At 41.0% G+C, this 143,335-nt stretch overlaps 2 protein-coding genes across 17 annotated transcripts in view; one reads left to right on the forward strand and one right to left on the reverse strand.

Moving 5' to 3' along the window:
* itpkb (inositol-trisphosphate 3-kinase B) overlaps nucleotides 1-3,432 on the reverse strand; it is a 25,304-nt gene extending 21,872 nt beyond the window's left edge. For both annotated transcript variants that reach the window (XM_061929378.1, XM_061929377.1), the window contains exon 1: nucleotides 3,171-3,432. The gene's annotated coding sequence lies outside the window, so the exon portion shown is untranslated. The remainder of the gene's footprint in view (nucleotides 1-3,170) is intronic.
* Nucleotides 3,433-13,388: 9,956 nt separating this feature from the next.
* Nucleotides 13,389-107,945, forward strand: epb41l2 (erythrocyte membrane protein band 4.1 like 2). 15 transcript variants are annotated; one of them, XM_061929925.1, is made up of 24 exons: nucleotides 13,389-13,559; nucleotides 54,675-54,890; nucleotides 54,983-55,150; nucleotides 58,708-58,941; nucleotides 69,147-69,251; nucleotides 69,328-69,370; nucleotides 71,204-71,279; nucleotides 77,244-77,340; nucleotides 77,410-77,534; nucleotides 77,601-77,688; nucleotides 78,278-78,430; nucleotides 80,994-81,091; nucleotides 81,172-81,344; nucleotides 81,720-81,802; nucleotides 90,056-90,106; nucleotides 91,358-91,417; nucleotides 96,294-96,461; nucleotides 96,726-96,785; nucleotides 97,021-97,530; nucleotides 99,777-99,905; nucleotides 100,089-100,187; nucleotides 100,813-100,893; nucleotides 101,347-101,461; nucleotides 105,269-107,945. In XM_061929925.1, the coding sequence occupies exons 2-23, from the start codon at nucleotides 54,690-54,692 to the stop codon at nucleotides 101,449-101,451; spliced, it is 2,907 nt and encodes a 968-aa protein (XP_061785909.1). In that variant the 5' UTR covers nucleotides 13,389-13,559; nucleotides 54,675-54,689; the 3' UTR covers nucleotides 101,452-101,461; nucleotides 105,269-107,945. The 15 variants fall into 15 exon arrangements, with proteins under 15 accessions (XP_061785909.1, XP_061785915.1, XP_061785918.1 ...); XM_061929927.1 differs by lacking the exon at nucleotides 13,389-13,559 and adding an exon at nucleotides 13,614-13,653; XM_061929926.1 differs by lacking the exon at nucleotides 13,389-13,559 and adding an exon at nucleotides 45,412-45,600.
* Nucleotides 107,946-143,335: the final 35,390 nt, after the last annotated feature.

Below are 143,335 nucleotides of genomic sequence, written 5' to 3' on the forward strand. Positions count from 1 at the left end.
ATTCACAATGTCCTGAGAGTTAGCCTCAAAAAGAAAAGATAAGCAGCATTGTTCTGACTGAGAAGGGAAAATAACAAGAGAGACAAGGATGAGGGATGACCTCGAGAGGGCTTGCGAGGAAATAGGTTTCCCAATGTTTTGGAGAAGATGAGATTTGTAGTAAGCTGGTGTGGAACAAAAGCTGCCTTCCAAACATTCGTATAAATAGATAGCAATAATGTTCCACCCGTAAAAGCCTCTGGGCCATAATTGGACTGATGGAACAAGCTTTTACTCATAAACTCACAGCAAATCAGTAGCCGTAAAACTATTTAATACCATGCTTCAGTTTAAGAAGAGCTGTGAAAGGCTAGTAAAGGTAGCATTGTGCGTCTGTGTTATGATATTATAACGTAAATAATAATTATTCAACCTATACATTTTGGGACAAAGCTCATTTTCGTTTCATTGTACTTCTTAACCCTTTAGTGCATAGCTTTTTCATTTGTTAGTGTTATGTTTTTCTCAGTATTTTTTTAGGGGTCGCATGATAAATATCCAGCGGATTATTATTGTGCCGATAAAGAATTTAATTTAACTAAAAAATTAGATAACATAAAAAATAGCTCTGATAATCATAAAAAAAGACGAAAAGCTTACCGGGTACCTGTACTGTGCTGTATGTGGGTTAGGGTGAGCAAATCAAGCACTCCTCTTCTGCTGATTGCCCGTCATAAACTTCCCTCGATTGTATTACCCTCATTGTAAACAAACATGGCGTCGACCACGTGGCACTTCTTTACTGTCTCAGAGGAAGACATTTTATGTTCTATTTGCACCCAATTGTTCTGCAAACATTCCATGAGGAGGGAAAAACATCCTGCTTCAACACATTAAATCTTATTAACCACCTGAATGACCAGCATCACTACGATGTAGTTATAGTAGCTGCCACAGTGCCAGCCCAGCCACAAATAAAGGTGTGCACAAACTACTTAATCTACATTTAAGTAAAAAAAAATATTGTGCATTCTTAGTATTTTATATATTTGTATTTTATTGCGTACTAAACTGAATGACTGACATATTTTAAAACCAAACTATTGTTAGAAAAATACTTATAAAAGAAAAAATATATATATAGCTTAAATGTAATATTTATTTGGAGTTAAATGAGAATACAGCAAGTTATCTGCAGTAGTTATGTCAGTATTTAGGATACATGTGTACAGAGTAATTTAAGGAAAAAATCGCATTTTTAAGGCTTATTAAAATTATATTTGATGCTTCCCACTTCTTAATTGTTGCGGCCCGCCAAGGATACATTTGTACTGCTACAGAGATATGTTTTTTTTTTAGATGTGAAGGTGTTTATTCACCCTCATCCAAAAACACATTGTAATAGGACCATCTGAGTGGCTTATAGTTACAACTTTAGACAGTAGATGGCACTCTTACTCTGCATAGTCTGGGGAACATTACATTTTATTTTCCACAGACCGTCGTCGAACAGAATAATAATCTTACCAGCGGTCTAAAAAAGAAACACCACAACACAGTAAGGTAACACACAACAACAATGAACTACCTTTTAATTTCAGTATCAATGACTTATTGCTAACAACAAATTCGTAACTTTAACTGTTATTTACAAAGTGCCCACATGGCGTGCTGTGTACTCCAGCGGCAACACTCCTGTATGCTGCCATATGGAAATTTATTAGACGTACAATGACATGTACATTATCGACATTACATGGAGCCCAGGACACAGTATGATTTTTTTTTAACTGCAATTAATGAAACCAAGACCTGTAAATCAATAACTTTGTGTTCTGTTGTTAAATAATGTTTGAAAACAGGAAAAATGTCGTACATTTCTAACTACACAAACCAAAAAGCGGAGTTTAATGCAAAGTTAGACGATGACGTCATCTAGTGCAAGCGTTGCTTAACTTAGCAACAGCGCCTCTGCTGGTTGCGGCAAAGTACTGCACTCCACGTGGCTTGGAGATGTAATAAATCGCCAGTCATTTCTAAACAATTCTTTATTTTATAATCCTACTAACTACTAAAGTAATGTAGTTAAATGTGTCGGGGATATTTTGTTTAACATTTAAACTGGAATATATCCGTCTACGCTGGTCCAAGGGGAATGTGTGTGTCTTTGCGGGGCAGCTCATCCAAACAGAGTAAGAAACACAATTTTTCCACATTAACTAATGACTCGGGGAAACACAATTTTTCCACATTAACTAATGACTCGGGGCTATCAGCAGCAAGAATGTGAAGAAGCCTCTCAAAGCCGTCTTGGCTCATTTCAATCCCGCTGGTATTCTCGTCTTGTGTGGCCCTAAACTGCCCGGGGATGTTCTTCCACTCCGAGCAGAGAGGAACAAACACCCGGCTTTCCTGGTTCTTTGGGGGCAGGAAGTGACACAAATGCAAGGAAATAGCTCAGGTTAGTTGTCACAGACAGGATCATCTGAATCATGGAGTTATTCATTTGAGATTAAGGAGAAGATGGAATGTGGTGTGTTTATAGGCCATTCTGGCTGCAACCATTTTGGGAATTTACACATTTCTGGTTTGTTTTGGTTATTTGCTTGAGTCTTAAAAAACTACTAAAAAGCACTTACTTTTTTAAATAATCCCAGAATGCCACATTGGGCTAGGATATCAATCAATCAATCAATCAATGTTTATTTATATAGCCCTAAATCACAAGTGTCTCAAAGGGCAGCACAAGCCACAACGACATCCTCGGTACAGAGCCCACATAAGGGCAAGGAAAAACTCACCCCAGTGGGACGTCGATGTGAATGACTATGAGAAACCTTGGAGATAGGCAAACAAAACAATGCAATTTTGGCATTAGGTCGTCTTGTCGGGTGTCTTTTATAAATAGTTAATCGAGGGTCGTGTGTTGCATATCTAAATATTCACTTCCATGTGAACAAAGACAAGCGACAAAGCCAATATTAACTGGTGTCAATATTTGAAGTTTTTTTTTTAATATGGTTAGACAGACAAAAATGTAAGAGGAAGAGTATATAAATGATTGTGTACAAAATTCAAGCAGAATATAGTCAAATTAAGCGTATACATCATACTTATTACTACTTAAGTAGTAGAGTGGAAAGCATTGCGTTATTAAGTTGTATTACTGTTATTAAAGTGTAGTATCTTACCTTAAAAACTCTGCAAAATGTCTTCTTCTAAACGACTCAAGAATGATTCAAAATAAATGCATTCAAGTTTTTAGGGGCTGCTCACAACTTGGTTCGCCGTCTGAGCTAGCCAAGCAACTCCACATCAGCTGGAAGCGACCGTCTTCCTTAAACGATCCCCCCTGGTTGGTGTAGCTAAACGCCAGCAGAGATGACGGGAGACTGTCCGGGAGGTGCCTGGCGCCATGTGAGCAGCTCCACAACTCCATCAGCGAGTGAGGACTCGGAGGACTTCAGGACGTGCGCGCCGCCGTCGCTCTACTTAGCGAAAGCCGGAAGGGACCGGAGAAGGTGCGCGCGCATTCACAAACAAAAACTCTTATTGCGCATAACTAGCAGGCCTTGGTTAGATACAACGATGACGTCACTAACCCTACAGGACAAACTATTGTTATTCAATTCAACTTTGAAAACTCTTAAGACACAATTGACAGCAAGTTCAGTAGTGGAAAGGATACTGTTAAAATATTGGCCAAAAAATAATGGATTAAATAAGAACCCAGAGTAAAAATTACAGTATAGACTTACAAAAACGACTTTCAAAAACCTACTCATTTGTAGTAAATGTGCTACTTTACACCTCTGCTATACTTAACATTACAATATTGCTCACTTGGGATGCATGGTGGTCAAGCGGTCAGTATTGTTGCCCCACACAGCAAGATGATTCTGAGATTGAGTGTCGTTTTTTCCCCCAAAGAACTCTCTAGTTGAGGCAGATGTTGCTGTCCCTGCAGCCAGACCAAGCTCCCAAAGGCTGGATTATCATCATCATCATCATCATCATCATCATCATCATCAAGCTTTATTTATAGAGCGCTTTTCATACATAAAAGAAATGCAACGCAAAGTGCTTTACAAAGTTTAAAAACAATACCCATATCCCCCATTATCACATAGGTACGCACGGACAAAGATACCAAACACACACACACACACACACACACAACATAAACACATATGCAACTATATGGACCAATGATTGCATGGCTGAGTACAGAAGGGACATGTGAGTAAACACTATCACAGGAGCCATCTGCACCAGGAGGTCATCAGACCATGGATGCTGACACAAAAGCGCCCCCACAAGCACGGTCGATAACCCCTGAGGCAGATGGCTCATCTGAGGAACGTTGGAAAATAAAAATAATACAAGTTGTAAAATAGTAATAACATGTGTAGAGATGAAGAATAAAATACAAGTAAGACATATGAAGATTGATATAATATTTTTTTTTTAATACAAAATAAAAATAAAATATATACACAGTAAATACATGAATAAATATAACTAAATAAAATCTTGCATAACTAATAGGATAAAAAGTCAAATACAAATGACTTCAATAAAATAATTAATATCAGGTAAAAGCCAAATCAAAAAGGTGGGTCTTAAGCCTGCTCTTCAAAACATGAACGTTCTCCGCAGCCCTGAGGTCCTCCAACAAACTGTTTCATAGACGGGGGCCATAATGAGGATTAGCTCCCCTAAAGCAACACGGGAGTTCATAGATGAGGTCCTAAAGTTCGCATAGGCAACAACCAACTTCACTCACACAGACATGAAAGAAAAAGAATACATACAAACAAAGACAAAATATGCATTTCATATTTAACACATGCCCCATTTAACAGTACAGCAGAAACTTGAGCATCGCCTTGATATATGCTTTGTGCAATTTGATGCTAAATTAGATATATCGCTAGATCTTGGGTCTCAAACTCGCGGTTATTTGCGGCCCACAGGTCTATATTTTGTGGCCCCCTACTTAACTTTATACTCTAGTTTAATTGTTTAATAGTTGTAATTGCGGCCCAGCCACCATGGGCAGCTAATAGTTAAATATTACGTACATTTTGAATCCCACTATAGAAATAACGGCACAAACACAAAAATGACAGTACAAAAAACACACATAGGGCAACACAAAGAGCAACTTCTTGTAAACAATCTCAAGTGTCATTGATCATGTTCCATAAGAAACTCAACAGTATTAAAATGTAAAATGTTTACACACATGTTTACATTTATAATGAACTCAAGGGGAACTGCACATTTAATTTTAATTTTGCCTATTGTTCACAATCATTATGAAAGACGTGACGACGGATGTATTTTTTAATGCATTGTAAATATTAAATAAATGTGATCAAAAGTCCGCCTGTAATGGAGCCCTGGGAGCCGTTCAATTCTGCATAAATAGCCCCTAAAAACACCTTTATTAAGATTCTAAAAAAAAGAAATATATGTAATGTAGTAACGGGCACATTGATATTAACCTTTAATATTTACCTATTTTGATCATTTTAAGCATACGCGGCGCATTGATTTAAAAAACGCATCTCAGCATTCGCTTTTGTTTTCTTCATCACTGACTTTTTACTCACAGCAGACTTTATGTGAGACAAAAAACATAATAAAACATCACTTACTGTATAAGATCTGCTGTCATTAGAATGCCGACAGCTGGGATGTTCATATATTCCCATTTAGATGAAGAATGACTCATTATTCTCGCAAAGAAAAGGGGGAAGGGGGTGACCAAGCGTCTTTTTCTGTCATTCTCGCCATTCTCGTCAAAGTGTACCAACTTGTCGGAATACGTACTCAGCCTTCTTCTGTCCAGATGAGATGCATGATTTATGATCTACAATAAAGTTCCAAGGAGCAGGGAAGCGAAGAAACAGCAGACCACTCGATGATGTAAACATAGGGACACATGCTAGTGATCACGTCGCCACTATAAATAGTTTGTCTGCGTTAGCGCTTATAATAACAATTTCACTAATACTTGGTTAATATTCAACTCACAAAAGTATTGTTGGCGCTTCTCGGATGGTTATTTATTGAGTTTTATGGGCAGCATAGAGGACCTCCCATTGGCTCCACTGTAAGCGGACTTTTATTTACGTTTATTTACAAGTTAGAATGCTTTTTTTTTTCTTTTTTTTTAATACATCTGTCGTCATGTCTTTCATAATGATAGTGAGCGATAGACACAATTCTAAAAAAAAGTGTAGTTCCCCTTTAAGGCCGACTATAGCTCACTGTCACTATAGTTGCTGGTAGAATTAGTTAACAAATTTGTTGGCGCTTCTCGGATGGTTATTTATTGAGTTTTATGGGCAGCATAGAGGACCTCCCATTGGCTCCACTGTAAGCGGACTTTTATTTACGTTTATTTACAAGTTAGAATGCTTTTTTTTTTTTTTTTTAAATACATCTGTCTTCATGTCTTTCATAATGATTGTGAACGATAGGCAAAATTCCAAAAAAAGTGTAGTTCCCCTTTAAGGCCGACTATAGCTCACTGTCACTATAGTTGCTGGTAGAATTAGCTAACAAATTTAGTCACGTGCAGGGCTGTCGTATAGGTGGGAAGGTGATGACAATTCTAAGGGCCCACACACATAGACCCCTAGTAGCCTCTATGACAAAATGAGTATGCCTACACTGAACTAATATATATTCATACGAATGAATCTGTATTCAAACAAAGACACAAGTCACACAATATTCACATTTTAATCATTTCAATAACTCCCTTAGCCCCTTCTTAAAAATGGTTTGGTCCACAGACTCCACACCAATGTTCCTTCCAAGGTGCGCACCTGCGAAATTGTGCACTCCTCCTGATGTCCAAAATCTATGCAGCGAACGAAATCCAAATCCAAAATCTAACCTAAACTCTAAACAAAGTAAACACATAACAATTTATTCTATACCATTTTCAACAAGTGGTCTCAACAGATAAAACAATGACGACATCAGCCAAGAAGTTTTAAGGAGGATATGGAGGTGCAGCACCCATTGTTATTTTATTGAGCAAAACTGATTACTGTTGGCCGTAATCACACCAAAACATCAGCACAAAACTACTCTCCAGCAAAACTGTTCACTTTGTGCCGAAATCACGACAAAACAAACACTTGATGTCATATTGACAGGAACCACTAGTTCGCTTTCATTTGTGCCAAATGACGCACACACTTGGCTCATCCAGTGATGCATTCATGGCATAAAAACAGCTGGACGACTCCCAGACCAGACATATACTGTACTGTTAGGTTGTTACAATGTGATACGGATCACACCCAGCCAATTAATGTCATTACCAGCGTGTTTTGTGTGCATGTTGTTGTTTTGCAGGTAACTCCAAAAGCTGTTAAGAGTTAAATGCTGCATGCTAGCTCTTATTTTAGCAAAATGAACAAACAATGTACACCCATACTCTCCAATTACATTTGAGCTTATTCTTGTCTATGAATGTTCTCATTCATCCAGCTCATTGTAATCTCAGGGCATTCAATCAATCGCAACTTGACTGTTTGGTTTGTCTTAGAAGACGGGCGTTTGGAAGACTTCCGGGAGGATCGGCGGGCCAGCTTTAGTGTTAATTTGATATCGCCTCAAGGGCCAAGTGAAATTACACGGCGGGCCAAATTTGAGTTTGACACCCATGTTGTAGAGCAACAGTGTGACTGTGAGTTTCACACATATCAATGCCGGACAGTGTTCCAGTATGTGCCCATCAGATGCTGCATTGAATTGTATTCTGACGCATTCAAGTTCTACTCAGTAATTAACAATTGCTCAATAATCATTAAACATTATAATTAATTAATAATAATTACTGAGTAAATAATTACATTTGTCAGATGCTCATAATTAGCAATTATGAGCATCTGACTTGCTAATTGGTTAATCGTATAAAAGGAAACAAATTGGGTGTATTACACCAGGTACCGTCAAGAACACTAAAAAATAAGACATTGAAGGTGGCAATGAACTGGGTAGAGGGGCCCACAACGACACTCTTTCAGGGGGCCCATAATTCCTAGCAGCTGCCCTTTTTACGGTTTGAACGTGATTCTAAAGTAAATAATGGGGCGGCGTTGCTCGGTTGATAGAGCAGCCGTGCCAGCAACTTGAGGGTTCCAGGTTTGATCCCCGCTTCCGCCATCCCAGTCACTGCTGTTGTGTCCTTGGGCAAGACACTTTACCCACCTCTTCCCAGTGCCACCCAATGTAGCTTAAATATGTAGATAATGGGTTTCACTATGTAAAGCGCTTTGAGTCTCAAGCGCTATAGAAATATAAGTCTCTTCAATACTTTGTGTGGCTCAGCCTCACCCACCTCCAGCGGCCCCCAGGTAAACTGAGTTTGAGACCCCTGTTCAAGATAATATATACTCCTCATTTAGTAATGATGGGCTTCACGGTGGCAGAGGGGTTAGTGCATCTGCCTCACAATACGAAGGTCCTGAGTAGTCTTGGGCTCGGGATCTTTCTGTGTGGAGTTTGCATGTTCTCCCCGTGACTGCGTGGGTTCCCTCCGGGTACTCCGGCTTCCTCCCACCTCCAAAGACATGCACCTGGGGATAAGTTGATTGGCAACACTAAATTGGCCCTAGTGTGTGAATGTGAGTGTGAATGTTGTCTGTCTATCTGTGTTGGCCCTGCGATGAGGTGGCGATTTGTCCAGGGTGTACCCCGCCTTCCGCCCGATTGTAGCTGAGATAGGCTCCAGCGCCCCCCGCGACCCCAAAGGGAATAAGCGGTAGAAAATGGATGGATGGATTTAGTAATGATTTGACTTTTCATATGCTTTTTGGAATGAATGTGTTAAATGATAAAGAGACTCTATGCACACAATGTACATTCCATAAATGTAAACATTATGGTATAATTAAATAGTCGACACTGCCCTCTAGCGGTCAGTCGGTACACAACGACTTACTGCACTAGTATACTGGATTCTTGTAGGCCATGGGATTTAAGCTATTGTTCTGGGAGCCACGCTTCCAGAAAGCAAAGGACCACCGGTCCATACTTCTCTCTTCCTTATTATTCTTAATTTGAGAAGCATCATTCTTTATAGTCGATTTGTTTTGGGTCCATTGTTTTGTCAGTTAAAAATGTCAGAAAGAAAGCTCTGTATTGCAAAATACAAATTGTCCAGCTGGCCTTTAGAAGGTTAAAATGCCAACGCAAGAGTCTGTTTCGATAGACTCTTAGTAGTAGGAGTAGGATCCCAAGACAGACCAAAAAAGAATGCGAATAATAACAAAAAGCGCACTCAAAAAGGAGTGAGGAAAAATAACTAAGGATGCACATTGGCGCCGAGTGAATGGACGAGAGAGCTTAAGTAGGAGGAAATGAGTATCAGGTGTGCACGCAGGTGGTTTCGTCCTGTGGCCCAGAAACAAGGCATTGCAACAGAATGAAGAGAAGTCGCAGATCATGACACTATACCAGTTATCCAAGTTCCTCTATACAACAAGAGCGCTATTGTGTTTGTATTATGTCTAATAAGGGTGTAACGATTGATCGATTTATATCCCTACATTTGAAGTATAAAGATGCAAGGGCAGTTAAATAACCCTGCTGTAGAGGATTTCACTATTTATTATTTAAGAAAAAAAAGAAAACACTAATATTTTTGATAAAGTATCACAAAATGTGTGATTACTTTGATAATTATGTGACATGTTTCAAGGACTACATCATGTTATGTTGTCCCTCAAATATTGTTTTCCTTTAACCACCAAACTGTCTTTTTTTCCCCTTGTCCATGCCTTTTTTACGCTTCCATCATTCTTCCTTAACATGACACCTAATCCTCACGTTTAGAGTTACTGCACACACAAAAGGTGTGAGAGAAGGATCATGGGAGCTTGGCTTTACCTGAAGCTAACAGGTGCGCGGCGAGAGAACAGTGCAGGTTATTGTGTTTGTACAGTGCAAGGAGGTGTTTACGAGAGTCATCGCTGGTTAACAACCACTGCACCTGCTGTCGTCAGGTAAAACTATAGTATATAGATTGGCTTGTATCACTTGTGCATATATATTATACTATCTGCTTTTTATACTTACGACTTTAATATTGTAATGTTTGACAAACATTTGTAGTGTTAAAGCCATTTTGGGGAGTTTACAAGCAGTTTAGTGACTAATTGCTGTTACTTTTCAAACAAAGTACTTGATTTAGGTTAGGTTTTATCACGACTGATTGACTCTAATGGAATCAAATTAAGTCCAGAAGTATTTGAACAAATACTTTGTGTTATCATTTTGCCTTCATAAGCCACAACAGTGTTGTTGTTTTTTCTATAATACAACAACTACGATGTGAATAAAGTGTTGACTTCCAGCTGTAATTTAAAGGATTTTGCAAAAATATTGCATGTACAATTTAGGAAATAGAGCATTTTTTGTTATGTATGGCGGAGGAAGGAGATGACACCACAGCAGAAATCAGTTCAATAGGTTTATTGAACTTGATAAATAGGTGGGATGTGTATGCTACTCTAAGTGTCAGGTGCAAGACGATGTGTAGAATTAACCATGTGAATGTTACCAGAGGTTGTTGTATGTGCGTGTTGGATGAATCCTTCGTCAGACCAAAGGGGTTAGGCGAGAAGGCTGTCTGTGGGCAGGCAAACGGTCGGGGCTGGAGAGAAGCAACGAGGTCCGTGTCCAAGCGGGGGTCGAGGATCGAGGGAGGCAGTCCGGAATCCAGTGGGAAGTCGAGGCAAACAGGTCAATCACGGGAGACAGGGGAAGCACTGCGGGAAACACAAAGGACATAAGACAGGGGAACAGGGAAGGCACAGAGAGAGATCAAGTACGCGGGAGGGAAGCCAGAGACGGGATGCTTAGTACGGGAGTGAACTACGTTCCGGCACTGGATCTTCGGGTCCGCTGATCTTTATGCCGTCTGTCTTCATTAGCCCCAGATGCGCTGATAGAGGATTGCCTGCAGCCTTGCAGGCGCGTGGCCGCGATGCATGCAGAGCGAGCAGGGGCGTGTCCCGGCGCGTCTCTAGCGGAGGTGCCGGCAAAGCTTGCTGCAGATGACGTGCGGGATTGCGCATGCGCTGTGACATTTTTAGGGAGTAAAAGTACCTCTATTTTCAGAGGGTCAAAAGTATTTAAATTGACTTGGAGTTTGACTGTGATTATTTTGTGTTCCCTTTATTTTCATGCTAAATCCTACTAAATATTACTGAGAAAGGCCCTTTTCCTGCTAGCAGGCATCTCTAGGCACCAGCATGTCTCAGCAGCATCAGTGCATCATCAATCTCAGGCTGCGGTTCATTCTGCTTGCCGCCACATTTACTGCCTTTTAAACAAAGATTCTTTTGAACATAGCTGCGTGATAAGACGCCTGTTCCTCCAGAGATGGCTGAACACGGGCAAGCATGGCCGATGTTTGGCTGTCCAGATGGCAGCGTCGGGGTAATTCCCCTCAGGAGAACTCTAACCACTACTAATCCCGCCACCCCTCCCCTTAAGAGAATCTGTGCTGCCGTGATCTGCCGCCAGCATGACTTGAGTGCGCTTCCCGGCCTTGAAGGAAGGACAGTTTGGGGTGTCACTCGCTGCACAAATCTGTGGGTTTACAGCTGAAAGTGTAGTTGGCGTTGACACCTATGGGTGTTGTTATACAGGGAGGGGGGGTCAAAAAGAGGCAGAGGGAGTGGAGATCCTTCCAGATCAGGGCAGGCTTATTAGTTGTATCTACTGTGCTAATCTCTGTGTGGGAACTATTCTTGCAATGAAGGACCTCTGACAAGCAGGTACTCTTGTATTTAACATTGTTTATGTCTGTTGTAGACAAGTAGACATGCCCCATGGATTATTTGCAGAGCTCTGTATGCTTTAGTTTTTAACTTTAGTGCAAGTGTAAGTACTACAACTGTCACATTTTGTACTTCATTGTGCATGATCTGCCTGGAATTGTCACAATACATGTAAAAGCAATGTGAATAACTAGGCCTATGTTAAATACAGTGGTTTTAAACACACTTAAAGGCTATAAAGTTGACAAGGGGGCAGTATTTTGTTTGCTCCTGAGTGTCTATAAGTAAACTTTAGCTACGTTTTCACACACCTTGAGATTGAGGTGGTTTGCTGTCACGCTAAGGAAATTATGTTAGTCATGATTAGACTAGGTACCAGTCATGTGTATCACCAAGAATAAGTCATATTGCATGAAAACATAACAAAAATTGACTTTTTGCCTTACTTTTACGCTATTGTTTTGCATGTAACCGTTTTTGCAATTTTAGCAGATGCAGCATATAAAATACTAATGTTTCTGATTGTCTGTCCTTGTCTGTCCTTTTGTTTATGCCTGAACGCCTGTGCTCATCTGCTGAATGTACAATGCTCAACAAATGGTGAGTCCACTGCAAAAAACCAACAACCCATACACGCCTCTCTTTGTACTCTTAACATGTATTTAAGATAATTATATCATGCTTATCCTCACACATTTGTTTTCTTATGATATTAAATGTAATTTGGGATTTTTACTTGATTATGTCTTGTCTTACGACGTGGATGTAAACACCAATTAGCCTTCCATTATAAACCAATTAGGGCAGCACGGTGGAAGAGGGGTTAGTGCATCTGCCTCACAATACGAAGGTCCTGAGTAGTCTTGGGTTCAATCCCGGGCTCGGGATCTGTCTGTCTGTGTGGAGTTTGCATGTTCTCCCCGTGACTGCGTGGGTTCTCTCCGGGTACTCCGGCTTCCTCCCACCTCCAAAAACATGCACCTGGGGATAGGTTGATTGGCAACACTAAATTGGCCCTAGTGTGTGAATGTGAGTGTGAATGTTGTCTGTCTATCTGTGTTGGCCCTGCGATGAGGTGGCGACTTGTCCAGGGTGTACCCCGCCTTCCACCCGATTGTAGCTGAGATAGGCTCCAGCGCCCCCCGCGACCCCAAAGGGAATAAGCGGTAGAAAATGGATGGATGGATATAAACCAATTAAGCTCCTGTAATCTGGATGTGTGACAGACAGCGAGTGGTGAAGTGGGAAAAAAATCACTTTCCATACATCTTCATAACCATTGCTATTCTGTTTGAGGATTCTGTGGAAAATGTATTGTTTTATTATTAGCTCAATTCTGCTGTGTTGTAATGTCAAGTATCATCAAACAGGCTGCAGTGACAATCAGTGTTCCTTAGGAGGTGCTAGAGCGCCACACTAAGCAAAGCCATATACGCGTGGAACAACCCCCTCTAAGGTGACTGACCAATCATGTCACACCTTTTAATACAGTAATGCCTATCAGCCAATAGGAGAGTGATACAAGACATTTTTTTACTGTATGGGGCGGGTCATGGCGATGATTGACACGTCTTGCATTTCGCCTGAACCAGATTTTCGGTGAGGACGATTCTAGTCTAGTGGGGATTTCCTTAATTAAAGGAGACAACGGTAGAGGAATTATACATTTGGGAGCAAACCGAGAGGCAACGCTTGCAAGGTGCATGTGTATATATATATATATATATGTATGTATATGTATATTGCTTGAAAGTCTTCCAAAAGGTAAGGCTCTCCCTTTTGGGATCATCTTTCTTTAAATCACGTGATGGTGGTCACCGTCGTGCTGTGCTCAATGAAATGGATGTTTTCGCTAAAGGTAAAGATACCTGTGTAACATTAGTTCAATTCAGATTCCATAAACTGATACTCGTAAGATGATTGTGAGCCATTATTTTCTTATGGCTTATGCTTTCGCATTGTGCGGGCGCTCTTTCGCGTCGATGGCTCCCCCGTGTAACGTTGCTCTCATATATCGCCATTTTAACCAACAAAATGAGTGAAGATGCGGTATTTAGTAGTTGGTCCTTACTAAATAAATCCCCGCGGTGATTGTGGTTGTGCTTCCTGGTGTCGGTTTAACGTCTTCAAACATCCGCCTCCTCCTCTCTGCTGGCAATCATTCATCCGTCCCGCTTCTTCCCTCCCCGAGCGAGCTGCAAATGAGATGTCGTCGTAGTTGCGACTTTAAAATGAGTTTTTGTTTCGCCATGTTGTCATCAGTGAGCTATCTAGCATGCTCACCTGCTCGAAGATAATTCGTATTATTGCTAGCTGGCTTGTTTTACAAGTAGTCGTCTTGCCTTATGTTTGTTTACAAGGAACTCTGGGAAATTCCGTCTTTTTTCCTCCAGTCACGTGACATGCCCTGCTATCAAACCAAAACTGTACTGTTGCCCAAATGCAGCTGGGATAGGCTCCAGCACCCCCCGCCGCCCTGAGAGGGACAAGCGGTAGAAAGAACCTGAGAGTGACAAGCAGTAGAAAATGGATGGATGGATGGATGTTACAGTTCCTCCAGAAATTGCTTGTAAGTTATGGCCAAACTAAAACGTTGCACACACCCAGCAGGCACAAGACATTGATGCAACCTTGATTATACATATGTTTTTTTAAAACTGACTTGTAAACAACATTGCAAAACATTTTTATTTGTAGATTGAGACAATGTTGATGTCTAACATTGGATCCACATTGTCGGTTGGGAAATTACCAAATTAGTTTTGCTATGTTGTCACCAGTGAGCTATCTATCATGCTTACCTGCTCGAAGGTAATTCGTATTATTGTTAGCTGGCTTGTTTTACAAGTAGTCGTCTTGCCTTATGTTTGTTTACAAGGAACTCTGGGAAATTCCGTCTTTTTTCCTCCAGTCACATGACACGCCCTGCTATCAAACCATTTAAACTGTACTGTTGCCCAAATGTTGATTGGCAACACTAAATTGGCCCTAGTGTGTGAATATGAGTGTGAATGTTGTCTGTCTATCTGTGTTGGCCCTGCGATGAGGTGGCGACTTGTCCAGGGTTTACCCCGCCTTCCGCCCATGTGCAGCTGAGATAGGCTCCAGCACCACCACCCCCCCGCCCTGAGAGGGACAAGCGTTAGAAAAAGGATGGATGGATGGATGTTACAGTTCCTCCAGAAATTGCTTGTAAGTTATGGCCAAACTAAAACGTTGCACACACCCAGTAGGCACAAGACATTGATACAACGTTGATTATACATATATGTTTTTTTAAAACTGACTTCTAAACAACATTGCAAAACAATTGTATTTGTATACTGAGACAACGTTGATGTCTAATGTTGGATCCACATTGTTGGTTGGGAAATGACCAAATTTCAATGGTCAAAGCAATGTCACAACATGACATTGATTAAATGTCGTCAAAAGCATGTTGTTTCAACGTTGTATTTGTGTTGTAAAATATTGTCTGATGTTGGATCCACATTGTTGGTTGGGAAATGACCAAAATGCAATGGTCTAATCAACGTCAGAACCCAACATTGATTACCGTATTTTCCGCACTATAAGGCGCACCTAAAAACCACAATTTTTCTCAAAAGCTGACAGTGCGCCTAATAACCCGGTGCGCTTTATTACGATTCATTTTCATAAAGTTTCGGTCTCGCAACTTCGGTAAACAGCCGCCATCTTTTTTCCCGGTAGAACAGGAAGCGCTTCTTCTTCTACGCAAGCAACCGCCAAGGAAAGCACTCGCCCCCATAGAACAGGAAGCGCTTCACCCGCCCCCATAGAACAGGAAGCGCTTCACCCGCCCCCGGAAGAAGAAGAAGAAAAAACGCGCGGATATCACCGTACGTTTCATTTCCTGTTTACATCTGTAAAGACCACAAAATGGCTCCTACAAAACGATCCGGTTCATAAAAAGACGCAATCTCTCCATCCGCACACGGATTACTACCGTATTTCACAGCAACTGAACCGCACTGTGGAACGGGAGCACGTACGGTGAATATTCGCTCCACAGGGAATGAGAAGTCATCCTTCACTGTGGTTCTAGCTTGCCATGCTAACTTCCACCCATCCAAAAGAGACCTTTCCAGCCGGCGTCATCATAAAAGCTAACTCGAAGGGATGGATGGATGAAGAAAAGATGAGCGAGTGGTTAAGGGAAGTTTACGCGAAGACGCCGGGTGGCTTTTTTCACACAGCTCCGAAGGCGAACACACCTTCACTAAGACGGGCAGATAGCGCCGGTCGACATACGCCAACATCTGCCAGTGGATCGTAAATGCTTGGGCAGATAGTTTCGGTCACAACTGTGGTCCGAGCTTTCCGGAAGGCAGGATTCACAGAACTGCTGGACAACAGTGACACTGACTCCGGTGACTTCGACGAGACGGAACCGGCCATTTTGGATCCCGTATTCGCCCAACTTTTCAATTCGGACACCGAAGACGAAGAATTCGAAGGATTTACGAATGAAGAATAACTTCAGAAGGTGAGCGCTATGTTTATTTTGTGTGTTGTGACATTAACGTTCGAGCAACATTATGTTGCTATTGTTCTACACCATTTTGAATTTTACTATGTTTGTGATTGCACATTTGCGTACATTTTGGGACAGAGTTGTTAGAACGCTGGTTTTCAATATATTATTAAAGTTTGACTGAACTATCTGACTGTTTTTTTGACATTCACTTTAGCGCAGCGTTTTTTTTGACATTCACTTTAGCGCAGCGTAGGCGCGGCTTTTAGTCCGGGGCGGCTTATTGGTGGACAAAATTATGAAATATGTAATTCATAGAAGGTGCGGCTAATAATCCGGTGCGCCTTATAGTGCGGAAAATACGGTAAACATTGTGAAAAAGCATGTTGTTCCAACATGATTGAGTTGCTCAACGTCAGGACCTAATTCAACGAGTTCTCAACCTTGTTTTAATGTCTTGTGCCTGCTGGGATAGAAATTACTATTAATTGTGAAAACATATTATAGCTAACTACTCAAATAGGCTCAGAGAAGCAACTAACAAGACATGTTGTTGCAAACGATAGCTAACATTAGTAGCTAAACGTTGCCATATTGCTATCATTAGCTGACAATAAACATAACTGTGTTATGTGGGGAGTAGATTACATGCTAAAAGCCGGAAGTGGGCGGTGTATAATGCTTATAACACTTTCGAAAGTTAGCTCCCTCTAGGCAGCCATTCAAAATTACAAACGGTCACTTTAAAGTTGTCCTACCCCTTCAAACCCTTTCGGTGCGTAATATGCACCCAAGAAAGATCTAACCTTTCGTGGCAGCAATTTGGTCCGTTTAGTGGTATGATTAGTCGGCTTTTGTACACCATTTTCTTTGTTTATGATTCAACACTTGCATAGTGTTTGTCTGAGGATTGCGTATGGTTACGTGTTCACGCAACTGTAGTGCTTCAAGGCAATAACATGGCATGGGACTCTCACATTGTAAACTGTATTCACTCGACATCCATTTAACCGGTCACCCATGGGGTGATCCCCACATCTGCAGTCCTTTCCAAGGTTTCTTGTTGTTCCCAATGGATTGAGTTTTTTCTTGGCCTAATGTGGGCTCTCAGTTGAGGATGTTGTTGTGGCTTGTGCAGCCCTTTGAGGCATTTGTGATTAAGGGCTATATAAGTAAACTTTGATGGATTGATTGATCATTGCTTTTCTGGATATAAACTTATCTTTGATGTCCATGCGTAGAATTTAGCGCCATGTGTTCTTCCATTGCAAAAAAAATGTTACCCAGTTTTTGTTGTTGGACTGACATCCAACAATTTCAGCGACCGGGCACTCTTAGCATTCACATGCTTATGCTACTCGAGTACTTGCAGATACTCATCACGTAGGGACATAACGTACCATGACGACATTATGACAAAAGACCTCGTAACATAATATAGTAAGAACAGTCAATGCAAAACCAACAAACGTGTTTTCCATTACTCAATGTTATAATGTAATATGGCATTAGTCATGCTACCACCCGTGTATCAAAAGGCAATACGCAGACTATTAACATGCTTTTTATAAGCTTTCATCTATTATTCTCATTAATATTTCCTGAGTCTGTTTGTTTCCCCATAAATTAAACATCATCACAGAAAATAGATGGTATTCATTAGTTGCTGTGTTATTGTATACGCCTTGGTTTTAGTGTACTGTAGAGTAAGTAGTAGGAAGTGTATAGAAACAGGAAAGACTGTAAATGCATCTGTCCTCTGTGTGTATAGTTCATCTACAACTGTCCATTCTTAGCCTCTCAGGACGCGCGCGCGCGTACACACACACACACACACACACACACACACACACACACACATGCGCTGTTCCAACCCGCTAATGAGAAGACTTAATTGGTTTGCTCTGTCGAGAGAGTCCTCTGCTCATTAAATGTAGCAGTCAGAATGAGTAGTGAATGTTGTTTTGATTTATTGTGTTGTTTTACAATGTTATGTACTGCTGAATGTTCTCAATTCCTACTTCGATGGGTGCTAAACTGCCCTTGCATGATGTTACGTTGTTCTTCTTTTAATATGAAACCAGTTAAAACTGACTCAACAGCGCCTCTGCTGGTTGCAGAAAGTATTGCCCTGTATTTTGACTAACATGCTGCACCACAAAGTTAATCACTATATCTACCAGAAACAAACAAATGTGTCCGCATTAAGTTTATAGCAACGTGTTTTAGCATCAGCATCCGCAGTTCTAACTCTGCGACCAGCAGGATGAGGAGGGATCGCTGGGAGACAAAAATAGGAAGCCGAGGATATGGATAGAGGGAACTTACAGGCAGGAAGTGAGAAAAGAAGCTGAGCGAGAGTGACGGAGAGAGTGAGCGATATTGCTTAACCATTCGGAAAGGCTATGGGAACATCACTAATGTGTGTGCGTGTATGTGTGTGTGTGCGCGCACTTGTGCGTTTGGGTTCATCCTGATCCTGTCGGTTCAACAGGAACACAACACATCAACTCATGCTGGCAGCCCCCACTGTCACTTTGATTCCATCCTATTAAAATGAATGCCTGTACTGCTTTGCCAAGTCTGCTACACATGCACACACGCACTCACACACACACACACACACACACCTTGGTCATGTTTTTAAAAATTATTTAGTATGTTTCCATGCACTAAATTAGTCTGATTTCTCAAATAATTAGGTTCAAAATCTTAAAAACATGAATCACCAAAGAGGAACTGCACATTTTTGGAATTTTGCCTATGGTTCACAATCATTATGAGAGACATGACGATGGATCACTGCCGTTGTGTCCTTGAGCAAGACACTTTGCCCCCAGTGCCGCTCACACTGGCGAATGAATGATAGGTGGTTGTCGGAGGGGCCGTAGACGCAAATTGGCAACAACGCTTCCGCCAGTCTACCCCAGGGCAGCTGTGGTTACAAATGTAGCTCACCACCACGGTAGTGTGAATGTGAGCGCTTTGGAGTATCTAGTTATATAAATCTAGTTAATTATTATTATTATTTTAATGCAATCTAAATATTAAATAAATGCGAACATAAAAAAAAACATCCAAACACCCTCGTTAAGATTTTGTATACATGATGATGTAAGCATATATGTGATGTGGTAAAGGGTACATTTTTAATAACATTTGATATTTACGTATTTTGATAATTTTAAGCATACACGGCACATTAATTTAAAAAAAGCATCATGGTTGCTTTTTTTTCTTCATCACTGATTATTACTTACTGCAGACTTCATGAGAGCCAACACACATAATAAAACATCACTCACGTAGCAATGTCTGCTGTCATTGCCGACTGCTAGGATGATGACTTCTCCTGTCCATGTGAGATGCATGACTTATGATATACAATAAACGTCCAGGGAGCAAGGAAGCGAGGAAACACCTTGCCAGTCAATCATGTCGAAATTGTACAAAGGCTTGTGATCACAGCGTCGCTATAAATAGTTTGTATGTGTTAGCGCTTATAATAACAATATCATTTTTATTTTTTTTATTTTTTTTTGTGTCCTGTCCAGCTTCTCAGGCAAATCATATACCGGTAGTTGATGTAGATGCCCATGTCGGCTGTTCAGATTTACTTTACAAAAGAGAAGTGTAGGATACTTCTCTTGTTGCCTTATTTGTATTTGACTTTATTAAATGTATTTATATTATCATTTAGTGCAGCCGGGCCGGAGCAGGAGGGGATAGAAAGAGAAAAAAAAGAAGACAGAGGGGGAAATTGTGGGGACAAGAGGGGGATTAGACAGAGAGACAAAAACAACAACAGCAAACAACAACAACAACAACAATAGAGCAACATCAGCAAATATGACATGTACAATTATGATGGTAAAAGTAATAGCAAATAAGCAGTTAGCGAAAAATAAAAAATAATACAGAAATGACAATGAGCATTATTACACTACAAATGGATCAATACAAATACCAATAGAAATAGCGCTATTGATAATGAACAATACCAATAATTTACCTTTATTATCAACCATTCAGTTGTTTAAATGCAACAATACATATACGTAATGATAACTTGAGATACGAAAGAATGCAGAAAAATGGAGGGGGAGAAAGAGAAGCAACCTACATTAACCTTGTAGATTGTTATAGTCACAATAGGTTAAGCTTTGTCAGTGTGCCATGTGTTACACCCAGTTTACCCAAGGGCAACAACGTTAATATATGTTTGATGAAACGTGATTATGTGCATGAGTGTACGTATGCATATGTACATGTATATGTACAGAATGTGTATATGTGTTTGTACAATGAATGTATATGTACAGAATGTGTATATGTGTTTGTACAGTGAATGTATATGTACAGTATGTGTATGTGTATGTTTGTATATTGAATGTGCGTGTGGATGTACGAACATTAGGTAGGTAAATATGTACTGTATTTGTGTATGTATGTGGGAGCGTAGGTACCTATGTACGTATGTGAGCATATGTGAATTTGCATGTACAATACATTCGACTCCCAGAGTGCGTGGGAGCCAGAGCACGGCCCCATCACCCCCGAGAGCCCAACCCACAAACAGGAGGCGTGGTGCCCAGGGAACCAGGGACCACCGCCCCCATGCAGCCAAGCCGGCCAGCGACAGGAACCCCAGAGCCCGGCCCACCGTACCGCCCACAAGGGCCAGCAGCAGGCCGCAGACAGACGCACCCGGCAGAGGACAGGGCACCAGAAAAGCAGGAGACAGCCAGACCCCAAGCCAGCGAGAGACCACACCCCACACGGGCAGAAAGGCGAGACGCCCCGCCCGAGGGACCCAGATACTCCCCGCAACCGGACGGGAAGACCGCCCCCGCCCCACCGGCAACCGGGCCCCCACGAGCCCACCCCCCACCCCCGGAGAGCGCGGCGAGGCCATCCCCCGGCCACCCCACCCAAATCGGCCGCCGCAGGACCACCCAGGCACAGGGCCACGGGAACCACCCACCCCACCCGCAGGGACCCCAACGATGGAGATGGAACAACCAGCAACCGCCCCGCCGAGCCCCCCCTGAGGGAGGGGAAAAATTAAAAAATAATATTAATAAAATATATTAAAAATAAATAAATAAATAAATAAATAAATTTAAAAAAATAATTAAAAGAAGATCACAGACATGCTGACAAACAAGGTCACTACCCCAGCAACTGGCCGACTCGCAGCACCTCGGAATACCTTGCAGCACCAAGCTACCACAATAGACGCAGGGACTAGGCCCAACAGGCCCCAACCAAGATGGGCACCCGGAAGGGATGGACAGCGGGACCCAGGAGCTCCAGACACGCAGTTCGGATGCAGTAGCCTGAGGCGTCGACCCCCGTCTGACAGGCAGGCCCAGAGCGCACCCCCAGAAATATACATACATACATATATACATACACATACACACATACATGTATACATACCCACACATACACATATATACATATACATACACATATGTACACATACACATATATATACATACATACATACACATATACATACATATACACAGTTCGTCAGCCCCGACAGCCATCACGCGCGCGCGCTGCCACCAGTCACAACATCAGCCACACCCTTGCACCAGACCCAGCAGCCACGGGCGCCCACACCACAAACAAATGGCAGCAGAAACAGCAGCCGCAATAACCCCAGACAGCCAGCACCAGCCAATCAAATCAAAGCGATCAAAAAAAAAAAAACTGCGACCAGCAACCACACGCCACCAGGACCACGGAGACCAGCCGGCGCCAGCCCGCCAGTCAGCCCGAACGCCAACACGCAAACAAGAGACACCAACACCCCCCCCCCAACCAAAAGGCCCCCCACCCCAACCCAAACCCGCACAAACACACCACCGCCCAAACAACCGAGACACAGCATCCAGACCAGACACGGGGGCTGCGCCGCCACCACATCAGGTCACCAACAGAGACCCCACAGCGCAAGGTCGGGCCACACGGGCACGGACCCCACCCAACAGGAAGTGAGACCCGCGCGACGCCACACACAAATATATAATACGATTTAAAAAAAAAAAAAAAAAATTTAAAAATAAAATAAAATAAAAATAAGTAAATAATAAAAATAAAAATAATAAATACATTAAAAAAATATATATATATAACAATAATAAATGAATAAAAGCCTGGCAGGCCACCAGACCGCAGTCCCCGCCAGCCGACGAGGCAATGAGGGGTGCGCCGAACCCCAATCCCCCCATGCATGTGTACAAGGTCCCCAGAGTGTCTACTGTGTAGTTAAAATTAGGAGGTCAGCCGTTACAGCCGACCTCCAGTCCCTATTGATGTGTGTACTGTAGTGTGAGTGAGATATGTATGCTTGTGGGAACTAATAATGCGATTAAAATTGGGGGACATCAAGGTCATGGTGGGTCCCAACCAAGCCAAGCCCCCCAAATCCTAAGTGTCTAATATGCAGCTAAGATTGAGGGATGGACGAGCAGGGGACAAGAGAGGAGGACTGGAGCCCCATTGGAGGCATCCTCAACCCCCCGCCATGCCTCCCCGCAGGACAATCCCCAAAGTCCTATATATGTGTGACTGTGTGCGCTATAAGTAGGAGGAGTAGAGGGCCCGGACTTCCCCCCAGTCCACGCGGCCGACAACAAGGAACTACGGCCAGGAGGCCGCCACCCCCCGCCACAGCCCGTGACCCACACCAGACCACTTTAACGTGACGCCACGCGATCCCTCCCCCCACCAAACAAAGCCAGCCCCCGCCCGCCCCAACCCAACCCTGCAGAGCCCATACCGGCAACCAAACGCAGAAAAACTGCACAGCCCCCACGCCCAATGCAAACACCGCATCCCGGCCATCCACACAGCAACGTGCCTATACGAGTCCCGGCCAGGGGAAGGAGCCCCCCAACGGGGGAAGAAGCCAATGCATCCCGTCCGCACGCCGGCCCCCAAACCAGCCGGCAAGCCAACGCCAGCCAGCCCCACAACCCCACAAGCGCACAGACACCAGCCACAGTCCCCCAACCACTCCAACCCAACACAGCGATGCCAACCGCTGGTATCACTGCAGCAACCATCACCACCACCGCCCGTCCGCAGTGCAAACACCGGCGGCCGCCGAAACCAAAACAAAAAAGCGACCGACCCCGTAAACCACAACAACGCACACCCCCGGCTACCACCGAGGCCACCAACCCACCGACCCCAACTCATCCACAGCCAGGCCAATTGAGCCACCGGACATCCACACCCATGCACACACCTACACATTCATATACACATACATACACACATATATACACACATACACATATACATACATATATGCATATATATACATACACATACACACATATACACACGCATGCATATACATATACACATACACATCCACACATATATACACATTAATACACCCACACACACATAAGCCCACATATACACAAACACATACATACACAACACAAAAAAAAATAACAAAAAAAATAAAAAAATAAAAAAAATAGAAAGAAAAGAAAAAAATAAAATAAAATAAAAAATAAACCCTTTAAATAAAATAAAATAAATAAAAATAAACAAGAGGCCTGGTCGCCAACAGTGCCCAACGCCACCAAACCCCGCAGCCCTTCTCGCACGTCCAGGCCCCCCCCGCCCACCACCCACCAGGCATCCCATCCGGCAAAAAGCCATAAGGGCCCAGCCCTGCGCCCACAGCCGGCATGCCACGGCACCTCAGCAGACCCGGCGCCGCGATCAGCAATGCACACCGGGGCAGCGACACATACATATGTACCTACATACATACACACAGATTTCACCATACATATATACAAACGTACACACACCCACATACACGCGTACCCATATATAATTTAACAGAATAAGTTAGATATATTAAATAGATAAAAAAAAAAAAAAATAAATAAATAAATATATATATATATATATATATATATATATATATATATATATATATATATATATATATATATACATATATACATATATATACACATACATACACATACATACATACATACATATACATATACATATATACACATACATATATATATATATATATATATATATATATATATATATATATATATATATATATATAAAATAAATAAATAAAATTAATAAAAAAATAAGGGCGGGGTAAAACACAGGAGGGGGACTCCCGCAGGGCAGCCGGGCAGCACCGCCGGGGCCCCAACAAGGGAGGCAAGCAGTCCCCCCAACCCGGCACCAGGCAGGCCCGCACAGCCGCAGCGCAGGGCGACCCCGGGCAGACCCCGCCCCGCGCCCCAGGGGTAGGAGGAAGCCCACGGACACCCGGAGCCAGAGGGGCATGAGCCGACCCCCGCCCGACAGCGGCAAGACCCCAGCCCCACGGGCGCAACCCCCCGCCCAACCACCCACGGGAGGGACAGCCCCCCCAACCAACCCAAGGCGGCCGCCCACAGCCCCACCCGCACCCCAACACCCGCCCAGGCACCCCCACCCACCCCCAGCCACCAGACCACCCACGGATCGGCCCGCCAGGCCGGAACCAGAAAACACACCCCAGGCCCACCCGACCCCGCGGCACACGGCCCCCCCGGCACCCAGGACCCCCCACCCACGGAGCAAGACCCCCGGGACAGAGCCCCAGCCCCGGCCCCCAAGGGAGTCAGGTCAGAAAATTAATTAGCGGTGCCCAAAGAGATCGGAATTCTGTCAGTTGTTGTTTTGATTCAGCAGACATTCTTTCCATAACTACATAATCTAATAAAATGTTTTTGTAAAGGTTTATACATAAATTATTTTTTGATTTCCAATTTATGAGAATAGTTTTCTTGGCGATGCCTAACGCATTTATAAGGAGGTATGTTTTGTTTATATCAAGATCAGTTGCGGAGAGATCACCCAACAGGCAGAGTGCGGGGGAGATGGGAATAGGAATCTCTAACGCTAATGATAGGTTCTCGCACACTCCAAGCCAAAAGTTACTCACGGGAGCACAGGACCACATTGAATGCAAGTAATTATCTATCTTATTATCTGAGCAGTGTACACAGATGTTAGAGTCAGCTAAACCCATTTTATACATTCTTAGACCAGTGTAATGTATTCTGTAAAGTATTTTGAGCTGAATCAGTCGTACATTTGGATTCTTAATCAAACGAGTAGTATTGAGGCATATTTGTTTCCAGAATTCTGGGTCACAGCTTGTTGATACGTCTGAGTGCCATTTAGAAGTTGGAATACTTATTGTGTTATCTATTTTTGATAAGAGAGCATATAATTTGGATAAAGCTTTGGGGGCAGATGTTTTGAAGAATTTAACGGTCGTAGGATTACTTTCCCATGTTGTTTTGTTGAATCTTGCGCTGATTACAGATTTGATTTGTATATATTCTAGAAATTTATTAGGATTGATTGCATATTGTGTTATTAAACTTTTAAAAGAGATAAAACTGTTTGCATTGATGATATCCCCAAGGCATCCGACTCCCTTATCATACCATGTTGGAAAGTTCAATGGCTTCTTGTTTAAAAGAAAATCAGGATTATTCCAAATAGGCGTAAATTGGCATGGAGTGAGCGGGGACCCAGTTATTTTCAAAAACTCCCACCAAGCTGTTAAGGTAGTGCGTATATTAATACTTTTAAAGCAGTTGTGTTTTCGGAGAATTTGGCTAATAAAGGGCAAGTTAGAAATTGGGATCTCCTGGCTAAGTGATTGTTCAATCTCTAACCATAAACTATCTAATAAAGTGGGATTGATCCATTTTAATATATATTGTAGTTTATTTGCAAGGAAATAATAGGAAAAGTTTGGGAGTTCTAGACCCCCATGTTCTTTGGGTTTTTGTAAAGTTTTAAGGCTGATTCGTGCTGGTTTACTCTTCCAAAGAAACTGATTGATGTGTGAGTCTAGTGATTTAAACCAGATTTGAGAAGGTTTGGTTGAAATCATTGAAAATAGATCATTAACCCTAGGCAAGACCATCATTTTCATGGTAGAAACCCTTCCCATAAGTGAGATTGGCAGTGTTTTCCAACGCGCCAGATCATCCTCAATCGATTTTAAGATTGGGGAGTAATTCAAGCGATTCAGATCTGACAATGTGGAGAAAATATTGATTCCCAGGTATTTAATGTTCCCTTTATGCAGTGGAATCGATGAGGTGCTCTGAAAGTCAAAATTAATTGGTAACACAGTAGATTTGGACCAGTTGATGGAGTAATCTAAAATAGAACTGAATTTATTGATAAGTGAGATTGTATCTTGAAGAGAAGAATGTGGATTTTGTAAGAAAAGTAATACATCATCAGCATAAAGGCTTATTTTATGATGAACGGTTGCGGTATGGATGCCTTTAATATTTGCATGCTGTCGAATAGCGGTTGCAAGAGGTTCAATAAATATAGCAAACAGTGACGGAGAAAGTGGACACCCTTGCCTTGTGCCCCTCATAAGATTAAACCTTGGAGATATTTGGCTGTTCGTTCTAACCGAAGCTGTAGGAAAACTATATAGGACCTTAATCCATTCTATAAATGAGTCTCCAAATCCAAATTTCTGTAGAGTAGCTAGAAGAAAATTCCAGTTCACTCTATCAAATGCTTTTTCAGCATCTAATGAAACAACAGCTGTTTTTAGATTATGAATAACAGAATAGTCTATCACATTGAGTAGACGGCGAACATTGTTGGACGATTGTCTCTCTTTGATGAAACCTGTTTGATCAGGATGTACTATATATGGAGTGACTTTTTCTAATCTTTGAGCTAATACTTTGCAGATAATTTTAAGATCAGCATTAATCAGGGAGATTGGCCGGTAACTGGATGGAAGTGTTGGGTCTTTATCAGGTTTTAGGAAGAGACTGATCGTGGCAGAGTTCATATTTGGAGGAAGGAATGAGTTTTCTTTAATCTCTAAAGCCATTTTCGTAAATATCGGAGCTAGCAGTGACCAGAATGTTTTGTAGACTTCCACAGGGAACCCATCAGGCCCTGGTGCTTTATTGTTTGGCATCTGTTGAAGAGCATCGTGTAGTTCGCCTACAGAAATAGCAAGATCTAAATTTGATACCTGCCTTGTATTCAATTTAGGTAAGTCTATACCATTGAGAAATGTCTCAATGTCTGAAAGAGATGGGTCAATCTGGGGTGTTTACAAGTTTCTGTAAAAGTCTCTAAAGATGGAGTTAATTTCCTCAGGAACGTGTGTAATGTTCCCAGCTGAATCCTTGATGGATGGTATAGAGTTTTTTTCTTTGTTTAATTTTAGTTGGTTAGCCAAATATTTGCTTGGTTTATTGTCATGTTCAAATTTTTCTAAGCATAACCTCTGGAGCAGGAATTGACTTTTCTTATCAATTATTTCTCTTAAATCTAATTTGAGTTTTCTCAGTTTGTTCAGAGTGTGATCATGTTGTGAATTCGCATAAGCTAATTCTAATATTTTTATTTCATTTTCAAGTTCCTGCTCTAGTAAACGTTCCTTTTTTTTCTTGTATGATGAATAAGAAATAATTTTTCCTCGCATAACTACTTTTGCCGTCTCCCAGAGAATGCACGCCGTGATTTCTGGTTGATCATTAAAATCTAAAAAATCTGTCCATTCTTTCTCAAAATAGTTTAGGAAGTCTGGGTCCTTTAGTAAGGATATATTAAGTCTCCATTGTTTGATAGGTGCAGTGATAGTTTTGTTGGTGAGGGAAAGTGAGACAGGTGCATGGTCACTGATGATGATAGGATGGATGTGAATGTTTGAGATGTCAGATAAAATTGAGCTACTAGTTAAAAAGTAATCAATGCGAGAGAATGAGTGGTGAACTGGAGAAAAATAAGTGTATTCCCTAAGAGTGCGGTGATAAGAACGCCAGGCATCGCAAAGACCATAATCCTTCATATATTGCTTAAGTATTACCACTGACTGAGACTCACGGTGACTCCCAGTCACTCTGGACCGATCTATATTTGGATTAAATACTAAGTTGAGGTCCCCTCCTAGAATCAAGCAGTGGTTTGAGTGAGGAGAAAGTGAAGAGAAGAAAGTGTGAAATAAGGAGGGGTCATCAACATTTGGACCATAAATGTTGGCGATACATAAGTTTCTCCCGTCAACAGAAATATTAAGAATGATGTATCTTCCCTCTATGTCAGTAATGGAGTTATGGACTGTAAAGTTGACCTTTCTACTTATGAGAATGGCTACGCCTCTCTGTTTGGAGTTGTAACTAGCAAGGTATGTGTGTGGGTATTGCGATGAATGCAGTTTTGAGGTATCGGACTTGGAGAGGTGAGTCTCTTGTAGTAAAGCAATGTCTGCTTGCATGCTCTTCAAATGATTAAGAATTTTTATATTTTTTTCCTTTGACCCGACACCACGCACATTCCAAGTGACAAACTGTATAGTGGACATACTAAACTAGACTGTAACTAAGTGTGTGGATGTATGTGTGTACTTTATGTGTAAATAATGCATGTCTGTATCTAAATGTAAACCTATCATGCATATATGTAGGTGTGCAGAGTGTGTATAGTTGTGCATGTATTAGCTGTGAGTGTAAATGCTGATGACAACAAGGGGACACACAACAGGTGGAGAAATAGAAAGAGAAAAACAAAACAAAAAGCATAAAAGAAAAAGAAAAGAAGAAAGTGGTGGATTAAACAGGTAGTGAAATAAGTGACATAAAAAGGAAAACAAGAAAGTAAAATAGTAAACATGTTGGTTTACCGAAAGAAAGAGAGAGAGAGAGCGTATGGTGTTTACGTGAGCGCTATGTGACGCACAGGTGTATTGTGAGCAAGAGGGGGGGAAAAAAAGAGAGGGATTGAAGCATAATGGAATAACAAAACAAAAAAAAATACAACATTTACCGTGTTTCAGACGCTAATAATACAGCCACGGCGTGGCTTCTGGATCACGGTAAAGTTGGCCGTTGATGAAAAGTTTATCCACCGCGATGACTGCACGGTAGAGATGCGCGGATAGGCAATTATTTCATCCGCAACCGCATCAGAAAGTCGTCAACCATCCGCAATCCACCCGATCTAACATTTGATCAGAACTGCATCCGCCCGCCATCCGCCCGCACCCGCCCGTTGTTATATATCTAATATAGACGATGCAAGGCATTAGTGAGGTTATAAAGCTTTTGCCTGTTAAAGAAAGGAGACTGATCCAACGCAGCACAGACATTCGCGTGCCACGCTGTCACGACCCAGACGCACACCAGTGCGCAATCATATGGGAGCCGCGCTGAGCGCACCTCCAAGCGCGTCTCGCTGCCGGCGACGGCCGGGTATATGGGCCCGACGCTCCAGCGCCATCCATTTTCAGGGCTAGTTGATTTGGCAGGTGGGTTGTTACACACTCCTTAGCGGGTTCCGACTTCCATGGCCGCCGTCCTGCTCTCTATATCAACCAGGGTGAGCCCCACCCCTTTCGTGAGCGCACTGCGCGCGGAGTGACCCCTGTTACGCGCCCCCGGCAACAGGGGTGGCGGGCAGATAAGCTGCGCGGGCGGAGCGCGCGGAGTGACCCCTGTTACGAGCCCCCGCCCACGGGGGTGGCGGGCAGGTAAGCTGCTTACCTGCTGCGCGTGACGCCGGCCGCGGCGAAGGCGGACGAGGCGGGGTGTCGGTGCGGTGGGCGCGGTAGTGACCCTGGACGTGCGTCGGGCCCTTCTCGCGGATCGCCTCAGCTACGGCTCCCGGTGGGGCCCTCTCGGGGGAAGGGGCCTTCCGTAAAAGTGTCCATCTCTTTTTCTTTTTTTTCTTCTGTTGTGGCATATGCAGCAGGTGCCTGCTCGTTTTTCGTATGTGGGTAACAACATTTAACTATGTATATATATTTACCAATTGGTTTAACTGCCACCCGCCTGAATCTATTTAAAATCTAATTTTTTTAAATTTCAATCGCCCGACCCGACCCGACCCGACCCGCTGATAAAATCTAATTTTTTTAAATTTCATCCGCCCAAATAGCGGATAATCCGCGGACTCCGCGGTTGTGCCCGCAAACCGCGCATCTCTACTGCACGGCATCCTTCGGTGATAAACTTCTTGCGAAGCGGGAACAGATGGCGGCGCCTGTCGAGAATTTCCTTTGGAAACTGGTCGTTGATGCTGAAGTTGGATCCTTTCAGCTCTCGGCCCTGGTTCCTCACCCGCTCCTTCTGCTTGAAGTGTTCGAATTTGGCCACGATGGGTCTCGGCCTCCTGTTCTCCGGCTTTTTGGCTCCAAGCCGGTGGACGCGATGGAAGGTGATGTTCCTGATGGTGTCCGCTGGAAGCTTGAGCTGGTGTTCCATGAAGGACTTGATGGTTTCCTCTGGATCTTCCTCGGTCTTTTCCGGTATTCCCGCGAAGACCAGATTGTCCCTCATGCTTCTCGCCTGGAGGTCCAACATCGTCTCCTTCATGCTCCTGTTTTCTCGAGTGAGTTGCGTCACTCCGTCGGTGAGGGATTTTACGGACTCACGAAGAGCGGCATTCTCCTTGGCGAGAGAAATGACCTGCTGTTGTCCGAATTCCAAACTCTCTCGGATGACTTGGAATTCCTTGTGGAGCACCTCGACAAGTGCGAGGCGGCCATCCAAACAAGTCAGCCTTTTGTCGATGGAATCCAGGATGTCGGTGAAGTTTGTGCTCGGTGGTGACACATGGCCAGGTGAGTCCTCCGGGCGGCTTCTTTTAGACGTTGGCGTCTTAGATGGTTTCCCCATGACGAGACGATCGTAGCACTCTTCGATGTAGCCTTCAAGTGCCTCCAGATTTTGATATTTAAGTTTTATTTGCTTTATTTTCTGAATGAATCAGAATTGTTTGGCAGCTGAGTGTGCCACTTGATTCTATTTTTTTCCCCCGCGTCACGTACGCTCTCTCTCGCGAGACTACAGCATTACTGACGCATCATCCAAACTCTCTGACTCCATCATCCCTACAATATCACTAAAACTTGGTTAATATTCAAATCACGAAATGTAAATGGAGTATTGTTGGTGCTTTTTGAATGGTTATTTATTTATTGGATTTTATGGGCGAAATAGAGGACCTCCCATTGGCTCCGCTGTAAGCAGACTTTTATTTAGGTTTATTTACAAGTTAGAATGCATTAAAAAAAAACATCCCTTGTCATGTCTTTCATAATGATTGTGAACGATAGGCAACATTTCCAAAAAAGTGTAGTTTCCCTTTAATCTGATCGTGTTTGGTTTTTGAAAAATCGGATTAACACGAATGGACACCTAGATTATACAATTGGAAACCAGGATACTCTGGCATGTAGGTGTTATTTTTACGGCAATCTCTGTGGAGGACCAACACGCTGCCATTTACTACATTATTCACAAGCGAAGAAGAACAAGCCGTCGGGCGTGTGGGAGTGAACTGTTTACACCAACAAACAAAAAAAGTAATTATATAGTAGCTGTAATAAGTACATGTTTTAAAATATATCATATAAAAACCTTCTTGTTTACTAAGTGTCAGGATGTTCTCAAATAATACATGTGACATTGATGACAGCACATTCTAGCCGTACGAGAGACTGGTGGAGAAAAAACGGCCAACAGCCGTATTTTGACACTAAAACTTGTTTGTATACACAATGGAATTAATTGTAAATGGGTTATACTTGTAAAGCGCTTTTTCGACCTTCAAGGTACTCAAAGCGCTTTGACATTATTTCCACATTAACCCATTCACGCACACTTTCACACACTGATGGCGGGAGCTGCCATGCAAGGCGCTAACCACGACCCATCAGGAGCAAGGGTGAAGTTTCTTGCATATAAAGTCAACTTGTTTTTCTACTCAACTGGTACTTTAAAACCCAACAAGTCTCTGAAATGAACTATAAATAAATGACTATAAATGACTGAAAGCCTATTCACTATCATTATTGCAACTTTTATTCTACTATTTTTTCATGTTTTGTTTCTAGGTTTTGAATGAGCTTGCCCCTCCACCATTACAGGTTTATGTACAGAAGAAAACCAACAATCGAGTCAATACTAGAGCTCTAACCAGTAGCGATAGTAACATCCAGCGACATAGGTCAAAATGTTGTCAAATGGTTGTCTCTATTAAAGACACACAGGTTTGGAACACAATTCAACCTTCAAAAAACAGTAACACAGTGGTTAAAGACAGACCAGTCAGTCCTGTGCCCTGTATAATGTGCACACTTACCGTAGTTGATCACCTTATGTTGACTTGTTTTTATTGCCAATATTTATTGGAAGTTATCTTTTAATGTATGTATGATGTCTGTAAATGTATGTCTATTTTTATGGTGTCTGCCTTAGGACAACTATTGTAGCTAATTCTGGCATATTGACTGTGATGCTGTTGCTCATATGTTGATCAATATGCATTGTCCTAATCAAATATTTTATTATATTCAATTGGATATCTTAAAAAACTTGACTATCATTTGTAAGCAAGGTACCACTGTTTTAGGCATATATTTATTCTACACACGTGTGTATATGTTGTGTGAATAAATACTATAACGATTTTTCAAGCTGATACGATACCGATAACTTGCAAATGTAAGTGTAGTTTGTGCACATCTGAAGGGAAAAAAGACTCAGACAAAAGTGGATTTGACAAAGTGTACCTGTAGAGTTGTCCTGACAAAATCCAGTATTTTCAGTGATTGTAAAGGGCTGGTTGTCCAGTGCCATTATTTATATGATGAAATCACAGTTCGCTTTAGTTCTTTGGTCATCTCAGGCAAACTTTTTGCACTTTTAAAAATTTTGCGGCAATAAGAGCAAGGCCTAGACCTTTCTTTGCAGCTGGCTTTGAGGCAGTTTCTTTAGCAGCAGGCATAGTTGTAGGCTTTTAATACACAGCTGTAGTGATGCTCGTGTTTCAGGTGGCTGATAAGGTTTGATGTGTTGAAGCAAGGGATGTGCCTTTCAAAGACGATCACCTCTTTAATTTATTTTTGGTCATTTGACTGACAGAGGTAGTGACCAGCTTAGTTAATATAATCACCTGCATTGTGGCAAACAAACTACATTTATTGGTATTTTATCCTTATCATGTACCATTATCATTTGAGGATTCGGCTAAACATGTTTTACACCAGAGCAAGCCAGGAATAGACATGCTAATTGCTAAGATAGCTAGAAAACACACAAAAATAAGTGCTTCAAGAAGTCTAGATTTAAATTTGCATTTTAACAAATTTAGGAAATAATTTTCTGGAAAAAGGAGGGATTTGAGGACATAAAACAAATGATTTTAATAGTAGTTTTTTTTAAAACTTTTGTTTAGGTATTGTGTACTATTGACTTTATTGTAATCAAACAATTGTAAGTAATACAATACATTGAGGAACTAGTTTAAATATTGTTACACTGTTAATAGCACTCACAATAAATACATTAAAACATTTACAGTTAATACATGTGATCGGTATTGGTATTGGCTGATTTCACTCATGGAAGATCGGTATTGGAATCGGCTGCATAAAAACCCTGATTGAAACATCCCCAATTGAAGCTCTGTTTTTTCCCTCCTTGTGGAATGTTTGCCGAATATTTGGCATGAGAAATCGACACCATTTTTGTTTAAAATGAGCTCAGGTGAGGTTTATGACAAGCTTAAAGCAAGGCACGTAGGAGAAAAGGAGCACTTGACTTGGTCAGCCAAACCTACCTACAGCACAGAGCGGGTAATCTTGTCACAGTACAGTGTTTTTTTTCATTGGTTATCAGAGCAATTTTTTATGTTATCAGATTTATTAGTGTGACTTCATAATTCCTCAATGATTATTGGTTTGACTATGCTGATGATCTATCGAGCAGCTGGGACAGAGCCACATTTACCAATTTCTTACATCATGTCCACTTCTATTTACAGTTCATCATACTTCTATTGTGCTTAGCTGAAGTCTCACAAGAGTTGCTGCAATCTTGCATGATATTATCCATGATGGCGTCTGTAACTCAAATTTTGATCATTTTTGAATTGTACGATCACAAAGAGGGCATTATGCGTGGTGTCCAGGAATTGCTATGATGTACTCGGATTAGGGATGGGAATTGATATGTTTTTTCCGGTTTTGATTCTATTTTTGATTCTGCTCAATGATTTTGTTCTTTATCAGTTAAATATTCTTCTGTAGAATTTAACAAAAATAAAATGTGGAAATTACACAACTTTTCAAAACTTTTAAGAATCTTTGTCATCTCCTTCAAAAATATACTGGTGAAATGAAAGTTAAAGTTAAAGTGCCAATGATTGTCACACTTGGGTCCTCTGCATTTGACCCATCCCCTAGTTCACCCCGTGGGAGGTGAGGGGAGCGCCCGGGAATCATTTTTGGTGATTTAACCCACAATTCCAACCTGAGTAACGGGTCCCATTTTTATTGTCTTTGGTATGACTTGGCCGGGGTTTGAACTCACAAACTACCGATCTCAAGGCGGACACTCTAACCACTAGGCCACTGAGTAGGTTGTACAAAGTCGCCGAAAGGTTTGTTTAGATTTACAAGGTGAAACTGATATATGACATAGTCTTATAACATGCAACTCGAGATATTTCAAGTCTTCTTTTGATATCATTTTGGTAACTATGACTTACGGCTTACGAAAACCATGAATTGAAAATCTTAGAGAATGTGGGGTTTTCAAAAACTGTAAGCTCTAATTGTCAAATTATAATAATTAAAGTATTGACATATCTCACTTTGTATGCAATTAGTTAATATTACATATTAGTTTCACATTTTAAATTGAATTGCTGACATAAATAGACCACACGATATTCAAATTTTCAGAGTTTCAGAGTTCCACCTGTATAATATAATGACTTAGTCACTGCTCTGTGACATTCGTCTATCCTGGCCTGAGTGTACACTTCCCTGCCGTGGTGAAAGGAGAGCGGTACCGCTGACATGGACTGGAAACCAGTCTCTTGTCATGCTCATCTGAATGAGAAAGCATTTATTTCATTTCAACAGGTAATAGCACTAACTTTAGGCCCTTTTCTAGCCAAAAGCTATTTTGGTTCCTTAAACCTTTGTTTACTGTATCTATAGGTTCCCATAGAAGTATTTGGTTTGTGTTTCCACAGTATTTCACAGTTCAGGGTAGTTTATAGAAATCAGGCCGATGACGTATGGAGGAGTGGTTTGGTATATTTCTATACTGATACCCTGGAAATAAACAGACAATATTAGTTAGTTATTTTTCGAAAAAGTTAGCAATTGAAATCCAAATCAATCGTATACAAAACGATATGATTTATAAAATAAAGTGTACCGAATTGTTCATGAAAAGTCAGGCTTTTGTCCGCAATGTCAAACAGTCAGAAAGTCGTCCTCTCGGTAAATGATGAATTCATGAGGGTCAGGCGATTCTTTTTAGTCCATTTCAGCTCTAAATAAGAATCTATAAATAATAAATGTCAGTGTTTATCTTATGCCGAGAACACAAACACATCAGCTTTAGCTTTAGCTTGTTAGCATTAGCATTCTGTTCACTCGAGTTGAGGCTAATATCTACACAACTGACTACGTTTACAACATGTAATAAAGTAAATAGTTAATATTTGATGTTATTTACCTTCGTTCCACTTGTGTACCTCCTCCTGTTTTTCCACATTTATCCAACAAAGTCAGATTAGTGAGCATCTGAGGTCGCCACTTTGAGTCTTTGCGTAACGAAATTAAGTTTGTAAAAACTAATTAACAACAATGAACTGCAATGTTGTCTGTCTATCTGTGTTGGCCCTGCGATGAGGTGGCGACTCCAGGGTGTACCCCGCCTTCCGCCCAAATGCAGCTGAGATAGGCTCCAGCACCCCTGCAACCCCAAAAGGGACAAGCGGTAGAAAATGGATGGATGGATGGATGGATAATTGAAAGACTACGACTGAGTAAAAACACTCCAAAATAGTTCAGCGTTCTTCAGCACACAGATCCCCCACAAAAATTGCTGTATTTCGAAAGCTCCTTTCGTTCTTCTTTCCCTCCATTGTCAAGTTTGTTGTAATAGAAACACACATGAAATAAGAAATAAACAAGTCGCTGCATATATTCCAATGGCGGTTGTGGGTTTGAAAAATACGTTTTAGGAACGCCCCCAACAGTATTCAACCAATCAGCGTTCGACAGCACAGCCCGCCCTCGAAAAGGTTCCTGGTCGCTTGGAAAAATCCCGCCTAGCAAGGAGGATCTCCAAAAGTTTCCGAAAGAACTAAATAAAATAAAGTGTACCAAATTGTTTTTGATGGAAAACAGGGGGAACTTTATTTACTCGGGTAAGTGGGGAAGTTCCTTAAAACGTTCCTGCGATGGAAAAGGGCCTATTATAGGCGGTGTTAGTTAGTACCTGTTGTATTTACACCAGATGACTGCTGCTGGGATGAGATTGCCGGGGTTCAAAAACACAACTTTCATTTATAGTTAATGCATGCTGTGTGTTCAAATGTTACAGCATATTGCTTGTATGTCCTCCTCTTGATTAAATAGCAACCTTGCAATTATTACAAGTAGTGCTGTTGCAATATGTTTTTGTATAATGAGTGTTTCTTTCACCTGGGTGCCATGTTGCTCTCCGACGTCACTGTGCACGTTGCCTAATGATAACATTCCCGCCTGCAGGAATCTTTCAGAGAATCGTTTAAAAAATTGACAAGCAATTCCAAGGAATTGATACACTGGAAAGCGGATCTAACAAGAACCGGTTCTCGATTCCCATCCATAGCTGGGATGACGGGTTATCCACCTATTGTTGTCCCGTGTGGTGCTAAGCAAAATGTTGTTTTTAAATTGGAGTCCTTTTGAAGCTGGAATGACAAGTAAACACAGGTATTGTAGAAATGTGGGGCTCAGAGTAATCACCAAGGTGGACACATTTTGCAGTTTAGTCCTCAACCGTGACCACTCGCCATGGCTCTTAAAGCGTCACAGTTCGACGGGCACAGCGGGAATCATCCAGGGGAAGATCAGAGAGCGGCGGAATGAAAGGACACTGTAATGTAATGTTCAGCTCATTGCCACCTGGGGGACAAAAGGGGCAACAAGGATAAGGATAAAAGAGAGTGATGGAGATGTAAGAAACACGTGGGATGGACAGGGCAAAGAGGAAAGGCGACTCAGGCTGGATGAGAAAAGTTGAGTGTATAAAAGTTATTACGTGGTGTTTTTATTCAAATATGGGGATTTAGCAGGGTGGAGTTGTTTGTTCAATAAAATAGCTTCATTAACACCAACAGCAAATACCTCAAGGAGAAAATTACTCTCAAGCAATTGTACAACTCAAAAGAATGATGGGATAAAAAAAACAACAAAATCTGCTTTGGTACAGGTCCAAAAGTAGTTCAAAACAAATTAACCAGCATCGGTGCACATTCTCACAGAGAGTAACTGAATACTTGCCATTTAAAAAAATAAATATTATTATTTTATTTTTTTTAACATTTGTTAATTGAATTTTTGACATATACAGTCCAGATATACAATTAAACATATATCAAATGTTCTTTTTTCCCAAACAAGTAACCCACATAAATTATTTATAAAATAAACAAATAAATATTTAAATACAATAATAATCTCGCAAAAAAAACATGTATCAGTCAAATAAGTACAGGCAAATAGTGACATGAAGCTACAGACAACCGCACTCCTGAGGGTCCCCAACATGGTGCAGCAATACACAAAAGCAGCCAAAAGGCTCATCAATTTTCTCCCTTTCAATTACTTTTCAATCGGGGTTAAATTTAAGATCAGTCTCTTTTACATATTTTAGGAAACCACCTCATACTTCGTGAAACTTCACAGAACAACCGTTCAACATCAGCCTAATTTTCTCGAATTTAAGGAAATAGAGACTATCTACCAGCGGGTGTGGCAGGGAGGCGCTGCAGCCTTCCAATTTAGTACAATGAGACTTCCAGCCAAGAGAGTAGTAAATGCTACAAAGTTATTTTTGTATTTGCTAAGAGAAGATGACAGAGGGGCCACCTCCAAAAAATATTCAGTATTTTTGCCAATTACCAAAGACAAAGTATGAAACATTTCAGTCAAATAACTGCACAGGGATGGACAAAGCCAAAACATATGTATAAGTTAGCTGGAGACTGTTGACACTGATCACATAATACCGATATTCCATCATACAATTTAGCCAGCTGGAGCTTGGTATAATAAGTATGATGCTTGAGCTTGCATTGAATAAGGCTGTGTTTAGCACAAATAGAAGACTTATGAGGTCTACTTAAAATCTCTGTCCAGCTCTCCTTAGATAGGGTCACTCCTAAGTGACCCTCCCAAAGTGACTTAATTGATATCAATTAAAAAATGTGATTGTAACTATGTATAAGTTATCGTTTTAAAGTCGGAAGTGGTGTAAAAAAAGCATCTAAAACTGTGTCTGTTGGTAAGTTTGGAAACCTGGAAAAAGTATTCCGAACAAAGTGTAGCTCTGTAGATATCAAAAAAAGTGTTGGTTAAGGAGCGAAAATTGATCACAAAGTTTCTGGAAAGAGGCAAAAGTGTTGTCAATGTAGAAATCTTTAATGCTTTTGATCCCCAGATTTGACCATCTTAAAAAGGCACTATCAACAAGAGAGGGAGGGAAAGCATGATTAGCAGTGATGGGTGCAAGGCGAGAAATAGACTCTAAACCAAAATAGCGTCTGAACTGAACCAAAATTGTGAACAAGGTTTTTACGATTGGATTTTTTGTAAAAGCGAAAGGAGAAGAGTGGATACAAGAGTGAACCAGAGCCCTAAGAGATACTGGTTTAGTTGAGTTAACTTACATAACCAGCCATATTGGAAGAGTGATCAAGTGCTTCATATAGGGCTAACCTCACATACTCATAAATCAGTAGTGAAAGATTATGTACTTATTTCCATCTATCAGTGCATGCAGAAGTGTGGCAATCACATTGTATTTTGCTAGCAAACTCAGGATCCTAAAAATAGTACAAGTACAAACTGTGGCTTCTTGTGGTTTACTAGCCGACAAAAGCTTGTATTTTAAACGAAGGTAAAGGGCTGGTTGTCAAGCACCATCATTTCCATGATAAGAAATTACAGATCGTTTTAGGCCTGGGTCATCTGGCAAACGTTTTATACTTTTCAAACGCTGCGGCAATAGGAACAAGCCCCGGGTCATGTCCCGGTTTTGCTGCTTTTTTTTTTAATAACAGCCTTGAATCACCTCTTTACTCGTCAAGCTCAGAAGAGCAGCACACATCCCCCTTCACAGTAACACCGCTGTGCGCAATAGCTGGTCGAACTGCACTGACAAAATAAAGTTTTGAAAAAAGTACCTTATACAAGCATAATGTACTTATTAATATGTTTACAAAAATATGATTTGACTTAAAGGGGAACTGCATTTTCTTTGGAATTTTGCCTCTTGTTCACGTCCATCCATCCATCCATTTTTTATCCGCTTGTCCCTTTCGAGGTTGCAGGGGGTGCTGGAGTCTATCTCAGCTACATTCGGGCGGAAGGCAGGGTACACCCTGGACAAGTCGCCACCTCATTGCAGCTCTTGTTCACAATCCTTATGAAAGTCATGACGACTAATATATATATTTTTTGATGCTTTCTAACTCTTAAATAAATGTAAATAAAAGTCAGTTTACAGCGGAGCCAATGGGAGTCCTCTATTCCGCCCATTAAACCCGATTAAAAAACATTCAAAAACTGCCTACAAAACTCAATTTACATTTTGTGACTTCAATATTAACCAAGTATTAGTGACATACCATGAACACAAGCTTGTGTGCTAATGTTGACATAATCGACTTAAGCCTGGTGTATACTCTCGCATTGCGTAGCTTGCGTAGGCGACGCCGTCGTCCCCCTTCCCCTGCGTAGTCTCCCGCATGCAGCTTCCAAAAATCCTAGGTCCGCGTCGCCGGCGACGCAGAACGCAGAGCTGTGATTGGTCAGTTTTTGCCGAGGAGGGTCCCTGAACACAGGCGAGCAGACTTTGTGCTTGAAATGCACAAATTATTGTATGAAATAAAACAACAGTGATTAAACAATTGCATGACAACTGATATTGTGTACTTAATATCTCCATGCGCTCTAAAGTAATTACTTTATGTGTCGTTTTTCAGCGTATTGTGTTGTTGTTGCACCCAGAAGAAGTCACGAAGTACGACACTGTTTTCAACTTTTATTGTCAATTTTGTGCTAGCTTCAGGTTTAATTCCTACACATATTCTTTCTCGTGCGCACACGTCTTTTTCTCTCACACAGAACACTTCTCATTCTCCGTCAATAATCTTTCACGCACGGTATACTTAGAAACATTTGTGAACTTTGAACATGACCATACAGATTAACACCAGCATGTGATTAATTTACAGTAGTTGTTTAACAGTTTTGTTTATTTACAATTACATGTTAGCTCTCTCTTGTCCCATGTCCCGAATGGCCGAATAGCGGGTAAAAAAAGCGAACGTCGTGATGCGTTTTTAAATGAATGTGCCGCGTATGCTTAAAAGGATCCAAATATGTCAATATTATATGTTATTATAAATGTGCCTGCTACTACATTACATATATACTTACATCATGTATATAAAATCTTAATGGAGGTGTTTGGATATTTTTAAGGGCTTTATCAGCAGAATGGAGCAGCTCCCATAGGCCCCATTGTAAGCGACTTTTGATCGCATTTATTTACGAACTAGGATGCATTAAAAACGTACATCTGTCCTCTTGTCTTTCCTAATGATTGTGAACGATCGGCAACATTCCAAAAAAAAGTGCAGTTCCCCTTTAAACTATTGGTGAAATTGTCCAAAGATGTATTGCCCCAATAAATGTGAGGATTTTTGCATTTTATTACATTTTATTAATGTCACATAAAGCACTCACTCTATGGTGGCAAAATAAGTAAACTAAAATAAGGTAAAAACAGAATTTAAAAGAATGAAAACAGTAACGTGTTACTAATTTATATCCGTTCTTTTAAATTATATTTAAAGTTGAGTTTTGGTGGTACAATAAATACTTGTGTTTTCAAATTAATGAATAATCGTGTTATTAATCGTGACTTCAATATCAATCAAAAATACATGTGATTTTTATTTTTGCCACAATCGTCCAGCACTAACTTTGAGACAGACATGGCGTACATTCATGTCGACATCTGTATCTTGTTTCCTCACCCTCATTAAGCCAAGTCATTATGTGTGACACCTGTTGTCCTCACCCTCTACGGGACGTAGGTTTAGATAGCAACACCACACCCATCGCTCCTGGCGAGAGAGACTTGAAAGTGGGTCGGCTGTAGTCACAAGTTTTGCTGTCTCTCTTCCACCACCTGGCTAATATTTGTTATTTTTCAATACCTCTCTGTAAAGTCTGTCTCCTTCTGGGACCCGCCCATCATCCTCACTCACAATCGCTGGCACATTCTCACAGTTTAAGAGACAACAATAGCAGATATGAGCTGAGCATTATTCTCAGTCACACAGTGAGAGAGAGACTTCTAACATAAGCGACACAGGATTCCATAGAGGATCAAGTATTTTCTATATAGTACTGTATCATTCCAGAGGAACACACAAGCCGTTGAAGGATGCATGTCTGTTCCTTCTTTGTGCTTTCGTTAAAAAACTAAATAGCCTCAATTATCTTATTTACAGTATGGCATGTCATTTCTGTTACTAAGCGCTTTACAATTCTCTTCTGTATGTATCGTGCATGGTGGGAGGAGCGATTGCAGTGATTAGATGACATGTCTGTTATTTAAGCGGGTTTGACTTTCTTGGTTTGTTTCGGAGTCTTTCTATGGATTGATTTCATAAATGTGACATTATCATATGTTACTTACAAGGAGTGATCAGGGATGTAACGATAAACGATATTAACTGTAACACTTCCTAAGGTTGGTATGAGGCACAGAATATGCTAAAATGATTAGTGTTTGTGCAGAGTTTTAGTCTGCTGTTGACAAACAGCTGTGTATGCAAGCAGCATGTTATGCAGTATGCAGTAATTCCACAACAAGTGAAGTAATGACTCAACACAAAAAACAAAGGAACTGTCTGGGAATAGATGTGGCACACAGTAAGGTTAAAGACAAACAGACATGCGGACAGACCGAAACACACACAGACACACACACACACACAGATTATCCTTTATGTAATCCTATAGTTTGCGGATCAGTGTGCAGTGTGACAGAACATGAGGCATGTTTTCACACCATCAATGTGTGGTAAATTCAAATACAACACAATAACGCGAGATTGAATTTAAAACGCATTAAACAGTTGATTAATTTGTTTCATTTTGCGCGTTGTACACAAAAATGTTTTTTTTTTTTTTACATCAAAACTATTGTTTGGCAAGTGGGATGTAAAAGAAGGGGAAAGGAGCACTTCCTGCACATCCAGTCCAGCTTCAAATCTGCCCTGGTTTGAAACGGGTTTAGGCATGGCCGTAATCTCTTTTGTCACTTCTACACTGCCTCAATAATCTTTATTTTTGCGGTGGTAATCTCTTGTCTCCATGGGGATGTATGGTTGGTGTCCGTGAATGCTGTTGCTATGGAAGCATGACTGCTCCAGCCCACTCCTCTTTGCCCCACCACTGTCCCTCCATGCACTGAATAGGGGCGTGTAGATGGGTTAGTATACACGTGTCTTTAATGATATTAGGATTTGTCATTGTCAGAGGATGAACAAAACACCAATGAATTTAATCCATGAACTGTCTTTATTATCTTGTTCAATAGCTGTCACGCTCACTAATGCCTCTCATAAAAATATATATCTTAAGAGCAGGAAGTTTTTGCCATTAAACTGAGACAGGCGGCCATAAAGTTATACGTATGTGAGTTGTAGTGTTTCACTTTCTTGTGATTTGCAATTGTGTGGAAGGTTGGTGCAGATCATAAAACTGTTCAATCTAGCACTTTCAAGATCAAATAATATACAATGTTAATATATCCAAGTTAGTGTATATGGTAGGCTGTGTAACTGTGTGAGAGGGAGAATGTTATTTGTTGGCAAGACAGTTTTATTTGGGTTTAGTTCAAAATTACGGTGTCATGATGTCAACGTGAGCCAAAAACATGCTTCTTTCTTCTTTATGGAATGCTCTCACATGTTTTTCTCTTAGGCCCAATGCCAATCAAAAGATACGGTTTAAATTGTGCGTAATTTGGTGAGCACCTTTTAATAGTTCACTTTAGTGGTGTCCCAGTACAATTTTTTCACGTTGGCGCCTTAATAGCGATACGTTGGTGCCTTAATAGCGATACCGATAATGATTATCTACAATATCAGCAGGAATCACATGCACTTTTATCATTTTGTCGTGTGGAATGTAAGAAAATGTTTGATCAAGTGAAATTAGTCCAATAGAGAACGATGGTAGGTATATAAAAAAAACCCTAACCTATTTATTATTAACCGTCTGGAATTTATGCTGTCTTTAAAATGAAGTATTTATTTATTTATTTAAGTGGAGTGGTAACTTATTTTTTGGGGACACATAGTGGTCACAATAGATCCTGACGCAGTAAATTTAATAATAAGCACCAATAATTCATGAAGTTAAGCTCATAAAGCACATTAAAGGACGCAGACCTGTTTGTTTGCAGATACTTTCTTCTAATATGTTTCTGCCTTGAATACTTTCTATGTGTAAGTAATATGCAACTATAAATATTTGATATTTGTTTGTATTGAAAAATGTGCTGGTTTAGACTGCAATATTTTTCAATCAAAGACACTTATTACGTGTATGTTAAGCTTGTGTGCTATTCTGTGCTTAGCTGTTGTGCAGCTGCTACCTACCATGTTTAACTTTTGTAAATGGCTTGACTAAAATACAAGAAAAGACCAACCGTGTGTGCTTATTGGAGGACATTTAGATGTTAACTAGCTGTCCAACTTTGCACAAGTAAACACACTGCAGGACCGCTTGTATCGGAGAGTATGATCATACATTTTACATGCAGGCTGCTATAATTCAATACTTCATTTTGTGTTGATATTGGATTTAGGACACTCCTGCTTCACAGCTCAATGTGGTACATTGTGCTCGTAAATGATCATGTCAAACTATCCATCCATCCATTTTCTACCGCTTATTCCCTTTGGGGTCGCGGGGGGCGCTGGAGCCTATCTCAGCTACAATCGGGCGGAAGGCGGGGTACACCCAGGACAAGTCGCCACCTCATCGCAGGGCCATGTCAAACTAAACTACTGTAAACGTTCTATTCATTTAATTAGTCCTATGTAGTTGTCGGGTGTGTGGGCTACAAAAGCTATGAGTCACTGTCATGATCTGTAATTAGCAGCATTGGCAATAACAGCTGTAGCTGTAGCCAACCGCCGCCATTCATCAACTCCACAAGATGGCAGCATTTAAAGTGTGATGAGTGCACAGCACTCAACAGCTTTGTATGCGCTTTATTATCCATCCATCCATCCATTTTCTACCGCTTATTCCCTTCGGTGTCGCGGGGGGCACTGGAGCCTATCTCAGCTACAATCGGGCGGAAGGCGGGGTACACCCTGGACAAGTCGCCACCTCATCGCAGGGCCAACACAGATAGACAGACAACCTTCACACTCACATTCACACACTAGGGCCAATTTTGTGTTGCCTATCAACCTATCCCCAGGTGCATGTTTTTGGAGGTGGGAGGAAGCCGGAGTACCCGGAAGGAACCCACGCAGTCACGGGGAGGACATGCAAACTCCACACAGAAAGATCCCGAGGCCGGGATTGAACTCACGACACTCAGGACCTTCGTATTGTGAGGCAGACGCACTAATCCCTCTTATTATGTTGCTATAAATATTATTCAAGTAAAAACAATTATTTATGACATTTTTGTTCATACAAAATGATAGAGATTCAGCTCCTACATTTGCGTACATTATTGACGGAGAAATTTGCATTGTGAAAAACGCGATTGTTAACAAAAAGAGGGGAAACATTCTGGATTTGCACCTTTTTTTAATATAGTTTGTTAATAACAAGCAAAACAGTGGTGTCCATGCGCTCCTTTGCTCTCTCTCTCCCCCTCGTAGCCTCTCTCCAGGCTCCCCTCTCTATATCTGTCATTTTCCGCCCTCGTTTCCGAGGGTGAAAGTCCCGTGGGAGTAGGGTGCACAGCTCGGAGGAAGAGAGCCGATCGGATGGAGAAAATGAAAATGGCAGTGACATCTTTGTAGGGCGCAGGGTTTTTTGGTTGGAAAGTAAGGGAGGAAAGGAGAATAGGGCAAGAGGAGGAAGTACGTTAGAAAGACCAGAGAAGACACAGAAAGAAGCAACAGTAGGTAAGAACTGGTGATAATTAATTTTGTTAAAATGTTATAGATCATGACAACAGATGCAAGTATGGATTTAGCTCCTCTTTTGATCTTTTCATGTCCTGTTAGCAGTTTTGTTATTGTTAAAATCTTGTCACAAGTTATAAGCTCGCCACTTTAAAACAACCTTAAGGACTTAATCTTTCCTCTGTAGACGTAACGATCTGAAGTGTTTTATAATCATCTTGGATATGTCAGACACAACGGAACCTCTTAAGGGCTATCGCATTCTCACAATCCATACAGGAAATGAAGAAAGTGGAAATATAAAACTTTCACCATTGTAAAACTGTTTATAAATATTGAATACAATGATTTAAAGTGAAGCCTTTTTACAAGTTCAAAAATATGTTAACCACTTTATATTGAATATATAGGACACTGAAGTCTTAAAGAGGTCCTATTATGCAAAATCAAGTTTTCTTACCCTTTGCCTGTTGCCAACATAGATCCCAAAAATGTCATATCAAACCATGGGGGCATGGTAGAGATATTTATAAAACAATCTTGCCTTCCTTCATACTTGCTCCAAACGAACCGTTAGGAATTTGAGTAGGTAGTGACGTATTTGTTGCTAGTGTCGTCAGCAGATATCTTCATATGTGGTAAATAGGGATGTAACGATAAACAGTATTTTTTAAATTATTTGTACGGTTTGTATTTCTGTTTTAAATAAAAATGTTCGAAAAACTGTGATTGATAAACTCATGGACTGACTGGCGCTAGCTTAAATGCTAACACAAAAACACGAGACATTAACATATTTCCCCATTAAGAAACGACATACGTACAGCAATCTAAACTTATATAAACACATTGCTGTCTGAGCAACTCAGATATTCTATTGTCAACATTAAACCTACAAGCTGTGCTCTCTCAGTTTGAGTGATTGAGGATTACGAGACAGAGGTGTTTTTACGGTGCGTTCAAGGGCCGCTAAACTGAGTAGAATGGTGCAATGTCGCCAGAAATGATAAATGATAATACTATATTGTATTTGTTGCACAGTTTACATTTCTATACATCCTAAAGTGCTACAGTACAAAGCAATATTTAAAACAATTAGATAAAGAAAACTAAGACTAAAACACTATCAGTGAAGCATAACACACACAAAACATGCAAAATAGTGGATTTTGGTTTTTTGTCTTTTGGTTATTTAAAAAGTAAATATTTGATCAAAAGATTTCAGTGTCTGTAAAAGTACTTTATTTTAGCACATTCAATAAAAAAGAAATAATAATGATAACCGTGATCATTTTGGTCACGATAAGCGTGATATGTAATTTTCCTAGCATTGCATCCCTAACTGTGAAGATTTACCCGAAAAAGTTTGTGCGAGTCCGCCATTGTAGTCTGACATTTTTGTCACTATGGTCCTTCTTTTTCTGTATCCTCTTGTTGTGGGGTGTACTAGCTCGCACATGCATCTTCCGCTGTTCCCATGTCAAATACGAAGTCATATAGTTCTAACTACTCAGTGGCTTAGTGGTTAGAGTGTCCGCCCTGAGATTGGTAGGTTGTGAGTTCAAACCCCGGCCGAGTCATACCAAGGACTATAAAAATGGGATCCACTACCTCCCTGCTTGGCACCCAGCATCAAGGGATGGAATTTGGGGTTAAATCACCAAAAATGATTCCCGGGCGCGGCACCGCTGCTGCACACTGCTCCCCTCACCTCCCAGGGGGTGAACAAGGGGATGGGTCAAATGCAGAGGACAAATTTCACCACACCTAGTGTGTGTGTGACAATCATTGGTACTTTAACTTTAACTTTAACTTATATATCTGTCAGTAAACTCCATATGGAAGCGCTAAAGGCTACAACATGGCTGAAGGGATGGAGACAAGTAAATAAGATCGCCCACAAAACGCTGCATCCTGGAAAGATGCACATATCAGCCTGATAATTATTTTGCACCCCTCGTTCTGGTAATATTATATATATTAAATGTTATTAATAATACTGCAGGTGAATAAAACTGAGCTAGTCACATTTTGGACAGCCCTGCTCTGTGGTAACTTAAACATATTAGGATTGGGTAAAATAAACAATTTGATATATTTTAAATTCTAGCAATATCGAATCACAAGGAATAATATGAATTATTCTTTATATTTGTCCAATTATTATTCAACCAAATCTGGAGCTGTCATTGCAAGCTAAAACAGTTCAAACTGATCCATGCAACATTTACTCATTAACATTAGCAGTGTTAATTGGCTGTGAAATGGTTTGATCGTTTGCACTGCGGCACAAACAGATGCTGCGTTATGCAACCTTAAACGCTTGACATCCATAGTGACGTATGCCATTGGACGGTGGTCGGTCAACCCCCCCCAACACACACATACACATGCATGCACACCCACTGTATCGGTTGTGGCTAATCCTGCACAAGAATATAATTTACAGTAATTCAACAATTGCACTGCTATAAAACTTTCACCGTGCGTCTGTACACATACCGTAATAGTGTCACCACCATTGTTTACCGGTATATGGACTGTGGGAAGACGAGTGAACAGGGGAAGTATGGGGTGATATAATGCGAGTGGCCGATTGGAGGGGAAAGAGGCCCCCGGAAGAGCGAGATTGTGTGAAGAGAGATGAGTGTAGCAGAGATTTAGTAGATCCGGGAAAGAAAAGAGACGCTATGCTGTAGAAGAGGAAAGAGAGTGTTGTTGTGTTAGAAAGTTATGAGGGAGCAAGAACAAGATCCTTGTATTTTCAAGTGCGAGCAAGTGTGTGTACATGTGTTTTCTGTATCGAGGCAGATCCATTAAAGTACCACTAGAGTGGAAAAACAAGTTGACTTTTTATGCTTATTTATGTTTCATTCATTGTATCCATTAAACCATATCCAATTGTATTTACAATTTGCAAATGATGTGAAAACACAGTTTAAACATCATAAAACGCCACAAATTCAGTCAGCCGTTTAGAATATTCCGCTCCGTAGACCTTCGGATTGACATTACGGCAGTCACGCTGCTGCACTCTGACCATGTTTTCAGATCAGTCATACTGGAAATACGCAAAAATTGGGAAGCGATGTGGTGTTTCTCATTCACAATCCTTATGTAAGACAGGAACACATGCTTGGCTTTTTTTATGCATTCAAAATCGTAAATAAATAGCTAATAATTAAGTCAACAGATCGAGGGTCCTCTGTTGCGCTCATTATACTCTCTCTAAAAACATCCAGAAAGCACTAACTATGCTCAATTTAAATGTCGTGACCTGAAAATTAACCAAATATGAATGATGTTGCTATATTAGGCGCCAACGCAGACAGACTATGTTAGCCGCGCATTGATAGCAGTGAGCTGTGACAATCATTGGCACTTTAACTTCACTTAACTAATGCTTGCTTACGTTGCTATTGTTCACACACTGAGCAGATAGATGGCTGCTTTTGTTTTGTCTCAAACTTGCTAAAAGTACATTTTAAATCAAATGTATGCATTTCTCACCTGGTAGTAGACAAATGTGGCCATGGACCGGCAGGCTGGTAGACTTTCACGTTTTCGAGATGGCAAAATAGACCCCAAAAGACGCTTCCTGCAGGAACTTGTTTTTAACACTGTGAGGATTGTGACTGATTTTTCATTTAAATGGAATTATGTGAGCGTCCCATCGGTCTGCATCCCAGCGAGAGTGGAAATATTACAGTAAGTGTTTGTTTTATTTTGGTTTGTTATGGTTAGTTTGTATGTTTAGCACCTAGCAATGCTGTGGATGCTATAGTGTCACAATGCAACTGCATCCATCACTCGACTTTTAAAACTTAGTGCTCATCCTTTTTGTGTTCGGGTTCAAAAATATAATTTTTTCCAAAAGTAATAGGTGTTGGCTCTCACAAAGTCTGCTTGATTAGCATTGTTGTTGATGGGGAAGAGCTGTGTGGTTCCTAGCGCGATCACCTGACTGGCTTCCGCATTATCTCTCAAAATGGCTCGGGAATCTCTGTGAGGTTGATACTATTTTGATCATATCCATTTGTCCGCAAACTTTGGAAGTCTTTTTGTGTTATAAATCAGATACAGTACATATGATAATAGCTTCACGATAGAGGCAACTTGTGTTTCCACTTTACTGGTACTAAAAGAGTTTGAGCAGAAATTTGTCATACAGGAATTAACTATACACCATAAAATATTAACAAAATGATATGTCACACGAATGTTTTTTAAAGTAATAACTTTGTGAAATGAAAAAAACTCCACAAGTAATGCAAAAAAAAACATGGTGTTTACTTTTTTGATATCAATACAAAACACAAAGCAGTTTGGCTAATGAAGATAAAGTCAAATAAACAAGCTTTGTTCTTTTTCAACAGCACCATGTGGTTCAGTGCAACAGTTTGGCCAACAAAAATAAACAGGAGTGATACAGGAGTGATATAAACACCGGTCACCCAAGTGGGGGTCCCACATCTGCAATCCCTTCCAAGGTTTCTCAATTGTTCCCATTGGGTTGAGTTTTTTCTTGCCCTGATAATAAATGATAAATGGGTTGTACTTGTATAGCGCTTTTCTACCTTCAAGGTACTCAAAGCGCTTTGACACTACTTCCACATTTACCCATTCACACACACATTCACACACTGATGGAGGGAGCTGCCATGCAAGGCGCTAACCAGCAGCCATCAGGAGCAAGGGTGAAGTGTCTTGCTCAGGACACAACGGACATGACGAGGTTAGTACGAGGTGGGGATTGAACCAGGGACCCTCGGGTTGCGCACGGCCATTCTTCCACTGCGCCACGCCGTCATGTGAGCTCTGAGCTTTGGCTGTCGTTGTGGCTTGTGCAGCCATTTGAGACGTTTGTGATTAAGGACTATATACAAACCCCATTTCCATATGAGTTGGGAAATTGTGTTAGATGTAAATATAAACGGAATACAATGATTTGCAAATCCTTTTCAACCCATATTCAATTGAATGCACTACAAAGACAAGATATTTGATTATCAAACTCATAAACTTTATTTTTTTTTTGCAAATAATAATTAACTTAGAATTTCATGGCTGCAACACGTGCCAAAGCACTTGGGAAAGGGCATGTTCACCACTGTGTTACATGGCCTTTCCTTTTAACAACACTCAGTAAACGTTTGGGAACTGAGGAGACACATTTTTTAAACTTCTCAGGTAGAATTCTTTCACATTCTTGCTTGATGTACAGCTTAAGTTGTTCAACAGTCCAGGGGTCTCTGTTGTGGTATTTTAGGCTTCATAATGCGCCACACATTTTCAATGGGAGACAGGTCTGTACTACAGGCAGGCCAGTCTAGTACCCGCACTCTTTTACTATGAAGCCACGTTGATGTAACACGTGGCTTGGCATTGTCTTGCTGAAATAATCAGGGGCGTCCATGGTAACGTTGCTTGGATGGCAACATATGTTGCTCTAAAACCTGTATGTACCTTTCAGCATTAATGGCGCCTTTACAGATGTGTAAGTTACCCATGTCTTGGGCACTAATACACCCCCATACCATCACAGATTCTGGCTTTTCAACTTTGCGCCTATAACAATCCGGATGGTTCTTTTCCTCTTTGGTCCGGAGGACACGACGTCCACAGTTTCCAAAAACAATTTGAAATGTGGACTCGTCAGACCACAGAACACTTTTCCTCTTTGTATCAGTCCATCTTAGATGAGCTCAGGCCCAGCGAAGCCGACGGCGTTTCTGGGTGTTGTTGATAAACGGTTTTCGCCTTGCTTAGGAGAGTTTTAACTTGCACTTACAGATGTAGCGACCAACTGTAGTTACTGACAGTGGGTTTCTGAAGTGTTCCTGAGCCCATGTGGTGATATCCTTTACACACTGATGTCGCTTGTTGATGCAGTACAGCCTGAGGGATCAAAGGTCACGGGCTTAGCTGCTTACGTGCAGTGATTTCTCCAGATTCTCTGAACCCTTTGATGATATTACGGACCGTAGATGGTGAAATCCCTAAATTCCTTGCAATAGCTGGTTGAGAAAGGTTTTTCTTAAACTGTTCAACAATTTGCTCATGCATTTGTTGACAAAGTGGTGACCCTCGCCCCATCCTTGTTTGTGAATGACTGAGCATTTCATGGAATCTACTTTTATACCCAATCATGGCACCCACCTGTTCCCAATTTGCCTGTTCACCTGTGGGATGTTCCAAATAAGTGTTTGATGAGCATTCCTCAACTTTATCAATATTTATTGCCACCTTTCCCAACTTCTTTGTCACGTGTTGCTGGCATCAAATTCTAAATTTAATGATTATTTGCAAAAATAAAAATGTTTATCAGTTTGAACATCAAATATGTTGTCTTTGTAGCATATTCAACTGAATATGGGTTGAAAATGATTTGCAAGTCATTGTATTCTGTTTATATTTACATCTAACACAATTTCCCAACTCATATGGAAACGGGGTTTGTAAGTACACTTTGATTGATGATACCTCTCACATCTAATATACCGTCTTTGTGCCTCACTGACAGCACAGTCTGCGTTCAATTGATGTGATGACAAAACATTTTAGCTTGTATTGCTTGGATTTTACTGAGGTCATGTCCGGCTCATGTCCCGCTCATTAGATACTGTATTTGTGGTGGCCCCCTAGACCCGGCACTGCATGGTAACTCTTAGTCCTAGCCGCTGACGGAAGGACGTTATGTTGAGCTTTCAAAATTAAACCGCAACATCAAATATTTTTCCCCTCCAAGTAGGACAAATGCGTCCGTCTCCAATATTGTCCACACCTGTCGTCATCTAATAACAGCAGTGCACTCTTAAATGCACGCCAAGATTTCACGGAAGTAGAAGCGAGTGAAATGAAGTGAAACACAGCAATCGGCTCGGTTTACTCGGAAGGGAACATTTTCAGAGCAAAGTCTGTGTAGTTGCTACCATGTTTTCTCAAACCTAATTTGAAGAAACAGTATAACTAGAAAGTAGCTAGCATTTTCCAAAGTGCTGCCATTAATTTGTGGCGGGGGGAGTTTGTAACACTCATCCCTCCTGCAACGTCTTCTTATTTCATGGCAGACCAGGTGTTTATCAGGTGTGTTAAGAATCAAAGTTCCAATGGCATCTGTTATATAAAATTGTAACGACAAGCTACATCTACTGGCAGACCTACTCATTGGCCTAGTGGTTAGCGTGTCCGCCCTGAGATGGGTAGTTTGTGAGTTCAAACCCTGGCCAAGTCATACCAAAGACTATAAAAATGGGACCCATTACCTCACTGCTTGGCACACATCATCACGGGTTGAAATTGGGGGTTAAATCACCAAAAATGATTCCCGGGCGTGGCCACCACTGCTCCCCTCACCTCCCAGGGGGTGGAACAAGGGGATGGGTCAAATGCAGAGGACAAATTTCACCACACCTTGTGTGTGTGACAATCATTGATACTTTAACTTTAACTTTAACTTACAATCCCATCATAATGTGTTAATGAGCAAAGATGAGCACCTAGCTCCAAATCTTCTTTGGGCAATCCATATTTATTTGTGGCAGGCTGCCATGATTAAATACGTATAGAAAAAAGAACATATGGATACACTTATATTGTGCATTTTATATAATCTTAAATGGTGGCAAGTTCTCTTATTTGGATCTCGTTACAGTATATTTGACAGGTGTATATACTGTAATGTTGTGGTTGGTGAGTGTCGTTCCCGTAATAGGTCAATTGAAGGCTGATAATTATACACTCTGCAGCCTGACAGACACTTACTGTGAAACCACAAGTGCCTCTGCTCCAGTAAAAGCATACTTCCATTATTTAATTAGCTTCACTTCTATGAGTAAATATTGTTCTGTGCATCCTGTAAAAGAGATGTTTAGGGGGTCAGGTGTAACATTTTATTAGCAAAAAGGAGTGTCCCTTTTATGCACACATACTGTTAATGGCATGTTATTTTATTTTCTTACTCTAAAATAATATTTGTCTTTTACTTGTTTTTATCGACGCAACTGCACACTTCATGCTTACACAAACACACACATGCACCTCTCCCTCCATTAATCCTTCATTCAATCCATCCATGCCTCATTAGCCAATCATGCATGAGGAGCCATTTTTGTTAGTTTTTTTATGCCTGTACTCTTCCTACTACCGTGGCTGTTCATAGTAATGGTGGACTTGCAGAATAAGAATAAGAATGGTGCTAAGATGACCGGAAACAAGAAGTATGCAGTATATATGGTGTAAATAGAGTGCCAGCGATTGGTGGGGCAGGGTTAGGCTGAGAACACTTGAACGGACAGTGGATGATGATGATGATGATAATAATGGCTTAATATGAAGTGAGTCATGCTTTAATCCTCGGCCTTGAAGCTGTTTGTTTGCACACACACACACACACACACACACACACACACACACACACACACACACACACACACACACACACACGATATAATAACAAATACAAAACATGCAAAGAGTTTCAGGTAGATGCTCCCGCTGCACAACGCCCTTGAAAGACGTCATGGTCAGCTTGTGTGCTGACTGTCCAAATGTGTCTGTTTCACAGCGCATAGGACTGCCAAAGATATTTAGGTTGATGTGTGTGTGCATGCACGGGTGCTTGTGTGTGTGTTAGCCACAGCTGCGGGGTAAAACCAATGAAGATGTGTTCCCCTTTTCGCTGTTCAGTCGTGCCCTGAGTTGTTGGTTTTGTCCTGCCTTGTGCTCTGTTAAAACCATGTGCATGCCAGAAAATTAGGTGTCTCATTTAAAATAAAATAAAAAACCGAGTTAGAGTGCTGTAAAAAAATCATCTTGATATCTGTACTCTCTGTGATAACCAAGCAAATATGACAGCAGACTAATGTGATCGCTGTTTTTATTGAAAATGCATTGAAATTAAATAAAAATCATAACTATTTTCACATTTTTGTTTTGTATGATATAGTAACAATTTACAGTATTACATATGTTTTAAAAAATAATCTAAATGTGTGTATTTTGTTTTATTTTTTTTATTTTTTTACAAAACCTCACTCTTCATTAACCACTCGCCTCTTCCTCCTCCTCCTCAGGTTTAACGTGTCGCCATGACAACAGAGGCAGGCTCCGAGACGGAGGTGAAGGAGAACGCGGAGGAAAAGTCAGCTGCCCGGCTCGACCAATCAAAGAAGGCCACAGAGGAGACCCAGGAAGTGGTAGAGGAGGGTGAGACGGAGAAGGAGAAAGAGGGCAAAGGAATTACTCGCTATTTGCCAACATGGTTTAAGAAGCAGAAGTCTCAAAGCCAGGTGCGCATCCATGTCTATTTTGTGTTCTCTAAACAAGACACTTATGTATTGTTGTCACCTTGGCTCCAATCTCTAAATGGTGTGTTGTTTAGACCTCCCCAACCAAGGAGGACCCACCCACAGAGGAGCCTGTCAGTAAGGTGAATCAAGAGGAGGCGCACGTCCCTGAAGTCAACGGTCACGCAGAGGAAGTGGAAGAGAAGGAGCAAGTGAAGGAAAAAGAATCCGAGTCCCATTCCAACGCCAGCGCTGACACAGAGGTAAAAATCCTCGATACACATAAAATAGTAATACTGTATACCGTATTTTCCGCACTATAAGGCGCATCGGATTATAAGGCGCACCTTCAATGAATGGCATATTTCAAAACTTTGTTCATATATAAGGCGCACCGGATTATAAGGCGCACCTATGTCAACAAAACAGTCAGATAGGTCAGTCAAACTTTATTAATAGATAACAAACCAGCGTTCTGACAACTCCGTTCACTCCCAAAATGAATAAACAGCTGATTTACTCGTGTTACGTAAATCAAACGTGCAATCACAATATAGTAACACGTGAAATAGTGCAGAGCAATAACAATATATCAATAACTCAACGTTGCTCAAACGTTAATGTCACACAACACAACACACTAAATAAAAATGTAAAGCTCACTTTATGAAGTTATAGCTCATTCACAAATCCCTCGAATTCTTCCTCTTCAGTGTCCGAATTAAACAGTTGAGCGAATACGGCATCCAACATGTCCGGCTCGTCGAAGTCGTCATTAATGGAGTCAGTGTCGTTGCCGTTTATTAGTTCAGTGACAATTCCTGCCTTCCTGAAAGCTCGGACCACAGATGAGACTGAATCAGCCCAGGCATTTACCATCCACTGGCAGATAGTGGCGTATGTCGTCTGGCGCTGTCTCCCTGTCTTGGTGAACGTCACGTGTGTTCGCCTTCTGTCATCCACTGTTCCCACGCAGTTAGCAGTCTAGCTTCGAATGCCCTGTTGACACCAATATCTAGCGGCTGGAGGTCTTTTGTCAATCCACCCGGAATGACGGCGAGTATTGAATTAAGCGCGTAAGCGTGTCTCTTAATGTGATGTTATGAGCTAGCAAATATAACAACTACACTACCCAGCATGCAACGATAGTGACGAGCATGCGCGGTAGCCCTGAGAAGCGTTGTTGTATGCTGGCAGTTAGAATGTGGTTATGAGCACGCTGTGAGTAAACGTTGAGAACTCAGTTAACACGCCTCGTCTGCATTATTTATAATTAGACAGACAACACACTTAAAAGGAGCCATTTTGGGGTCTTTACATAAACACACAAATGGAAATGAAACGTCACATATCCCAGCATGCACCGCGCGCTTCTTCTTCTTCTACGGGGAAAAAAGATGGCGGCTGTTTACCGTAGTTGCGAGACCGAAACTTTATGAAAATTAATATTAATATTAACCCATATATAAGGCGCACCGGATTATAAGGCGCACTGTCAGCTTTTGAGAAAATGTGTGGTTTTTAGGTGCGCCTTATAGTGTGGAAAATACGGTAATATAAAAATATTCTTTACAATTGGGTCTTTAAAATCGTAATTTAGCATTTTCAAGTTACAATTTTTATTCAGTGTTTGAAAAAAGAAAAAATATATATTTTGTTTTCAGCATATGATCATTTAAAAAAACAAATGGAAATGTATTTCTGATATTGCCCCTATCTAATAAAAAAACATAAAAGATTTAGTGTGTCTATGTATCTGAACTTTTTTTTCCTCACATGAATTGGAGACTGATAAATCTATACGATTTTAAAGAGGTCATATTATGATGTTCTTTTCTCATTTTAAAACACTTCCTTTTGTTCTACATAACATATAATGGTGGTACTTCGGTTTAAATTTTGCATGGATTATGTTTCACAGACCGTTTTCAAGCTGCTTATGGACCGTATCTTAAGGATGTGCAGTTTTGTGGATGGTCTTATTTACTTGGCTCCAATGAGGATTCACAACCTTATCTTTTTGAAACTGAATGAAGGAAGGATTAACTGCTGCTTCTAGAAGCGAGCACAAAGTAGAGGGTGAAACATTGGAGCAGATGGAAGACGGTGATATAGTGAGGTGAAATCGACTCGAAGCTGCAAATGTTGAATTTGGAGATATGCTATTTCAATCAATCAATCAAAATCACTATTTCCTTAGAGCTCGGTTAAATTAATTCCTTTTCTGGTTGACCTATGATGTCACACTAGCCATTTGCTGATGCTTATAACTTATTTTAACTAATGTCCGCTTTAATATTGGCACATATTACAAATATTATGTCTCTAATGGCTATTCTGATGTTAAATAGCAAACAGCATCAAGAAATGAGCTTGGATTGCGCTACGAACATGATGCTACTACCAAGAATGTATCTAGGCGGATGCAGGGTGGATGCAATGAAAGATCGACGGAAGAGGTTTTTTTTTATTGATGTAAGGAGTTTTAGATTCGAAGGAAAAGACCGTACGTGCCCCGACTGATATCCAGAGAAAGGTTGCTATTGTTCTGGACAATCTTGCCAAATGTGCGGAAAGTGAATCAGTGGCTGCGCACAAATGCAGCGTGAAGAGGTTTGTGTACGCTTTTAATATACCTGCTTCATTCTATTTAATCTCATCCGTATTTTGTTCGGGCGACCGAATTAAGCCGGCATTCTACATTTCCTTAGGTATCTTCTTAAAAAACGTTGTTTCTTTTTTTCTACCTTGGATGCATTTCAAAATATTTGTTCTTTTAATTTATGATGCAAATGAACAGTCTCCCTGTATGATACTAAGGGTCCTCTCCTGCCGCACACCCCACCTCCTCGAGAGATCTGGTTTCCAATCGCATAATCCAGGTGTATTAGTCTGACTTTTCAAAAACCGAACATGATCGGATTAAGGTGTTTCCATGGGCTGTAGGAGGCTTATTTAGAGCCGAACTATTTGAGAAGTCGGACTAATTTAGTGCATGGACACGTACTGAGTGTTCGCTCTTACAATAACAATGTCGCTACAGTTTGGTTATTGTACAGGTTACGGAACTTAAAATAAGTATTGGTGACAGTTTTTGAATGCATTTTTGAAGTGATTTAGCGGTATAATTGATTGCTCCCTTTAGCTGCATTGCTAGCTACCTAGAACGAGACAATTTTTACATGTTAGAATGCAATAAACACTTTTGTCTTATTGTCTCTCATAGTGATTGTGAACGATAGGCAAAATTCCAAAAAAAAGAGCAGTTCCCATTTAAAGTACATAAACAATATTGTTCTTGATATTCTTTCAGTGGTGGTAACATGATGTCATCATGTCATTTGTTATTAAATAAACTAATAAAAAGGCTAAAACATATATTTATAAACTTTAGTATTAATTTATAAATAAGTTTTGCATTTACCTACTCCTTTCTGGACATGTTAAGCTGTACAGTATTCAAGCGTAAAAACAATACTTTTTGTGGCTTTGAGTACCTTCAATTATTACTGTATGGCGTGCATTTTGCAACAGGCTCAGTGAAAAACCACAAGGGAAACCAGCGCTAAGGGGAAGGTATGAAAACAGATTGGTCTTTGTGCAGAAGAAAAGTTATAAACAGCATATTTTCTGGACGAGACACCCACTCAGACTCTTGTGTTTTATCCAGTGGTCACAATAAGCCACCCAGGCCCACCCTAGTATGACATCAACTTCTCAGCCAGCGAACCGAAAACAAACACCCGCACCATTCTAGAAGCCAACACAGACACAGTGCTGAGAAGACTCTCATCCAACTGTTTTCTTTTTGCTACAACAGCCCGCCGGGGAAGAAAAAGTGGAGGAGAGCGCCCAGAAAAGTCTCGGGAGCACAGAGGAGACTCAAGAAGTAGCTGAGAAGGAGGAAGACAAGAAGGAGGTAGAAAAGGACAGAGGCCAAGGCCAAACTTCCATTTTCCAGTCACCGCTCCGTTTGGTGAGGAAGAACAAGATGAAACTGGTGGTGTGCCACGTGACCCTGCTGGATGGGTCGGACTTCACCTGCGAGGTTGAAGTAAGACGAGCACAACACATTACATCGTTATACTGCTTTGATTATACTCCATGAGTAATTCAACACCTGTTTGATTGTTCATCAATAACTTGTGCTGCTCGATTCATGGTCATGTGACCAAAGTCTATACAGTGAAGAACATATTCATAAAGTAATGTCTGGTTTGGGCTGCTTTTGTGACATATTCCATGACCTAACTTAAATATAAAAGGCGTCTGCTGGGTTTAATATGGATTTTATTTTCCCATTTCATTTCGGTTACTTGTTTAAGTTTCACCAAAAGCTTTTAAAAATATACTTTTAAAGGTAACTATGAGGGTTCTAATCTACATTTGACACACTTTCTTGTGGTCTAGATTATATGTATTCGATATGTTGTAGTGTAAGTTTTGTGTAAATTTTGTTCCACGCTCACGTTTATAACTTTCTTTCTGAGTATCTCTGCAAAATGTTCATATGTGGAGGCGCTTCCTTTACATTGCAAATGAAACCCTCCATGCCCCACCCTCTCCAAAAGTATCATAATTTATCTTTTGATAATTTACACTGTCAAATATACAAAGATGAACATCACCAATATCTTTTTTTTAGACATGGTTGAAAATAAACTTTGTAAACAATATATAGATTTACCGTCCACAGCATTAGGTACACCTTGTGTGGCGCACAATGCTGCATTAGAAAAGCTGCATTTACCAGCATTTATGTCAATGCACACCAGTGTTCTTAGATGACATTGACAATAATACTTTATCTTACCTTTTGTATGTCTTTTTCTTCAGTCAAAATAGTAATGTTGCAAAAATGTTGTCTTTTTCGTCTAAGTTTCACAACTAATCCAATTTCTTACTGACCCATTCTGACAAAACAGTCCTGTTTAATTTTTTTTTTCAAAGTAAACACGGACGTATTTATTTTATAGGCATCAGAGCAGGCGGATGAGCATGAAACAACATGAAGGAATGACGCACATAGGTTCAGCTAATAGTCTCGGCACAGCAGAGGGTGAGGAGGTTGGCAGAGAGCATATACCGGTACTACAATGCCTACATGATGTGATTTCAGAGTGTGTCCACTGAGGCTGAGGGGCGTGGCTTACTGGCTGTTCTGTTTGTCAGCACCAATATCATGTTTGCTTGTAAGTGTGACATCTTGCTAATCAGACTATTAAGAGAAAAATCATGCTAAGAAGCGCTATAGTACTCAGTGTGAGTCACCATTGGGGGGCAAATGTGAGCAGCAGTTGCATGTGGCTACCATCTCTTTTCTGAGAAGAAGGCTCCAGTTGTTGTTTTTTTAGCAACAAGTAAGATGCAAGAAATAAAAAAATGAATGCTCGAATGAATGAATGAATGAGGCTGTCAATATGGCGGATTATAAGAGCAAGATTCAAACTGGGCTTTCAGGCAAAACAGAAGGTGATCATACTTTTACAACAAAGTATGTTTTCCTGCTGAAGGATAGGGGCATGTACTTCACATACAAATAAAATGTAAGACCCCAAATTATTTTTAATTTTCATAAAAGTAAATAAATAGGATAGGCCTATTAGTACTATTTATAGACAACATTAGTATGGGAGTGAATTATTCAATTTACGTTAATAAGCAACCTGTAATAACAGAGATTACAGCATATACATTTAAAGTTTAAAGGGGTTATTTTATAAAAAATGTTTAATGTACATTTAAAACACTTAATTATTGTTTACATAACATGTAATGGTGGTTCTTTGGTCCACATCCCACTCCCTCACGCTGACGAAAACGTTGTGTCTGCCATTTTTGTAGTTTTGGAGATACTCTTCCCGCTAGGTACTGAAAAATATCTTACATTACAATTCTATTTAACTGTGAAGGGCAACAGTGATGAATTTTAGTATACATCCATATATGTATAAGCCAAAGTCAGACACTCAGCAGAAAGGAACCGAAGTAGAAACTTCAGAACAAAGGCTTGAAATGAACGCATCTCAATAGTCTGTCTGTAGTCCCGTTTTTCTAATCCTCAGAGAATATTGCATTACATAGCTAGTTTATCTCTGTTAATAAACATGCATTTCGGTCCCTAGTACCCTACTATATATTTGCAGTTTTGCAGTGCAGTACAGTTGTAATCTTTGTCAAAGTTGGGTCAAATCTTTGCATAAAAACTCCAAATGCATCAATGTCTTAGCTGGCATAAAGGACATCGCAGGTCACTGTATTACAAAAGAATGACATACAGTAGTTGTCATTTCTGCATTCTGTCTTTTTAACACTAGTGCGGGTAGAGTTTACATTTGAGTTTAAGTGAACCAAACTGCATGCCGAGGTCCATGTTCTCGGCCCGCTTGTTTGGTCAACACCAGGGTTCAGATGATTGCGTTCATACTTGATCAAACAAACCGTACTAGTAGAGTGTTGAAAGTAATACAAGTGTTGTTATAAAATATAATGAGCTTTTTGATTGTTGTGTTTATGCGAGTATCTTAATCAAAAACGTCATCACTAATTGGATCTGTATGTGTGTGTGTGTGTGTATGTGGGCGCATGTTATAGCACCTATTTAAACTTCCTAAGTTGTTGAAGTAGCCCCTTACATTGTTTGGGTGGGTCTGAGGGGATAAATGTAAAGCATGGTGCGGGGTGGGGGGGTGTGGGGGGCTTGTCTGGAGAACACACATTTAGAAGATTATGTGGGAGGGAAGTCCCCACAAGATTAGTTTTTACATCTGCTATTCACCACTAAGCACAGGCGTTAGATTCTTTTAGACTATTGTATGTAGGGATGATGTTTGATAAGAAATTATCGAGTTCGAGCCTATTATCGAATCCTCTTATCGAACCGATTCCTTATCGATTCTCTTATCGAGTCCAGATAGGTTGTTGTATATGGAAAAAAGCACACAATATTTGGTTTAACAAATCACTTCACATTCTCTACTGCTCGCTACTATAGAACTTCCAAATCTGAGTTATTGTGCAGAAATGTGGGGAAATAACTACAAATGTGCGCTACATTCGTTAACCGTGTTACAAAAAAAATAAATGGAGCCTATAACAGCGCGCGGAAGGTACAGATCGTGCCTTGAAAAACGTGTACTGCAGCTCAGAGTTTGAATGAATTCAAATCAATTTAATTGGTGGTTGGCCGCCCAAAACATCACAATTTTAACATATAACTTGCATTTTAAAAAGAAAAACAAACTTTTGGATAACAACTATTGCATTAATACCCATACAATAGAATGTAGTCCGCAAACAACTACAGAAGTTTTCTAAGTTTTAATAATGTACAGTATTTACCTTGTAGAGTGGACTTCTACGGTATCTCCTTCCAACTGCTTTTCCATCAAACACACCATCAGCTGCTTCTACATATTTTTTTGGATGGATAACCGCCGTTTAGGTATTACGGTATTTTAATATATTAAAAAAATATATATACAATAGATTGTGGCGTTATCGACTCATTCGGCTTCAATATGGTGCAGATGAGCAGTGCTACACACAAACTGCGTCACCAAGTTAGCTAGCTCACGCCCTCATGTTTTTGATGATGTCTATCTTTAATTCAATGAGTATCATTCATTTTTTCTTCCCAGCACTGTCCTTCACGCTCATGTTCTTCCTTCACGTACTTGGAAAAACAAAGTTATGTCCATCTCTAGCTACAAGCTAATGCTAACAATTAAGACCAGATGTTTTGGTCGTGTTTTTACAGGGTTCACTGTGACATTCTCTAAGCCAACCAGCGGTTGGGAAGCTCGTAACCTGAAATTTTGCTCGCTACATAAAGCATCCAATCCAATCCAATCCACTTTATTTATATAGCACATTTAAACAACAAAAATGTTTCCAAAGTGCTGCACGAAAATTATTAAAAACAAGATTCCAATACTATCCTTAGCTCTACCAATGACTGAATAAAAACAAAATAAATAAATATAAAACCAATATCAAAATAAATATGATTAAAAACGATTTTAAAGGGTAAAACCAATTAAAACAATAAATAGAAATAAACATTTAAAAACAGAGGACCACACAACTCACATAGTCTTAAAAGCCAGAGAATAAAAGTGGGTCTTAAGACAAGACTTAAAACACTCCACTGTGGGAGCAGCTTGAACATGGAGGGGCAGAGTGTTCCAGAGCTTAGGGCCGACCACAGAGAAGGCCCTGTCTCCTCTGGTTTTAAGTCTCGTCTTGGGCACCACGAGCTGGAGCTGGCTCTCGGACCTCAGAGCGTGCGTGGGAGTGTAAATTTGGATGAGGTCCGAGATATAATGTGGTGCCAGTCCATGTAAAACTTTAAAACCAAACATCAAAATTTTAGAATCAATTCTAAAATGAACAGGGAGCCAGTTCAAAGTCTCAAGAATTGGGGTTATATGCTCACATTTGCTGGCCCCCATTTAAAAGTCGTTCTGCCGCGTTCTGGACTAACTGCAACCGGCAGAGAGCTTTTTGGCTAATGCCAGCATAAAGTGCTTTGCAGTAGTCCGGGCGACTTGAAATAAAAGCATGCACGACTTGTTCAAAAAGGTTATAAAAGATAAAAACGGTTTTACTTTTGCTAAAAGACGAAGATGATAAAAACACAATTTTAAAACGACATTGACTTGTTTGTCACGTTTAAAATCACTGTCTATAGTGATTAACAATAACAATTAGCTGAGAGACAGCTCTTATCCTGAGAAACTTGTAAAGCTGACACTTTCATCCTGAGGTTCCACTCTATACACTTTGTAACGACTTTAACGTAATAAATAGATGCCATATATCACATACATGTGACATACATGATCAAACTTACATGCCCACGTCTGCAAGTGGCTGACGTAGAGTTGGCAGAGCTTTATTTAAAGCCTGAGAAAGGAGGTCTTTCCATCACAATGCATCGGCACGCCACTTCTCTCAAAAGTGAAGCGATTGGACTTTTCTCATGTTTGGTGCTCATAAACAGGTTGCATGGACATGCATTCCTGTTACATTATCATCAAACAGTCAGTTTTCCATAATAGAGGACATTTAAAATAATGGAAATGATAAAGCTCAAAGAACTAACCAGGCTCCTCCACACAAGAGTGATTATATTTTAGAGTATAATAATATTTCATTTTAATTTAAGGCACTCATAGCCATTTTCCAAAATCTACAGTGTGTCGACGCCTGTGCCTACCGTTGTTTGGACAGAAGCAGCTTTGTCCTCCCAACAGAGAACGCTGAAACTGCAACAACTGCTATTGTCCTAAACACATACACAATCTCACACACGCACACGCACGCACGCTTGGACACACAAGCATCCATCCATCCACACAGTGGCATAGTGGGGCTAGCAGAGGAAGAGATGCACAATGCATTCCAGAGATTAAACTTTAACATTTTGAGACCGCCAACAAACACCAGCACACACGCACACACCACTTTCTACAATCCTATCACTTGTGGGTTTTTCACTTATCATTCATTTTCTATAGGGATGTCCGATACTACCGGACTGCCGATAAATGCTTTAAAATGTAATATCGGAAATTATCGGTATAGGTTTCAAAATTATCAGTATCGGTTTCAAAAAGTAAAATGTATGACTTTTTAAAACGCTGCTGTGTACACGGACGGATGTAGGGAGGAGTACAGAGCGCCAATAAACCTTAAAAGTACTGCCTTTGCGTGCCAGCCCAGTCACATAACATCTATGGCTTTTCACACTTACAAGTGAATGCAATGCATACTTATCAACAGTCATACAGGTCGTATAAACAACTTTAACACTGTTACAAATATGCGCCACACTGTGAACCCACACCAAACAAGAATGACAAACACATTTCGGGAGAACATCAGCACCGTAACACAACATAAATACAACAGAACAAATACCCAGAACCCCTTGCAGCACTAACTCTTCCGGGACGCTACAATATCCCCCCAACCCCCCAAAACCCCGCCCCCCAACCCGCCCACCTCAACCTCCTCATGCTCTCTCAGGGAGAGCATGTCCCAAATTCCAAGCTGCTGTTTTGAGGCATGTTAAAAAAAATAATGCACTTTGTGACTTCAATAATAAATATGGCAGTGCCATGTTGGCATTTTTTTTCCATAACTTGAGTTGATTTTTTTTGGAAAACCTTGCTGCATTGTTTAATGCATCCAGCGGGGCATCACAACAAAATTAGGCATAATAATGTGTTAATTCCACGACTGTATATATCGGTATCGGTTGATATCGGAATCGGTAATTAAGAGTTGGACAATATTGGAATATCAGATATCGGCAAAAAAAACATTATCGGACATCTCTAATTTTCTATGCTTATTACCTACTGATCACAAACATTTTCTTGCGTAATTGCTCAATACAATATAGTGGCCTCCACTCTGATACACACAAATAAATCTAATACACATAAATTAATTTAATACACACTAATTGCTGGGTGTGTCCTACAATTGAATAACCACTGCACCTCAAAAAGAAGCCTCCATTTGTCCATTCCATCAAAATATTGCAACTTTTCAGGGAATTCCAGCAATTCTGCAACAATCACAGAAAAAGCCCACGAAAGCCAGGAGAGGTACTCTCTGCAGTGGAGTGAATAAATGCTAGTGTTTATGTTTTATGATTATTTCTGATATGGTCAAACTACTTTATTGATAAGGTTTTTTTTCTGCATCCTCACATTCAGCAGCAAGTGATGCATGGCTTGAAGGCACGTCAGCACAAACTCAGTCTCACCCAAAGGTTGCGCTCTCTTAGTTGAATTCAAGTGTAAAGCACGTTTGCATACAAAAAGGCGCTTGTGTGCTCCACCAAGTAGAAGAACATACCGCAGATGTTTTCTACTGGAAAAAAAGTAGAGGCAGTCTTTTATTCCCATTCCCTTCAAATTCAGCACGCTGCACCAGACGGTCTGTGGTATGTGTCTCTGTCATGCTGCGTGCGTGCATGTGTGCATGCTTGAGTGTGTGTGTGTGTGTGTGTGTGTGTGTGTGTGTGTGTGTGTGTGTGTGTGTGTGTGTGTGTGTGTGTGTGTGCGCGTGTGTGTGTGCAGCGTGAATGTGTGCTAAATGTCATTGCTCAGTGTGGAGGATTTTATGGTCACTCTTGATGGAATGTGTCCCCTCTGAAAGCCAGTCCTCAAGGAACTATGTTGGAGACAGAGATGCATTGATAGATAGACGCTTAGACAGGAAGTAAGCTGCACATAAGAGGAGAAAATATGTTCTCTTGTATTTCTAACCATGCTAATGTGTTACATTTATTTATTTAGAACAATTCCCCTAGAAATGGAAATGCAAAAATAATGTACAAATATACTGTGGACTATTAAGGTTGATACGGTACATCACAGGATTTAACAGTGTACACCAACTGGATGCTTGGTTATCTCGGCAGTTGAGTAAATAAATGCCAGTAGTCTTTTTATTTTATTTTACTTGTTGCATTTTGGAAATACAAAACCCAAAACCAGTGAAGTTGGCACGTTGTGTACATCGTAAATAAAAACTGAATACAGAGATGAGCAAATCCTTTTCCACCCTGTATTCAATTGAATACATTGCAAAGATAAGACACTTAACGTTCGAACTGCTGGACGTAATTTTTTTCAAATATTAGCTGATTTGGAATTTGATGCCCGCAACATGTTTCAAAAAAGCTGGCACAAGTGGCAAAAAAGACTGAAAAAGTTGAGGAATGCTCATCAAAGACTTATTTGGAACATTTCACAGGTGAACAGGCTAATTGGGAACAGGTGGGTGCCATGATTGGGTATAAAAGCAGCTTCCATGAAATGCTTAGTCATTCACAAACAAGGATGGGGTGAGGGTCACAACTTTGTGAACAAATGCCTGAGCAAATTGTCAAACAGTTTAAGAACAACATTTCTCAACGAGCTATTGCAAGGAATTTAGGGATTTCACCATCTACAGTCCGTAATATCATCAACACTGCACGTAAGCGGAAATGCCCGTGACCTTGGATCCCTCAGGCGGTACTGCATAAAAAAACTGACATCAGTGTGTAAAGGATATCACCACATGGGCTCAGGAACACTTCAGAAAACCACTGTCACTAATTACAGTTCTTCGCTACATCTGTAAGTGCAAGTTAAAACTCTACTATGCAAAGCGAAAGCCCTTTATCAACAAAACCCAGAAACGCCGCCGGCTTGGCTAGGCCCGAGCTCATCTAAGATGGACTGATGCAAAGTGGAAAAGTGTTCTGTGGTCTGACGAGCCCATCCATCCATCCATCCATTTTCTACCGCTTGTCCCTTTTTGGAGTTGCGGGGGGTGCTAGAGCCTGCCTCAATTGTTTTTGAAAACTGTGGACGTCGTGTCCTCCGGACCAAAGAGGAAAAGAACCATCCAGACTGTTATAGGCACAAAGTTCAAAAGCCAGCATCTGTGATGGTATGGGGGTGTATTAGTGCCCAAGGCATTGGTAACTTACACATCTGTGAAGGCACCATTAATGCTGAAAGGTACATACAGGTTTTAGACGTCTTTTTCATGGACGCCCCTGCTTATTTCAGCAAGACAATGCCAAGCCACATTCTGCACGTTTTATACCAGCGTGCCTTTGTAGTAAAATATGCCCTTGTGCCAACTTTTTTGCAATGTGTCGCTGCTATTAAATTCTAAGTTAATGATTATTTGCAAAAAAAAAAAAAGTTTCTCAGTTCCAACATTAAATATCTTGTCTTTGTGGTGTATTCAATTGAATATAAGTTGAAAAGGATTTGCAAATAATTGTATTCTGTTTTTATTTACGATTTACACACCGTGCCAACTTCACTGATTTGGGGTTTTGTATTACATTTTGCCTTTTATTCCCTTCATAAAAGGTTGAAGAAATGAACTATAAAAGTTAGTAATATAGCAAACTGCACATTTCATGCGCTTAAGAGGCTGTGGGCAGCATTAAAATGTCCTGTTAGAACTGTGATTGGATGCTTTGCTCTTTAATTCATTAAGCCATTACGCCACAGGTGGACTGATCATCGGGAGTCGAGAGAGTTTTCCATATAGGCCAACCGATAATGGGCCAATCAATGCACGGCTGAGATATACTTGACAATCAAAATGAGTTTGTAAAATATGAAATATAATAAATGACAGGGCGCTTTACAGGAAATGTTACAGCAAACTTATTCCTAGCGTTTTCCTGTTCAGACGCTATTAATACGATACAAAGTAGTAGTGGCCTAGTGGTTAGAGTGTCCGCCCTGAGATCGGTAGGTTGTGAGTTCAAACCCCGGCCGAGTCATACCAAAGACTATAAAAATGGGACCCATTACCTCCCTGCTTGGCACTCAGCATCAAGGGTTGGAATTGGGGGTTAAATCACCAAAATGATTCCCGGGCGCGGCCACCGCTGCTGCCCACTGCTCCCCTCACCTCCCAGGGGGTGATCAAGGGTGATGGGTGAAATGCAGAGAATAATCTCGCCACACCTAGTGTGTGTGTGACAATCATTGGTACTTTAACTTTAACTTTAACTTTTAGCAGTGTAGTAGTATAAGTTTTTGCTTTTGGAAGCAAAGGGCGCGGGATTGATTCCCTGGCATGATTGTGGAAGAAAGTAAAATTAGTGGGATAAAGCCCATAGTCATAGGATATTTGTAATTATTAAATTGTTATTAATTAAATGTTTTTACCGGCCTGAATATAATGATGGGTGTTTAAAACGATCACTGACCCTGTCTCATCAACACGTATGTGCAGGAAGCGCGTGCACACATACAAAAACAGTCCAAAAGAATATGAACACTTTGCAGTCATGTTGTTGTTATGATATAATACACATTCAATGACAGCTAACATTAACTATCCAAATAGCTAAACCCAAAGCTAATGAGCATGCACATGTTACGTACGTACATAGTTACGTCATTACGTTCTACAAGCCGTGAAGGGGGAATATGCTGTGTAAAATACACTGGAAATTTAGCGCTCTCTAGGTGGCTGTGTAAATGTTGCAAATGGCCCCTTTAATTTAATTTAATTTAATAAAGTTTACAATTATTAATTTTATATAACGTGTACTTAATAAAAATAATTATATTTGCAGCTAACATAAATGTGCCATGTTACAATTAGTCATGATGTATTCCAGTGTGTTTTTATTTTTTGAATTGTTTAAAATTGTATTTAATATGTTTGTTTGTCTTTTTTAATAATTATTTCTCCCATCTTCTTCCTTGCCAACAGAAACGTGCCAAGGGCCTGTTCTTATTCTTCAAGGTGTGCGAGCATCTTAATCTCCTGGAGAAAGACTACTTTGGTCTAACTTACAAGGACCACCATGAGCAGAAGGTATTGTGTGACTTTTACTAATAACAAATAACAAATATTTTTTTGAAATATGTCACTCTCTGCTCTTTGCCTCCAGTGTTGGTTGGATCCCACCAAGGAAATCAAAAGACAAATTCGCAGTAAGTTTGCTCTTTGCAAATAATGTGATGTATACTTTACAGACTGTTTCAAGTGGACGGTGCTATGAAAATATTCTATTTTAGAAGAAAAAAGTGTATTTTTGAAATATGTATATAGCATGTGGGTCTGTGTGGGTGTGTCCATGTGTGAACGGTGCACATTTGGGTTTTATGTACACCACAATAATGGCAGGTTTGATACCACTTAATTACAGTCTGCTGACACCTAACACCATCATGACTTTTATATGTCCTTGTAGTATTTTGGAAACTATCAGAAGTTGTGATTTGGATGCCTTCGCACAAACACAAGGCCAATTTGCAGCATGATGTAATGACTAAACTCAGGTAACTCAATTGATTGCAGCACACAAGACCTAAAATAGAACCTCATTAGGCCAACACAATTCTTGTCACAGCTGTTAAACTGTGGACCAATCAACCTACTCAGTGGCCTAGTGGTTAGAGTGTCCGCCCTGAGATCGGTAGGTTGTGAGTTCAAACCCCGGCCGAGTCATACCAAAGACTATAAAAATGGGACCCATTACCTCCCTGCTTGGCACTCAGCATCAAGGGTTGGAATTGGGGGTTAAATCACCAAAATGATTCCCGGGCGCGGCCACCGCTGCTGCCCACTGCTCCCCTCACCTCCCAGGGGGTGATCAAGGGTGATGGGTCAAATGCAGAGAATAATCTCGCCACACCTAGTGTGTGTGTGACAATCATTGGTACTTTAACTTTAACTTTAAACCTCAGACTGAGGCAAGCACTTTTTGTTTGAAGTCAATACTTGAATCATCGTATTCGCAAAACCTCGACATTTGAGTAATGAGCACAAAACTTTGTTGTAAAGCTGTCATGCAAGACAAAAAGACCAGAGGTCACATCACAAGTAGGTATTTGAATATAGGAAAATAAAGCACTGTACCTAAATAATGACTCAAATACAATTAATTGCACATAATTAAGTGATTCTTTGGCGTACCACTAGATGGAGCCTGCATACCACAGTTTGAGAATCACTGCCATAGACGTTCTATCGTTTAGCATTAGTGATTTTACATGGTGATTTCAGCCCCTCCAAATTTGGTAATGAAAACTACAACTAAGATACACGTTACAATCCAACAGCTAGTGTGTAATAAAGTTAAAGTACCACTGATAGTCACACACACACTAGGTGTGGTGAAATGACTCCCTGCATTTGACCCATCCCCTTGTTCCACCCCCTGGGAGATGAGAGGAGCAGTGAGCAGCAGCGCTGGCCGCGCTCGGGAATCATTTTGGTGATTTAACCCCCAATTCCAACCCTTGATGCTGAGTGCCACGCAAGGAGGCATCGGGTCCCATTTTTATAGTCTTTGATATAACTCGGCCGGGGATTGAACTCACGATGTTTCCTATGGGAACATTTGTGGAGCAGTACCTCCAGGTCAGTTTGTTCTTGACCACATTGAAGATTATTACACTTTGCTTTTCGATGTAGCCAAAATAATGTTACGCAATACCGGACCCGCCAAGTATTTATTTGTGTGTGTTGATGCTTGCGTGCGAGACACATTGGGCTTAGCAGCGTCCAAAAGCTGCTCTTTGCCCTCGCTCCAACCCGCCGAAAAGTACACACACACACACACAACACACACACACACACACACACACACACACACACACCAATGGGAGGAGGCAGGATAGATGGAATGAGGTCAGATGGATGGAAGCGACCCCGATCACACAAAAATTCTCAGAGATTTCCCGTGAATGATCCCCTATTTTTTTTCTCCTCTATCTTGGTCATGTACCGTAGTTTAACTTGTGTCACTTCCTGCTCTGTAGGTAACAACTGGCAATTTGCATTCAACGTCAAGTTTTACCCCCCCGACCCCTCACTGTTGTCTGAAGATATCACAAGGTAAACACACTACATCACACCCACATAACGTAAGACCACTATTGAAGATGATTTATTTACGTCTAGATTTGGTGGCTAATGTTCAATTAGGTATTGGTGTCTAATAATTAAAGACTTGTTAATGCAAATGCAACGATATGTTACCATTGATCAGTTTCTTCCAAATAAAGATGGTGTGCTTTATTTGGAACAAAGTGACAAAGTGACATAATTTCACATGGAACAAAGAGAGCACAGTCTACCAAGTCAAAATCCTTGTGTGTCAAACATCTTGGCCAATATACTGTATCTGATTCTGACGTTAATACTTGCACAGCACAGTTCAACATGTCTGAAAAGTAGTAGGAAGAAGCAGAGCTTAATTAATCAAGTTCATAATACTTTATGACAAACATTGTCCATGGAAACAACTCAGTAGAAAGCAGAGAAAGAATAATCAACCATGGATGACAAAAGGATTAAAAAATGCTTGTAAGAAGAAGAATACACTATATCGAACATTTATAGCACAAATGACTACAGAGGCAGAAATTAAGTACAAAAAGTATAAAAACAAGTTAACAAACATAATACGATCATGTAGAAAACAATATTACAGTGAATTATTGGACAGGAACAAAAATAATATGACAGCAACATAGGGCATCCTCAATAGCATTATTAAAAATGGCACTAAGAGGGATTACCCCCAATACTTTTTAGACAGAAATAAAAATTATGACAACATAGAGGAAGTAGTTGAAAGCTTCAATAATTACTTTGTAAATATTGGACCAAAATTGGAAGAAAGGATTCCAGACCCAGTTTCAATTGAGGACTATAATGATACCATAGAGCGAAATCCCAACTCTATGTTCCTCAGTAATGTGACACAGGAGGAAATAGTTTTAATCGTGAACAAATTTAAATCTAAGACTTCAACTGATTGTAACGGAATTGATATGGAAACGATAAAAAAGGTTATTGAAGAGATCTCAGGACCATTAATGTATATTAGTAACCTATCATTTCAAACAGGTACATTTCCAAACAAAATGAAAATAGCTAAAGTTGTACCAATTTATAAAACTGGAGACAAACACCAATTTAGAAATTTTAGACCTGTTTCTTTACTCCCATAATTTTCTAAAATCATTGAAAAACTGTTCAATAACAGATTACAGAGTTTCACAAACAAAAATAGAATACTCGAAGAGAACCAATATGGATACAGAGTTAATGTTTCAACTTCAATGGCTTTCATTGAAATTACAGAAGAAATTACCATTGCAATAGATAGTAAAAAAATGTGCGGCAGCAGTGTTTATGGATCTAACTAAAGCATTTGACACAATTAATCACAATATTTTAATCAAAAAACTAGAACGATATGGCATCAAAGGGTTAGTCTTAAACTGGATAAGAAGTTATCTAACGAACAGGAAACAATACGTGAAGTTAGGCGAACACACATCTACAACGCTAAATATATCCTGTGGTGTACCTCAGGGATCAATACTAGGACCTAAATTATTCAATCTCTATATAAATGACATTTGTAAAGTTACAAAAGATTTAAAGTTAGTATTATTTGCGGATGATACAACAGAGTTTTGTTCAGGAGAGAACACACAGAAGCTAATACAAATAATAACAGAAGAAATGAACAAATTAAAAAGATGGTTTGACAAAAACAGACTATTGTTGAATCTCAGTAAAACTAAAATAATGCTATTTGGTAACAGTAGAAGAGAAAGTCAAACACAAATACAAATAGATGGAAAGAGTAAATGAAACCAAATTTCTAGGTATAATGATTGATGATAAATTGAACTGGAAATCTCATGTAATAAATATACAACATAAAGTAGCAAGAAACACGTCAATAATGAATAAAGCAAAACATGTTCTAGACCAAAAATCACTTCATATTCTCTACTGCTCGCTAGTGTTACCATATCTGAGTTACTGTGTAGAAATATGGGGAAATAATTACAAAAGTACACTTCGTTCACTAATGGTGTTACAAAAAAGATCAGTTAAAATAATACATAATGTTGGATATAGAGAACATACAAATCATTTATTTATTGAATCAAAGATACTGAAATTCCATGACATAGTGAATTTGCAAACAGCTAAAATTATACACAAAGCAAACTATAACCTGCTACCCAAGAATATACAACAATTCTTCTCAAAAAAAGAGGAGAAATATAATGTCTGAGAAAAATGTAATTTAAAACATTTGTATGCACGTACAACACTTAAGACCTTCAGTATATCAGTATGTGGAATTAAATTATGGAATGGATTAAGCAAAGCAATCAAACAATGTACTAATATGATCCACTTCAAGAAACTCTTCAAACTTAAAGTGTTTACAAAGTACAAAGAAGAAGAACCATGATAAACATTCTCAATTTATTTCATCCATCCATTCATTCTCAAAATAATCTTACTTATCTCATCATATGAAATATGACTTACTTCACCAATTATTATTTATTTATTTATTTTTATTGTGATTACTTATAGAGTATGTTGTGAATAAATTGAGAACATGAAGTGAACAAAAGTTTTAGCAACTGTTATGTAAAAGAAAAGGGGTAGGATTAAATAAGCTCTGCTTCTTCCTACTCCTTTTCGAACATGTTGAAAAGAGAAACTGGAAATTGTGATGTATCATGTTGTATGGTTGCATGTTCGAAATAAACTCAAACTAAAACTCAATCATACCCTTTCTCCATGTCTCAGCAATTACTAGTTTGCTGACTTCCTGTGTTGAACATATTTTTTATATTCACATTTTTCTGATGTGTGCTAGTAAAGTGAGTATTAAGGGCCTGATCCACTAAAGGTTTGCGTCTACTAAACACTAAAGCTCATGCACAAAAGATTGCGTTCTTAAATGAGAAAAATAGTGCAAACCATTTAGCGTGTTTGTCTTCACGTATATGCAGAATGTATGCTGATTATTAATACACACCATACTAGGAGGAGATGAAAATATAATCATTTCGCCCTCACATTGTGATTTATCAAGACTAAAACTGCTGTGTTGCGTCTATATTTAGCACCTCTAGAAAGTACATGCAAACTGGCATAGTTAAGCACAAATGGTGTGAGAAAGGAGGCGATCGTGCTGCAAAGATATACGATCAAGAGAGAACACTTCATTTGTGTTCCAGACGCACCATCACAACAGCAGCGCCTCCCAGAGCACACCTTTGGCATGCTAAGAATAGGTTCTGTAGTCTATATTGCCCAAAATAGGTGGTTCACGTTATATTTGTCTGCTGCATATTCCACAACATATCAAAACAGCCCAGAGTGGACATTTGGAGCATATGATGTCATGAATGTGGAGTGTACCCGTTGTGTAGAACATGTAAAAAACTAATTTAAATAGGACAGTCTGCACCACTTTTGCTCTTGTTATTAACTGTACAAGCAGTCTTAGTAGATCACCCGCAACAAGCTCACTAACAGTACTCGCAATTTTTTTTTTACTTTGTACATCCTATTTAGTGCTTATTATTTGGATCTTAGTAGATCAGGCCTAAGGAGTAAGTAAGTGTAAGTTCTCTCCAGGTAACTTTTCTAACACCCCCTTTTTAAAACCCAAAAGGCCAGAAGTCTTTCATTGTGTTTGCCCAGTGACGAGATCCCATGTTAGAGGACGGCCACCCCTTTTAAGCCTCCTTGTCAGCAAGTGTCCGTTCCTCTGCTTTTTTTCCCAAAGATTTTCCTCTTGTGTAACCAGGATCCAGAACCAGCACCACAGGCAAACACATGCAAATGACTCCCCCTTGGGGTTGTCTGAATCCCGTCAGTCACTTTAAGATAATGAATTCCAACAAATTTAGATGTTACATAACTGACTTTGGGCTTGCCATATCGAGGATTAGTTGAAAGGTTATCCAGACCCCCCGCCCCCCCAAAAAAATATCAACAAACAAAGAAGCACTACAAATGTTTAATCCTCCGCCAGATGATGGTGGGCTTCAGGCCTCCTGAGAGGAGGAGATGCGGATGTTGTTATTGGTTAGAACGATGGAAAAAGACTAAAAAAAACCTCAAATTTATTTTTGTTAGGAGATTTAATTTCAAACTGTAAATGTGTGTGGTTGCAGTTTGATGCATTATAAACATACAGCAAACTTTGCCTTTTTGAACACTTTTTATGCTGTGTACTGGAGGTGCTGGAAAAAAATGGACGCACTTCAAATCGCGATTCTTAATAATTACAATTCTGAATCGATTAAAAATATGCAAGAATCAATTTTTACAAATACATTTTTTAGCCGTGCTGCCCCCTCTGCCACCGAGGGCAGCACGGTGGAAGAGGGGTTAGTGCGTCTGCCTCACAATACGAAGGTGCTGAGTAGTCTGGGGTTCAATCCCAGGCTCGGGATCTTTCTGTGTGGAGTTTGCATGTTCTCCCCGTGACTGCGTGGGTTCCCTCCAGGTACTCCGGCTTCCTCCCACCTCCAAAGACATGCACCTGGGGATAGGTTGATTGGCAACACTAAATTGGCCCTAGTGTGTGAATGTGAGTGTGAATGTTGTCTGTCTATCTGTGTTGGCCCTGCGTTGAGGTGGCGACTTGTCCAGGGTGTACCCCGCCTTCCGCCCGATTGTAGCTGAGATAGGCTCCAGCGCCCCCCGCGACCCCGAAGGGAATACGGGGTAGAAATGGATGGATGGACATTTTTTAGGGCCTCTAAGCGCATATTTGCTGCGCATATACAGTACGTCATACATCAGCAGACAAAGGGAGGTTTTGTAACCTCTATCTTGTATGGAAAAGGTTTTAGATCAATTTATACCAAATAACATATTGCGAGTATCGATATAATCGAGAATTATGTTGAATCAGGAATCGATTCTGAATCAAATAGTCAAATTGAATAGTGAGTTGTTGTAAAATTATCATTCCTACTGTATACTATACCACACATGCTAATTGTAGCATCACAGGCATGCATTTATCTACAGTAGTGCACAGAGCACACAGAGGAGCAGGTCAGCATATTCTACATATTTTTGGCCTAAATTAAGCATTTTTTTAGTCATAAAAATGGCTAAATATCCAAAATTCTAAAAATATCAATACTACAATACTATGGCCCCAAGATGAGATCAAACCAATCAGAGCCTTCTGTTCAGTATCATGGCCACTTATTGGTTCAGCGTCAGGCAGCATTAGTATATTGGCATTAGTGTAGTTGACTATCTGGGTGTTATTTCATGTGTAGAGGGCCCTCATAAGGTTACACACTGTATTTTGAAGGTTGTTTTATAAAGGTGTTATGCACTAGCTGAAAATACAAAATTTGTAATTAATAATATCTACTTTGTGGAATTAATCAGGCCCACAACCAATTAACAGCGTTAAACGTGGGTTTACTGTATGTCATTTGGAATATGTTTGTTTTGATTTTTAACTTCAATAATGGTTTGGATTGCATGAGAAAGTGGAAAGAGACATGTAACTCATTTTTACAACAGCGCAGCGACACCAACAATGATGTAATAGTGCTAAGCAGCAGACTACTGCAAAAATATCACATTGACGACGAGTTGATTGTATGACTATTGTAATATGCTAGCAACAGCTGATTAATGCAACCAACATTTTAAAGCGCATGCTGAGCTCTATATAGCTGGATGTGGGCCACTTATGATGCTTCAAATCCTTAAAAACGATACCAATAATTGACAAATTAGAGACCGTGGCAGTTATTGTTTTTTATAGACCACAACACCCCAGTGAAATAGGCAACACGCTGAGTCAGTAAGTAGAGGTGTTAATTGGAGCTTTTACGGTTTGCACCATCATACACAATTAGAGATATGTTGTGGTTGTCTAGAAGAAAGCGTTTGCAGTTTCAGCTTTGATCTTCTTGCAGAAACGATACTTATTAAAGGCACAAACAATAACATTTGCACAAAATAACTGGCAAACGTCTCCTTGTCAAGGTACCTGTTGTGTCTGCAGCTACGTGAAGATGTGGCATCAGGTCGACTCCCCTGCTCGTTTGTCACTCACGCTCTGCTGGGCTCCTACACGCTGCAGGTACAGTGCACGTGCACATAAAATGAGCGTACATGCATATTGTGTGACCCCCCTTTTCTGGGTCTGCAGGCAGAAATTGGTGACTACGAACCCGACCAACCTCGTCCTCTGGACTACATCAGCCAGCTGACTTTTGCCCCCAATCAGAGCAAAGAGATGGAGGAGAAGATTCTGGAGCTCCACAAATCCCACAAGTGAGGCCCTGCTAAAAAAACACTTGAAATACAAATTAAGACATGTAAAATGAAATGTACTTGCAGGGGAATGACACCAGCACAGGCCGACTGCCAATTTCTAGAAAATGCCAAGAAGCTGTCCATGTACGGGGTGGACCTGCACCACGCTAAGGTACGGTTACATCCACCCCCGCTACTCTGCGTTGACATTAGCACAGCCTCTTAACTAATGTGTGTGTCAGCTGTGCAAACATTGACCAGAGGCCATGGGAATAGTACTCGTCTCCCCGCTGGGATGGCAGCCCATCAGCAGGCGCATTCCCATGCATGATGTCCACGGCATGGGAGTCCTTTAAATAGAAAATGGAGGACAGTCACTCACGTGACGAGGACAGTTTCTTGATAAATGGAAGCAATGGGTGCATTTTTTATGACCTTTCTCAGTTAAACAAAGTACTGAAAAGCAGAGATCAATGAGCTGCTAACAGCACGGCAAGGCCATGTGTGTGTGTTTGTTTGTGATGTGTGTGTCTTTTATCCCACTTATTGCCACCCCCCTTCATTAGTTATTCTCATGTGTTAACTTAGGCCCGGTCATCAATACCCCACTGACCATTACCAGATGGCCTTGGACTTAAAAGCTTTGCTTGCCGTTAGCCTGTCTGCTAACCGCGTTACGTTGGATAGTACATGTTTCTGCAGGAATCAATAGCTGGTACTTTACGCTCAATCATTTTAATGCATCAATTTTGTCATTGCAGGACTGTGAGGGCGTGGACATCATGCTGGGAGTGTGTGCTAATGGACTCCTGGTCTACAAGGACAGGCTGCGGATAAATCGCTTTGCCTGGCCCAAAATACTCAAGATCTCCTACAAGAGGAACAACTTTTACATCAAGATCAGACCTGGAGAGGTGTGTACTCTGTGTGCTGTAACCTCTAATGGACAACACGAAACGCTGCTTGAGCTACGATTGGATCTAAATCCCTTTTCCCCACAGGAAATAATGGCAATAAGAATGCTTTGTTCCATGGTCAAACCCAAGCAATGTTCTTTTCAAAATCCAAATTCAAATCCACTTTATTTATACAGCACTATTAACAATCAACTTGTTTCGAGAGTGCTGCACATAAGAAACTGTAAAAAGTAATGTCATCAAAAGCATTTAAAATAAAAATAACAATATATAAAAATAATAAAATCAATTAAAAAGTAAAAAGAATAAAATAATAATGATAATAATAACACAAAAAATAAGTAAAAAGTCAATCAATAAAATGGGATAAAACAATAAAAGACACAGAGGACCTCACAATTAAAAAAACAAAAGTGGTTAAGACGAGACTTTACACATTAAACAATGAAGGCCATTCTGACATGAGGGGGCAGAACATTCCATAGTTTAGGGCCCACACCAGAGAATGCCCTGTCTCCCCTAGTCTTAAGTCTCGTCTCAGGCGCCACAAGTGTGAACTGGCCCTTGGACCTCAATGCACAAACTGGAGCATACATTTGGATGAGGTTTGCAATGTACTTTGGGGCCAGTCCATTCAAATCTTTAAAAAAACAGTAACATTTTTAAGTCAATTCTAAAACAATCAGGAAGCCGATACAAGGAATTGCCACATAGTTCTGGACCAAAAGTGATTTACAGTTGTCAAGAAGTGATGAGATAAAAGTTTGCATGACCTGTTCAAATTGTTGAAAAGACAAAAAAGATTTGATCTTTGAAGAAGATGATAAAAACTCGATTTAACAACGCCTTTGATTTGTTTGTCTAACTTAAAACTACAAGGCTGGAAGCTGTTGGATGTACAGAGCTACTAAAAAAAATCCTAGTCTAGGATGTGCTGTTCGGTAACAGTCACTGTTACCGAACAGCACAACTTCAATGTTTCCCTTGTTTAAAACTTTAAAAAAATCTGAGGTCATACAGAGATCGGATTGGACTGCCATAATCAGGCAGTCCGATCCGACTCTCTAAGTCAGGGGTCGGCAAACCTTGTGGCTCAGGGGCCACATTGGCTTATGAAATTTGACAGACGGACCAGGTAAGCACATGATGCATTTCAAAGCATATCATATCTGTTGGAACTAAGAGTAGGCATTTCAAACATGGACAATTTAATCATAATTAATCATTTTTCAACAATATCATATCAGAACATCAAAGAACCATAAAAATGGTATTGAAGGGTTAACACTTACATTGTCTTTTAGACGAGCAGTGTTGTTGATCACCCTTTTTTGCCAGTGCGTCCAAGTCTAGTATCAGTTTTATTGTGGCAATTCTCAAAACAGATCTTTGCTCAATTCTATTTTAATGTTTGGCGGGCCGGATTAAAGGCACCAACGGGCCGAATGTGGCCCGCGGGCCGTTGTTTGCCCATCCCTGCTCTAAGCACTCCCCACGGGACTTCCTGAGGGACACGGTCAAATGCCTTCTCCACGTCCACAAAACACATGCGGACTGGTTGGGCAAACTCACATGCACCCACAAGGATCTTGCCGAGAGTATAGAACTGGTCTACAGTTCCACGACCAGGACAAAAACCACGTTGCTCCTCCTAATTCCGAGGTTCAACCATCCGGCGTAGCCTCCTCTCCAGTCTACCTGAATAGACTTTACCGGAAAGGCTAAGGAGTGTGATCCCGCAATAGTTGGAAAACACAACGTCGAGTTACCCCCTTTAAGAATAGAATAGAATATATCGTTATTGTCATTGTACATTGTACAACGAAATTGTAAGCAAAAACTAATTTAGTGCAAATTCATAATAACACATAAAAACATAAGAACATAGATAAATAGATAAAAATACATCAAATGCATAAAAATACCAAGCACACAGCTCACATGCACAGTCATTATTGTCTTGTGTTCAGCGACACTATTGTTCTCGGGTAAAAAGTGCTCTTAAATCGGTTTTCCGGCATTTTATTGTCTTGTATCTCCTGGCTGATGGCAGCAGTTCAAAAAGTTTATGTCCAGGGTGACATGTGAGATAAATAGAGGAACCACCACCCCAGTCTGCCAATCCAGAGGCCCCACCCAATCAGGCTTTGACGCCTTTTAACACTCGAGTAGATGTTTCAGGGCGGTACGGTCATTTTTAGAGATTGGAAAATATATTAGGCAGTCGTCTGCATAAAAATTATAATAGATTCCATGCTTTTTAAATATTTCACCAAGTGGGAGGATATAAAGGGCAAACAGGATGGGCCAAAGAACTGATCCTTGGGGGACCCCACTGGATGAAGTAGAGTCTCCCAATCTTATACAGAGTGTTTTAAGTAACACTGTGATGTCTTAACTGTCATATAAATGTAAAAATAAGTTAACCGCCGATTTTATTAAAACAGAAAAAACTGATCTACGGTGTGAAGGTTCTATTCCGCTGTGCACTACTTGTCCCATGCATTCATTGTGCATCGTTATTGAAGCTAACTAGTTTTGTTTCTTTGTTCCTGTAAAGACGGAGCAGTTTGAGAGCACAGTGGGATTCAAACTCCAGAATCATCGCTCGGCCAAAAGGCTGTGGAAGGTCTGCGTGGAGAATCACAGTTTCTTCAGGTAAAAAAAAACATTCAGAACTACTCTACGAAACATAATTGTGATGTACCACTATCACGTCTGTCCATTTCATTTCTTAGACTAAACGCTCCAGAACAACCTCCCAAGGCCCGTTTCCTGACTCTGGGCTCTAAGTTCCGTTACAGCGGACGCACACAGAATCAAACGCGCATGGCGAGCACCCTCATAGACCGCCCGGCACCCGCTTTTGAACGCACCTCATCGAAACGCATCAGCCGTAGTTTAGACGGAGGTAACACACACAGAAGAATGCACTACATGTTTCACTGTCTGACCAGATACAGGAAATAGCTGTAGCTTTGTTCCGGAAATTGTTGTAGCTGTTTCCTGTGACACAGAGGAGAGGAAAGAGTGTAAAGAAAGAACATAATTGAGTGTATTGTAAATACAACACGCGCAATTTAAAGATTTTATAGCAAATAGACAACCATATTTGTGTTTAATCTTATTTAATTGTGTATTGTAAAACAGCACACACCTGATAAATGCTGTTTCTAGCTCTGACTATTCCTGTGTGACACTACCCCCTGCTGGTTTCCATCATCCACTACAGTCTTCTTTATGTTTTTAATGTCTGTGTTTATTGTGTGTTTTGCTTTTTTCTCAGCTCCAATGATCAGCATAACAGATACCAGCAGGGAGGCTGAGAACGGACACGAACCTCATCTGGAGCTCCACTCTGACTCCAAGGTGTGTTTACCTTCCTTGAAATGCAGTGCACTCATCATCACGAAATGCACTGAAAAGAGTGTTGGAGACATCTTGTTGGAAAGTCTATTTGTAACATTTTTGTGTGTGTTGAAGAGATCTGTACGAGTCGGTCGGTTTGTCCCCATTTGTAGGTGGATTGCAACATGAGACCAGAACTACACACTTGCCTCTAAAAGTGTTGTCATGTTGTCAATGTCAATTTGTGCTGCAGCAGCCTTTACCAGTTCAGCCTGGCGAGTTGGCACCACATTTCTTAGCACAGGCACAGGTTGACTGCATATACATTATACATATTGTTTATGCATGCCTCTTGTCTAAGCCCCCGTCCCCCCTCCTTTCTCACTTTTAACACTTTTCCCCCTCCAACACACACACACAGCCCAGCATTCTTTCCACACTTCTGTTATAGGTTTTGACAGTAGTCAGGTTTCCATCCATGTATGATGATACACTTTATTCTATTTTAGATTCCTTGTAATTATTTTTCTGAGGTGCACTATGTAATAGTGTATTAGAAGGGAGTTTGCCTTGATGCTTCAATTCAGAGAGTTAAAAGTAATTCTACGACGCCCTACACCACATGCTATAAAATTGCATGTACTATTAGGTGGTGTGTTGCGAGTGATCTACTAAGACTGTGTTTACAATTTATAACAAGTGCAAAAATTGGCCCAGACCGCCCTATATAAATGAAGTTTTTGCGTGCACTCAAGGCTTTCACCTTGGAGAGACTCATTTACTGCACAATCAGGTTGTCGTGCTCCTTCCTACTTGTGGCATTTTGTTGTTTTCTGAGCATTTAAGAGGCAGTCCTGCAGTGCATCTTCAATTGAACCCCACTTTTTTAGTGCGAGCGTGCGCTGTAAATACAGTGCTTATCACACAAGTGTTTTTCATATATATAAAAAAACGAACGTCATTAAAAAACACCAGCAGACACCAAAATGCATCAATTAAATGAATTTTATTCAGAAAGAGTACATAGGACTGAGCTGTAAAGCGATCACCTCCTTTCTCACACTGCGCAACTCCCCCGTTTGCACATTCTTTCAAGGTGTACTAAATATCGACGCAAAACGGCAGCCGCAGAACTGTTTTAGTCTTGATAAATTACACTGCATGTGCTAAATAAATATCCATTCATCCAACTATCCATTTTCTTCCGCTTATCCGAAGTCGGGTCGCAAGGCAGCAGCCTAAGCAGAGAAGCCCAGACTTCCCTATCTCCAGCTACTTTGTCCAGCTCTTCCCGGGGGATCGCCAGGCGTTCCCAGGCCAGCTGGTAGACATAGTCTCTCCACTGTGTCCTGGGTCTTACCTGTGGTCTCCTATCGGTTAGAGGCATTCTAAACACCGCCCCAGGGAGACATCCGGGGGGTGTACTGACCAGATGCCAGAACCACCTCATCTGGCTCCTCTTGATGTGGAGGAGCAGCGGCTTTACTCTAAGCTCCTCCCGGATGAGAGAGCTTCACACCATATGTAAGGGAGAGCCCCGCCCCCTTACGGGGGAAACTTATTTTGGCAGCTTGTACCCGTGATCTTGTCCTTTCGGTCATAACCCAAAGCTCATGACCATAGGTGTGAATAGGAAATGTAGATCGACCGGTATATTTAGTGGTTTGGTTTACGGCTCAGCTCCTTTTTCACCACGACGGACCGATGCACGGTCCGCATCACTGCAGACGTTGCACCGATCCGCCTGTTGATCTCACAATCCACTCTTCACTCACTCGTGAAAAAGAACCAGAGCTACTTGTACTCCTCAATTTGGAGCAGGATCTTGTCGCCAACCCGGAGATGGCACTTTACCCTTTTCCAGGCGAGAACCATGGACTTGGACTTAGAAATGCTGGTTTTCATCCCAGTCGCTTCACACTCCGCTGCGAACCAATCGAGTGAGAGCTGAAGATCCTGGCCAGATGAAGCGATTAAGGACACATCATCTGCAAAAAGCAGAGACATAATCGTGCCACCACCAATCCGGAACCCATCAATACCCTGACTGCGCCTACAAATTCTGTCCATGAAGGTTATAAACAGACAAACAGAGCAGTCCTGGCGGAGTCCATCCCTCACTGAAAACGGGTCCAACTTACTGTCGGCAATGCGGACCAAGCTCTGACACTGATCATACAGAGATCGGACCGCCACAATCAGGCAGTCCGATACTTCATACTCTCTGAGCATTCCCCACAAGACTTACCGAGGGACACGGTCGAATGCCTTCTCCAAGTCCACAAAACACATATAGGCTGGTTTGGCAAACTCCCATACACCCTCAAGGATCCTGCCAAGATTACAGCGCTTGTCCACAGTTCCAAGACCAGGACAAAAAAACACACTGCTTCTCCTGAATCTACGGTTCAACTAACACCTGAATAAACCTTACTGGAAAGGCTGAGGAGTGGGATCGCACGATAGTTGGAACACACCCTCTGGTTCGTATTTTTTAATAGAAGAATCATCATCCCAGTCTGCCAATCCAGAGGCACCACCCCGGATGTCAATCAAGACTACCCCGCAGCATCCATAGCCATAAAGAACTCCGGACGGATCTCATCCACCCGGGCCCTTGCCACCAAGGAGCTTTTTCATTACCTCAGCAACCTCAGCCCCAGAAATAGGAGAGCCCACCACAGAGTCCAAAGGCACTGCTTCCTCATTTAAAGACATGTAGGTGGGATTGAGGAGGTCTTCGAAGTATTCCTTACCCCGGTCAACAACATCCCCATTTCCCAGAGGTCAGCAGCACACTGTCCCCACCGTACACAGTGTTGACAGTCTCTCCCGGACAGCTTCAAAGCTGTTCTCCTTGGCTTCGCCCAACTCCTCTAATGTCCAAGTTTTTGCCTTTACAACCGCCAAAGCCGCACACTGTTTGGCCTGTCGGTACCTGTCCGCTGTCTCCTGTATCCATTAGCCAAAATGACACTTTAGGACTTCTTTTTCAGCTTGGCGGTAATCCCAGAACATGCTGGTGGACACCATGACAGGCACCGACCATCTTGCGACCATCTTGGCAAGGAACATGGTCCACTCTGACTAAATTTTCAGCACCTCACTCGTAACATGTCAAAGTTCTTCCGGAGATGGGAATTGAAACTCTCTCTGATATCTGTTTGGCATCCTCCCCCACCATCGGAGCCGACCCACCAATGGTGATCAGTTGAAAGCTCCACCCATTTTTCACCCGAGTGTCCAAAACATGAGACCGCAAATCCGATAACCCAACCACAAAGTCAATCATTGAACTTTGACCTATGGTGTCCTGGTGCCAAGTGCACAAACGACACCCTTATGTTTGAACATGGTGTTTGTTATGGACAATCTGCGACGAGCACATAAATCTAATAACAAAACACCACTCTGGTTTAGATCCAGGCGGCCATTTCTCCCTATCACACCTCTCCAGGTCTAACTGTCATTGCCAACGTCGTCGTTGTCGTTGAAGTCCTACAGTAGAACAGGGGAATCACCTAAGAGATCACTCTCCAGTACTCCCTCTAGGTACTCCAAAAAGGGCGGGTACTCTCAGCATAATTAATTATATTTTAATTTTGTCGTCCCAGTATCATGGCCGTTGAGACAACCATTCTATATTCTGCATATTCATGAAAACAGACACGCTAAATAGATTATGTTCCTTATTTTGTGCACTTAAGAGACACAATCCTCTTCGCCCAAGTTTAGTAGATCAGTTTTGCGTGCGCTATCATGTTTGCACGTGTTTTATTTCACACAAACCTTTGGTGGATTAGACCCATAGTGTGTCTCCAAAAAGTAATAAATGACGCCTCAGTGTGTGCCGCACTCACTTGCTGTATTGACAGTGCACTGATGTCAGTGTTTCATAATGGTCATTCGCCATCTGCTGGGATAAAAATTTTGCCACTTTGAATAGTTAGCATTTAAACTTTTATTATTTTTAAACGAATAGCTGCGCTGTGGGGATATGAAATGTAGGACTCTGGTCACTGAGTCAAGTAGTAAACAAGAAAATAACAGTTATCTTATTTGGTTCTGCAAGATCAAAATGATCCAAACGCGGCACGCCACACCTCCGACTTCTTTCAGTACGAACTGTCACTTGTGAGCCGAAATAAACGCTTCCTGATAAGTTTGGTGCGTCACAGTCAAATGAGACTACAGTTGTATCGGTCACATATTTTTTTCTTTAAGTGACACAAACAACGAGGTATCGAGTGACACAGTATCATCCTTGAGTTTCATATTGCATCGTTGCTTCAGTATCGAACTGTCACTACCAAAAAGCGATACTGTGTACTTGATCCACTTTTGACGAATACACTGTAACTCGTCTGCATATATGCCATATATCACATACAACAATGCAACATTAGCAACACTAGCGTAGCTATGTGAGATAAAGGGCTAAGATTACATGTGTCCAGCCACATCATGCTACTGTAGATTAGCATATTTGCTGAAGAAAACATGATCCACCTTACAATTCACTTGTATGTACAGTATGACGGAGTAATAGTTGGCAGAGCTATAGGTTTTGTTTTAAAACGTGCAGCAAAGCTTGGGGAAGGAGGATTTTTGTTTATGAAATCCCGTAACTTGAAAGTCAGTATGTGAGCGCCTGATCTTTCAAAAGTAGAGCAATCGAGCAAGGGAGATGATACATTTTCTCTACGCTAGGTGCTCATAAATCAGCACTTAAAAATCACTTCAGCATAATTCAAAAACCTTTAACACAAAACGATCCCGCAGTGTAGGGTTTCCCCTTAATGTAACTGAATGTGGCGCACCACCACGGCAATAGCATAGCCGCCACACCTTGAAAATAAAGGGTTTTTTTTACGTGAAAACCAATTAGAATAATATAATGTATTGTAGCCTCCAGAAGAAGTCACACAAAGTCAGACACTGTTTTAAATTTGTATTGCAAATATCATGCTAACAAATGTTATACACAATTCCAACAGGTTTTACCTCCTGTGCAAACACTTTAATCTCCATGCTTCCCCAGACACACAACAACACTTCCTCATTCTCCCCCAATCCGCTTTCAGGCATAGACGTTGTGTTTATAAAATTACCATCAAATAAAAACCACACAAACGTAAAACATTACCACCAGCAGCTTGTTACAGTATGAATGGACATATACGTACAGCCTATTATGTGTGCACTATTGACCGAAAAACTCGTCCACTGATAAAAGACTTTATTCACCAAAAACAGCGCTGCCGAAACCGCATGTAAACAAAACGCACACGATTGTCTTGAGCATTGTCAGCATGTCTGCGATGTGGACGTAATTTTAATATATATCCCAGATATACCCGCGCACAGTTATTTACAAAATTTGCAAATTTTAAGAGGACGGTGCTGGCTTTTAAGGAGAGAATGTCCAACTGGAGCAGCAGCGTAAAGCAAGTGTGACGTCATGCTTGCTGCAGCTTGCTTTTCGGCGGGGACATCGAGCGACAGAAGTAGGGTCTCTAAACACAAGTACAGTCCATAATGACACCAAAAAAAGATGCTACATTTGTTGTAAGTCGTTTTTATTGACAAAGTCATTAAAAGTCTCTAGACACAATTCTCAACAAAGTACATTGTACAATATGCAGCAACAATTGAAAATATGGCAAAACGATACAGAAATATATGTTAATATTAATTAATAAGTATAGATTTGTTTTTAAATGTATGTATACGTTTTTGAGCCTTTTTAAAGAAAATCATATGATTTTAGCAGATTATGCAAATGATGTGACGACATCATGGTGAACACACCTTCACCACCACAGGCATTTTGGCAATCTAGGGAAAACTCTGCAGTGTAATCCTTACCTTCCAGTAAAGGTTAATCCGGTACATACTTGTGCTGCCAATGTGTGGAAACCTGACTGCTAGCTGCACTGAGCTCTACCCTGCTGTGCTCACATTTAACCTTATTTGTGTTGTTGTTGTTGTTGTTGTTTCACTGACTAATGTTGTGTCTCTTTCCCTTCTCTCTTTTTTCCCTTCACACACATGTTATTACTGCCATGTCACACTCGCATGCTAATCTTTGACACAATTGTACCGTTTTTTTTTGTTTTTTTTACATCTTCTTTAAACTTGTTTTACATTTTCCATCTTGGCTCTTTCATTTGGTTTGCTCGCTCGACCAGTCAATCTTCATGTTTCCTTTCTCCTTCTCCTCTTCATCCTCGCTCTCCTCCATCCCCCCGTCACTCGACTCCATTTCCGAGCTCGACCACGGCTTGTCCGACATCTCCGAGGACGGCGATCTCGCAGACGATGCGGCTGCCTTAAGCGACTGCTTAGAGCCGCCATTAGTGGGCATCGAGCACCTTGCAAACAAACAAAGCCCTCCCTCCTTGTCGCCGGTCACTCATTGCCCCCCGACACATGCCTCAGAGCTTTTAGTTACGGAGGAATGTAATGAAATCAGAGCGTCCAGATCACCGATCTGGCTGAGAGGCGTGGTCAAGTATGTCTTTCTAGTGCTCGGGTTTTGCTCTGCGTTGGGACCCACTAAGCTCACCAAGAAGCGATTTCTAGTTCTGACACATAGGTTGCGTTTGTTTCCCCTCGCTGTGTCGCAGTCAGCTAACAAAGTGAAGGTTTTTATAATCACCAAAGCTAAAAGTATGGCTGCCAGCGCCGCTGTGGCAAGATTGCGCCAACTTGTAAGCAGCCTGGGGTCAAAGTGGATTCAGTTACGTGAGATGTTCTCCTGCAGTCTGCAAGCCAGGTTGGGCAGACAACCATGTTTGCCTCTCATCACTCGCCATCCTCCCCCTTTTTCGGCCCTTTGTGACCGCCCCGCTGTGCCCTCGACCCTCTGGTCCGGCTCCCTAGGCGAATCTGTGCACCGCCGCCTCTCCAAGCCCTCCCCTTTCCTCCTACCCTGCCTCCTAGTTGTTTTCTTGCTGGCCGTGATGTTGACAGCGAGCCGCTCTCTGCTCCTGGCCTTAATTTTGGCCACGCCCCTCGGCCTGACTCTCTGCTATCTGGAGAAGCTGGTCTCCGGCCGACGAAGGGCTGCGACAGAAAAGGATGGGTTCAAGCGGGACACCTTCCTCCTCACGAACACACAAACGTCCCCGCGCGTCAGGCGTCACACGAGGACGCAAGAAATGTGCGACCCTGCAGCGTGAAGCGTCCACACACCCACCACTTTTATTGTTTTGACCCCCTGTATGCCGCCATCTCTTGATCCTCGTTCGTCCCTTTTCCTTTTCCAGCCCACGCAGATGTTTAGAAATTTACAGAACATAGGAAAATAAATGTTATATTAATGAGATTATATGTATTATGATTGAATAGACAGATTATGTACAGAGAAGATTTACAGTAAATACAATTATAAATGTAGTGAGAGAGCACATACATTACAGTATTTTCTCTAATAGTAGCCTCTGCTCTAATAGATTCCTTGCCCCAGATAATTGCTGGCTGCATGGTCCACAAGTCGTAAAAAGACACCTTCTATAGCCGCCACCATTTTTAGTGATGACATTTTGACTTTTACAGTGCAGCTATAGATATATTCCAGTAGAAGCTGCACATGGCAACAAATCATAGCTCAGCGATCACGTTTTTGGCACTTAAAAGCATATCGTCACCCTTTTAAGATCATCGCCTAACTAATTTTTTCAAGTTTTTCAGGAAACATAAAAGACTTCACCAAAACTTAACATACTTGACATAGACCATTATCTTAATGGGGTAAAAAAAAAAAAATCACATACTTTGATCAATTGAGGACGTAGGCGACTTTACCATAGGTGGCCAGTGTCATGAGGAGATGATTTAGGCAAATTTTGACAAAAAAATGACTTAGGCGATTATTTGAACAATGTGACGATACCCTGCTTACACACGCTTACACACAAACGGATTCATGGTAGTGTATTTATTATCCCTGGCGAACTACATTGTTGCCGTCCCACATACTTATTATTTTGCACATTTACATTCTGTTTTTCTGGAGTGGACCTCAGATAAATCAATGCCTTATTTGAATCTTTTAACAGCATCATGAACTTGCAGACAAGCCCATTAAAGCCTTCAAACATAACGCAGCGTACGTTTATACAGTCAGGACATTCTCTGCTCCCTAAGGCCAACACTGATACTAACTTGAGACAACGGTTTTTACCATTAACCATTTCACTCATCATTCACTTTCTTGGTGCCGCTTCATTATCTTATCTATCACTATTGCTACGGCGAACGCTACCAAAGGTTAAGGAGGCGGACTTGAGCCCTAGCAGTGTGGAAGCCACGCCCGCCCAGGTCTGTAGTGGGTTGTCTTTACCCAGCATGCTTTGCTTGCTGAGTTTTGAAAAACATGCGACATGAAGTTCATGTTGGTGGTCCAGTGGATTTGGCTATATGGCGCTAGCCTAATGACACAGAATCACATTTCCATCAGATCAAGTCTGCAATCTACAGAGATTTTAATTACAAAATTAAAATGTACTCATTTGTCCTCATTAGGGTTGTCCCGATCTGTACCGATATCAGCAAAAAAAAAGTATTGGATTATATCGGCTCACATCTAAACTCTCCAAAAAAAGCTATGATACAAGTAGTTCTACTTATGTAAAGCTGGGTAGCTAAACTCTAAATGTCCTCCAAAAAGCACAGAAGATTGTTTTTTTCTTGTATTTCAGTCAAGTCATTTATAAAAGGTAAACATGGTAGGCTATAGGCTACTAGGAGGTAGCAGCTACACAACAGCTAAGCACACAATAGCACAAGCTAGACATAGGTAATAAGTGTCCTTAATTAAACAATATTGCAGTCTAAAACAGCACATTTGTCAATACAAACAAATATCAAATAATTATAGTTGCATGTTAATTACACATACAAAGTCTGGAAAGCAAAAGCAAATAGAAAGTATCTAGTAACTAACGTGTGGGCCTCCTACAATTTATTGTGGCAAATAGGTGTCGCCAAAAACAATTACCACTTCACTTCAACTTAAAGTACCTAGCTTTACTTGATCAATCTTTTTTGTAACATTTCACACTACAAGATAAAAGTATGTAAGATTTTTGCTGATATTGTATCGGATCAATATCAGTATTGGCTAATACTCAAGGCTCCAATATCGGTATAGTATTGGAAGTAAAACAGTTGTATTGGGACAACCTTAGTCCTCATATTTAAAGTATACGTTTGAATAATTGTTTCACATTTGAATTGCAGAATGGACCTGATGGTAAAAATCACTCCTAAAAGTGCACTTTGACCTAGAATCTTCTGTTTGAAGTGCTGCTCTGGGTTTGCATACTGGTGTGCTTTATGTGGGTGAAAGCTGTGTGGTCTGTTTGTAAATTCTGTCCTTTGTGGTGGTTTTAATGTTTTTTTTTATTTTCTTTCTCAATCATGTTTGTTTTGTCATTGATTTTGTTTTATTGTAATACTTATATTTTTATATCATTTTATTATTAATAGTTTATTTAATAAAAATTTTTAAGCACATTAACTTATTTTTCCCTCCCCCATTTCTACTTTTGCTGTATGTCCGTCCTCCAGAGTCCAGGGAGAGTGCGGGGGGATAATATTTATGTGAGGCACAGTAAATTGATGTTAGAGGTTTGTACTGGCGTCGTGTTTGATTGCTGAATCTGAATCAGATCAATCTATCGCATATTTCTGTGTGCAACCGACGCCATCGGACCTGGTCACTTCTTTCCTTGCAGCACTCTCAAGCTCTTGTTTGCATGCCCACCATCTTTATCCGCATCCGTTTTGGTTTTTGCTGCTGCTGCTGTTGTTGTTGTTGTTGTTGTAGTTGTGGCATACAATGGTACAAAATTCACACAGCAGCCCTTCTGACAAGCTAAATTATATACGCACAAGTGTCAATACACCCACATTCAAAGTATTTTTATGACTTTATATACCCTCTTTAGGGACAATACCAGTAAACATATACATACTCTAGAGTAGTCAGTGTACAGCTTGTATGGCAGTATACATTTACTATCTACTTAAAATTAGTAATCATAGATTTAGATATCGATACATGTCTAAATAGCTGACAACACAACTATTGGCAAGGAACAATTGTTCCACTTACAATACTTACCTTAACGTGATGGATAGATTGATATAAAGCTAGATATAGAGGTAGATAGGTAGATATACATTATATTTAAATAGATTAATAAATATCTATTTTATTGATCCTAAGGGGCTCCGCAAGTGCTACGGGCACCATGGAGCTGTGGTTCATTGTGGGTAAACAACAAGGAGAGTAACATAAGAAGCACAGAAACCAACATGACAAGTGTCTTAATGAGGAGGATGAAAGCAATGGGGTGTCTTCTTTACACTTGAATACATGTAAGACATCCCAATGAAGAAGGAAGGAAGGTAACAAGGTGTGTAACATGTAGATGTTACATCAGTGATGTCCTCACAGAGGAGTAGGAGATGATTCCAGTAACATGTTCTAATCAATTCTATTTAGTGTTTAGCCAGTGTTAGATTACAATAATCATGTAAAATGTTAACACTATTTGGACATGTTGACTGGATAGAAAATATGTACAAGCTGTACACTGAGTACTGTACTCTAAAGTACGTTTGTATATCCAAGTTTGCTTTCTTGTCCCTTGAGAGGATCTCGTAATACAAACCTCGTTTCCATATGATTTGGGAAATTGTGTTAGATGTAAATATAAACGGAATACAATGATTTGCAAATCATTTTCAACCCATATTCAGTTGAATATGCTACAAAGACAACATATTTGATGTTCAAACTGATAAACATTTTTTTTTGTGCAAATAATCATTAACTTTAGAATTTGATGCAAGCAACACGTGACAAAGAAGTTGGGAAAGGTGGCAATAAATACTGATAAAGTTGAGGAATGCTCATCAAACACTTATTTGGAACATCCCACAGGTGAACAGGCAAATTGGGAACAGGTGTGTGCCATGATTGGGTATAAAAGTAGATTCCATGAAATGCTCAGTCATTCACAAACAAGGATGGGGCGAGGGTCACCACTTTGTCAACAAATGCGTGAGCAAATTGTTGAATAGTTTAAGAAAAACCTTTCTCAACCAGCTATCGCAAGGAATTTAGGGATTTCACCATCTACGGTCCGTAATATCATCAAAGGGTTCAGAGAATCTGGAGAAATCACTGCACGTAAGCAGCTAAGCCCGTGACCTTCGATCCCTCAAGCTGTACTGCATCAACAAGCAACATCAGTGTGTAAAGGATATCACTACATGGGCTCTAGAACACTTCAGAAACCCACTGTCAGTAACTACAGTTGGTCGCTACATCTGTAAGTGCAAGTTAAAACTCTCCTATGCAAGGCGAAAACAGTTTATCAACAACACCCAGACACGCCATCGGCTGGGCTTCGCTGGGCCTGAGCTCATCTAAGATGGACTGATACAAAGTGGTAAAGTGTTCTGTGGTCTGACGAGTCCACATTTCAAATTGTTTTTGGAAACTGTGGACGTTGTGTCCTCCGGACCAAAGAGGAAAAGAACCATCCGGAACGTTACCATGGACGCCCCTGCTTATTTCAGCGAGACAATGCCAAGCCACGTGTTACATCAACATGGCTTCATAGTAAAAGAGTGCGGGTACTAGACTGGCCTGCCTGTAGTCCAGACCTGTCTCCCATTGAAAATGTGTGGCGAATTATGAAGCCTAAAATACCACAACGGAGACCCCCCCGGACTGTTGAACAACTTAAGCTGTACATCAAGCAAGAATGGGAAAGAATTCCACCTCAGAAGCTTAAAAAATGTGTCTCCTCAGTTCCCAAACGTTTACTGAGTGTTGTTAAAAGGAAAGGTCATGTAACACAGTGGTGAACATGCCCTTTCCCAACTACTTTGGCACGTGTTGCAGCCATGAAATTCTAAGTTAATTGTTATTTGCAAAAAAAAAAATAAAGTTTATGAGTTTGAACATCAAATATCTTGTCTTTGTAGTGCATTCAATTAAATATGGCTTGAAAAGGATTTGCAAATCATTGTATTCCGTTTATATTTACATCTAACACAATTTCCCAACTCATATGGAAACGGGGTTTGTACAATAGTTGCTAAAAAGTGAAGTGTGGTGACTTCAGTTAGATACTGTATACCTGAAGATCAAGTTCAAATGTACCATCAAGATGCTTCTACTATTGCACAATTGAACAAAAAATGAATGGCTGCTCTGTGGCCAGACACGTGCATGAACTGTGCATGTGGAATGCCGTTTTAGGCCTCAGTGTTGATTATGCCGTTGAAAGGTTTTGCCTTGCCTAACCCTGACTAACCCCGCCTCAACAACGTCCACACGGAAAGCTCCCTCTTCCTGTTTTAAGATGATTGTGTGTTTTGGTAACATACTAAAACCAACTTATGCAACATTGGGGTGATAAGAGTGTGGAGACATGATCATGGACATGTAGGTCAAGTGTCAACACACTCTTTGTCTCACTGAATCAGAAGTAAGTTCATGTGATCATATGACCCAACACCTCCATGTTGTTGAATAGTCATGCTGGTAAGACCAAGTAAGGAGGAAATGGAGTTGCCTTGTTTCACTGTAGCCACACACACACAGACCTACACACATTGCATCGAGACTCAGTGTATGGCCGCAGTGAAACATGGAGTCCTTCTTGACATCCTAATTGACAGCCTAAAAGGGGTGTCCAAAGTGTAGCCCGGGGGTAGCTTGATCTGTTTTCTATTGGCCTACGGAATATTAAAAACGATACAATTAAGCAATGATAAAATGCCTGTTAAAAATACATACTAAAGAGCATAAAGGCATAATGTAATGAAAAATGGTTAAATGTTAAAACATATAATTAAGGGTGTCCCGATCCGATGTTGATCCAGCAAAAAACAAGTAAGTGATTATACAGTATGTGCTAGCATGTGAAATGTGTGATATAATATCCGATGCAAGCAGTCCTGCAGCGTGTTTACTTGTGCAAAACTGAACAGCCAGTTAACATCTAATTGTCCTCCAATAAGCACACAGGGTTGGTCTTTTCTTGTATTTTAGTCAAGTCTTTTACAAAATGTAAACTTGGTAGGCTACAGGCTACTACGAGCCAGCAGCTAGCACACAAGATAGACATACAGTATACGTGTCCCTAACTGACCAATATTTCAGTCTAAAATATCACATTTGTCAATATAAACAAGTATCAAATAATTAGCATTACATATTACTTACACATACACAGTCTCCAAGGAAGAAGCGTTTTGGAAAGTATCCAGTAACAAATGTGTCTGCATCATTCAACTTAAAACATTATGAGCTAAACTTAATTTATTATGGTCGCCATTATGTGTCGTCAAAAAACAATTACCACTTCACATTCATTTAAAGACAGCATAAGTACATTCTAGAAACGTAATAATAAAATAAGTTACTGTTTTTCTTACCTATCATTGTTCTCTGTTTGACAAATAAAGTTAAAGTTAAAGTACCAATGATTGTCACACACACACTAGGTGTGGCGAGATTATTCTCTGCATTTGACCCATCACCCTTGATCACCCCCTGGGAGGTGAGGGGAGCAGTGGGCAGCAGCGGTGGCCGCGCCCGGGAATCATTTTGGTGATTTAACCCCCAATTCCAACCCTTGATGCTGAGTGCCAAGCAGGGAGGTAATGGGTCCCATTTTTATAGTCTTTGGTATGACTCGGCCGGGGTTTGAACTCACAACCTACCGATCTCAGGGCGGACACTCTAACCACTAGGCCACTGAGTAGGTTAAGGTTGTGATATAAATTTCACTTAATCAAATGTTTTGTAACATTTGACGCTACAAAATAAAAGTATGTATGATTCCTGCTGATATTGGGGTGGTGTGACTCAGTTGGTAGAGCGGCCGTGCCAGCCACTTTAGGGTTTCCGCCATCCTAGTCACTGCCATTGTGTCCTTAGGCAAGATACTTTACCCACCTGCTCCCAGTGCCTCTCGCCTTGGTTTAAATGTAACTTGGATAATGGTTTTCACTATGTAAGGCGCTTTGAGGCACTACAGATAAATATAAAGCACTTCACTTCATAAATTGTTTCGGATCGATATCGGTATTGGCCAATACTCCAGGCTCCAATATAAAATGAAAAAGTTGTATCGGACACTCCTATTAATCATAATAATAATGTTATTACACTTTGCCACTTACTGTAATTAATATGTTAATGTTATGTAAATGTATACAACATCTTACCAGATCAACATGGGTTGCTTTTAACCTGCTAACAAAATAAAAAATATCAAAATGGCAACAAATCCTCAGACTTTTAATTCAGCCCTCGGTGGAAGAAGTTTGGACACCCCTGACATGACAGTTCCGATGACCAAACATTATCACCCGTCCCTCTCTCTGACCCCTCCCCCTCCCACCTGTCCTCCCTGACTTCCCTCATCCATTTAAACCTAACCTCCTCCTTCTCCTTCCTCCACTCATCTTTCATCAGGACCACGATAAGACCCAAGATGAGGTACTGAAACACCAGGCTAGCGTTAGCGAGCTAAAGCGCTCCTTTATGGAGGCTTCGCCCCCCTCCCCTCCTCAGCTCAACCTGTGGGAGAAGCATCTCACCTCGTCTCCGGCCACGGCGGCGCGTGTCCAACAGCAGACAGTGGTACGTCTTGTCTGGGGCCTCGTCCTTACCTTTCCATTCTCTAGCTCTGTTCACATACTGTGTAGACGAAGGGATGCGTTGTGGTCGTTGACCACAATAGATTCCTCGTTATTGATGTTTTTATTCCATGTTAATGTGTGTCTTTGTTTGTGACGTCTCTCTTCTGCGCCGTCCTGATGCTGCGGCACAAGCGTGGATGAAATGCTGTTGATGATGATGTGTTGGTGATTTGACATGTGCGACGGCTGCTTGTGTGTGACACAGGTCCTTGAGGAGGAGGCCGCCAAGGCAGCTGATAATGGCGACGCCAAAGAACCCGCCAAGGTGCTCTAACGTCACTTGCTCTCTCCGCCCATTCAGCTTCACGGTGTCCTCCATCCCTCCTTCATGTTGTCTTTTACTTCCACAGTGGAACATTTTTTTCATCTTCCATATTTTAATGTTCATTGATCACATTTTACTTTTGTTTTTGTCTCCCATGCTGTGTGTGTGTGCACGTGTGTGTGACTGCGCACCTCATTTTGTGTGCATGCGATTGTGCACATGTGTGTGTGTTTAGACGACGGAAGTTGAAATTGAGGAAACAGTTGTCGTCGAAGAGATTTCCAAAGCGGCCAAACCGGCAGAGAAGCTTCAGACTTTGGAAGGGCAAGTCCAAGGAGGCACGGGGCTTGAGAAGAAGCGCGAAAGCATTTCGTCGGAGAGCGAGAGCGATGAGGAAGCGGAGTATCATCCGAATGTCTCCCTGTCTATTCGCCACGCTCAAATACCTGAGGAGAAAGAGGAGGAGGAAGAAGAGCAGGAGCGGAAGGAACTTTCCGCTTCTTCCTCTCCTGTTGAGGTGAATCAGGCTGCAGCAGCCGTAGAAGATGAAGGCAAGGAATGTGCAGAGGAGGAGAAGAATGAAGTTGGCGCAGAAGAACCAATTAAGACGCCCGACAAAGCTCCTAATGGAATGACGCCGCATGAAGAGGTGATGTGTGTTACCACTAAGGAAGAAGAGCTGCCCAAAGTGAACGGGGAAGACTCGGTGGTGGAGGCGCGGTCGCAGGTTATTTGTTGCTCTGAGGTAAAGTCTGGGCCACCTGCGGAGTTTTTCTGGGTCTTCAACACTTCCCTACCACCCAACACACTACCTTTTCTCCCTTCATGCTTCTCACTGTGTCCCTCCGGCTTCTGCGTGATTATGTAGAATCCCCATGCGCACCTACTTCCACTGTGGAACATTTACAAACAAAATCACTATGAAGGCACCTAAAAAAGACAAAAGACTACTCTTAATATCCTTTAGTAATATTTTATAGTATTTTTTTACCTATTCCATCCAATCCAATCCCCTTTATTCATATTCCACTAATAACAAGAAAAACTGTTGCCAGAGTGCTGCACATAAAAAGAAACAATAACAAGTAATTAAATTACAAGCATTTTATGTAAGTCAAATATTGGAAGTGTTTTAGTAAATCCTACTGGGGACACAACATTTTGTATGTGTGCAGCTTTAATGCTTATGAGATGTGTTTTTGTGTCTCTAAGAAGCACTATTGGGTACTTGATCCACTTTTGACATAAACACAATAATTTCTTATACAATAATCCATAGATATCATTATATCGCATACAATAACATAACATTAAGGATTAGGACAGAAGCACACAAATATTAGCAACACTGACTTAGCCATGTAAACTACATGCTAACATTACATTGTAACATTGTGCTAAGCTCGCATTTTCACTAAAGAAAGACTAAATGATCAAACTTACTGTGTCCAAGTATATAACTGCCTGACGGATAGTTGGTAAGAGTTCCAAGCTGCAATTTAAGAGGTGTAGCAAAGCCTGGGGAATGAGACATTTCTTTTATGAACTTGAAAAGCGAACGTTTGAACACCCTCGAAAGTGGAGCAAACAAGTAAGGGAGATCATCGATTACGTTTGGGGTCCATAAACAGGTTGTATGGTCACATTATTTAAATGTACATTATGCTTAACAGTGCCCTCAACGCTCATGAAATTATTATTTTGAAAAATTATAGTTTTATGAGTTCACATTGTGTTTATACATTTCACACCATCAATGTACACTGTGTGTGTGTGTGTGTGTGTGTGTGTGTGTGTGTGTGTGTGTGTGTGTGTGTGTGTGTGTGTGTGTGTGTGTGTGTGTTTACATGTCCTGCTTGCTGCTGTGTTTGTGTTTAAAAAGAGGGCATGTTAAGTGCATGATGCTTTCATACAAATATTGACGTGCGTGTGTGTGTGTTTGGTGTGTGTATTCTTCCTATGTGTAATGCTCACTGGTTGGTTGATTGGCTTGTTACTGTAGGTCAGTGGTGAAAAGGCTCTTGGCATGTTTTGTGTGCTTGTCCCTGACAGTTCTTCATGCTGGTGTGTAAGGGTGTCCCGATCTAATATTGATATCGCAGAAAAAGTGTGTCATCCAATAAGTACACAAGGTTGGTCTTTTCTTGTATTTTAGTCAAGTCATTTACCAAAGGTAATCATGGTAGGCTACAGGCTACTAGGAACTACGGTAGCAGCTACACAACAGCTAACCACACAATAGCACACAAGCTAGACACACGTAATAAGTCTCCTTAATTGAACAATATTGCAGTCTAAAACGGCACATTTGTCAATATAAACAGGTATCAAATAATTATAGTTACACATACAGAGTCTCCAAGGCAGGTGCGTCTTAGAAAGTATCCAGTTATTTTTTTAAATTACCACGCCACTTCAACTTAAAGACAGCATACATCCATTACAGATGGTTAATAATGAATATGTTAGTGTTTTCATACCTAGCATTGTTCGCGGACTAATTTCACTTATAACATTCCACACTACAAAATTAAAAAAATTGTATGAGCCCTGTTGATATCGTATTCGATCAATATCGGTATTGGCCAATGTGCAATGCTCCAATATCGGTATTGTATCGCAAGTGAAAAGGTTGTATCAGGACACCCCTACTGTTGTGTGTTGTTTTTGTGCACGCTGCATGTTGACAACAAAGATGCTTCACAGTCATGCCGCTTGTGAAGCGTCTCAGTGTTGTTTCGTGATGTTGCCTTGTTTTCAAGGGTGCATGTATGCACGTGGAAATGGTCGGTCGCTTGTCATTCAATATGATCAATGCTACGATTGATAGTGATGAAATTTGCCCTTTAGGCTAACACAACTAATACTAAAACTAATATATTGAACTGGAAGTGCATTTGCCCTCTCAGTGGCCCTGTTTGTTTTTCCTAACAAGTCCAGTTTTAATGCATTAACCCTCTCTCCTCCCCTCTTTCTGTCGCCCCCTACCAGCCACCTGTGGTAAAGACAGAAATGGTGACAATATCAGACACGTTTGCGGCGCAGAAAAGCGAGATAGCCACCAAGGAAGTGCCCATCGTACATACGGAAACCAAGACCATCACATACGAAGCCGCACAGGTGCAGCAGTTGTTGTGTGTGTGTGTGTGTGTGTGTGTGTGTGTAAGTGTGTCAATAATGTAACGTCACTCAAGATTCATTCTTTCTCCTGCAGGGAAAAAAGTGCTAAGGAGAATCTAGATGAGGGAAGTTTGGTTTATATAATTAAATATTCATCTCTCTTCCTCTTCTGTTTTGTTTCAGCTTGATGGAAGTGGCGACGGCGAGCCCGGAGTGTTGATGACAGCTCAGACAATCACCTCAGAGTCTCTGTGCACCACCACCACCACGCACATTACCAAGGTACACACACACACACACACACGCATACAAACCAGTCTCCCAGAGTAGCGCCGCATAATTAAGATCACACAATGCATATTAATTTTCCTTTTTTCCTGTATGAGCTTAACAAAATAAAAGTATTTACTCTACAGAGGATTATTGAACTCATATTCTAACCTTCATGACTGTTGGACTTGTGTAAAAATTAGTTAAATAAAACTAAAATACAGTACAACTGATTATTTGTTCACTAACAACAGCTTTTGAAAACTAGATGTCATTAAAGATAGATTATTTTGACTGACAAAAGGTTTTTTGGATATATGCTCTGCAGGGTATTGCAATATTGAATTATACAGAAATACTTTATATGATAAAAGGTTGATCATTTATTGATGCTCTTATGTCATGGTGCCAGAGTCGTGAGTTTAATTCCCCCACAATGTGATCCCACTTTTAATTATTATTTTTTTCAGCACGTTAGTTACTTCATAAGGAATGATGTAATGGGTTATTTTGTCAAAGTCTAATCTCTTTCAGATGTGACGTAATTTGACGCTAAAGGTTTCCTCAGATTGGCCGAGGAACGTCGTGTGTGTAGAGAAACAAAGTGGATTTGAACATTTGAATGAACTCGTTGCAGACATTAAAGGGCGGCCTGTCAGAGACGAGGATTGAGAAGCGCATCGTCATCACCGGCGACTGCGACATCGACCACGACCAGGTCAGTGCCTCACAGTCACTCTTATCAAAGAGTTAGTCTGGATTTAGCAAAGGTTGGAGGAACTTAAAAACAAACATGTTGCTGATGTTAGCATGATGAAGCTCGCCGCATTTTAGCTTCTTAATAAAGTCACAGATGCTTACATCAGCATGGATCTCCCTCCGCTGCTTTTTGTTACTTTGTCCTCATGTTGCATTCATAACAAATGTAAGAACTGACATGTGGCTTACATTTGAACATATTTTAGTTTGGAATGTGCTTGGTTTAATTTCCTGCTACTTCTTTCTTGTGAATGTGAAACATGTCGCTGTGATCATCCAGCTTCCTTCTCCATTTTTTATGTTCTTCTGTTGCATTTTTCATTTTGTCACAACCTCCCTCCCTCTCTTGCACACCAAACTGCCTGCTTGTGCTCGCTGCTGCCTCCCCCCCTGGTGGTTACTGGCACTGCAGGCTCTGGCCCAGGCCATTAAGGAGGCCAAAGAGCAACATCCTGACATGTCTGTCACCAGAGTGGTGGTTCATAAAGAAACTGAACTGGCCGAGGAGGACGATTGACACAACTCAGGTATTAGTAATGATAGTCCCTTTTGCCATTATTACTGTAGCATCATATAGAACATTGATTATATTGCAAGTAAGTCTTGTTAATATTAGAGTCAATCCATCCATCCATGCATCCATCCTCTACTGCTTTTCCCTCACGGGATCGCGGAGGTTGCTGGAGCCTATCCCAGATGCACTCGGGTGGAATGCGGGGTACACCCTGGACAAGTCACCACCTCATCGCAGGGCCAATATAGACGGACAACATTCACACACTAGAGCCAATTTAGTATAATTAAAATCAATAATAATACTGAGACTTTGCTAATATTAGCATTATTATCATCAACAATAAAAATAGTAAGTCTTTGCTAATATTAGCATCATTAATATCAACCATAATAGCAAGTCTTTGCTAATATTAGCTCCAACATCATTAATATTGCTAGTAAGTCTTTGCTAATATTATCATCAACATCAATAATAATACTAGTAGGTCTTTGCAAATTTTAACATCAATTATAACACTAGTGTTTGCTAATATTACAGTAGGATCAACATCAATAATACTAGTAAATCTTTGCTAATATTAGCATCAACATCAATAATAATGCTAGTAACTTTTTGCTAATTTTAGCATCAACATCAATAGTAATACTAGTAAGTATTTGCTAATATTAGCATTATTAACATCAATAATAATACTAGTACTGGTAAGTCTTTGCTAATTTTAACATCAACATAAAAAATAATATTTGTAAGTGTTAGTTAATATTAGGATCAACATCAATTATAATAATGTGTTGTACTTGTATAGCGCTTTTCTACCTTCAAGGTACTCAAAGCGCTTTGACACTACTTCCACATTTACCCATTCACACACACATTCACACACTGATGGAGGGAGCTGCCTTGCAAGGCGCTAAACAGCACCCATCAGGAGCAAGGGTGAAGTGTCTTGCTCAGGACACAACGGACATGACGAGGTTGGTACTAGGTGGGGATTGAACCAGGGACCCTCGGGTTGCGCACGGCCACTCTTCCACTGCGCCACGCCGTCCCTGCTAGTAAGTCTTTGCTCATTTTAACATCAATAATATAGTAAGCCTTTGCAAATATCATCATTAACATCAATAACGATAGTAGCAATTATTTGCTAATATTAGCTTAATTAACAACAGTAGTAATACTGTACTGGTATTTGTTAATATTAGCATCATTAATGTGAATTAAAGTAATAGTATGTTTTTGCTCATTAAAGGAGCCATATGTAATAATTACATGTCAAGTCATAAATAAATAAATGATAAATGGGTTGTACTTGTATAGCGCTTTTCTACCTTCAAGGTACTCAAAGCGCTTTGACACTACTTCCACATTTACACACACATTCACACACTGATGGAGGGCGCTGCCATGCAAGGCGCTAACCAGCACCCATCAGGAGCAAGGGTGAAGTGTCTTGCTCAGGACACAACGGACATGACGAGGTTGTTACTAGGTGGGGATTGAACCAGGGACCCTCGGGTCGCGCACGGCCACTCTTCCACTGCGCCACGCCGTCCCTCATTAAATGGCCCTGATATGTCAAAATGCATTAATAAAACATGTTCTTTTCTAATATTTCTTTAACTGATAACAGTAGTTCAGCCGGAATATGCTCATTTCAAAATTAGATTTACAGCCCCAAAATCTTGTTATTGTTTTCATTTCAATGTCCCGCCCTCCACCCTTTGACCAATTAGAAAGTCCGTGAGAGTGTCACATCCAGGTTGCCAGTTACGCACCGCCCTCTTCGTCTGGCTACTGCCACTGGTAAAGTTGCTAAACATGTCAGATCTTAATAAATCTAAAAGGCGTCGTTACGATTCTCAATTTATTCATGACAAAGCCAGGAACTAAATTAGGATTTGTATCGGAGATGCCTTTAAAAGATGGAAACGATTGAAGGATGATAATATTTTTTCATCTGATGCCAAACTTGCTAATTTCCTCCTTGATTGGTAAGTCAGGCATTTACGTTTTCTTATTACTTGTAATAAATGGAAATGGACATTTCGTATGTAAACTATATTGTCAAATACAGTCTATGATCTTTTCTAGCAAGGTTAGTAAGTTCGTGTGATGGTGCTTCGCTCCTAGTGCAATGTTTAGCATGCTAGCATCGACATATAGGCTAACGGGGGAAATATATGCCCGTTAGCCTGTATGTCAATGTGTATTTGAACTGACAGGGCAAAATATATTTTCAACAAATAAAACCTATGTTTTCGTTTTCAATATGCTGATACGCTGAGTAAATGGGTTCCAACATTAGCACAGCTGTCATCATGGCAATGCGAAACGTATTGAGACAGCCAAATCACATTAAATAATTCCTCATTTGTATAGCCTATAGGCATACCTTGGTAAAATGTCTCTTTGGTTTTGGGCGTACATTAGGCTGCTAAGCATGCTCTACTTATTTTCACCAGTATAACCATTGCTAGCGTTGGTTGTAGTTTTAGTCTTTGTTTTCTGATAGTACTGACAATAACCATATGATTGCCATTTGTTGTGATATTGTATGCAGGCATAACGTACTTCTTCCTGAAAATAGCCTAAATTCTGTGTAAAATGTGTTGGTTAGAGATTTGTTATTGACAAAACGCTTGTCTGGTCAGCTATTATGGTCCCAGCACCTCAACCCCGAGTAAGAGGCAGCGGGAGTTTGAAGTTCCTTGGAGTCGCCCAGTCAATTGAGCTGGATTCGGCTGTGTATCTGGCAACCTCAGTCAGGGAGAGAGGGAGGGGACTACACAATTTTGACTGTGATTGCAGTATAATTTCTGGCCACGTTATTACATATGGCACCTTTAACCTCAACACTAATAATCTTTGCTAATGTTAACATAAACAATAATAAACTAGTATTTTACCTATACTAGTATTTGGTAATATTAGCATCATAAAAAAACATCAATAGTAATACTAAGAATAATTTGCATCATTAACACCAATAATATTAGCAAATCTAATATCAGCACCATTACAGTGGAACCTCTAAGTATTTTCCACAGCTTTTTAATTGTAACTGTATATTATTTTTTCTGTTTTTCACTCTGCATGCTGTGCTGCTGTCATTTGTAATTCATTCATTTTGATTAATGAAGTCATTCATTGATTTGGATAATTTTCCCAAAAATACACGCCCAAGGATCCGTACAATTATATTCATATATAATTCTATCGTAGCTAATATAATATTAAAGCCTAAAGGCCCTGGGGTGTTAAAACTTTTGAGATTTTTGGGGGGAAAATTAGGCTTCCAAAGTAGGGAAATTGTCACACATGACTTGACTAGAGCTCAGAAATAACGCAGTGTCTGCGTTTTTACTTTTTCTTCGGCTTTTTTTTAAGCAGACATTCGTGTGTTAAGAGAAGAAAATAGTGTTTGAATTGTATCAAGGTTTGACTTGTATCTGTGGTTCACTTCTGTTTACACTTGTGTGACTTTATAGTGAAGGGTACTCCTTATTTTACACAAGTATTTCCATTTCAGTTGTGAAAATAAGACTTCAGAGGTTGCCTGAATTGTAAATAAAGGTTACCATGGCCAGTTTCACCCTGTAACAGATTATTTCCATTTCCATTATGTAGGGACGGGAAACGGTTTCCACACCCAAACAAGTGTCTTAGAAGTATTGTAGCATAGAGGTTGCACTGTGTTGATGATGGTTTGAGGATTATTCCAATGATGAGAGCGTGGTCAATATGTAAATATAGGCAAGGTTGTCAATTCACGGATGCTGATTGCAGCTCTTCCCCTCTCCTTTCTTCTGACATGCAGAGCTGAAGAGCCCATCCTGAAGGACGACCATCATCATCATCATCATGACAAAAGCGAGAGAGAGAGAGAGAGCGCGCCTCCTCCAAGACGTCGTTCTCTCTAAAACAAAATCAAATAATGACAACACGCTGACGGAGCGGGAAAAACACTTCTGTTAGCTAACATTTATAGTGTTTTTAAAGTGTTTACCAAAAGAGACAATACTCATGTACAAGCTGAATAAGCAAGATAAATGATTACCATCATTGTTCCCACACACTGTCATGTAGCGCCATCTTCAGACGCGTTGCTTTGCTCTTAGCATCCTCCCTCCTTGTGACGATACTGCAGTCAAATGTACAGTACAGTACAGTACTAGCCAAACAACCATTATCACTCACTCACGGTACCAACCACTCATTCTTCAAGCTTCTCTTTTCGTTCTTCTTCTGCTCCTCTTCTACATTCGTGTGTTCACAGCATTTCAAACTAGATTTTTGTACTAAATGGGCATGATTTGACGCTACAAATGGTATGTGTAGTTCCTGTTCCTATGCAGACAGGCAAGGGAGCACATTTTTATTTAGGAGAGTTAAATGTTTGCGAGGTGGCTTTTTGGCGCTGTTTGAACCCTCCCGGTGGTTTTACACAGACACAAAATGCTGAAGTTGATATGAAAAGACAACATGGAGGTGAGGTGAATGTGACAGGATGCGTAGAGAACACATGGCTCATTTTGTTTTCTTATTGAGTAAATGTTTAATTTCTTAAATATTCCACGCCACAAAAGTACAGCTGATAAGTGACATGTCACGGTGCTTAGGTGACACTTATGACGGAGACTACCTTTTAACTTTTTCTCTGGGAGTTTTGTGCTCTTCTGTCTCTCCCGTCTTTTCTCTCATTTACAAATGGAAATATTGGCAAGTACCTTACAGTGGACAGTCGGTTCATATTTGCATTTGAACATTGATCGGGGGAAATTCTGGTCTTTCTGGTGGAAATTATTGAAAGGTGGAAACATTTTCTAGGGGTGTCCCGATCCATTACTGAAATTTAATATCGCTGAGGTATCAGCAAAAAACAATTATGGGAGTATATGCGCTTGCATAACTGTGGTACAATCTTTGATACAAGCATTCCTGCAGCGTGTTTACTTGTTTACAGTTAACATCTAAACATGCTACAATAAGCACACAAGGTTGTTCTTTTCTTTTATTTTAGTCAAGTCATTTACAAAAGGTAAACATGGTAGGCTACAGGCTGCTAGGACCTAGCAGCTACACAACAGCTAAGCACACAATACCACACAAGCTAGACATATGTAATAAGTGTCCTTAATTGAACAATATTGCAGTCTAAAAGAGCACATTTGTCAATATAAACAAGTATCAAATAATTGTACTTACATATTACTTACACAGAAGTTTATTAGAAAGTATCCAGTAACAAACGTGTCTGCATCATTCAGCTTACTGCGTCAGGAGCTTCATTTAATGAATTACTGTGACCACTGGGCGTCAAAATATCACTCCACTTCAACTTAGAGAAAGCATACGTCCATTTCTGATGGTCAATATTAAATAGATGAGTGTTTTTCGTACCTACTATTCATTGTTCTTTGACTAATTTCACTTTAGCAAACATTTTTTTTAACATTTCACAGTACAAAATAATTAAAGTATGTTGATATCGTATCGTATCGAATCAATCTGCCAATACTCAAGGCTCCAATATCAGTATCGGAACTGAAAAAGTTGTATTGGGAAACCCTTAGAATTGTCCTTTGCTTTCCAGAAAATGTCTCTTTGAAATGCAAATATTGTCAGGTATGAGAATTGTGATGTCATTTAAAAAAAAAAATCAGCCTGTTTTAGGTTTGACGGTGCTGCTTTTTACACACAACAAGGGGCAGTGAAGGCAGCATTGAAAGGGTGAAAGATGCACATAATCGTGATTAGCACTAAGATAAATATGAACAATTTAAAAAACGACACAACATTCCGTGTCTATAGATTGAACCACACTGTCCTGTCTTGACTGGAGTATAAATATTTGAATTGGATTTGTTTTGAGTACACTTTTAAAAATAATTTTTTGAACCCCAAGTGTGTTCTTATTGTTTCTGTATTCAACATTTGCATTGCAATGACATTCCACTTTGATCTTCTGGCTAAGAAGATTTTTTAAATAAATAAGAAAACATGTTGCATAATACGTCACATGCTGTAGAGGTATGTTGCCCAGTCTATTCTTCTGTAAAACTAAGATTTTGTCTTTGATGTTTGTTTTTTAATGAACACCATTCACCAGCTTCTTAGCTGTCTTTTAGAAATTAGGAGTAGTGGGACTGCCTATCTAAAGCTTTCCTGGTGGTCCTGGTAAATGTACGTGTGAATTTACCAGGATTTCTCAAATCAAGGCAGCTCTGCAAAGTCACAAATGCTGCCTTTAAAAAAAAATCATCTGTAAAATGCAATTTATTGTCAACAACAAAACCAGCTTGCAGCATCGTTTTGTATTTTCACACTTGCAAGAAAACATGAGAATGTTGTGAAAGTCCACCAGCTGCCCCACTGCTCCACAGTAGCCCACCTGTGTCCACACTAGGTTTCTTTCTAGACATTTCATTGTCCTGTATTACACAAAGCAACTCTTTCCCTGTGTAACACTTTCAATAAAGGATTGTAATACTCTTGTCGTGTCGTTTCCTTTCATCTTAAAATGAAACAGTCAAACGTGTGCGAATATTCGGCACTAAAATGTCCATTTGCAAAATGATGCCAAACTTTAATGTTAGCCAACGCTCCTCCTTCTCGGGTGTGCACTTCGCTGGGTCGGCCTGAAGATGGCGCTGTGGTTATGTGACAACGCAGTTAAGTCAGCCTCCACTGTGGACACAGCAAAAAGAGTCAATATATTCAGGACAACACCTAACCTACAATGTGTGTATAAACTGTCCTAAACTTACACATGGGTCACTTTTATTGTGTGACAGTTCTTTAAAACAATTAACGCCGAGTTGATATTTGCAGGTTGGAGTTACATTTCTGCGCATGCGCGAGTCCGAATACAAGAAGTATAACAGTTTTTACAAAATGCAAATAATGGATGGTTTATCAAATTTGGCGGTCAACGCCCAACTGAGCTACCAACAGAATGTAAGTTAATTTTGAGACACTATATCACTTTAAAGTTGCTATAAATCCCTTACAAATTGTCCACCTTTAGTCATTTTACTGCATGTAAGTATTTTTTCATATGTTTTGTGTCACAGCCAACCAACCTTTGTTAGCTTGTGTTGGCTAGCTGACGATAGCACGTACAATTTATTATTAATAACACATACATAATTGTACTTATAGAGAAACTTGGTTTTTCCTCAAAAGAGGTTGTAGGTTTTATATATGCTTTTTTCGATAGCTGTTTATTGATTTTTCCCCTCATTATTTAGATGGTGGAAATCAACATTTTTCACTTCCGGTAGTACAATTTATTAGTATAATAACACATTGAATAAATAACTTGAGTCGCATAATTGTACTTATAGAGGAACTTGGTTTAGCCTCAAAAAAGTTGTTGGGTTTTATATTAGCTTTTTTTCGATAGCTGTTTATTGATTTCCTCCTCCCCCCAATATTTAGATGGCGTAAATCAGCCCTTTTCACTTCCGGTAGATGTCCTAAATCTTTGGTTAGTAAGATTTTCTTTCTAAAGCATTTTCTACAAATATAAGTCACAAAGTGCTTCACACAAAATAATAACAATGGAATGCAATAACAAAATGTAAATAGCATACAAAAAGGTGCGGTAGGTGATCAAATTCAATACAAATTCCACATGACAACATTAAAACATGGTATATTAAGTGAAAATCAACAATCACTATAAGCAATCGCTGTCAATCAATCTGCGTAAGGCTAGTCTGTAGAGAAATGTTTAACTGATTTTTAAAAAACATTCATGTATTGGTGGCTGTTTATTAGAGAAGAGTGTTTCATATACTGCCGGGGCACCTTTTTTGGTCAATATCCTATAGAGTAATCCTGTGTTCTGTTTTATGCAAATAATAAATGTATTTATTGTGGAGTATTAATGGCTCTTGATGGAGAGAGCCTTCTCCTTCCTACTGTACCTATATAAGTTTTGCAAACATATGGCATGGCAAGTATGGAAAATACTTAATAAATGAAAGTTAATTGCATGCTTGCATACCCTGGCCCAACTTCCAGTGGAGGTAGACCATCAGTTGTAACAGCAGCACAAAGACTGGCAGGAACAGGAGCAGACCTGGAAGCCACAATGGTAGACAGCTGTCTGTCTCTGCTTCAGACTTTGTCATTGTCTGTCTTAGCAGCAGAGCCAGACCGGCCCACGGACCGCTCAGAATCTCCATCACGCCCCTGCAGAATGCGAAACGATAAAGATGATACTATTAGCCAGTGCTTCTCAATTACAGTATTTTCCGCCCCCCACTCCACCGCGACTATAAATATTATAATTTGTGTATAGTTATCATAAGTGGTCAGCACAAGGGTACAGTTGTTAGCGCGTGTGCCTCACGGTACGAAGGTCCTGGGTTCAATCCTCGGGCTCGGGGTCTTTCTATGTGGAGTTTGCATGTTCTCCCGTGACTGCGTGGGTTCCTTCCGGGCACTCCGGCTTCCTCCCACCGCCAAAGACATGCACCTGGAGATAGGTTGTTTGGCAACACTAAATAACTAAGTGTGTGAATGTGATTGTGAATGTTGTCTATCTGTGTTGGCCCTGTAATGAGGTGGCGACTTATCCAGGGTGTACCCCGCCTTCCGCCAAAATGCAGCTGAGATAGGCTCCAGCACCCCTGCGACCCCAAGCGGTACAAATTGGATGGATGGATGGATTATCATAAGTACACCTAGCATAGCGATGTTGTAAGGGGTGCCGTGGCTCAGATGGTAGAGTGGCTCTGCCAGCAACTTGAGGGTTCCAGGTTCATAATCGTATCCAGTCTAGTTGTGTCCTTGGGCAAGACACTTCACCCACCTCGCTCCCCAGTGCCAAACATTTTTGGTGTTTAAATGTTGTAAAAGAGATTCTGTGTCACAATGGCACTTTCCTGGCTATTAACGTTATTAAAGAAAACAACACACCGGTCTCTCCCCCCACCCCCCCACTCCCCCTCCATCTTCTCGTACACCTCTTTTCTTCAATGGTTTTAGGTTTAGCAGGGAGTGAAAAATGTTATGAGGTGGGGAAAATAATAAAGTAGTCTTTTTTTCTAAATAAAATCTTACCATTTGAGCAACATTTGAACAAATCTTAATAAATTATGTTTTCCGTTGTCATTTGTTAAGATTACGCAGATGTATATCACAGTACTATGACTTGTATCTCCAGAAAAATGCAATTTGATTTATGACCATTCACTCTATCCTCAAAATTATGATTTATTTTCATAGAAGTGTTAAGGCCTGATTTACTCAAGGTTAGCTGATCTCCTCAACGTGTGCAAAGCGGATTGCGTTAAAGCTGGGATACTTGAATCTTGTGTCACCAGGCAGAATTCAAACTGTAAATCCCGCCCCCCACTCTGCACAGCTCACGGATAGTCCCTCCCATTCTCCTCCCTCTCTGGAAGTGCATGAAATCGCGCACGGCTGTACGTGCGCACGAATAGGTTGTTGACAGTCTAAAGTCGCATCAAAGGATCCCCTAGTTCGTATTTTGTTGCAGACTATCGGTAACACACGTTGCCACACAAAAAGGATACACAAAATATGTAAGGAAAATGGAACATTAGATTACTTGACTAGAAGGAAAGCAACCACTTGCACGTCCAAAGTTAGTCCAAGACCAGCCCGCAATGCCTTCCATCTTGAATACGCCGGACCAATATTTATTAGAGTTTTGGCTCTTTGGTTTTTTTAGACATACAGCATCGTTCTTTTCTTCCACTGATTTCCTCTTTTGTTTCTTTTGGCAGTATATGCTCTAACAGCAAGCGCAAGTATTGCGATCTTTCCAGGTGGGTGTTCGGCAGCTGTACTTTACTGAAAACAAGTTCACTTCACTATACAACGCGTCAGCCAATGAGGAGAATCCTTCTTGGGCCCTGTCACCCTCCTTTCTTTAAATCCTGTGATTGGACCTGGAATGGTTGAACGCCATGAAAATAAAGGATTTTGTCTTCCGGGGTTTTGTTTACTAAAATATTTCCAATAATTTATATCATTAAAATATTTCTTATATGAAAAAACCTTTAAATATGCTTGTTTTTGTATCTTTTAATTGCAGCCTGTCACCAATGAGCGCACCTTCGGTAGTTACAAAAAAAAGTGGTTTTATTATACATACGTGCAATGCAGGACTGCTTCTAAAATGCCCATAAAACGTAGTACATGTCTTTTGTATGTTTAAAAACATAAAGAAACACCACAGATAGGAGTATGATAACTTGAAGGTAGTCTGCAACACTTTACAATTGCACATGCAGCGTTAGTAAATTGCACACAACACACCCACTAATAGTACACGCTATTTTGTAGATTGCACACGCTATTTAGTGTGGTGTTTGGATCTTAGTAAATCAGATCAGACCCTTAGTGTAACACATCACTCTTACAATATTCCAAATTTTGTTTAACTTTTTTCTTGTTGAATTATTGTTTAAAAAGACATACTCACAAGAAGTGCTGGCAACTGGTGTCACAACGTTGCTTTAGTCTATGTTCAATCTTTGCTGTATTTGGTGCTCGATTTGGTGCTTGAGTTGTTGCTCGTGTTTTTTCTTGAGTTGTTGTTCAAATCGTTGATTGAGTCTTTTCTTGAGTTGTTGCTTGATTCTTTGCTTGCGTCTTTGTTTGAGTCGTTGCTTGAGTCGGACTCAACCTGTTGCTGGAGTCCTTGGCCGATTCGTTGCTCAAGTTAGTGCTTGATTCGTTACTTGAGTCTATTATTGATTTGTTGCTTGAATTGTTGCTGGATTTGTCATTAGAAGTCAAGAGTGGATGAGCTACTGCGTTCTGATAACTCTCCAACCCAGCATTAGAGTGAATGTGTCACTGCGATTTGTCTTATTTAATCCATTTCCTTTCAGTCTCTCCCTGGTGTGTTGATGATGATGATGATGATGATGTGGACTTTGTTCTTGTGTAGGTACTTTGAACCCTCTCTCTGCTCTTGTCATAAAACAAACACACTTTGGTCATATTGACTTTCCTTGCTTATGGCAATGTTTACTTCCGAGAACTGCACTGTGATACTCCATCCATCCATTTTCTACCGCTTATTCCCTTTGGGGTCGCGGGGGGCGCTGGAGCCTATCTCAGCTACAATCGGGCGGAAGGCGGGGTACACCCTGGACAAGTCGCAACCTCATCGCAGGGCCAACACAGATAGACAGACAACATTCACACTTACATCCACACACTAGGGCCAATTTAGTGTTGCCAATCAACCTATCCCCAGGTGCATGTCTTTGGAGGTGGGAGGAAGCCGGAGTACCCGGAGGGAACCCACGCAGTCACGGGGAGGACATGCAAACTCCACACAGAAAGATCCCGATACTCTGATTTACAAAAGCATAAGTAAAGTTGACTTTAAACAGAACAGCTTGAAAGTCATGTTGAAGCTACTAGGCCTTTGTGTTGGCCTAGCACAACGAGGTCACAACACAGTAGCAACACAACCAACTTCTGAGACAGCATTAGGGGCCTATTCTGCTATGCGCTTCTGAGTTGTGCAAGTTTTGGCCACGCAGCATTTACCCCCTCAACTTAAGTCTGTCACTGCACGCCTTCATGAAAGATACACACTTTGGGTGGGGCATCCCTTTAATGTGAGTTTTCCTTGTCAAATCCGGCCTTCCAAGTATTCTCCCATTAAATTAAGTACAGTACTTTTTCTCCGACGTGCTTCTAAGGCTGCAATGAGTCATGCGCCTCAGGAGAGGGGAAACATAAGTTTGGTGGCAGTGTACACCACACGTAAAATAACATTATTAAATAAAATAAACTCTCAGAAAAGTATTACATCTGATTGCTTCAATCCTGACACTTGCAAACATCCATTGAAATGAAGACAAAAGTACCATTATGCTACTCTGTAATAGCTGTCAAAAATCGAAATGCACATTGTTGTCGTCTGCTTGAGTGAAAGAGAAAAAGATATGCGACCACAGCAGAAGGTGACCGTACATATCGACCGTGTTTGAACATCCTGGTACTAACAGACGGTTATTGATCATTGAATTATTTGTGACTATTTAATATAAAATACGAATATAATGTTACTGAGTGTTAATACAGTTAATATCAAACTGTCGGCTGTCATGCCCCTCCTGTAAGCAAACAAAAACACAGACAGACACAAACAGCTGTCGAAGACCCTCTGACGCATCGCAGCTTCGCAAACATTTGTACTAAACACAACTCTTTGATATTAACATTGTTTTGATCAGGGATTTAAGCTGCCGATTCCGATACCGATCACATGTATTAACTGTACATTTTTTCAGATTTATTTATGGTGAGTGCTATTGACAGTTTAACAATATCAACACAATATTTAAACATACTTCATTATTAGTTTTTATTACAGTACACACAATTGTTTGAGCAAAACCAAGTAAATTGTACACAATAACTAAACAAAATCAAAAACTACTATATATTACTCTTTTAAGTCATACCAAAGACTATAAAAATGGGACCCATTACCTCCCTGCTTGACACTCAGCATCAAGGGTTGGAATTGGGGGTTTAATCACCAAAAATGATTCCAGAGCGCGGCCACCGCTGCTGCTCGCTGCTCCCCTCACCTCCCAGGGGGTGATCAAGGGTGATGGGTCAAAATGCAGAGGATAATTTCGCCACACATAGTGTGTGTTTGACAATCATTGGTAGTTTTTTTAACTTTAAATAATTTTTACCCTCAAAGTCCTCCTGTGTCCAAGGAATTATTCCCTAAATTTGTTAAACATGAGCAAAAACTAAAAAAATGTTTTCAAGAAAATACAAATATCTACCAAATCACTCTAGTTTCGATCATATACTGATAGGTGTGTCTACAACACCAAATTATGGATTGATCTACCCTTCTTACGTGCCGTGTACTTGGGATTGTGACAATGTTGACACATCAACAGTTTAGAGCTGTCTTTCTATACTCTTATTAAAGTCTACTGTTAGTTTCTGCTTACTTTCTACTGTAACGGTGTTCCAGCTACACTTCTTAATCTTTGCGATGCATGTTTTTCTTGGTGTTGTTTCAAGCTAATATTTGATAATGATTCTTGATAATGATACTTAAGATACTAAAAAATGCAGTTTATTTGCTGTATTGGAGGTTATTATTATTAACTTAGGAGAGTCTCTCCACACTGTGTATGTAAATATGGAGATACACAATTAGTTGCTAGCTAGTCACAATCACATACTTCCAACCATCCATCCATTTTTTACCGCTTGTCCCTTTCGGGGTCGCGGGGGGTGCTGAAGCCTATCTCAGCTGCATTCGGGCGGAAGGCGGCGTACACCCTGGACAAGTCGCTACCTCACCACAGGGCCAACACAGAGACAGACAACATTCACACTCACATTCACACACTAGGGCCAATTTAGTGTTGCCAATCAACCTATCCCCAGGTGCGTGTTTTTGGAGGTGGGAGGAAGCCGGAGTACCCGGAGGGAACCCACGTAGTTACGGGTAGAACATGCAAACTCCATACAGAAAGATCCCGAACCTGGGATTAAACTCAGGACCTTCGTATTGTGAGGCACATGCACTAACCCCTGTACCACCGTGCTGCCGATCGCATACTTACTTTTTCAAAAAAAATCGGCTGATACTGATCGGTGGCCGAACGATCGGCACATCCCTACTTGATACAAAAACAAGTGAAACAAATGGATTGTTATTCACATACAGCCAGGAAGGAATGAAGTAAGGCCACGCAAGGAATTTGACTTGGTAGACTGTGCTCTCTTTGTTCAATGCAAGAAACAAAGAAAAACGCAACAACTACGAGAGTGCACAGCATCGTGGCGGCCATCAGCGGCACCATCTTGGTATGAAGCGTGCACACAAATTTTGTAGCGTGCACACGACATCACCGTGGTGACACTTGTACACGTGACAAGAACTGCCTGGATTGATATAACCTTTTCAAATTGAAAGTGTTATCTTTTTCATGGATTTCAATGACATTTACAAGTGTTAGTACATCTTCATGTTCCACAATTTCTTACACAACTATGAAAAAAGGCATCACGGCAAACTCTGCCTCATTTGCAATGAGCCCGCCTTCATTCAAGACTTAAACACTTGTGCCTGACCTCTGCAGTGTGGACGTGTCCATAGGCTGGATGGGAGAATACGAATAAGAGAAACGTGCGAGAATAAGGCCCTAATAGTGCTGAAAATTGATTGTAAACAACAGTACAACAAGTGTAACACACAAGGACTGGGTAGCAACTTTTAAAGTGCACGCAAAGCTAATAAACAAGGCTGCTGGATGCTGATCACTTATGATACTTTAAATGCAGATACTGCCATCTTGTGGACTTACAGTAATAAAGAAACTATATAAGGATGTTGACCACAGCAATAGCTACAAACTAATGTTTTTTATTTATTTTTTAACTAATTGCTTTTAATTGCTTTTGCAGATGCCATGCATTGTTAATTGAATAGTGACGGTAATTATAGCATTTATAGATAGATAGATAGCACTTTATTGATTCCTTCAGGAGAGTTCCCTCAGGAAAATTTAAAGTATGGTACATTCATTAGCTTAGCATCTTTAGCTTCTGATCTTGTCAATGTGTGGCTATATTTCTGTCTTATAAAGAGTATTTCAAGTTTACTTCATAGCACAACATATGAGCAAACTGGGGGTGCAACAATTTGTCAACAAATATCAACAATAACATTTTTTGCCAACAAATTATTTTGTCGACAATAGTTTGAACGTCATCACTCATGTTTTTATGGAGGGTTGTGAATCAACGCTGCCACTCGCAATTGAAAACATGTAAAGCGTGGGAACATTTATTTTATTCTTGTCAAAACCATGAATACCTTGCCCATTTTACAAAGTAGTGAATACGGTCTCAACTCTGTAGGATAGTTTGCTTGTACCTTGCTTAGACAAAGTTGTGTGGAAAATTATATTTTTAGCCAAAGTCCGCCAGCTTAACTTTGCCTGAATCAATTCAAGTAGTTTTTATTTGTCAGGAACTTTACTGTAGGTGTAAACAGCATTAATTTTCAGTGCATTGAAGAAATGCACAATAACAAACGTCAAACACAAACACACACTCACACACAAACATTAGACACCAATGTGCAGATATCATAAGAAATTAAAGATACGATCGATTACATAGCTAAAACGTTAAGAATTAATCAATGATACAATTGTATACACTAAGTCTATTAGATTTCTAAAAAAAAAGGCCAGGAGTTTATTGATAATCAATATATACCAGTGTGCAGCTCTTTAAACACATCATCACAAAATGCTTGTTTCTTTTTGAGGAACTTAGTTTTGGTATTTGTTTTTATTGCTGCTTTTTTAATTGTCCTTTTTCTTTACATAAAAAATTAGACTTTGTGTGTTTAGCACTTTGCTTGTCTTTTCTTTTAGATGGACCAAAGTTTATTAGATATTTCTTATTTTTGTAACAGCTGGATGAGCTGCATAGTTACAGTATGAATAAATATTTATTACTCAATTAGTCATCTTTGTTGTTAGTAAGTATATTCCTAAAAATAGCGCAATCTGAATTCTAAAATTGATGGCTAGCCTAAATTACAGACACTCAATATGTGTACGCTTTACAATCCCACTAATCGTTAAGATGGCTTGTCGACTATAAAAAATAGTAGTTAGTTGCAGCTCTAGAGAAAAAATGGTGACAAGTTATTTATCTGACATGGTATGATGTTATTGTAAAAGTATGTCATCTTGTTGTTGTTTATTTTCTATAAGGGTATTTATTGTATAAATGATCACCTTACACACTCTCTACAATTGAGTAATTTGGACCCCAGGCCGCTCCATGAGGAAATTAGTGTTTGCTGTCGCTAATGAATGGAAATTGCGCACCAAAATAGCTCATTAAGCCTAATATCACGCATCTTATTTCTTAGTGGAGAAACACTGAAATGGCCCTCCTCCCCTCTCTGGGGAAGAACAGGGAGGATGAGGATCATACAATCAGGCTCAGGCTGGTGGGAAGAAGTGCCACTGATTGACTGATGCTCTATGGATTGACTTTGTCTGTTTGCTTTGATTGATTACCAGATAACGGCCTGATGACCTGTTGTAGGCCTTCTAATTAACAATGATCATGTAACTCCCTAATTGATTAGAATTTTTGATTTGATTTGATGCATTTTTTTCACATTTAAATGACTATGATTAACTATTGCTTGTTGTCTACCTCTTCTCTGTTTTAGGCTGCCTATACTCTTTGATCAATGAAGGGTGTATGTGTGTGTGTTGTGCGCGCGCGGAGGTGGTCTACTTACTGTATCACCACTGTGAGAACAAACATTTTATTGATTTAACATTGATATGAAAGCTGCTCTACTCTTTCACATGCTTTCTAGCGTGAAATATCAAATTGCTTACATACAATTGTTAAGTTGTTATGTTTATTATAAAATAGCTGCTAGTAATAGTGTATACATTCAGGAAATAGCTTGCGAGATTGTCATTCTTTCAATTCTTTGCAAATGTGTTTGTGGCCCCATTCATATGCCCTGTTATTTGTCATCCATCCATCCATCCATCTTCTTCCACTTATCCGAGGTCGGGTCGCGGGGGCAGCAGCTTAAGCAGGGAAGCCCAGACTTCCCTCTCCCCAGCCACTTCGTCCAGCTCCTCCCGGGGGATCCCGAGGCGTTCCCAGGCCAGCCGGGAGAGATAGTCTTCCCAGCGTGTCCTGGGTCTTCCCCGTGGCCTCCTACCGGTCGGACGTGCCCGAAACACCTTCCTAGGGAGGCGTTCGGGTGGCATCCTGACCAGATGCCCGAACCACCTCATCTGGCTCCTCTCGATGTGGAGGAGCAGCGGCTTTACTTTGAGCTCCCCCCGAATGACAGAGCTTCTCACCCTATCTCTAAGGGAGAGCCCCGCCACTCGGCGGAGGAAACTCATTTCGGCCGCTTGTACCCGTGATCTTGTCCTTTCGGTCATGACCCAAAGCTCATGACCATAGGTGAGGATGGGAAGGTAGATCGACCGGTAAATCGAGAGCTTTGCCTTCCGGCTCAGCTCCTTCTTCACCACAACGGATCGATACAGCGTCCGCATTACTGAAGACGCCGCACCGATCCGCCTGTCGATCTCACGATCCACTCTTCCCTCACTCGTGAACAAGACTCCGAGGTACTTGAACTCCTCCACTTGGGGCAAGATCTCCTCCCCAACCCGGAGATGGCACTCCACCCTTTTCCGGGAGAGAACCATGGAGGTGCTGATTCCCATCCCAGTCGCTTCACACTCGGCTGCGAACCGATCCAGTGAGAGCTGAAGATCTTGGCCGGAGGAAGCCATCAGGACCACATCATCTGCAAATAGCAGTGACCTAATCCTGCAGCCACCAAACCAGATCCCCTCAACGCCCTGACTGCGCCTAGAAATTCTGTCCATAAAGGTTATGAACAGAATCGGTGACAAAGGGCAGCCTTGGCGGAGTCCAACCCTCACTGGAAACGTGTCCGACTTACTGCCGGCAATGCGGACCAAGCTCTGACACTGATTATACAGGGAGCGAACTGCCACAATAAGACAGTCCGTTACCCCATACTCTCTGAGCACTCCCCACAGGACTTCCCGGGGTACACGGTCGAATGCCTTCTCCAAGTCCACAAAGCACATGTAGACTGGTTGGGCAAACTCCCATGCACCCTCAAGGACCCCGCCGAGAGTATAGAGCTGGTCCACAGTTCCACGACCAGGGCGAAAACCACACTGTTCCTCCTGAATCCGAGGTTCGACTATCCGGCGTAGCCTCCTCTCCAGTACACCTGAATAGACCTTACCGGGAAGGCTGAGGAGTGTGATCCCACGATAGTTGGAACACACCCTCCGGTTCCCCTTCTTAAAGAGAGGAACCACCACCCCAGTCTGCCAATCCAGATGTACCGCCCCCGATGTCCACGCGATGTTGCAGAGTCTTGTCAACCAAGACAGCCCCACAACATCCAGAGCCTTAAGGAACTCCGGGCGGATCTCATCCACCCCCGGGGCCTTGCCACCGAGGAGCTTTTTAACTACCTCGGCAACCTCAGCCCCAGAAATAGGAGAGCCCACCACAGATTCCCCAGGCCCTGCTTCCTCATAGGAAGACGTGCTGGTGGGATTGAGGAGGTCTTCGAAGTATTCCCTCCACCGATCCACAACATCCGCAGTCGAGGTCAGCAGAGCACCATCCCCACCATACACGGTGTTGACACTGCACTGCTTCCCCTTCCTGAGGCGGCGGATGGTGGTCCAGAATTGCTTCGAAGCCGTCCGGAAGTCTTTTTCCATGGCCTCCCCGAACTCCTCCCATGTCCGAGTTTTTGCCTCCGCGACCGCTGAAGCCGCACACCGCTTGGCCTGTCGGTACCTGTCTGCTACCTCAGGAGTCCCATGAGCCAAAAGAACCCGATAGGACTCCTTCTTCAGCCTGACGGCATCCCTCACCGCCGGCGTCCACCAACGGGTTCTAGGTTATTTGTCAAAAATGCATTTTTAAACACAATTTACACTGTAAAAATTGACCGTAGAAATTACAGGAAGTAATTGTTAAATAGCAACAGTAAAACACCGTAAAATGAAAAATAGCTCATCACTGTAGTAGATGCAGTGGATTCCTGCAAATTAAGAAGCAGAACATAACCTACATTATTATGGTTATAATATGTAACAACACATGACTTTACTGTGAAAATGTTGAAACATTGCATATGCAAATACTGTAATGTCACAAGCATGCAAATACTCTAAAATTGATTATTCTAAATTACAGATTTTGCAGATTGTACATTTAAATTTACAGTTTAGGACCGTTAACCATTCCGCATAATCATACTTAAATTTCTACAGAAATAATACATTTAGTCTATGATATCTTTTATTGTGTAAAATGTTGTTTTCAAGGAAAAACATACTTAATTTAAGTGTAACTAAGGTCCCAAATAACTTTTTGCTGCTGACCTCTGCTGTATGTGGATTTAAAATCACATTGTTGACTGACCCAGGTCCCAACATTGTGGTAAAACGATGCAGAGTAGCTGCCCACCACAGGTCGAACTGGGGCTCGGCGATATGGCAAAAAAAATTATCATGATTATTTATTTAAAATCATCATTTTTTAATTATTTTTATTAAAGGCGGATTGTCCCGTACAGGATTATAGCGAGTACCGATGCATCCCTACTGTTTACTACTGCGGTATCTTGATACAGTCATTTCTCCCATGTTTGATGGACAACTGACAACTGTCATTTTGTTCATATCTATAATTGTTTACTAGAGGTGCAACAGTACAGGGAACCTACGCTACGACCCGTACCACTGTTTCGCTTCTATTTTGGTACATTTTGTGAGGGTAAAGAGAACAACAATTTTTCCTCTCAAAGTTATTTTGTTATTTCACTTGTCATTACAAACATTCTGCAGTAAACAAAATGTCATTGGTGTAGTGAATACTATCCATTCATCTATTTTCTACCGCTTGTCCCTTTCGGGGTCGTGGGGGGTGCTGGAGCCTATCTCAGCTGCACTGGGAAAGAAGGCGGGGTACAACCTGGACAAGTCACCATCTCATCGCAGGGCCAACACAGATAGACAGACAACATTCACACTCACATTTACACACTAGGGCCAATTTAGTGTTGCCTATCAACTTATCCCCAGGTGCAAGGAAGCCGGAGTACCCGGAGGGAACCCACGCAGTCACGGGGAGAACATGCAAACTCCACACAAAAAGATCCCGAGCCCAGGATTGAACTCAGGATCTTCGTGTTGTGAGGCACGTGCACTAACCCCAAGTGAATACTTTCAAATTGAAAATTATTATTTGTATTCTTCGATTACTTTTATACATCAGTACTTCTCACAAGTGCTTTAGCAAACAGCAAGGGGTGACCCAGACTGTGGAGTTTTTAAAACTCATATACTGTAGCTTATATTTAATAAAAGTACATTGAAGTGCAGTTTGAATTTGAGGTACTGTAAAATAATGTGTACCAACACATAAAACAAGTTTAGTTATTATTTCAGGAGCAAAATGTTTTAATCCACAAACTCAAAAATGATTTAAACAAAAAGTGCCTGCATAGGTTTTTTTAGTACAAGTTATATCGAATCAGAGCAAACACATAAATAAAAAATCTGATTAAAAATATTAAAATTTGAAAAAAGATTTTTATGATTAAATTAGTGGGTGTGTTTATTCTCCCAGTCGGGACCAATACAATAGTTCAGTCACAAAGAACTTAAGGAACTCCGGGCGGATCTCTTCCACCCCCGGGGCCTTGCCACCGAGGAGCTTTTTAACTACCTCAGAAACCTCAGCCCCAGAAATAGGAGAGCCCACCACGGTGGGATTGAGGAGGTCTTCGAAGTATTCCCTCCACCGATCCACAACATCCGCAGTCGAGGTCAGCAGAACACCATCCTCACCATACACGGTGTTGACAGTGCACTGCTTCCCCTTCCTGAGGCGGCGGATGGTGGTCCAGAATCGCTTCAAAGCCATCCGGAAGTCGTTTTCCATGGCTTCCCCGAACTCTTCCCATGTCCGAGTTTTTACCTCCGCGACCGCTGAAGCCGCACACCGCTTGGCCTGTCGGTACCTGTCTGCTGCCTCTGGAGTCCTATGAGCCAAAAGAACCCGATAGGACTCTTTCTTCAGCTTGACGGCATCCCTCACCGCTGGTGTCCACCAAGGGGTTCTAGGATTACCGCCACGACAGGCACCAACTACCTTGCGGCCACAGCTCCAATCAGCCGCCTCGACAATAGAGGTGCGGAACATGGTCCACTCGGACTCAATGTCCAGCACCTCCCTCGTGACATGTTCAAAGTTCTTCCGCAGGTGGGAATTGAAACTCTCTCTGACAGGAGACTCTGCTAGACATTCCCCAGACCCTCACAATGCGTTTGGGCCTGCCAGGTCTGTCCGGCATCCTCCCCCAACATCGCAGCCAACTCACCACCAGGTGGTGATCGGTAGAAAGCGCCACCCCTCTCTTCACCTGAGTGTCCAAAACATGAGGTCGCAAATCTGATGACACAATTACAAAGTCGGTCATGGAACTGCGGCCTAGAGTGTCCTGGTGCCAAGTGCACATATGGACACCCTTATGTTTGAACATGGTGTTTGTTATGGACAATCTGTGACGAGCACAAAAGCCCAATAACAAAACACCGCACGGGTTCAGATCCGGGCGGTCATTCTTCCCAATCACGCCTCTCCAGGTTTCACTGTCATTGCCAACATGAGCGTTGAAGTCCCCCAGTAGGACAAGGGAATCACCCGGGGGAGCACTTTCCAGTACACCCTCGAGTGTATCCAAAAAGGGTGGGTACTCTGAACTGCTGTTTGTTGCGTAAGCACAAACAATAGTCAAGACCGTCCCCACACCCGAAAGCAGAGGGAAGCTACCGTCTCGTCCACTGGGTTGAACTCCCAACGTGCAGGCTTTGAGCCGGGGGGAAACAAGAATTGCCACCCCAGCCCGTCACCTCTCACTGCGTGCAACGCCAGTGTGGAAGAGAGTCCAGCCCCTCTGGAGAGAACTGGTTCCAGAGCCCTTGCTATGCGTCGAAGTGAGTCCGACTATATCCAGCCGGAACTTCTCCATCACGCGCACTAGCTCAGGCTCCTTCCCCCCTAGCGAGGTGACATTTCACGTCCCAAGAGCTAGCTTATGTAGCCGAGGATAGGACCGCCAAGTGCCCTGCCTTAGGCTGCCGCTTAGCTCACAACGCATCCGACCTCTATGGCCCCTCCCATGAGTGGTGAGCCCATTGGAGGGGGGACCCACGTTGCCTCTTCGGGCTGTGCTCGGCCGGCCCGGCCACCAGGCACTCGCCATCGGGCCCCGCGTCCGGGCAAGGGAAATCGGAGTTTCGGTTTTTGTATCATCCTACTGGTGTGATTATATACATCAAGTGTTAATTCAAGGCTAAGGCAAAATATCGAGATATATATTGTGTATCGTGATATGGCCTAAAAATATCGAGATATTAATAAAAGGCCATATCGCCCAGCCCTAGTTCCACTATGTAATGTTACGTACGGCGGGGGAAGGAGACGGCGCGGCATCAGAAGGTATAGCTCAATAATACTTTATTGAGTATTGATTATGCGGTGGAGTGTGTATGCTACTATGTGCGTGTCAAGCAGGACTATGTGAAGCGTTAGCAATAAAATGTTACCAGAAGTTGTTGTTGTACGTGCGTGTTGAATGGAAGTCAGGAAGTCCAATAGGGCGAGGCTGGTAGAAGGTCCGTAAAACAGGCTGGCGGTCCAGGGTTGGAGAGAGGCGTCAGAGTCCGTGTCCAAGCGAAGGTCACGGATCCAGGGAGGCAGTCAAAATCCAGGGGAGAGTCCAGGCAAGCGAGGCACACAGCTCGAACCAAGGATGCGGAACGAATATTGTGGGACAACAAAAGACAAGTGAGGACGAGGGCAGAAGGAACAGGGAAAGCGAGGTACAAGGAGAGGAGCTAGACGTGACAGCTTACTCGGATCAGAGAACTACGTTCTAGCACTGGATCTCAGGACACGCTGGCTCTTATGGCGTGGAGTCTCATCAGGAACAGGTGCGTTTGTCACTGATTGTCTACAGCCGTACAGGGGCGCGGCTGTGGCAGGAGTGGAGCGTGTCCAGTGGTGTGTCCAGAGGTGAATGGAGGTATGCGCACGCGCCGTAACTGTAGAGCGCTTTGAGTCTCTAGAGAAAAGGCGCTATAGAAATGTAATTCACTTCACTTCCTTATTCACGTTATTTCACTACCGACTACAGAAGGAGATGCTGATTCTTGAGGTTCAAAATCATTGCATCATCTATGACCCATCACATATTTTCTACAAAAACAACACTACAAAGGCATTCTATTGCTGGGGTGAATGTCAAGCTAGTAATTTGTTCAATTAATGTTTAAAAGAAAATTGGCTGTTCATGTACATTTAAAGAGATACTATGGTTATACATGAAGAAAACCCATGAAAACTTTGAAGGAAATATCCTTTGCAGGGTTGTTCAAGGAAGTGTGTATAAAAAACATTTATTAGGTTTTTATTATTTTTATTGTCACTATTATTAGGTTATGACATTTAGTAAGTTACAGATGAGTTAATTGTAATGGTATAAGTTTATTTTGAACAAGTATACAGTTACAATATGTTACATCACATTTGACCAGTTTATCGTTGCAACATGTCTGAAAATTAGTAGGAAGAAACGGCGCTTATTTAATCCTACTCCTTTAATTATGCTTTATGTATTTATAATTCAATTATATATTTAAGATTGGATTTGAATCTTAAATACATAGGATCCGTTATGCATCTCATGAAAATTGCTCCTTGTGTTAAATGATGCATCAATGCTTCAGTATTGTTTGACCTATCACTACTGTACAGTATTATAACGTTTTCTTACAGTCCTGTTTGTATGACAGCACAGCACAGTCTTATTTTCTAATATTGTGGGTACCTTTACTAGATTAAAGGAGTATAAAAGTGACTATATGAATGTTATTATTGTATAATTAAGAATTCCTACTTTACTGAATTGATTTGTTGCAGTTGGGCTTGGAGCCAATTCACAGCAATAAACGAGGGATTATTGTCATGCAAATGTTGTAATTATTGCTGGGGTGGTTAGCAGAAGCAAGCAAGGTTACTAAATGTGAAAGATTATTATATATAACATGTTTATTTTTCAACTATAATAATGATTTAGCGCAGGGGTCAACCTTTTTTGCACCAAGGACCGGTTTAATGTAGGCATTATTTTCACGGACTGGCCTTCCACGTGTGGCAGATGAATATAGCAAATAAGTGAATGAAAAATGAATGCATGAAAAAAACTCACCGTAACGTTCAATTAGTGGGAGCCCCTGGCCTTTTCCTTTTGCAAAAAACTCTCCATAGACTTTAGTTTTTTACTCGTTTTTGCTAGTAGTAGGCTTTTTTTGGCTTTAGTATCTGATGGGTTATAGGTGATACCTCACATTCAAGGACAAGAGCATGGATATATAATAAAGCTAGAAATACTTGCCATAAGTTTCAATAGATGTCTGTGGATTGTTATTTTCATTCTAAAAGTTATGTATTCATATTTTGTGCAATATTTCATACATAGATACACTTGTTGTTTTTTTGGTCCAAATTTTTTAAAGCGTAAATATATCTGTTATGGCTAACTACTTATGTAATAGGACGATGTGCAATAATACCAGCACTTTAACTTACTAGGCCAAAGGAGATGTGTATTTTCTTCCTTCAGCACAATTATTATATGCAACAATTTAGCACTTCTCCATCTGCCTTATGCACTTTACCTACTATGGTCAATTTGTTCCTGATCTGCCCAGATATTATGTCATCAACCTGCCGCGGACTGCAGATGGAACCTGTCATGATCCGTTGCCCCGATCATGTTTTGTTTAGTTAAAGACTACCTTAGTGCTGACCCCTGGGTTTGTGTGTTCTTGGTTGCCATGGGTGCTGATTATTTTCACCTGCCTCTGATTAGTGTTTGGGACGCTTACCTGCCCCCGGGTACTAATCAGAGAGATATTTATTCCTGCTTTTCGCCACACTCAGTCTGGCTGTTTTGTTTGCTCAATGCAACACGTTACGTGTGTTTTCCGTTTGATTCCTGAGCTAAGCTTTGCCATTGGTTTGCTTGTTTTCCATGCTAAGATTTTCCTTTAGCTTACCATAGCTGCCCATGCTATCGGCATGCTTCCTATATATTTGTATTCCTGCCTGACAGAGTTATGGACAATAAATCATTGTCTTACCTGCACTCAGCCTCCGGAGTTCCATCAGCATCCTGGGAAAACGATCCGCGATTTAACGTGCGACCCCGCCGTGACAGAACCTAGTTTTTGGCTACGAATTGGCTCCTTTACATTTTATGTTTAATAATATGCATTGTCCCATGTAACAAAGATGTAACAAATATAGCAAATGGTGACTTCCTATCAGGAATTGTATAACACATCTATGAACAAGCTTATTGGTGTGTCTGGTGGGACTGGCAAAAGTTAAGTAGTAGAAAATGCGGTCGTTTATAAATTATTTAATGTCTCTGTGCAGCCTGGTAGCAATTGCGTCACGGACCGGTGCCGGTCCCTGGACCGGTGGTTGGGGACCACTGATTTAGAGTGCATTAGAGTCTCTAAAGAAAAAAACATAACGCTCTTGGACCACATGGTCATTTATGAACAAGTGTGTTATTAATATGAATAAGTGTACAACACGGCAGCATCACAGCCAGGAGCAAACTGTCAGTCAGTCAGCATTATTAGCTCTGATCGTTGATTGTAAGCAACAGTACTACAAGAGTAACACGCATGACAGCTAAGTAGCAATATTTTGAAATGCATGCACAGCTGGATAAAGCTGGTAGATGTTGACCATGCATACTTTAAATGAGTGACAGCAGTAGGTTGCTTACAGTTACAGCGGTTGATGCCAAAGATTGTTGATCAGAGTCTTTACATGGGCGCATTAATTTTTTGAAATGACATACATGTCATCACTTGAACATCATCTGTTGCTCAAAGAACCTCTGAGGCTGATTATCAGCTCACTTTAATTAACTTTAGTTGATGCATAGCCAATTCATTTGTAAACACTTCACACTCCCGTCTCACTGCTTAATATTCTAATTAGCGCTAGGAGGTGTCTGTGATATGAGGCACAGACACAAGCTCTCATTGTTGTTGTCATATTTAAACAATACTTTAGTGGCCCTGTTTAAGTGTTCATACAAAAAATGAGCACCGGTGAGAGAAGAGAAATTTTTATGTTTATTATGTTTAGTGTAGTGTGTAATGTAAAGGAATGTACTGCTGTCTTTGCATCCTGACAGCTTTTCTCCATCTTTCGCCCTTCCCTTTTTCTTCCAGTTGTCATAGCAACCCCCCTGGACTTTTTAACATAAGTTACGCTGGGGGTCGCCCGTGATGCTTGTTGCCATAGTTACTGAGTCCCTTTTGTTAATGAGCCCCGGTGCTTCCTGCGTGATGTAGCAGGTGTGACATTTACCTGCTGCGCACGCACTTGCTTGAGCTTGGGTGCACAGGAAAAGGCTGGGAAAATAAACACAGTATCTTGTCGTTTTAGTTTTAAACTTTTTGCAGCAATTTCTTTTTTAAAGATTTTGTACAAAATGTGAGGCAAAAACTCACATTTTTGCTTTCTGGTACAAGCTGAATTTTTTGTGACTTAACTTCTGCAAAGTACAGCACTTTTTTAGCAGTAGTTCTGTTCCATCATGTTATAAATCATTCATTCTCAAACTGTAGTACGCATGCCAATCAGTACACCACAAATTAAAAAGAAACATGAAATAATATTTGAGGAAGAAAAAAGTTATTGTACAAATACAATCTGATTTCCCAAACATTTGCTGATGTTAGATTCGAAAAATCTATTTTACTTGGCGGACATCAGTCTAGTCAGCGAAAAAGGCTACTCGGAGCTAGTAGTTACACAACAGCTAAGCACACGTGCTAGACATACGTAATAAGTGTCCTAATTGAACAATATTGCAGTCTAAAACAGCATAATTGTCAATATCAACAAGTATAAAATAATTATAGTCGCATATTACTTAAACATTTAAAGTCTCCAAGGCAGAAGTGTTTTAGAAATAATCCAATAACAAATGTGTCCGCATGATTCAACTTACGTTCATGATCATAACTTAATTAATTATTGTGGCCATGAGGTGTCGCTAAAAACACCCACTTTAATGACCCCAGCAACAACAATCCCAGTGCCAGACTCACATCCGTGCCTGACAGCATACCCTTCAGATTAACCCAAGCAGATGTGAGGAAGAATCAACGCCTGCAAAGCCGCAGGGCCCAGGGTGGGTACTGAAAGACTGTGTCCACCAACGGATACTTTTAACACTTCACTTTAACTATCCTCTCGTCCAACCTGCTAGAAGACCGCGTCCATCATTCCTGTACCAAAGAGCTCTACAGAAGATCAGGTGGATTGGTGCAAAAGCAACAAGCCTTGCATCAATTTTGAAAAAGACGAAGAGATGTTGGTAGACTTCAAGAAGGTCAGACACTGCCCTTCCCCCTGCACACCAGAGAAGCAGATGTGAAAGTGGTCTCCAGATTCAAGTATATTGGGGTTCATCTATCCAGAGACTTTCCCTGGAGCTACAACTCTTCCTGTCTGCTCAAGAAGGCACATCAGCGTCTACTTCCTCAGGAAGCTGAAGCGTGCTGGACTAGGGAGCTCCATCCTTAGGAGCTTTTACAAATGTGTGGTAGAGAGCACCTTCAGCACCAGCATAACGGTTTGCCACAGCAGTTGCACAGTTGAAGAGAGGAACAGGGTGGTGGTGAAAGCTGCTCAGAAGATAATGGGGAGCAGCCTTCCACCATCACAGACATCTTCATCAGCAGGAGCAGAAAGAGAGCTTTCTGCATCACCAAGGATCCCACCCACCCCGCACACGCTCTATTTGACCCCCCAAGGCTAGGCAGGAGGCAGTCGGACCACCAGACTGAGGAACAACTTCTTTCTGGAAGATGTGAGACTGTTGAACTCTGATGGTGCTGTGTAGCAACGGATACCAATCTTCCACCCCACAGACCTCCCCATTCCTGCACCTGCAACACTTGACTTGCACACATGTCCCAACTGTACTAAACTGGGCTTTATTTGGTTGGGTTTGCTGTCATTTTTTTTTTTTTACATTTTATTTGCACTATAAGATCACAATTTAGTCTATTTTTTCCTTAATTATTTTCTGTTTATAATCTATTTGTCATGATGGGCTTAGTCGGAGTAGGACCCCAACACAGAGCAAAAAAATAATAATAAGAAGAATAACACACTCAAAAAGGAGTGTGGAAAAATGTGTGGAGAAATAACAGTTAACACTACACGGCAACGTCGGAGCTGAGCCACAGGAAACAAGAAGAGTGACTGAAGCCAAATCAGAAGAGATGTGAGCAACCGGAAGGGTGAACCTTCAGGAATCTACTGCCGCCGAGTGAAGAGCCAACTGGTGGGCTTAGGCAGTCAGAAGGAAGTGAGTATCAGGTGTGCACGCAGGTGGCTTTGCCCCATGACCCAGAAATCAGGCACTGCAACAAAAAGAAGACAAAAGAGAGGCCAGATCATGACACTATTATTATAAATCAATTGTATTTGTATCATCCATCAATCTATTTTCTACCGCTTATCCCTTTCGGGGTCGCGGGGGGTCACTGGAGCCTATCTCAGCTGCATTCGGGTGGTAGGCGGGGTACATTCTGGACAAGTCGCCATCTCATCACAGGGCCAACACAGATAGACAGACAACATTCACACTCACATTCTCACACTAGGGCCAATTTAGTGTTGCCAATCAACCTATCCCCAGGTGCATGTCTTTGGAGGTGGGAGGAAAATATTTTACATATATCCTATTTTTATAAATGATTATGTACATAATATTGTTCTAATCATTGGGCTAAATCCGGCACCTTGGGTACTAAATTTTGTTTCATCTCATGTGTCTCATGTGTGCTACTACGACAATACAATTCCTTGAATCCTCACTGTAAATTGCTTTTGGTGTCTAGAAATATGCTACAGTATATACAATAAAATCCATGAATGTTTGACAATTTTACTGCAAAGTTGATAGTCAAATCAGACTCCTCCAAATCATATTGTCAAATAGTAGACTATTCCAGCTTACCCCTTGTTATTTTCATTGTGAAACAGTTCTTATAGTTTTAAGGATTAAGACAATACTGTACAGCTAATAGAGGTTTTATTTCCATTACTTTGTGCGAGGACAGTTGGTTCAAAACTCTAACGAGCTGTGTTTTAGGACGGATCGTGTTAGATCCCAGAGGTTTCCCAGAACAAAAAGATGTTTGATGTTATGAAAGAAGGAAGCTTGATCAAAGTATGGTTAGAAGAATCTTGGTCAATGTGTGTGTAAAAACAACATCAGAGTCAATCATGCCTTGGTTTATAATCGCCTAAACAACTTTTGAGTTTCCTCCCAGCTGACACCTGTTTACACTCCAGTCAGCAAGGAATTTCAAGCCTCACACAATCTTGAGCACGCTGCCATGCATCTAGAGTTGGGCCAGAATCAAGACAAATTCAAATGTTATCACAGTAAAAGCGCTCACAGACCCAGAGGAAAACATCAGTTTTAAGTGCAGAGAGAGCGTTCCCCTACACATGCTCACTGCTTATGTTTACTTACCTGCTCTTCTTCTCTTCAGGGCACATCTGTGATGATGATGATAATGATGATGATGATGATGATGATGATGATGGAGGCCTGAGTGTCAATGGGACGGAGACGTGTGCTGGGGAGACTTGACGGTGAGTGAGTGAGGTGATGAAAGATAGTGGGAGGACGTGTGAGACATCGAGTGAAGAGGAAGAAAACCAACTGGAAAAAAATGCTGCGATGCCTCCCAATAATTAAATTTTGTGCTTCTGTCCGTTAGAAATGGACATGGCAGGAATCCACTTATGATGCTGTGGATCAAGGTTGATTGGCAGGAGGGAGACTTTGAGGAAAGCGTCTTCAAATCGGATTAAAATTCAAAGCGTGATGCATAACAGAGGATGAAAATACAACAGCGGGTGTAGGCAGATTTTTCTTGCAGCTAATTCTGTTGCTATGGTAACAAATCAGCATCATCAGAACAGATACGGGGAGCTTAATGAGGTGGCCTCCATAGCACATCTCTTATTTATCACGCGTCAGGTGATACCTCACCTTATTACAAATGGAGCAGACATCAAACACAAATGCAACCAGAACACAAAAACAACAGAAACATAATAAAAGTGAAACCAGGTTGGTGTTAGAAATAGTTCATGTAGAAATTAAGCGAGACACAACAGAATATGTTGGAGTCATTTGAAAACTACTTCCACTGGTCTATATGTGAAAACAAACAAACAACAAAACAGAGTAGAAATAACTACATTTGCATTTTTTACTTGCATTTGTAGCAGTTCCACACCAGTAATGATGGTAGTGGTAGTGTGACAAGCAACTAAAATAAAATATAATATAAAATCATCCAGCAGGTGATTGTATTGTCAGCATATTGAATTGAGGGGTGTCCTGAGCCAGTGTTGATATCAAATATTGGTCCGTTATCAACAAAAAAAAGTATGAGATTACATATGCTAGCATGTTATTTAAAAAAAGGTAAACAGGGTAGGCTATAGGCTACTCGGAGATGGCAGCTACACAACAGCTGAGTACACAATGGCACACAAGCTAGACATACATAAGTGTCCCTAATTGAACAATATTGTAGTATAAAACAACACATTTGTCAATATTAAATAATTATAGTTGCATAATACTTACATATACAAAGTCTCTAAGGCAGAGGTGAATTAGAAAGTATCCAGTAACAAACGTGTCCGCATCATTCTATTTATTGTATCATGAGCTGAACTTCATGAATTATTTTGGCCATTGGATGTCACCAAAGACAATTACCACTCCACTTCAACTTAAAAACAGCATAAGTCCATTCCAGACCGTTAATAACAAATAGGCTAGTGTTTTTCAAAATAAAATTTTCTGTTTGACTGATTTTGCTTGATCAAACCTATTCTAACATTCCACACTTCAAAATCATAGAAGTATGTACTATGATTTGTCATATTCTTTCCAGAGCTGCCACTTTATCGTGGTAGAGGAGTTTGAGTGTCCCAATGACCATAGGAGCTCTGTTGTCTCGGGGCTTTTATGCCTCCTGGTAGGGTCTCCCACAACAAACAGGTCATAGGTGAGGCACCGGAAAAAGAGCAACTCAAAGACCTCTATGGACGACGCAATCAAGGACCCAGATTTCCCTCGCCCGTACACGGGTCACCGGGGCCCCCCTCTGGAGCCAGGCATGGAGGTGTGGCTCAATGGTGAGTGTGTGTTGGGACAGGCCCGGCCTGAAAAGGCAACATAGGTCCCTCCCTCAAATGGGCTCACCACTCATAGGAGGGGGGATAGAGGTCGGGTGCAGTGTGACCTGGGCGGAAGCCGAAGGCAGGGCCCTTGGCGGTCCGCTCCTCTGCAACAGAAGCTAGCTTTTGGGACGTGGAACGTCACCTTGCTGGGGGGAAGGAGCCCGAGCTGGTGTACGAGGTAGAGCGGTTCCGGCTGGATCTTGTCGGACCCACTTTGACGCATAGCAAAGGCTCTGGAACCAGTCCTCAAGAGGGGCTGGACTCTCTTTCACTCTGGCGTTGCACGCATTGAGAGGCGATGGACGACGATGGCAATACTTGTTGCCCCACAGCTCAGAGGCTGTATGTTGGAGTTTAACCCAGTAGACGAGAGGGTAGCTTCCGTCCGTCTCCGGGTGAGGGGGACAGGTCCTGACTGTTGTTTGTGCTTTTGCACCAAGCGAGTACTGGAGAGTGCTCCCCCGGTGGTTCCCTTGTTCTGCTGGTGCACTCAGATAGGCAATGACAATGAAACCTGAAGAGGCGTGATTGGGAGACGACAAGCGTTGTGTGGCTTCTACGGTCAAAGAGAAATAAACTCGGACATTGGAGAAGTTCGGAGAAGCCATGGAAAACAACCACCGGACGACTTCGAAAGGATTCTGGACCACCATCCGCCGCCTCAGGAGGGGGAAGCAGTGCACTATCAACACTGTTTATGGTGGGGATGGTGGGCTGCTGACCTCGTCTCAGGATGTCGTTGATCGGTGGAGGGAATATTTCCACGACCTCAGCAATCCCACCTACATGCCTTCTTATGAGGAAGCATAGTCTGGGGAATCTGTGGTGGACTCCTATTTCTGGGGCTGAGGTAGCCAAGGTAGTTAAAATAAAACCTCGATACCCCATAGACAGTATGGGGTGTCGGATCACCTGATTGTGGTGGTCCGCTCCCTGAATGATCAGTGCCAGAGCTTGGTCCACATTGCCAGCAGTAAGTCGGACCCGTTTCCAGTGAGGGATGGACTGCGCCAGGGCTGCCTTTTGTCAACGATTATGTTTACAATTTTTATGGACAGAATTTCTAGCCGCAGTCAGGGCCTTGAGGAGATCTTGTTAGAAGGCTGCTGGATTAGGTCTCTGTTTTGCAGATAATATGGTCCTGCTGGCTTCATCTGGCCAGGATCTTCAGCTCTCACTGGATCGCTTCGCAGCCGAATGTGAAGCAATTGGGATGAGAAACGGCACCTCCAAGTCAAAATCTATGGTTCTCGCCCATAAAAGGGTGGAGGGCCATTCCGGGTTGGGGAGAATATCTTGCGCCAAGTGGAGGAGTTCAAGTACCTCAGAGTTTTGTTCACGAGTGAGGGAAGAGTGGATCGTGAGATCAAGAGGTGGTTTAGAAAGTTATCTTGAAAGTATTTGCAGTTTGCCATAATCTTGCAAACAAGGTACAGTTACTAATCGATAATGTAGTAAATGCACTCATAAACAATTTAACATAGTGCACCATTTACTCTTCTCTAGTTTAAACAGTTGTTGAAACAAGTTTGTTTACCTTTACCTCAGATGACAATGCTGATCTCTTTTTTTGGTACAATGCGACCCCAGCTCGTTGTGATTACTTACAGATGTCCAGCGTTATCCAGAGAGCAAATTAAATTCACATTTAGTCTGTAGTTGCAAGTTCATGCACTTGTTTGTGTAGTAGAGTTGATTTATCCTTGCTGTAATTGTGCCTCTTCAGGGTATTGTACGACAAATCAGCTGTGGAGATATGAATGACATCTTCTTGCAGGACTTGGTCTTTACAGATGTTAAATGTCTTGCATGTTGTGGCTGTCCGTTAGCAAAAGCATATGTTTAACTCAACTGTGCTACTTTTGTTGACAACATTGACTCAGTAAACTTTGCCAGCGTAGCGTTTTCCTCTGCTTCTTGGCAATGTAGCTAGCATTAATGCTAGCATGTAGCTATAGGCATAGCGGCACCAGCTGACTGGCATACAGCTCCCCTCACTGCTCACTGAGGACGGTGACTGCTGCTTGCTTTCACCTCAGAGTCTCCAAGACACAAACACGTCTCCAAGACACAAAAAAGTCTCCAATATTCCCTTGAAAAAGTCATTGGATTTGTCATTAGTAGCTGTTTACAAAAGAAGTCGCCAAGACGATTGACAACACTGTGGCCATCCCCGAGTACATGTTTAACTTTAAGACGGTATTTTGAACTTGATGTTGATGATAAAAATGTTTGTCACTGCAAAACCAAAAAATTACCTTAGTTTTATCCAAAGTTCAGTTTGAAGTTCAGTTTCATTTGAAGTTCCTTGGAGTAGGATTTGGATTTGGCTGCATATCTGGCAACTTCAGTCAATTTCGACCCTGATTGCAGTACCATTTCTGGCCACATTATTACATATGGCACCTTTAACTTTTGCCAAATTAATTTAATGACTTTTAATGCCCCGCGGAAACCCTGTATGTGCATTGCTTTAAGATGGTATTTTAAAGTTGTTGTGCGCCGATAATAAGAAAGTTTGTCACTGCAATGCCAACAAATTGCCTCAGTTTTATCTAAAGTTCCATCGGAGTTTGTTATGAAGTGAACAAACTCATCTTTACATCGTGTAACAATAGGCACCGACTTCCGGATTTACGCGCAGTCATAACAAATGGTGTGATTAATTTTGATTCATTTATGATAACGCAATATTTTTTTAATTAATCACATGCGTTAACGTTGATATATATTCATATTATATATACATATATACTTATATATATATATATATATATATATATATATATATGTATATATATATATATATATATATATATATATATATATATATATTATATAATAAAAAATTTAAAATAATATTTTTAAATACAGCAAAAAGTTGTTCCCTCCTGCTAAATATAGGCGTCTTTGTCTCAGTTTCTGACTTTATGCCTTTATTTGTGATTCAAGTTGTCAATAAAATTGCCACCAACTTACTACACAACAATACCATTTTTATTTAATGTGATATTCCTCCAAAGACATACACCTGGGGATAGGTTGATTGGCAACACTAAATTGGCCCTAGTGTGTGAATGTGAATGTGAGTGTGAATGTTGTTTGTCTATCTGTGTTGGCCGGCCCTGCGATGAGGTGGCGACTTGTCCAGAGTGTACCCCGCCTACCGCCCGAATGCAGCTGAGATGGGCTCCAGCACCCCCCGCCACCCCGAAAGGGACAAGCGGTAGAAAATGGATGGATGGATGGATTCCTCTAATCCCTCCAAATATTGTTGACTTCCATTTTGAAATGCTGCTAGCGAATACAACTTCGAAAGTACTCTCACTAATGATCCCTTTTAGAATACATTTAGGATTAAACGGGTCACGGTGTCGCTAATGCTGCCATTCATTACACGTCCTGGAGAGGCTTTGTAGTGATGCCATGGAGGACAATGCAGCGGAAGTGTGGGTATAGGGCGGTGAAACGGAGGCTTTGAAGTCATACCTTCAGGGCTTGAATGGGCAAAATGCAGACAGGCGTATAATGGAGAGATGCCATGATGATACATGCACAGACTAATAGGACGCATGAACTGAATGTTGGCGCAAAAGAAAGGATTATTGGAGATACAGTATACTATAAATATAACTACAACTAGCACTTCCATCAAGAACAAAAATATATTTTCCTGCCATTCTGTCACACACTTGCACAATGTAGTGTAGGCTGTTCGATGTATAATTCATGTGGCGTCAGATGAAATATGCATCATTTTGACCAGCGCAAAGGGAATGTTGCGTTTGTTTCACTCGTCAGACGACACGACTTGGCAGAGTGCGTGTTAAATGTAAACTCTGAAGTCTGTTTCTTTTTGTGTGCATGTGTGCCTGAACAGTCATCCAAAACTATTTTCCTGTGTCCGGTCGCAGAAGGGCGAAGCATATCTTAACTGACATAAGACAAATGAGGGTGCAGGGCCATATCACATCCGCTAGGTTTGTTTTTTCAGTCACTGAATGATTGTGTCTTTTAATTTGTTGGTCATGAGTACGATGAAGACAGAACAAAGATTTTAGGCAAGCAAATCAACAAACAATGTAACAATATATAAGTATAATATATAATACAACATAATATAACAATTAGGGCTGCAACTAACGATTAATTTGATAATCGATTAATCTGTCGATTATTACTTCGATTAATAATCGGATAAAAGAGACAAACTACATTTCTATCCTTTCCAGTATTTTATTGGAAAAAAACAGCATACTGGCACCATGTTCTGGACATTGGGGATGCAGCATACAGCAATAATAACACAGAAATGTAACTCATCAGATCAGAACTGAATCAGATATTGTACACGTTTCTGTTGTGAATAATAAAGGATTCATTTTAGGCTGCCTCTGAATAATACCATGAAATATTGGAGCACCTTGATAACGTTTAGTTATACTAAAGCGTCACTCAAATCTAAATATATTTATATAGCTTTATCGGTGCCGGCTACATTGATTCATTATGAAACCAACGTGAGATATTTCTGTCCGTTACGTTTATTTCGAAATTGGTAACGTTTTCTCCCTCAAAACGGAGTCAAATGTGCCAGAGACACATTATCAGCCCCGCGTTGCAACAAAGGCATAACGTTAACATTACTCACAAAAAAGCTGAACTCATGAATGCCTGTTGCCACTATGGACTTAAAAAGTTACGTACCGTGAGTTCTTCCCTTCATCCATGGCTCCAACATGTTTCCTTTCCAGGTGCTCCTGAAGCAATGTTGTACTTCCGTGCCATTTTGCAGGAAACGCTCTTCTTTGAAGTCTTTAAAGTGAAGTGTTCCCACACTTTTGACGACTTACAGTAGGTCGTACACTTTTCTCCATTGAAGCAACAACCTCAAGATATTTCTCCGCTAAACTATAGGTACTAGAGATGCACGGTTTGCGGGCACAACCGCGGAGTCCGCGGATTATCCGCGGATCGGGCGGATGAAATTAAAAAAAAATAAGATTTTATCCGCACGCGGGTCGGGTCGGGCGGATTAATTAGATTTTTTTTTGTTTTTTTTTGTTGTTTTTTTTGTTGCGGGTGGCAGTTAAACCAATTCGGAAATATATATACATAGTTAAATGTTGTTACCCACATACGAAAAACGAGCAGGCACCTGCTGCATATGCCACAACAGAAGAAAAAAAAAGAAAAGAGATGGACACTTTTACGGAGCGGAGAAGGGACGCCTCGCCGGGGTCCGGGACCGAGGCCCCTTCCCCCGAGAGGGCCCCACCGGGAGCCGTAGCTGAGGCGATCCGCGAGAAGGGCCCGACGCACGTCCAGGGTCACTACCGCGCCCACCGCACCGACACCCCGCCTCGTCCGCCTTCGCCGCGGCCGGCGTCACGCGCAGCAGGTAAGCAGCTTACCTGCCCGCCACCCCCGTGGCCGGGGGCTCGTAACATGGGTCACTCCGCGCGCTCCGCCCGCGCAGCTTACCTGCCCGCCACCCCTGTTGCCGGGGGCGCGTAACAGGGGTCACTCCGCGCGCAGTGCGCTCACGAAAGGGGTGGGGCTCACCCTGGTTTATATAGAGAGCAGGACGGTGGCCATGGAAGTCGGAACCCGCTAAGGAGTGTGTAACAACCCACCTGCCGAATCAACTAGCCCTGAAAATGGATGGCGCTGGAGCGTGGGCCCATACCTGGCCTGGGCGGGTGCAGTTCTGATCAAACGTTACATCGGGTGGATGGCGGATGGTTGACGACTTTCTGATGCGGTTGCGGATGAAATATTTGCCTATCCGCGCATCTCTAATAGGTACTGTTTTCCTGCGCCATTTTTCGAATGTTTCCAGCAAAGCAGACAGCGTCGTCACGTGAGCTGCACATGACACATCATTGGCTAGCTTACCTCCACCTCATGAGACGTAGCCTCAGCGCCGCCCTGGCGCTGTTTTGTACTGTTTTTGTACTTATTTTGATTATTGTTTCTCAACTGTTTGTAAATGTTGCAGTTTATAAATAAAGGTTTATAAAATAAAAATAAAAAATGAATTAAAAAAAAGCCTCTGCGCATGCGCATAGCATAGTTCCAACGAATCGATGACTAAATTAATCGCCAACTATTTTGATAATCGATTTAATCGATTAGTTGTTGCAGCCCTAATAACAATATCAACAAAAAAATTTACAATATTAAAATAGAATAATATAACATAATGTAACAGTATCAACAACATATTACAGTTTGTCCCTTATCACCAGTAAATACGATTGCACAAAATACAGTAAAACCTTGATTTTCATTAATAATTACAAAAACCGAAATGCACAAAAAGCGACACAATTTTTACCTTAAGAAATAATAAGTAAATTAGCATTAAGATAGCTGTAACTAAACCTAAATTAAAAACTGCTGTCAAAATTAACACTGGTGGCGGGTTATTTGAAAGAGCTCAAAAACAGAGTATTACCGGTACACAACGTTTCGGATGAACGTTTTGGGTGAAGGCGCTGGATGATGCTTCCAGTACTTAACGAGAAGCAAACAGACTGAGTCACCAACAAGTGGGATTCTTTGTTTGGGGGCTCAATTCCGCAAAATAGAAAATAGACTACTTGCTATACGCGATGCTTGGTCGCACAAAAACTGTAATGTATAGGAAAACTGGGACGAAATTTTGTAGAACATTTTTGAAAATGTATACGAAAAGTAGTTTGACAGTAAAGTTACTGTAATAGTGAAACATTACTTAACAGGTGACCTTTTATTTGTAAACAATATTACAATGTAGAAATAAATAAAAACTGGTATTAAAAAAAAAAAACACTAAAAGTGAACGGAAATATGGATCCCATCACCTTAGTGTTGGTTGACATTTTTGCTACTTGTGCCAAACTGCTCATGTGTTTATATTAAGGCTGTCAAGTGATTATTTTTTTAATCAGATTAATCATACTCTTGAACTGTGATTAATGATGATTAATCACAGGAGGTTATTATTTGTTTGCGTAAATAAAATTTGCTTAAAATACCCCAATATTTGGAAACAAATGCAATTTGGTAGTCAGAATATTATACAGGAACGTATTTTAAATGTTTTACTAAACTGCAAGTCACTCATTTGTTCTAAACTTGGTGAGTAAGTATAGTAAGAATTAATAATAATATTGCAAACAAAGTACAGTTCCTAATTGATTATCTAATAAACACTTATAAACAATTTTACATAGTGCACCATTTAAATCTGCATTTACTCTTCTTTAGTTTAACCAAATGTTTAAACAAACAAGCTTGTTTAGCTTTTCAGATGTAATCTCTTTTTTTGTACAATGTGACCCCAGCTCCTTGTGATTACTTACAGATGTCCAATGTTCTCTAGTAAGCAAAATACATTCACATTCAGCCAGTGGTTGCAACTTGATGCTCTTGTTTGTGTGGTACAGTTGGTTTATGTTTGTTGTTATTGTGCCTCTCCTTGTTACTGTTACTGCGGTGATATAAATGACATCTTCTTGCAGGACTTGGTCCGTTACTACATTACATATATACTTTACATCATGTAAATAAAACCTTTTTTAAGGGCTTTATAGGCACAATGGAGAGGATCCCATACGCTCCATTGTAAGCGGACTTTCGGTCGTATTTATTTAATACTTAGAATGCATTGAAAAAATGATATCCGTCGTCATGTCTTTCATAATGATTGGGAACGATAGGCAAAATTAAAAAAAAAAAGTGCAGTTCCCCCATTGACTATAGTGCTTTTGTTGACAACATTGACACAGGTAAACCGCCAGGGTAGCGTTCTCTTCTGCCTGTTGTTGATCATCCTGGAGTATGTGTTTTGCTTTAACATGATATTTTAAAGTTGATGTGTGCCGATAAGAACATTTGTTGCCGCAATACCAACAAGTTATCTCAGTTTTATCAAAAGTTCTGTTTTGAAGCAATATTGGCTGTCTCTCATCGTGATCAGAGACCGTGTACCAATGCGAACATCTTCCGGGTTAAGCCTCAACCCAAATGTGATTAATCTTCACTCATATATTTGATAACAGTCATTTATTTTTATTAATCACATGCATTAAGGCGATAACTTTGACAGCCCTAGTTTAAATTAACAAAGACGATCCTATGGTATTTTGTTACAGTTCATAGCAGCAGTAAGATCATAAATTGTATCTTGTCTATAAATATCACACAGAGCTTTTAACGCGTCAAATAAAACAAGGCAAGACATGACCTGAGGTTGCTCTTTGTACCCTAACTGATTTAATTGGCTCGTTAAGAGAGATGTGGGATGCCTCCCTTGATTGGGCGAGTGGGTAGAAAATGCCACAGGAGAAAGGAGGCATTGGAAGTTTATCACACACATTTTTTCTCACTTGTATATAATATTTGTGTGAGACTGTGTTAATGTTTTATTGTGTTATGTGTGGCACTCCGGACTGGATGCACGTTACACTTTCTGCTTTCTACTGATACTGCATTGCTGTTTTTACAAGCAATTTTTGGTGTAATTCCACATGTTTTACTGTAACATCGTCTCCCAGTGAAGCAGCACGTCCTCACCTTGTTCTTGTTGGAGTCTCTTGTCTTGGATAACAAAACAGACATAATGTGGGGAGAAGAGAATAGTGGTAGAGAAGCTAGAGGATCACAGACGTACAGCAAGGGGAGAGAGAACATGATGAGCCAGAAAGAGAGAGAGGTAGTTGTTAACTGAAAGGCAAACAAGAGGAGGAACTTGCCGGGAGAGTTGGAGAAAATGGTCAAAAAGCGATTCTTCCCGAGAGAGCAGAAGACAAGCTTGCATGATCCAAATTCTGCTTCTCATTAAGTTGACATCTTGGCTGTAGACTTCAAATCTGCTCAATGCACAACATATCATGGCCTGTTCTTAATGTAAAACAGGGGTCCCCAAACTACGGATCCGGCCCGCCAGCGTCCAAAATCCGGCCTGTGGGAAGTTCCAAGTTAAAAAAAAAAAATTAATACAATTATAATTTTTTTTTATTTGTCTTTTCTAATGCATTTTCTACCGCCTGTTACTCTCTGTGTCTTCTAGCCGCTCAGGCAAATCATATTGTCTAAAAATGCATTTTTCCATCGATAATGTGACATCAAGTGTGCACTCTTTCATTCAATTAGTGTGCGAGGAATATATATATATATATATATATATATATATATATACACGGCCCCCGGCCAAATTTTTTAAACCCGAGTCAAAAAGTTTGGGGACCCCTCATGTAGAACCTTACTTATGATTTGCTGTAAATAAGTGTCAGAGGTACACAATAATGTATTGGAAGTGTGAAATTTAGACTTAGTGCTTAGTTAGTGCTTTTAGTAACACACCATTTTGTGTATCTGTAGCTTTAATGCTAATGAGCAGTGTTTGTTCATGTGTGTCTTCAAGAAGTGGCTATTGTAAACCTAAACCGATTTTGACAAAAACACTGTAAGTGTGCATTTGTCCAAGTAATAGATGCCATTCAATATCATACAACATCCATCCATCCATCCATTTTCTACCGCTTGTCCCTTTTTGGGATCGCGGGGGGTCGCTGGAGCCTATCTCAGCTGCATTCGGGCGGTAGGCAGGATACACCCTGGACAAGTTGCCACCTCATACACCAAGTAACATTAATAAGTGGGACAGGAGCACACACACATTAGTAACACTAGCATAGCTACACTATATGGGCTACATGCTAACATTACATTTTAACATCATGCTTGGGTAGCAAGCTCACTGACAGTTAGTTTTAAGATGTGTAGTAAAACCTGAGGAAGGACGTTTTTCATTCATGAAAACCCAGAAATTCAAAAGCAAGCGTTTGAGCGCCTCTTCTCTTGAAAGGGGAGTTTTAGAGACACATAGCATATTACTGCTAGAAGGTCACTAATAAGTCACTTTTGCACAACAGGAGATCTTTTTAACAACAAATCTGTCACTACCAGACGGATGGCACCAGGACAACACCACCATCATCATTTCTGTAAAAGAAGCCTCCAACTCAAGTCAGCCCCCTAAACTAGCAAGGTAAAGCAACGTGGGAGCATCCCCCCATCATCTCTATATTTAGCACTGAACACATTCTATTATTCATTTATACAACATCCCTTTATTCGATCCCCAGTAGCTGCAGTATGTGGGCAAAAAACAGCTGTTTGCATGTATTTGGTTGACCTTTACTGACATGTCTATCCTGCATTTTGCACATGCGAGTGACATAAACTTTTTTCCATGGGCAGGCTGCCATGGCAACTAGTCCGGCACGCCCACGGAGGCCCCGTGGCCATACAGCCACTCATATATACTTACAAACACACACTTCAGAACTGTCACCACAAGGGTCTTTCATCCGTGCGGTGGACTTTTCTGCTTAATTGGTCTCAAGTTGGTGCAAAGTAATGAGAAGTGTCAGAAGTGTGTCACATCAGGCGCTCACGGCGAATGAAAATCACTCACAGATGCCCGTGTGGCTATTTATGGCCGTCATTGAATAAGCCTTTGTTAATTTAACTTATCCGGTTTGTACGTGTCAATGTGATCAGCTAAACTGCATTGACTATTTTCTACACATTTTTAGTACAAAATGTGCTGCGACAATAGTTTGCGACTGGTGGACTACCCATATTTTGCACTTCTACAAAAATTTGACTTTTCCACAATAAGATCAAAGGCCAGATCAAGTATAATGTCATCGCAATGCTAGTGACTAAGATAGGAATAAGATATGCTAACTGTCACTTCTTCGCCGTAGTAGCAACAAACATTTTATCCGAGAGGAGACTGAGGGCAGCAAAGAAGTGCAGACTATAAACTATTAATATTGCATTGTCTATAGCTAAGACACAGCAATAGGGTTGGGATGCATGTTTATTTTTGTCA

Source organism: Nerophis lumbriciformis, linkage group LG34 (genome assembly GCF_033978685.3).
Source record: "Nerophis lumbriciformis linkage group LG34, RoL_Nlum_v2.1, whole genome shotgun sequence".
In the NCBI taxonomy this organism is placed as follows: Eukaryota; Metazoa; Chordata; class Actinopteri; order Syngnathiformes; family Syngnathidae; genus Nerophis; species Nerophis lumbriciformis.

Excerpts from the sequence above, each read along its gene's own strand:
- epb41l2 (XM_061929925.1), top strand. The coding sequence starts at position 54,690 with ATGACAACAGAGGCAGGCTCCGAGACGGAGGTGAAGGAGAACGCGGAG. Across the intron at positions 81,803-90,055 it reads AGCTCCACTCTGACTCCAAG|GTTAAGGAGGCGGACTTGAG; the intron begins GTGTGTTTACCT and ends ACGCTACCAAAG. Across the intron at positions 96,786-97,020 it reads ACGCCAAAGAACCCGCCAAG|ACGACGGAAGTTGAAATTGA; the intron begins GTGCTCTAACGT and ends GTGTGTGTTTAG.